The sequence below is a fragment of the Cricetulus griseus genome, chromosome 2 (assembly GCF_003668045.3).
Source record: "Cricetulus griseus strain 17A/GY chromosome 2, alternate assembly CriGri-PICRH-1.0, whole genome shotgun sequence".
NCBI classification, from domain to species: Eukaryota; Metazoa; Chordata; class Mammalia; order Rodentia; family Cricetidae; genus Cricetulus; species Cricetulus griseus.
The window spans coordinates 181,015,838-181,160,016 of record NC_048595.1 but is presented as its reverse complement, the minus strand read 5'-3'; the positions used below and the strand labels follow the sequence as shown (position 1 = coordinate 181,160,016).

The window sequence follows — 144,179 nt, the reverse complement described above, 5'->3', positions numbered from 1 at the left end:
GAAACCAGGAGAGAATGCTGATCGATGTCTCCCTCTCACAGGCTCATGCTCAACTAAGCTTTCACATATAGCCCAGGACCACCGAACTAAGGATGCTGCCACCCACAGTAGGCTGGGCCCTCTTGCATCAATTAATCAATCAACCCATTCCCTCACAGGCATGCCCACAGGCCAGTCTGATCTGGGCAATTTTCAACTGAGTCTTTCTTTTCAGATGTCTCTAGTCCAGTGGTTCTCAATCTTCCTAATGCCAAGATCCTTCCCCATGTTGTGGTGACCCCCAACCATAAAAGTATTTCTGTTACTACTTCGTAACCGTAATTTTGCTACTGTTATGAATTTGTAGTGTAAATATCTGACATACTGGATATCTGATATGTGACCCCTGTGAAAGGGTAGTTCCCACAGGTTGAGAAGTGTGGATCTAGGCTAAGTTTGACCGTTAAGCTAGCTGGGTCAAAGGGCTACATCAAATCTACATTCCGGGAAACACAGCTCCATTTATTGATTTGTTTGCTTGCTTGCTTGCTTGCTTGCTTGCTTTTTTACTCAGGAGGCTAAATTTTCTCCCTACAATTAAAGTCCCCTTTGCTTTACTTTTGTTTCATTTCTTTTCTCCACATCACGTTCTTCCACTCTCCTTTCTCACAAGCCAGATATTGATGTCTCTTGAGGAAATCTTCACTCTAGGGAGCGAGCATGCTGCATCTTCTTCAAGAAAGCCTCGTCACCCTTCTCAGTGCCGATTCACCGTGTTTACCTCTCTTTGAAAGAGATTTTTGCCTGGTCTTATCACATTCCTCTCATGTATTCTCCTGGCTCATGTTTCAGTTTTCTTCCACCTTGTTGCAGCCCTGTACTTTCTACTTTTCTTATTCCCTTGGTTTCCCACAAGAGCTTTTAAGTGCTTGTGTCTCCCTGCCCCCTGCTCCCCAAGTCCCTTCACACCAGCTCAAGCTACCCTGCATTTAGTGCCCACGTGTCTGACTCTTCGCTCTGACAAGAAGATAAACAGAGCACATTTTCCAAGCTCCCTTTCTGTTCCTCCTAAGATTGGAATCTGAAATACGATCCCCCATCCATCATGCCTCCTCACAACTGCCTTCCATGGCAAAGTGGAGAGTCGCACGTTTTCTTGCCAAAGAAACAGGTGCCTGAGCTGGAAATTCCCCTGCGCTCTTCATTTGCTTACTTTTGAAAGGCTCAGACTCTTGGAAAGCTTAAGAAGATGGGTGTCTAGGGGACACTTCTTAAATGGAAAACACTTCTGTTTCATCTTAAAGGCTTGGGTATCACCACCTGCCAGGCTTTCCCAGGTACCAGTGCTGTGTGATTTTAGCCTGGGGGTGGGGTGCAGCTGAACGCTTGCTTCAAAACCCTCTGTAACTTTGAATATTTGGAGGATTATCGGTTTACTGCCTGAATTCTTGACACTGGCACCTTCTATTCATTGCTCTCCAGTTGTTAACAAAACTATGGACAGCAGGTGATTGGTTCACAATGACAGTGTCAACACTATCCGGAGTGCTCATTCTTCAACCAACAGGAAAGGCAAGGAAGAATATCGAAATGCTTCTAAGTGTGTGCTCTGCAGACATATGACAATCTGAAGACAGTGTGACCGCAAATGAAGGGGAACCCACTTGAGACACAGTCACTACAAAGATTATAAACATCTTTGCCTATGCTGGACTCTCCTTCGCAACAGAGCCACAAGAGACATCTCAGTGGAAAAGGCTGTTTGCCTTCGGCTCTAATAACCTGAATAGGTACAGGGCAATTAGCCTCAGGCTGTGGACTCTGGGGCATACTCTTGGTCACCTTGCAACAGGTGTGCCCTTCTCTTGCGCTCTACAGCAAACTGGCACCACAGGGCCCTTAATTCCCTGGCCCACACCGTTCCCTAGAACAATCAGCTTCATCTCCTGACTCAAACTATACATATTAAGCAGTTTTTCTCCCACTCACTTAGCAAACTTCTGGTGACTACTTATAAACACATTTTTGTGCTCATTCTTCGGTTATAGAAATAAGAATTAAAATACATAATGATGTGTACTAGGATAAAAGACAACTAATTTCTAATTCTGCCTCTGCTACTACCAGGCATTTAGGGTAGTCAGATCTCTGGATGTCTTTCTGCCCCCACTCCGGGGTTCAAAACTGGTTTCATTTGGGTTTTACCTAAGGTAGACCTCTAGGATAGAATTTTTCAATCTGAGATGACAATTCTTCAGTTGGTAATAAAATTAAGTTTTGTCCTGGAACAGTTAAGAGGGTGTTGCAAATAATAAGACTAATATCCTATAAATTTCTGCTATGGCTGTTCGAATTCCTAAGAACTGGTTGTTAAAATGTTCTTTTATTGTGAATAAAAGTACAAAAGTTTTTTTTAATAAAGATCTACAAATGTAGTGAGACAGAGAGTAAGCAGAATAACTGTTCATGGGCAAGGGTTATTAATAGAGACTGTCGGTAGACTTATGATTCCCTTTTAGGCTGATGGAAATGTTCTAAAATTAGGTGGTGGTGGTGGTGATAGTAGTATAAATCAGTAAAATACACTAAAATTCATTAATCATGAATATAAAATACAAAAATTTTATGGTATATAAATTAATAAAGCTGTTTGAAAATATGACAAAAGGCTGCTCAAGAGAGCCATTGATTTGCTTCAGGGCATGTGAATATCCTCCAAAATTATACATAAAAATTTAAGGAGAGGAAGTATAGATAGTTTTATCAGATTCTCAAAATGACCCAAGGCTCACTGACATTTTTAAATTACTTGTCCAGAATAATAGGTTTATTGTGTCATTTGGGGGGAATAGGGGTGGGGCTTGTGCCTGTGTATATGAGCTTTATTCAAACCCAGCATCCCCAATGCCTTCTTTTGATCTCCACATTCTCCCCTCTTTCAACCATCTTTCCTGTCCTATCACAGCCCCTTTCCTACTTCCAGACAGTCACCTCTTTTATTTTCTTTTAGATTCCATAAACAAGAGAAAATATGTGAGTCTAGCTAATTACACTTAACACAATGAGCTCCTGTTCCTCACATTTTCCTGAAAACTATATGATTTCACAGTTCCCTCAGTGGCTGAACTACTTCACATTTCACTAACAGCAAATAAAAAGGCCCATATAAATTTAAGGACCATTTGATCAAGTAGTTTCCTCCCAGCACTAAAATTCTGTGATTCTAAAACCCAAAAGTTCATTCCCCCAACATTAGATTAATAAATAAAAATTTGCTTCCAGAGCATTGTTCAATAATGTACATGGATTAGGCCAAATATATCATATTTTAAGAAGAAAAATCAGTGTGTAAATTTGAAATCTCATCAATGGTATCTTCACTATTGAAGCATATTTCATATCATATATTATAGCTATCCACCTTTGTCAATATCTGTGGGGTTTTAAGTCCTTTCTACAAATTGGAAGCCTTAGTGCCTCCGATATTTTTCTCTTATTGGTGATCCGAAATTCCAAAAGTGGGGCCTAGAGAGGTGGCTCAGTGGGAGCAGTGTTTGCTGTGCAAACATAAGTACCTTACTTCAGATCCCTAGCAGCCATGAAAATAGTCAGCCATTTATCTGTATCCCCAGGCCTGGAGGCGGAGGACAGGCACGTCCAAGAGGCTCACTGGCCACCGGGTTTCACCAATAACAAGCTCCGGGTTCAGCAAGAGGCCTTGTCCCAAAAACTAAGGTAGAATATGACAGGGGATACCCAGCATTGACCTCTGGCTTTCACATCACATACATAGGCAAGTGCACCCCAAAACAAATATGTATACATACAAATATGTATGCATGCATACGACACACAGAAACACACAGATGTGTACAAACAAGAAAACACAATTTCCATGGTGGGCTCAGCATGATGACATACTCCCATACTCCTGGTACTCAGGAGACAGTGGCAAGAAATTTCCATGAGCAGTTTGGAAGTCTGGACAATCTATGGGGCCATTGGTAGTGGACCAGTATTTAACCCTAGTACACGAATGGACTTTGGGAGCCCTCTCCACATAGACGGATACTCTCTCAGCCTAAACACACTAGGGAGGGTCTAGGCCCTGCTCCAAAAGATATGATAGACTTTGAAGATTCCCCCATGGATGGCCTCACCCTCCCAGGGGAGCAGAAACGGGTTCCGTGGGGAGCAGAGGAGGAGGAGAGGGAAAGGGAACTGAGATTGACATGTAAAAGAAGCTTGTTTTTAATTTAAATAAAAGAAAGAAAAAAAAACATAAATTGTTGTAAGTTCCTGGTCTGCTGGAGTTTCATAGTGAGTCTCAATAATAATAATAATAATAATAATAATAATAATAATAATAATAATAATAAATGATAATAATTCTAAGGATAGTAGAGCTTACATACCCTTCACAATTATTTCATTGGTGTGCAAACCCATTAGAAATAAAGATAAAGGAGAATAGAGACTAGAAGTGTTTACAAGAGCCTGGGAAAGGAGAGAAGAAGGGAAAAGAATGGTAAATGGGCACAGGAGTGCAATTGGATAGGAGGGAGGACTTCAAATGTTTTAGAGCACACTAGGGAAAGTGCAGCTGATAATAATTAATTGGACACTTCAAATTAAAAGAGAATTTTGGGTTTCCCCACCACAGTGTTTGAGGTGATGGATATGTCAATCACCATGAACTGATTTTTCCACTCTGTATATATTGTCAAAATATTATACTTTATCCCAAAATATGTACAATTAAAGGTGAAAGGGATGGCGAGATGGTATAGGTGTCTGCCACCAAGCCTGATGATGTGAGTTCAGTCTTCAAGACCCTCGTGGTGAAGTGAGAGAACAGACTACAATGAGTTATCATCTGAACTCTGTGTACACAATGGCATGTACACATATTCATGCACATAAATGAATAAATAAATAAATAAATAAATAAATAAATAAATAAATGTTAGAAGGGTAAAAATATGTATAGCTGTAACACAATTAATAAATACCCAGAGACAGATATTGGAGCCCAAGCTGAAGATCAGAAAAGCAAAGTAGCTAGCCACTAGAGAGTTCTCACCTCTGCCAATGCTCAGACCAAAGGGGCCATCCACTGAACCTCAGATTGCATTTCCAGATTGCACTGTTCTCCACCAAGCCTCAGGATCCTAGACTCCACAATGTGACTGGAGACTAATTGCCACATGAGACCCTTTGCTTCTTCCTTATATATCTTTCTAGTGCTGGAATCAAAGGAGTGAGCTCTGTTACTTTTTTAGACTAAATCATTCTTGTATAGCCTTCAGTGGCCTTGAATTTAGAGAGAGATCATCTACCTCTGTGTCCTGAGTCCTGGGATTAAAGGTGTATGCCACAACTGCCCAGTTTCTATAGCTCTCTAATGTGGCTGGCTTAGCATTCTGATCTTCAGTGGCTTTATTAGATCATAAACAATATATCATCAGAGATAGCATAAAGAGATATAGAGGTACTCACAAAAGGACCCTGTACATCTTATATAAGCAGGGAGACTGGGTATTTTTAAGCAGAGTGCCAATTTGGAGATGGGAAAAAATATTTCTGAGTAAGGAGAATGTTTACACAAGAGACTGGGTTGGGTTCTCCTGGGAAGGCAATGAACTATCAGTCAACAACTCTCATGTGTTCCTTCATGGAAAGGGATGTGCCTAGTTTATCTAACAATTCTAAAAAAGAAGGTTCCATGCATCCGGTAAGTATTTAATGTTTGTTAAATGACAGTGTAATTTTCCATTTAAAAAATGCTGTTGGCAATAAGCAATTGACTACCACCTGGTCATCCATTTACAGCAAATTCTTTAAGCCATTCTATGAATGAGACCTATTTATGTGTGATTTTTATGAAAGAATTTCCAGATTGTATTATTAAATGAAAAAGCAAAAAATGAGAGTGTAGAATACTCTCATTTGAGTAACAATGAAATGAATGCTGATGTCTTGCCTATGATCAGCAGTGACTAGTTTCTCTTCTCACATCTATCTGAGTGTTTTAAATGATTCTGTGTTCAAAAGGTAACCTCTTTCTCTAAGATTTAGAAGGTTTTCTGGTATAATTTCACTGAATAGATTCTCTGTGCATTTAGTTTTGTCTTAGTTACTCTCTGTTTCATGGATTCTTGGCTCTGGTCTCCTTCACATACCCAGAACTCTTGGAAGATTTGGTCATTCTCTCTCTCTCTCTCTCTCTCTCTCTCTCTCTCTCTCTCTCTCTCTCTCCTCTCTTGGATATGTTTAAATTTCTCTACACCCTGACATTCTTTCTTCTGATTAATGTTTTTATGTTGTGTGGTGAATTTTGATTTTTTTTCAACTATTCTCTCTCTCTCTCTTTTTTTTGGTTTAAGGCATTGAACAACTATAAGAATGTAGGGATGCCTTTTAAATTTTTATAATTTATTTTTTTAAGTTTCACTTTACATTCCAACCTCAGTTCTTCTTCCCACCCCTCCTCGGATTTCCCCTCCCCTACCCCCCCAGCCTACCCCACTGCATCCACTCTGCCTTATAGGTAAGGGCTCCCACAAGGAGTTTGGCACATTAGGTTGGGTCAGGACCAAGCCCCTCTCCCATGCATTAAGGCTGAGCATGGCATCGCCTTATAGAGAAAAGACTTCAACAAGCTAGCTCAGGTACCAGGGTTAGATCCTGGTCTTACTGCCAGGGGCCCTGACGGGGTGTCTTAATGGCTTGTTTTCTCATATTTTTGGTCTTTATTGAGTTTTGAGCATTCCATCTATGAGAATGGGTATGTCCTCTAATTTTTCTCCTTGCCCCCATTTTTTGGTATGTTTATTTTGAGTCCTCCCAATAAGTTGTCTTCACTTGGATTTATTCTCCCTGCTACTATTTAGAAAAAAACCCAACTAATAGAAACTATGAGTTGACAGAAATCCCAGTGATCACCATGCAGTAAAATATACTTGTATGCATCACTTATGTACCTAGTAATTTTCATAGACCCAGTTTCTAGGGTACTTTGCTAACGGTTGTCCTCCCACACATCCAAGATGTGTATATGTTTGTTTGTCTATCTGTCTGTGCCAGTGCCCTACAGTTCCTGAGAATGAGAACAATTGCATCCACCTGTAGACCAACAAGTTGAGCATACTTCTCATGACCCTGTATTTCTGGTCAACCAGACAATAGCAGGGGTAGTGTCCTTCATATATTCTTCAGGATAGTCACTCCAGGATGAATGCAAAGATGCCTAGCCTTAGGGCCCCATGTGGACTTCTAACATATCCTCTATGCCAGTCTTGCCTAGCCATCTCTCTCTGCCTGTGGTGCTCCTGGATTCAAGTTGCAACTCCACAGCCTTTTCAGCCTCTCAGGTTTCAGCCTTTCAAGCTTATGATTCCCACAGTGTCCATGCTAAGGATGGGACAGCATATCCCTGACCACTAGCCCCGACACAAGCTTGGAATGGGCTCTACTGTACAGCTAAGCACCAGTTAGCAATTCTCTTAGTTGCTTCTTACATTGGAGGATGAGGACTCTAGCCTCAGTTCATTTGTTTTCCCTGCATCACCTTTCTTTTTATCCGTGCTTTTCAGCTCTCTTGTGATCTCCTTTATATGCTTCTGAGGTTCCTCCCCTCTTCCTGAGGAATAGAATCTAATCTTCAGTGTCATAACTCTTTCCATTCACTGGGTCACACAGAGGCAGACTCTAACTCACCTTCGTACCTGAGCACATTCCACCACATTTTCTTTCTTGTTTTAACTTGAATATTTTTTATTTATTTTTTATTTAAATTAGTAACAAGCTTGCTTCACATGTCAAACCCAGATCCTTCTCCTTCCCCACCAACCCCCTCAAGTCCCCACCCCATTCCCCCTCCAATCCCCAGGGAGGATAAGGCCCTCCATAAAGGAGCTCCAAAGTCTGCCATATCATCCTAGACCCTCCCCCATGTGTCCAGACTGAGAGAGCATCCCTCCATGTGGAATGGGCTCCCAATGTCCATTCCTGTGCCAGGGATAAATACTGATCCACTACCCAAGGCCCCATAGATTGCCAAGGCCTCCTCACTGACACCCACATTCAGAGGGTCTGGATCAGTCCCATGCTGGCCTCTCAGCTATCATTCTGGGGTCCCTGAGCTTTCCCTTGTTCCGCTCAGCTGTTTCTGTGGGTTTCACTAGCCCAGTCTTGACCCCATTGCTCATCACTCCTCTCTTTCAGTAACTGGATTCCAGGAGTTCACTTCAGTGTTTAACTGTGGGTGTCTGCCTCTGCTTCCATTAGCCACTGGATGAAGGCTCTAGGATGGCATATAAGGTAAGTTATCAATCTCATTATCAAGGAAGGGCATTTAAGGTAGCCTCTCCACTATTGCTTAGATTGCCAGTTGGTGTCATCCTTATAGATCTCTGGGAATCTCCCTAATGCCAGATTTCTCTTTAAACCTATAATGTCTCCCTCTATTATGAAATCTCTTATCTTGCTCTCCTCTATTCTTCCCCGGACTCAAACTTCCTTCTCCCCCATGTCCTCCTCTTACCTCCTCTTTTCCCCATCTCTTTCTCCCAACTCCCTCTCCCCTCCCCCATGCTCCCAATTTGCTCAGGAGATCCTGTAACATTCCCCTTCTCCAGGGTAGCATTCAAGTCTCTTTTAGGGTCCTCCCTATTTCCCAAACTCTGGCAGTGGGATTGTAGGCTGGCAATCCCTGCTTCATGTCTAAAATATACATATGAGTGAGTACATACCATGTTTTTGTTTTTGTTTTTTTTTGTTTTTTGTGACTGAGTTATCTCACTTAGAATGGTTGCTTCTAGTTCCATCCATTTGACTGTGAATTTCAAGATTCCATTGCCCCCCCAGTAAGACTCCATTGCATAAGTGTACCACATTTTCTCTATCTACTCTTCAGTTGAGGAGTATCTAGGTTGCTTCCAGGTTCTGGCTATTACAAATAGTGCTGTTATGAACATAGTTGAACAGATGTCTTTATTGTATGAATGTGCTTCTTTTGGGTATATGCCTGAGTGGAATTGCTGAATCTTGTGGTAGACTGATTCCCATTTTTCTGAGGAATCTCCATACTGATTTCCAAAGTGGCTGTACAAGTTGACACTCCCACCAGCAAAGGAGAAGTGTTTCCCTTTCTCCACATCCTCTCCAGCATAGACTGTCATTGGTGTTTTTTATTTTAGCCATTCTGACAGGAGTGAGATGGTATCTCAGAGTTGTTTTGATTTGCATTTCCCTGATGGCTAAGGATGTTGAGCAGTTTCTTTTGTTTTTTAATCATTTTTTTATTTGAATTAGAAGCAAGATTGATTTACAGGACAATCCCAGTTCCCTTCTCCCTCCCTTCCTTCCCTACCACACCCCCAACTAAAACCCTACCTATCAAGTACCCTTTCTTCTATTCTTCCCCTGACTCAACCTTTCTGCTCCCTCATGACCTTCTGAAAGAAGTTTAGCTAATAATTGTATTGTATCAGGGAGCCTTTAGAAGCATCTTATAAAATTTCCACTCATAAAATTAGGTGGACATGCTTTATTGGTTTTCTGTAGTGATTGTCTAAGATAATGAACATTGGAGACTCAATGATGATGCCAAATTACTGCCCCCCTTTTAGATTCAAATTACCATCGGCTCCCCAGAAACCTTGTAAATCTCATCCTGTCTTTGCCAATTCATTTATACTCACCTTTTAATTCTTAACATCCATCACCTGCATTGATGTTAAATGAATTCATTTCATCATGTCAATTACATTGAGTTAATAGAAAAAAATGTACATCCTTTAGTAGTCAATATTTTTGTCTTACCCTTTTAAAGGTAGGTTGGAAGAGTTCCCCTTGTAAACTGGACAAGGTAGGGCATACTATGACCTCAACACTCAGACAGGGGAAATGCAAGTTCTGGCTAGCCATAGTTGGACCTTGTCTGGGGCAGGGGAGAGGAAAAAGAGAGAAAAGGTACCTTTTCAGTTGTAGAACTCTAGGCTCTAATCTCAGAGTCAATACAGTCTTTTTTTAAACAATGAAAGCTTTGTGCTTCGCTGCACATTAGAGAGCTGTCTCATATCCATTCACACCAGTTGTTATGGTGATTGCCTATGGGTACCACAGACACATTCTAACTCAACTTCTATTTTTATACGACTTTTCTGAGACTCTGCAGACACCTGTCTCATTTAGCAGCTAGAATATTTAAGCACCAAGATGCTTTTAAAATAGCAGATAAGCCAGCCATAATGACATATTTTAAGCCAGGAATTTTATTACTGAAGACTAAGATTTCACATATTTCAGTGATGTCATCGTAGTACTGTATCCAAATTCAAGAAAATGCAACCTGAATCAAACTAAATCAGATGGAGGAAAAAGTGGATTTGTCTAATGTTAAATGAAAAGAAAAAATCATTTGTGCTTTTATTGCTGCTCCATAAATTATGACAGAGGGGATATGGGAAGCTGGGCGTGTGTTGCATGCCTGCAATCCAAGTATTCAAGAGGCTGAGGCAGAAGGATGGTGATTTTAAGGTGAACCAGGGCTATAGAACCAGATCATGTCTCAAGAAAAGGGATGGATTTAGGGAGAGGAAGGAAAGATAAGTGAAGATAATGAATATATATACAGAAATATATATATATATATATATGTATATATATATATATATATACATATATATGACTAGAATACTTCAGATACATGTCTGAAATTGTCAAAATTCATGTACAGTACATGCTAATAAATGTTTCCACTTTTTTGTTGGTTTCCTGAAATAGGTTCTCACTCTGAGGCCCAGGCTAGCCTAGCCTGGAACTCACTACGTAGCCCAACTCTTGGGTAAGTTAAGTAAATTTAACTGTCTCCAACTCCCAAGTGCTAGGATTACAGGCATAAACAATTAAATCCAGAGAGATTCTTCATATTTTTTTTAAAAAATGGATTCTGCCTCTTTTTATTTTCAGATCTATACAGATTGCAAACCAGTTTAAATCACCCAACTGAGGCAGTTAATGTCTTATACCGTTACCCTGATGAAAATAAAGTTCCTTTTTGCTTTGATTTGACATTGGTTTCTTTACTGCCTAATAGAACACTCTACATCTTTCATATTCTTGATTTTTCATATTCTTCAATTCAGATTCCTGATTGAAACTAGTTTGCCTCTCATAATTTGGTCTGGATCTAGACATAATCCATCTTTTATTGTATTTCAAACACAGGTCTTTATATGTGTTGCCTAAGTGTGTATACATCCTCTAGGTAAATGTATACATGTAAGCAAGAACATGTGGAGCTCAGAAATTGATGCTGAGCCGGGTGTTGGTGGCGCATGCCTTTAATCCCAGCACTTGGGAGGCAGAGGCAGGTGGATCTCTGTAAGTTTGAGGCCACCCTGGTCTCCAGAGAGAGTGCCAGGATAGGCTCCAAAGCTACACAGAAAAACCCTGTCTCGAAAAACCAAAAAAGGAAAAAGAAAAAAGAAAAAAGAAATTGATGCTGAATGTCTTCCTCATTTTCCACATTATTTCTTTTGAGACAGGACCTCTTATTGCACCTGGAACTTGATGGTTAGGCTAGACTGTATGGTCAGCAACCCCCAGGGATCCTCCCCGTGTCTGCAACCCCACATTGGGAATGCAGGTGCACACCACTGCACCTGGAGTTGTATATAGATGCTGGGTCTCCAAACTTAGGTCCTCACGTTTGCACGACAAGCACTTTATGGATGGAGCCATCTTCTCAGGTACCATCACCCCTTTAGTGACATATGTGACTCTGAGGGGATTTGACACACAAACTTCTCTGTCCTTTAACAGATTTCTCTTGTCAAGGAGCACATGACAAAAAAAGAGGTCTGTGAAGTCATGAGATAGATCTCAGACCATAGAAAGTTCAAAGTGGCTGGAACATCAATGATGTGGGTAGTGGGTTTAAAGAGCTTTAGAAGGACTAGATAAAGTGACACCAGTTGCCTGAAAGAGGCAGAGCAGGCCAAAGACTAATTGCCACAGCTTTGTTTAAAGCTTCAGTATGGGGGCAGTCAAACAAAGGGATTTAGGTTGGGACTTCTTGCCTCTTAACTATGTAGCCAAGGCTAGCCTGGAACTGGATATCCTCCTGCCTCCACCTCCTAAGTGCTAGGGATACAGGGATATACCACCAGCATAGCTTACCATAGGTGCTGAAAACATTAATGTTTTATCATTGGATTTCTGTATTACAGAGATTCTTAAAGACAAAATAATACAATACCACAGATTTATTACATGAATGCCTTATTATGAATCCCTCGTGTGACATAAAAATGAATTGTTCTTCTAAAGTGAAGACAGAATTGCTAGTTAGATGACAGCTATGAATAATTCAGTAGAAGCAAGGAATTTCAGTGCTTGGCTTACCAATGACACATTCACAAAGGTGGGAGAAATTTGTCTGTTTTCTGTAAGATTTCTTGGGTTCTGCTGGAGAAAACCCACTCACTGGACAGAATGAAGATTTAGCACTTTATTTCTAAATAACAGCAAGAATTCAGCAGCAACTTACTGGATAATTTGCGTTCTCTAACTGAATACAGATGCACTATGGCTTAAAAAAAAAAAAAGTATCTTCCTTACAATTAAATGTAATGTTGGTACTGACAGGATTAACACAAAATGCAAGCAAGCCCAGAAACTGAGTAGTTAATGCTAATCTTTCGACATTTTGAATTGTCTTCTATGCAAACAGGTTTAGTATTATGTAAAAACTCTAAAAGCTGGTTATTTTTTCTCCCAAAACTTGTGACTCAATCCTGACAATGTTTCTAACTGTGAATGCCTCCAATTGCCAGTAGGAAGTCTATAAGTCATACGTGGGAACTTTAGAAAGGAAGTCTAATAATCAGTTCAAGCATGCTTAATTAATACTGGCCTGTTAGCACACTGGGGTTCCTCCTAACCTAGGTCTGCCTTCTTGTTACAGTTCTCAATATCATGAAGATTTTGTTTGTTTTAGAGTATTCATCATTATCTAGTTTGTAACTTCAAGCTAAACATTGCTGCCAGTGCCCTCAGTTATTAGCCATATGCAGTCTTTGCTCATCTACAGTTTACCTGTCCCTGATGTCCAAATTGGTCAGCCAATGTCGAGCAACTGTGATCCTATGTTCCGATGCCTCCCATCAGAATAATGAAGACAGCTGTTGGCATTGAGCTGGAAGCACTTGCCTTATGCATATAAATCAGGTTTCCTTAACTTACATCTCTTCCTTTCATTACATGTATTCATTTAGCAGCTGATGAAACTGCCTAGCATTTAAATAGTGGGGCATTTTTTTTCTCTGCAGAATTGTAAAATCAACATATCAGCTGAAAATTAAGGACAGTGGTGATGAATGTCCTGAGGCAAACTCATTGAATCACTGTATTTCTTACACATTTGGTAACTGCTTTCATGTTTGAAGGTCAAGTAGAAATCAACATAAAGGGGTGGTATAATTTCCATGAAATGTGTAAGAATGTGAAACTGGCATAAATGAGGCTAATACTAACTATGTGATAAAAGTATGAGCATTAGCCACAGACAAAGGTTAAATGCTCGGCCACTAAAACCAACCAAGAGAAATGGGAGGCAGACTGTTCCCTTGAGATGTCTCTGTGTCTGTGTGGTAGCTGGTAGAAAAAGGGTCACGGTGAGATGCTCCATGAATAAGTGAGACAGGGGCAGGGTAGCATCTTGACGAGTCAACGGTGGTGGGAGGGGGGTGCAATTGCACAGACTTAGTAGTCAGAATGAGGAGAGCAATAAAACTAGGCACGATGGTGAAAGCCTGTCGTTTCAGCATTTGGGAGTCTGGGACAGGAGGATTGTGAGGTTGAGGCCAGTGTGGGCTGCATAACAAACTCCTAACTCAGAAAAAAAAATAATGAAGAAGATTGGGTTCTGTGAGAAGGTACACAATGGACTGCAAGAAATGCGTATGTCTGTATATTGCTTTATAGTGAGATCTAGGACTTTTTGTATTGGCTTAATTTCTACGATATCTTACAGCCTGAGCAAAGAGAATGTTCTTACAGTGTCAAAGTTTTCTCCAAATGCTTAGACATTGGTAAATTGAAAGAGTTTGCAAAACAAACACACAGAAAAAAATATTAATTTAGCAATGATTTACAGATTTACTCATCACTTAACATATTCCATGTGTAAGTATGGGTTATAATTACTGGTTCTATATTTAAATTCTCATCAAGTATGAAATAATTATACTCAACCCAAATACCCATTTCAGGGAGATGATTCACAGTTACAAATTTTTCCTTCTTTTTGTTTGTTCTTCGTGTCTTTCATATCATGCGTCTCCCTCCCATTTATTACCCCATCCCTCATATCTACCCTCTGTCCTTGCAACTGTCCCCCACCAAAAATAATAAAATAAAGTAAAATTTAAGAGAAATAGAAAGTAAAAAAAAGAGAAGGAAAAATCAGTCTCATGGTGGAAGTTGCAGTGTGACACAGTGAGTCACACAGCAAATCCTTTTATCCACATATCTTTACTTGCAAGTGTTCATTGCAAAGAGTCATTGGTCTGATTCGAGGCCTATGGTTTCTGCTATACTACGGATGCTGGGCCCCCACTGAAACTCCTCCTGGATATCTTGTTGTTGTCCTGTGTTGTGGATAATCTGTAGCTTTGGGTCTGCAGGACCAGTCCCTTCACATGCTCCAGCAGATCACAGATGGGGTGGATATTGGGTTGGGTCAACACATAACCCTGGTTCTGGGCCTGGGTAGTTGCAGGGTTGGTCAGCCTGTCAGACCAATTGTCTTCACTATCGGGGCGAGCTCTCCTGCATTGCCTTGGTGAATTCACTCCTTGCAGCAATGAGCAATGGACAGGGCCATTTCATGTCCTCAGGGTTGGCTCTCCCACACCTACACCTTCAGGGCCAGCTCTATTGTGTTACCCAGGCAGGTGTAGGGGTCACTCTCCCAAGTGTTCCAGCTGATGAGGGGCAGGTCTAGCTCTTCCACTCTTAAGACCTCAGGGCCAGCTCCAGTATTGATGGGGAGTACATCTCTCTCCCACCCATGCTGCCCCATGACAGATGGGTAGGTAACAGGAACAGCTCTCCCATGCTCACAGCTTCGTGGCTGGCTCTCCACCCATATCTCTGCCAATGGAGCTGACTCTATTGTGCTGCTCACACAAGGTACAGGGCCTGCTCTCCTGAGAGAGTTATAACTTTTAGCATCAATAAAATTTAACTTCAAATTTCTACTAAATTTGCCCAGAATAATAACTGCCACAGAACCCACAGGACTTCACTTCTGAGCCACAATCGGGTCTTGCTGAGCTGCCCAGGCCTTGAACTTGCTCTAAAAACCCAATGTTCTTGACTAAGACTTAACTAATTAAACATCTTCAATATTTGTTTACATTACAACTTTAGCATATTATAATTTGAAGGGAAACAATTATAGAGGCCTTTTAGTTTAAGCTTCTTCATGGTACAAGTGAGACAGAGAGGCACATTGATCCCCTATATAATACTAGAAACTAAAGTTAGAGGTGGGAGTAGAATCCAGATCTCATAATGCCTGGTTTCTTTCTTTCTCTTGAGTTATGTTTAACCAATAACAATCATAATTTTTAAAAAATAATTGAACACAGACTGGAGAGATAGGTCAGTGGTTAAGAGCATTGGCTGCTCTTCCAGAGGACCCGGGTTTCATTCCCAGCACCCTCATAACAGTTCACAACCATATATAACTGCAGGTTGAGAGGATCTAATGCCCTCTTTTTGCCTCAACAGGCACCAGACACTCGGATGATGCACAGACACACCTGCAGGTAAAATACCCATACATGTAACATAAAATAAATAAATTTAAGAAAATAATTGAGTACTGAAATATTGGAAGAAATGCTCAGGTGGTGACATGCTATTTTATTCTATTCTTCTGTTCAGTTCAATTCTGTTCAATGTTAATGGAACATAATCAGAGAACAGAGAAAAGATTCAGAAACATGCTCCTATGATTATACGATGCTGGCCAAGGCTGGAACTTTGTTGAATATAAGTTATATTTGAAAGGAATGGTTGTTCTAGAGACAGAGGAAATATCTCAGCTATAAAGTATTTGCTGAGCAAACATGAGGGCCTGAGTTCAGATCCACAGCACCCATGTGAAAGGTGCCACAGCAGTATACATCTGAAATCCTAGCACCGGGGAGGCAGGGACAGGAACATCTCAGGGGGCTGCAGGCCAGTTAGTCTAGCTAGATTAAGGAGCTCCAGGTCCAGTGAGAGACTGTGTCTCAAAAATAAAATGTGGAGTATGATTTTTTTTTAGTATATCTTTTTATTGAGGTGGTTTTTCCATTATTAGGGTAAAGAGAAGGTTCTCATCATGAAAAGGCTGTAAAAGCAAAACAAACAAACAACAACAACAAAAAACAAGCCCTGTATCACAGAAATGGTTGAACATTAGAAGGTACAGAAAATAAATATGTTATGCATATCATTGTATTCTTCTAATGTGGAGTATGATTGAAGATGGCATGAAACATAACCTCTGGCATTCACAGGCATGTGAACATTACAAACATACACAATCACATATAGCACACACAAACAAAATGGAAAATGCTTTCTCAGAAACTAGTAGAAAATGTAGGATCAGTTTTGCTGTTATTGTAGAGGTTCAAGGCAGTAGTTCATCCATGCCACATTTTATTTTCCCAGAGAGAGGAAATGACCAAGTCAAAGATTTGCACTCTCGGTGGCTACTTTGCTTCTCTTTTAACGGGGGTTCCTTTTTTTCTGGCCTGGGAATCAGATCAGTGTCTTGCTCAGTCATCATCAGAGAAGCTTCCTCCTGCAGCAAATGAGTGCAAATATAGAGACCCACAATGGGACAATGCACAAAAGGTGAGAGACCTTGGAACACTCAGTCTGAGATGGAACATCTCCATCAAATCCCTCCCTTCAGTTGTTAGAGAATACTGCAGAAGAGGTGGAAAGAGTGGGAGTAAGAGCCAGACAGGATGGAGGAACCAAGGAAACAAGGCCTTCCCGACGAATTAGCACTGCTGTAGCATGCACAAGGCTGCCTGGGTCTAAGTCAGATGGGTCCCAGTGCTGAGACTGGAAGTAAACACCAGCACAGATCCCTAACCCAGAAGCTAGCTCCAAGTGATAACCACCTACAAATGAAAACTTGCTTTTCCTATGCATGAGTGTGAATGCAATTTTTTCAAAGAATGTTCTTTAGAGAAATATAAAAAATAATAAAAGGTGCTATTTTCATAGATAACAACTATATAATTTTAAATAAATGAACTATTTAGGAGCTCCTAGCTCTATAAACCAGAAACAGTTAGAGAAGCTAGAATATAAAAGTCAGATATTTATTCTTTATAAAATAATCCAAATTATTTTTTGTTTGTTTTTTGCTTTTGCAAAACAGGGTCTCACTATGTAGCCATGGCTGTCCTAGAACTCAACTATGTAGACCATGCTGGATTGGAATTCATACCCACCTCTGCCTTCCAGGTGCTGGGACTAAATGTGTGGACCTCCACACCCAGCACTCAAATTCACTTTTAAAATAGATTTTCTTTTTCTCTATCAATGTTAGCATCTTTTATTCCTCTTTAAAAGTTTCTTTAGGGCACAAATTTCCTTTGCCATGGTTTGGATCCAGTTTTCATTTTCCCTCTTAGATTGAGATAGAGCGAATAGGTGAGATCTATATTTGAAAACCTCCAGCAGGCACTGCTTACCAACATAAGTTTTGCACCTTTAAGAATATTTTCATAGCTGGGCACACTATATATACACAGTGGTGTGTGTGTGTGTGTGTGTGTGTGTGTGTGTGTGTGTGTGTGTGTGTACAGCCAGAGCTACACAATGAGACTCTGTCTTAAATTAAAAAATAATAAATATAAATAAATTATATTTCTGATGAAATTAACCACACTATCAAAGGCTCAGGACAGCCACTCAAATTCCACACTGAAAGTGTGGTCAAATGCCTCACATGGCTCTTTGAGTGCACTAAAATAGGATGAATTAATCTTATTATCCACCCCATTATCCCTTTATTGGATAAGGCATGGTTGGTGGTGGGACATGGAGATAACAGGGATTTATTCCCTTTACATGAAAATTCAGAGGAAATATTACTTAATGCCACTCAGATCCTATTGTCCACAATTGAGCTGTTGGGCCATCCTCAGCTGCTGGAGATGCTAAGAAACACAGCCTTGATTTGGGACAGCTGTGTGTATTAGTAATCAAATCCCTGTGTCTTGGCTAATCTCAGCTGTGTCCTCACCCCAGCTAACATGGTTCATAGTTTTCAGCTACTCAATTATACAACATGCAAAAAAAACACAAAAAAACAAACAAACAAACAAACAAAAACTGAACCGGTGTGAAGGACAGTAAGGGAGAAAAGCGTCAAGTCTCTAAGCCGGAGGTGATGTAGACTTTACAAGAAGGAGCGTGAGAAGTGAAGGAAGGATAACACAAATAGGTTTCACTATAGGAAAGTTATTCATCAAATACGAAGATCAGATTTTTTTTTTTTTTTGAGTGACTCAGTGGATTCTCACAATACTATGAAGTATTATGAAGTATTTCATGAAAGAGGGCCCTGTCACAAACTCAGCTTTGTTCGGGAATTCTAAAACACAGCCAGCTCATTATCATGCCAAAACATTCCAAGGTGCTTCACAAAAGATGCACAATTACTTACCAACTGTAGCGCAATCTGTCACCCGAGATAAGGACCTGAGAGCAGAAGGAAGCGAGTGAGTCATTACAACTATTGGCTTCTATTTTTGATAAGGTTATAAGGGAATTGCCTGCCTTCAGTCTAACCGCTTCCTATGTGGATATACACAAAGAATGTAGGTGTGGCTCAGAATACACAAGACGCTATTTTCACATGTTTGCCTAACATCTGGCATGCACTTTTAAACTGTCTCTTCACTACTACTCTGTTTTTTAATGTTACATAACAATAAAAGATAATTATATTTTTGCTAAAAATTCATTCCTGAGTTGGCATTCTCTAACCTCCTATCTATATCATATTATGAAGCACGAGTTACATATCTTTAAAGGAATACCCCCACCTCACTCCCAGGAGCATGCACCTTTTTTGCAATGCTAGAATTCAAACATAGGGTCTCATAGCACATGCTAAGCAAGGGCTCCACCTCTGAACCATATCCTCAGCCCCTCTTTCAACATGGGTTTCCCCTTGCCCAGGCGGCCAGAATACTTAGTCACATAATTTCTAATGTGTTTAGTTTTCTAGACTTTGCATAGTAGTTAAAGGAAAAACAATGTTTCAGAAATGAAGTCTGATAGGACTTACAATAAGCTAAAGCAGCTATTCTGATAGTCTTGATAGTCCACAGCATTTCTTTAGAACTACCAGTTTGGTCTTCTTAGCATTTTCACACTTATGTATTTCAGGAACAAAACTAAAACCATTAAGGAATGTTTTGAAAAGCTGACTAATAGTATGATAATATTATCAAGGGAGATACCCTGTGCTAAGTTTCATTTCAAACTGTGGGTCTCTAGAAGCATCAAGCAAATGAATCTGAGAATGATGGTCAATGGAAAGAAAGCACAGGATATATACTATTGAATCGAGTATATGTGAAAGCGGGGTGTGTGTGTATGTGTGAGTGTGTGCTCGTGTGTGTGTGCGCGTGCAAGTCATCTCAGTCTTTGGAGACACGATCTTTCTTTTTTTAATTTTTTCCATTTTTTATTTGAATTAGAAACAAGATTGTTTTACATGTCATTCCCAGTTCCCTCTCCTTCCTCTCCTCCCCTATCATCGCCCCCAACTAAAACCTACCTATCACATACCCTTTCTGCTCTCCAGAGAGGGTGAGGCTCTCCATAAGGGGTCTTCAAAGTCTGTCATATCCTTTGGGATAGGGCCTAGGCCCACCCCCATGTGTCTTGGCTCAGGGAGTATCCCTGTATGTAGAATGGGTTCCCAAAGTCCACACCTATGCTAGGGATAAGTACTAATCTACTACAGGAGGTGCCATGGATTTCCGAGGTCTACTCACTGAAACCCATGTTCCTGGGGTCTGGATCAGTCCCGTGCTGGTTTCCCAGCTATCAGTCTGGGAACCAAGAACTCCCCTTTGTTCAGGTCAGCTGTTTCTGTGGGTTTCACCAGCCTGGTCTGGACCCCTTTGCTCATCACTCCTCCTTCTCTGCAACTGGATTCCAATTCAGTTTAGTGATTAGCTGTGGGGAGACACAATCTTTCTATATAACTGGCTGGCCTGAAACTTTCCGAATAGACCAGCTAGACTTAAAATTGTAGCAATCCTCCTGCCTCTGCCTCCTGAATGCTTAGATTACAGGTATGTATGTGCCATCATGTCAGCTTATACTGCTGTTCACTGTCATTATCAATTGTTCGCTCTACAGTAACACTCTACATGTACTGCTAAGTAAATCTTCACTGCCGTCTGCAAGGTAGAAAACTTTTCCCCTCGGTTTTAAAAGTAGGGTAACTGGATCCCAAGGAGATGTCACACAGCCATGTCACACAGGCTGATATGAGATACATACCATACTAACCCATCTTCCTCCTTAGTTCATGATCTAAGCTGCTTTCTTTTCTCATGGCTGCCTTCTTCTCCCATCTGTATGCAGACAGAGGGAAGGCCAATTGGACCCTCTCTTCTAGACAAAACCTTTTCATATACAATTGGACACCAGTCTTGAACCACTAGACCCCATCCAAGGTAAAGTAAATAGGTCAAGATTCTGGCTTTTGCCTGGCTAGCTCTTTGAACACAGAAAGTATAAGTGTAGAAGCTGATTACAACAGCCCTTTTCCATCACATTGACCAAGTTCTAGAGAGAGTTGGTCTACAGAGAGAAAAGCATACAGCAAACCTCACCAGAAAAAGCAGAGGGATGTCTTGGGCTATGGAAATAAAGACATGTTGTAGTGGTTTGAATAGGTATACCCCCCCCATAGGTAGTGGCATGATTAGGAGGTGTGGCCATATTGAAGAAAGTGTGGCACAGTGGAGGCTGGCTTTGAGGTCTCACAAATTATGTTCAAGACGCATCCAGTGACACAATTCACTTCCTGTAGAACTCTTAGCTCTTTCTCCAGCACCATATTTGCCTGCACACCTCAGTGCTCCCCACCATCATGAGAAGGGACTAAACCTCTGAAAATGTAAGCCAGCCCCAGTTAAATGTTTTCCTATATAAGAGTTGCTGTGATCGACCGGCAGCGGTGGCACACACCTTTAATCCCAGCACTCAGGAGGCAGAGGCAGGCAGATCTCTGGGAGTTTGAGGCCAGCCTGGTCTACAAAGCTACACAGAGAAACCCTGTCTCCAGGAAAAAGATAAATAAATAAAAATAAAGAGTTGGCATGGTCATGGTGTCTCTTCACATTAATGGAAACCCTAGCTGAGACTTGCATAGCTGGGCTCGGTGCTTCTACCCACATCCTGTTTTGCTGCAAATGGTACAGTCTAACTATCATGGTGGTTCACAGCTGTGACCTCACTACTTGGAAGGCTGAGGTAGAATGTAATGAGTTTCAGGTCACTTTGGGCTAGAATGAAACCTTGTCTCAAAAAATTAAAAAGGAAAGGGAAAAGGAAAAAAGGAAAGGAAAAATGAAACAAAAGAAAAAAATGAAACCTAATATTCTTGAATATGATATTTTTTTTAATTTGGAAAATTGTGTCAAGACTTAGATCACAAGAATCATCTCACATTATGTTGGTCAGCTTGCAAACACTGTACTAAAATACCTTAGATAATCCACCAAAGAGAGAAGTTCTCTTTAGCATTGTCAGTCCACTGGGGGTCAGCTATTGTTTGGGGACTTGTGGTGAATTCTGAGGTGGTAAAAGAGCTAAGCAGAAAAAAGCTGCTTATCTTATGGGACCGAGAAAGAGAGAGAGAGAGAGAGAGAGAGAGAGAGAGAGAGAGAGAGAGAGAGAGAGAGAGAGAGAGAGCCAACTAGGAACTAAACCTTCAACACAGGCCTTGGAGGGACTCTAGCATACATACACACTCTGAGAGACTCTAGCACACATGCACACTTTTTCTCTTTGACTCATCTGCTCAATGAGGTCAGGCTTACTTAGCTTAAGGAGCAGAGCTGTGGCCCCAGGAGAGACTATTCTAACAAGCCAATCCTAGCTGACCTACCAGTAGGCCAAAAAGACTGGAAGCCCAGCAGATGTCAAGCTGATCTAAGCCCAGCCTAGATAAAAGCAAACTGCCACACCAAGCCATAGACTTATGTAAAATAATAAGCTGTTGTGGCTTTTTTTTTTTTTTTTTGGTTTTTTGTTTTGTTTCTCTGTAGCTTTGGAGGCTGTCCTGGAACTAGCTTTTGTAGACCAGGCTGGTCTCGAACTCACAGAGATCTGACTGCCACTGCCTCCAAAGTGCTGGGATTAAAGGTGTGCACCACCACCACCCGGCTCTACATGTAGACTATTAAGCAGTAGTTAGCTATCTGATACAGTTACCTGAGACATTCCCAGAAATATCTCTGAAAGTCTGAATCAGCTGAAAAATCTCATGCATGCGGTCTTATTATATATTTTCTTTAGTTTGGTTTCTGGTATTTGCAACCAGGAGACTTCTCAGTGGACCAGAGTTTACAGGACCTGAGAATAATGGAAAAAGAGTGTATCCTTACACAGGGTGTCCTAAGGAGGACCCAGATCTGTGATGTGGCACCTCAGAGATAACTAGCAATGGGGATGGGTATTGAGGATATAGTTAAGAAAACTAATGAAGTATTCAGTTTGGGGGAAACTCATTCAGGGTTCGATTACAAAATTATAGCATGGAGAAAACAGGGAAAGAAGGCTGGAAGACAATGAAAAGCAAATGAGTGATGCTCACAGGCTGGGCTTTGCAAGCCTGTACCTGCCACAGTGCCAGTAAAGACACTACTGTGTTCTGCTTTGGATCCACTGATGAGGTGCAGCCCAACCAGGGATGGAACTGTGACAACACAGTTACAGCAGCAAATGCTCTCTGAGACAGTGAGAAACCAGAAGCTATGGGAAAATCCCTTCTCTGCAATTTCTGCCTTCCATATCTTGACGGTATCTATCAGCAGTCCTAAGCAGAAGCTGCTGGCAAAGGAGTCTGAAGCAGGCAACTTGCAGACTTCCGACCATCAAAGACAGGGAGCAAGTGACTCATCCAAGGGAGGTAACAGTGAAGGGTTAAGGATCTCACAGCCAAGCATAAGGACAATGAGCTACCTCTGTGAAACCTTGAAGGATTACAGAATAATTAATTAACATTGCTCTGTATCTGCTGGAGACCAGTAGGCCTGCTCCTAGAGGTGTGGATATGTAATATCCTATAGCAGGGAAGGGGAATCTAAAAATTCCAAATGACTCTTCTCATCTTAGTTAAATCAAACTCAGAGATTAAACTTTATCCAGAGAACTGGAAGGATGTAACATTTCTTTTAACCAGAGTATTTGAATGAATGTTATATAGTCCATGGGACAGTGGATTTTCAAGCTGCCTCAAAGCAAACGGAGACCTTAAGAGGCCCACACAAAGGCCACACAGCAGTTACAGAGCCAGGTGCACTGACTGGTGAGTAGAGCCTCCTACTAAGTCATGCTGCAATCAAAGCTTTGGTACCTAAGCCTTCAACATGCTGGTGGTGGGGTCTCTACTGTTGTCATCAGATCTATTGATGTCATCTACTGTGACATCAATAGATTCTTTTAAATGTATAGCCAGTATAATTCCTATTATAGCAACTTTAAAATGTAGATATTATCTAAAGCATGGAAACAAAAGCCCCCCTTGGCCATCTGCTCTGTAGCCAGGACCCTCCTTAAAGGCAGCAAAACCCCAAGCAAGACTGCAGATCAGAGAGAGGTGGGTGAATTCATATCCATACGGAAGCTTGGCCCACTAGAGCCTGGATGAGAAAGTTCCAGCTTACAACATGACTAGAGAACTGGCTTACATTTTTGTGTTGCTACTAATGGGTGTCTTTTTACTGAAGATTATTCTCATGGTCTTAAAATCCTGACTAGTCCATTTAAAACAGTGGTTCTCCACCTTCCTAGTGCTGCCATCCTTTAATACAGTTGCTCATTTTGTAGTGACTCCCAATCATAAAGTTATTTTGTTACTTCGTAACTAATTTTGCTGTCATGAGTCATAATGTAAATTTCTGATATGTGAGATATCTGAAATGCAACCCTGGTGGAAGAATTATTTAATCCCCAAAGGGATCTTGACCCACCGGTTGAGAACTGATGATTTAATGTCCTGAGTTGATTCCTTCTGAATATGAGGTATTGAGATGGTGAGCTGCACAACTGGAGTATTCTAGAACACAGAAGTTCACCACAGAGAAGGCTACAATGTGGGTGAGTTTGGGGTTCTCGCTGAATGGCACATTACTACTTTTGAGGGAACTGTTTTGTTTTGTGTGTTTGACTTCAGCTCTCCTTGTCCTAAAGATGCCACCTGTTCTCATGAATACAGGAGTTGTCTGCCAGCAGGAGACCAGGAGTACAGACCTGAGAAGTTGAAGGGGTTATTTACTTTAGAGACATGCCACATGACAACCCCTCCCGGAGACCCATGAGATCCTTGGCAGCCCCACCACCACAGTTATAATTTATAAAAATACATACAAGTATAAAAGGACACACCCCAAAGCACACATGACTATTGCCAAGTGCTGGCTTTCAGTGCTTACAGGTACCCTCTGTCCCTTTGCTTTTGTGTATGTTATGGTTGTTCATGATACACATGTATACATACATCACATACCTTTCTTCATAACTAAAAATTATCCCAGGGCCAGGGGTGAGGCTTAGTGGTACAGCGCTTGCCTCACATGTGCAAGATGTGGGATTTGATCTCTAGTGTTTCAAATAAATATACTAATTAACAGAGTGATTAATTACCCCAAAGGAGAAAGATTTGTGGATGTCATTTCTCTCAAGATCCACATCTGCTTGCTTTGGATTCTGTGGTTGTTTTGAGGAGTACAAGTGAATATCCCTCGTTTCCTGTAATCTCATAGTTGAAGTATAATTTCCACTTCTTAAGGACCTGATGGTCTGGAGCATCAGGGTCTGGCTGGGCGCTGATCCTCTGCTTGATAGTGTCTAGTTGTCATTACTGGTGCTTGGCTGCAGTCTACTTAGGGATAAAAGGATAGAGCTGTGACCTCAGCTTCCAGGTAAAGATGCCTGCAGGCCCTGACATGGCCTGTTCAGTCCTGTTTGCTGTAGTCACCAGCCCTCCAGGCTTCTGAAGCTCTCAGAGCTTTCCAAACAGAACAAGGAAGACACCTATGTTTGCCATTTGCTTTGGAAGAAAATAGCCAAAGGCTATTAATTTGGAATCTCTCACTTAAGTATGTTTGGGGTCTTCAAATATCTAGATTTACAAAATCAGTTTCAATTTAGATAGATATTATTAGGCCATTTTGTCTCAAAATAATAAAGTTACAATCCCCTGGAAATACATTTCTAGTAGGGTAGTGAAAATCTAAGAGAATGTAGATTTATTATTTTTCTCTAGAAATATTAATGTCCTATTCTTGAATACTGGAAGGGTTTTTCTTTTCACCTCAGAAGTTATTGTGTAAGAAACAGGATTTTACACATAAGTCTGGATGAGAGCAGTTAGCAAATTTTAAATCTTTGTCCCATCACAGAATTTTCTTAATTTTCTTAAAATTTTGATAATGGTTGGATTGTCCAGTGTGAAATGGTCAGCCCTGAAAACATACACACAAGTAGCATTGTATAGACTCAAAAGTTTATATTTAGGAATGTATATGCATATACATGTATGGGGGGTATATGTATAGATGCATGCAGTAGCAAGTGATGAAAATAAGCCATGAATGTGAAGGAGAGAGGAGAGGACTGTATAGGAGGGATTAAAACCTCTATACTTTAGAGGAATGCAAAGGAGGGGGAAATGTTATGATTAAAACACAATCTCTCTGAGTGTGGTGGTGAACGCCTTTAATTACAGCACTCGGGAGGAAGAAGCAAGTGGATATCTAGGAAATCACCCTGGTCTACATAGTGAGTTCAATGACAGCCAAGGCAATGTAGAGAGATTCTGTCTCAAACAAATACAATCTCAAAAATAAACAACAAAAATGTTATATCTGTGTAACCAGCAGACCATGTGAACCCTTTTTGAAAGGGTTTTGAGTTGAGGGGCCTTCCCAGCTTACTTCCCCTAGTGCACTTTCGGAGTGTGGCATCTCTATGAATATGCACACCTCAAACACATGGAAAGAAGTTACAGCCCACCATCAGGTAAAACTAATTCTTAGTCTTAGAAACAATTTTATTAGGGAAAGAACCAAAAAAAAAAAATTCTGGTTACTCAAGACAGGGTTTCTCTGTAGATTTGGAGACTGTCCTGGCACTCACTCTGTAGACCAGGCTGGCCTCGAACTCACAGAGATCCATCCACCTGTCTCTGCCTCCTGAGTGCTAGGTTTAAAGGCATGCACCACCACCACTGGCTTACTCTTACATTGTAAATTAACCCATATTTCTTTTGGTACCTTTCTCAGTACAGCAAGTTCATCTCCTCCTCTCTACATCTCCTCCCAACTCAAATACTCCGAACTTCTACTTCCAAGCATCCTCCTAGTCCAGTTCTCCCGCCAGATTAATTCTGGCCCAGCTATAGTCCAGTCATCTCTTTATTGACCAATGAGAGCAATATATATTTACAGTGTACAAAGATTTTCCCACAGCAACAATGAAGGAATATGTTATGGAGAGGCAGTAAAGACGGAGAAACAAAATGCTGCATGTATAGGAGGCTGCTGTAGATAGAGGAACAGGTCCGTGCCCAGAGGGGTCGGCAAGATGATTTGGTTATTTTTTTCTTTTCTAATTTTTATTATTTAATTTTCTTTTGGGAAAAAAATTACAATGGTGGAGGACAGATATGGAAGGACAGGGAAATGACTGGGATTGGGGCGCATAATGTGAAATTCCCAAAGATTCAATTAAAAAAATTAAGTTTTTAAAAAGATTTATTTTTTATTTCTTTTATTTTATGTGTACATGTTTTGCCTGAATGTATGTAAGTGTACCACATATGTGCTTGATGTAAGGATTCAGGCATTATGCTGGCCTGCCCCGTCACTTGGCAGAATGCACTCAGGCAGTACCCTGGCCAGCCCAGGGCTCCTTGATTGCAGACTCTGCACGCAGGTGCAAAGGACCACTTTAAAGGAAAGATCCCCCATCCCCAGTTATGTTCCCTCTCCGCTCTATCTCCCCATCTCTCCTGCTCTCTCTCTTTCCTACTCGGCTTCGGCTCTGTCTTTCCCGCTGTTCCCCTGGGGCAGACAGGACTTTTTCTTCTCCCTTTTCTCTTGTGTGCTCTCTCTGTCTCTGTGTCTCTTTACCTCTTTTCTCCCCCCCCCTTCCCTCTCTAACAGAACTTCCCCTTTAAGCTCTGTCTGCATGGTGTGTTTGTACCTCGGCCTCGGTCACCCTCGCCTGCCATGAAATCCACCAAGGTTCCCCTCACGCTGTATCATAACACCTGGTACTACTCATAGAGGCCAGAGAAGGGTGTTGCTTCCCCTAGAACTGCAGTTAACGGTGGTTATAAGCCTCTGTGTTGGTGCTGGGAACCAAACCTGATTTCCTTTGCATAAGTAGCCAATGCTCTTAACTGCTCAACCATCTCTCTAGCCTCAAGAATTTTTGTTTGGTTTTTGTTTGATTTTTTTGAGACAGTATTTCTCTGGGAACTGCTAACTATACTAGAATTACTCTAGACCAGGCCAGCCTTGAAATCAAATATTGGCCTGCCTCGCTGCCCCACCCCCACGCGAGGATTAAAGGCGTGCCACCACCGCCCAGCCCAAGAATTTTCTTTACTGACTTAATAATGTGTATTTATTGCAATTTATATATCTCCAATTAAAAATGGATGTGATGCGATCCCCTGAGCAAATTGAGAGCATGGGAAGAGGGTGGAGGGAGCTATGAGAATGAGAAGGGAAGAAGAGGCAGGATGCAGAGGTCATGAGGGAGCAGAAAGGTTGAGTCAGGTACAGATTACAAGAAAGGATATGCGGTAGGTAGGGTTTTAGTTGAGGGGGTGGTAGGGGAGGAGGGGAAGGAGAAGGGAACTGGGATTGTCACGTAATTCAGCCGTGTTTGTAACTCAATAAAAGAAAAAAAAGAAAAAAAATGGATGTGATGGAAAATGAACTCAGTGGTATTTTTCTAAACTTTTTTTTTTTTATCTCATTTTGCTTGTTTTAGGCATTTTCGGCTTTTGGGTCTGTTGCCTATTTTGGTTTCTGTTTTTGGTGTTTTGTGGGGGTTCTTTTAGTGTGCTTCATGTTTTTGTTTAAGAGGGAGAAAGGGTGCAGAGTAGGGTGGGCAGAGAGGTAGGGAATATTTGGGAGGAGAAAATCATGATCAGGATATATAATGTATTCATTTTTTTTCAATTAAAATTTTTAAAGGGGAAAAAAGGAAATATTTTAGAAAGAAATGAAAGGGGATATGATGAATGAGTGACAAGAATAGGAAGGTGTTTACACGGTATCTTTCCACATGCTCTCCTTCTGAATTGCCTTGCCCTACCATTTACATGGCTGATAGAGCAGCAATCTGTATGTCAAAGCGGACGCCAACAGTTCTGAAAATCTAGAATACTGAGTGGGTGGGGCATGAGAAAGGACTGGGATGGAATCAGTTCTTCTCAGACTTGGCTCAGACTGACACGTAGACTAGCGAGCTGAATGTGGGCGTATTTTCATTCCTTTAGGAAGGAACAGGGGAAGACCGTTGGGTGAGAAGGAGAACATGGGTCCTAAGTACGCAAATGCACATACAGAGGAGCCAAGAGTGTTTTCAACTCTGTCTTCATTTTCAGGTTCCTGAAGATGTTCCTGCATTTCTAACACCTCGGTCCTCCTCCCTGTACCCTTGTCCTCCTCCAATAGAGAAATAACAAGAGAAAAGTTAAGGAAACTGGGAAAGATATAAGTATACAATTATTCACAAGCACTGGAAAATTAGAAACGTTCTAGACAATATTATATGACCAATATAAATCATGTTGTCGGGACATATTCAATAAAGTTATATGTACATAATATATGTAAATGAAAAAATAGAAGTTTATATCCAATTATGATCCCGTTTGTAAATTTCACATTGTACATTGTCATACAAAAATGGTAACAATGTCTGAACAAAAAATGTCAACAATAAATTTTTTTCTTCCTTTTAAAAAAGTGTTTCTATTATCAGTAAGGAAATTGCATTTCTTTTACATTCAAAAACAAGGAAGTTCCACATGAAATTAAAATTAAGATAATGGGTAAAATTTGTTGGTACAGAAGTTGAGTGAGCAGATAAGTAAAATTAAACTATATAAAATTTAAATAGGACTTTAGTCATATCGTAATAGCAATTAAAACTCATCTATGATATTCATGAGAATGTGAACAACAACAAAAAAAAACAATCCCCTGAAAATGAACTTCAATTTGATTGTCACAACTATATTGTGTGGCTAAACAAGAGGCTTACTTGTAACTAAATAAACAGCATGTGGTTTGTAAGCTTCACTCATTTTCTGTGGGCAAATAGTCACTATCCCACATCTCTCTCATATCAGTAACATTTTAATCCAAAATGTAAACCCTACAGATAATAAATCTACCCTGAAGGGAAGGTGTGTGCTAAAATATGAGCACACTGTGAAGGACTGCTGCCTTTTATCTTTAAAACAGAAATTGAAAAAGACTGAAAATAATTCAACAGAAAGATAGAAGATCATCAGACTGTGCAAGCAAAAAAAAATTTGTTGCAAATACAGATTATCTAAACTACGAATCATTCAAATATTTAAAATATACAAATGAAATTCTCTCTCTCTCTGGCTACCTGCTTGGCATCTTACCCCTTCTAACCTACTTTATACCAAGCAACTTCAATCACAAGATGGGATTGGCAGTACTTCAGAAATGCTTTTCAACAGTACAAAACCTTTTTTTGGAAACTGGGATTTGCTTGCCACAAATATGGGTATGTAAAAGTAGGCACTCGGTTATGCAATATTTATTCAAGTGGAATTCTTCCAATATTTTCTGGAAGAGAGATACCTTTCAATGGTGTCATTCTGTGGGACAACATCTTAGAGAAAGTGCATAAGAGTTTTCATCTTTTTTTAAATTAGTGTTTTAATCATTAAAATGCATAAAAGTGAAAAGCTAAGATAAATGTCAGATTTTCTATGTAGTTAGTGATTAATCTTAATAAAGTCTATTTGAAAATAAGATGAACTATAATTTCTCTTCTTTGATACACACCTATTAAACTGATTACTTAGTAGGAGTGGCTGTCTCCCCCACATTGATCTGTACCGTGAGTTATATACACTAAATACCCACTAAGCATTCTGTGTGAAGAGGCTCTATAAGAGACTGTGTTCATCACTTTTCAGAAAATGGGTTGTTTTCCTTTTACACAAATTTTGTTTTGTTTTATTTTGTTTTTGAGACATGGTCTTTCTATGTAGCCGCAATTGTTCCAGAACTCACAGAACTCTGCTTGTGTCTGTCTCCCAAGTGCTGGGATTAAAGACATGTGCCACCATACTTGGCTAGTTCCACAAACTTTAGAAACTCTTCAGAGCAAATTGAAAGCTTTGAAAACAGGAAAGTAAACCTCTGATGGATAGTTCCTTGGTGCTTTGGAGAGAGGTGCTGAGACAATGTTTCTATGGGGACAGGTTAGGATTGAAAACTTCAGTCTTTATTCACTTAGCCTTTCCCCCTTTTCACTCAACATGTTATCTACCCCAAAAGTCAATATGTTATATACTAATACAAACAATTTGCTGGGTAGTTCACCAGCTTCATTAAAACCAAATCAGATTATTTAAGGAGTTCACATCTGCCAGGAGGTGAATCTTTAAAATCATGAGTTGTTCACCAGTCTTGAACAGTTATTGTGTTCACAAGGTGATACACTTCTGGTGTCTCATTGGAGATGGGATTTGGTGGTCCAGGTGAGAGGGGTCCACATCCATGCCAGCGACTGCAGGGATGAGACATAAAATTTAGGGTACACATGGTGGGAAAGCATCAGATTCTCTGTGATCCTTTGTTTCTTCTTTTTGAAGGGCAGAATTACAGCAATTTAGTTAAGATCTCAGTTGGCTTAATCTTGGATTCTAAAATCAGACATAAACTAGAATTAGTTATTTCAAAGATTTTTGGGGTTTTATTTTTTTGTTTGTTTTGTTTTCTGATAATCTGGGCACAGGAGAGAAGAACAATAGGAAAATACTGACAGTTAACATCAAGTCACTTTGCTCTGTGCATGAGGATTCAAACTAAGAATTTGTAGGCTGGGTACAGTGATAAACACCTTTAGTCCCAGCACCAGGAAGCAGAGGCAAGAAGATCTCTCTGAGTTCCAGGCCAGCCCAGGCTACATAGTAAGAATTTTTCAAAACAAAAGGAAAGAAAAGAAAAGTTAACTTCATATGGTGGCACACACCTTTGATCCCAGCACTTGGGTGTCAGAGGTAGGAGGATCTCTGTGAGTTCAAGGCAAGCCTGGTCTACACAATAAAACACACACACACACACACACACACACACACACACACACACACCACCACCCACCACCACCATCACCACCACCACCACCACCACCACCAACAACAACAACAACAACAACTACAAGCAACAGCACAAAAGAAACGATGTAGTCATGCCAATTAAAAATGGTCCTTTGAGCCAGACAGTGGTAGCTCACAACTTCAACCCCAGAACTCAGGAGGCAGAGGCAGGTAAATCTCTGAGTTTGAGGCCAGCCTGGTCTACAGAGTGAGCTCTAGAACAGTTAAGGCAATGCAGAGAAATCTTGTTTCAAAAAAAAAAAAAAAAAAACCACACCTCACCCCCAAAATGAAAACTGTCTTTTGGGGGAAATTTGACAGCTGGCTTCCCTGCTCCTGGCTTCTGGGAGGGCCAGATAAAGAGTTTATTTTCAGCTTGGTGGAGCTTTGGAGGGAGTAATTCCATTTGGACTTTTAGCCTCATGGGCCTAGGACAATGGCCTTCTGTGATTTTACTAATGTCAACAAAAACTATAAAGCAAAGATTGGTTCATCATGCCCATGAGATGTTTTCCATATGACAGAAGGTAATGAAACTGATAAAATTCACATTAAATAATTAATAAAAGTGGTAAACAAAATAATAATAATAATAAAAGCCAAAAGATAAAGTGTGTTATTTGGGAGAGTTTGTAATTTATATATTGAATATGAGTAAGTAGCCTATCTTAAAATGGAATTCCGCCCGTTTTATTTGTAGTTTACATGGTAAGTTCTAAGAAACTTATGGGAAAGAATACTATCCTATCATCATTATCCTTGTACCCTTGAGGTAGAAATAAAAGTCTTTCCCTATCCGTTCAGAGCTTGGAGACTGGTCTTGGGTTTTTAAAATAAGTTCTTTGTGTGGCTAAAGAAATAAAACCAGCCTTTAGGTTGCAAACCACTTTATAATAGTTTTAATATGTAATCAAGTCTTTGTTGTTTGTCTTGAAGAAGAAGAAGAAGAAGAAGAAGAAGAAGAAGAAGAAGAAGAAGAAGAAGAAGAAGAAGAGGAAGAGGAAGAGGAAGAGGAAGAGGAAGAGGAAGAGGAAGAGGAAGAGGAAGAAGAAGAAGAAGAAGAAGAAGAAGAAGAAGAAGAAGAAGAAGAAGAAGAAGAAGAAAGAGTTTCTGAACTGACTGATACAGAATTGATGGGGCTGTTTGACTAGAATTGCCCTCATGTATTGTTGGCTCTTTGGCCAAGTGGCAGGCTTTGGGAACCTGGCTGGATTTTGAGGGCTCTGGCCTTTCAAAGGATTAATCCTTTGATAGCTTTGTGATATGACCATATTTTTGACAGTAAAGAACAGATAGTAGGGCCATGTTGAAGTAGGTAACTAGGGTGTGTGTCCTGGGTGCTGTCATCTCTCTGCTTCCTCAAGAAAAGATGCTTCACTGCCACATGTCCCTACAGTCATGATGTTCCACCCAAATGCATGGGTCTGAAAACCACAGATCAATTGCTCTGCAACGACGAGGATATCAATCTTTCCTCTCTTTATAAGTTGATTTTTTTTTTTTTTTTGAGACAGGAGTTCTCTGTGTAGCTTTGTAGACCAGGCGGGCCTCAAACTCCTAGAGATCCACTTGCCTCTGCCTCTCTAGTGCTGGGATTAAAGGCATGAACTACCACTGCCTGCCTTTAAGTTGATATTTTTTCCAGGTAGTAGTCACAGCAACACACAGTCCAGTGAATAAAGAGGAAATGGAAGAGGGCACCATTTACTGAAATAAGGAAGACAGAGAAGCAGGTTGGGGTGCTACCTGGTACCTCTCATAAAATAATTCTGCCTTGGCCCCAACTCTCATTCTTTCCAATAGAGAAAGAGTTTGTCTGGCCTTGGAGTCTGGGTGCTTCATTCTTTCAGTCCATGACATCCTTCTAGATCAAGCCTCAATGTGCCTAGACTAGAGATCCTCAGTGGCCTCTTCCTGACTTCTCATCGTGTAAATATGTGGCTTTGTCCCAGAGAGACTGAAAGGACCAGTTGTTCAAGTTGAGAGGACAGAGTTATACACTGTTCATTTAAGGAGAAGAAATAAGGGGCTAGGGAATAAATAACCTAGAAACTAAGAGTAATAAGCAGATTCTTTAAGAGCAAGCCAAGCAAGGGACAATATCGTAGTTAGTTTCAGTGGTTTTTCAAATTCTGAAAACTAAGTTTCCTAAATTTTAAGTAACATAACCCCAAACTTGACACAGGCTACCTTTTTAATATATGCCTTGAAATTATGAAGTATGGATTTAGCTGTCATATTTACTTGAATCCTATAGTTAACCACTGCAGGCAGATTTTTCTGTCCCACCTGCCAGCTCCCAATTAACCAAATGGAGATGTTATTAATTATGAAAGCTTGCTGATAGCTTAGGCTTGTTCCTAACTAGCTCTTATAACTTTAATTAACCCATATTTTTAAATCTACATTCTTTTACATGGCTTGGTTACCTTTACTTTGTAATGCCCAGGCTGCTCTGTATCCCCTGGTGTTTCTGCCCTTCTTCTCCCAACCTCCTCTCTGCCTAGAAATCCTGCATAGCTACTGGACAGTCAGCTTTTTATTAAACCAATCAGAATGACATATCTTCACAGTGTACAAAAAGATTATTCCACAGCAATCACTGTGATAATTCAATCTAACTAACTCTTTAATGATTCAATTATTTCCTGACAGTTAAAAAAACTGAATGCTTCCTGTCTGAATTCCCCAGGGAATTATGATTGTATTCCTAGGCTCTTGTCTTTTCATCATAAATGATGTTTTAATTTGGATTATCACTCTCTTTAATGACATCTTAAGGTTCAACATCTATTCCTGGGAGACAAAGTTAGAGATTTCTGGGAGTTTGGGGTGTGGCTCAGTGGGTAAAACATTTACTGCACAAGCATGAGGATCTAAGTTTGGAGCCCCAGAACCCAAGTCATGTCATGCATTGATGGCCCTATAGCTGAGGGTATACAGACAGGAGAATCCTGGAAATGCTCTCCCCAGCCAGCCTAGCCAAATTAGGTACAGTGAGAGACCTTGCCTCATAAAAATACAGTAGTGTATAATAAAGGAAGATGTTTGACATCAATCTCTAGCTTTTACATGTACACATAGGCAAGTATACCTAACACATATGAACATAGGTGCATAACCACACACACACACCTTGTACTAAAATAGCTGAAAATAAATAAGAAACCAATTCCATGTTTATAAATACAGAATTTTAAGATGATCTCTATTCTCCTGTATGTAGACAGAATTCTAGTTCTCTAAAAAGAAAAGACATAATCAAATGAAGTTGTGACTGGGTTTACAGTAATCTAATCATGAAATTTTTTGGAAACTGAGATCACTTATGATAAATATTTCCCAGGGTTGTCAAACTAGTTTTTTCTCTCGAATTTTGCCAGCTGTTTGGCAAGCTAACTGGATGCTGGCTGTATTTTTATTTGAGTCTACTGAAGGACCAGTGAGAGGTTCACTTCCTTGGTAATCTACTAATTGTGATTTTACTATTCTTTGGGAATGGCATTAAATATTTTCTTCTTTGGGCAAATTAGTCTCAGAATTCAAAATAGAGTGAAATTTCCATATCAAATAAACTAAACCAACTAAAGTATTTTTAAAATCATTTTATGGGTTAAGGATGTAGCTTTCCTAGCATGGATGAGACCACAGATAAATTAAACACCCAGCTCTAGTTCAACAAAATGAAACAGAAAGGAAAAAACTTGGCATTTTTGTGGGAAACATATAGCATGTAACTTTATTAGCACATAATTTTAATACACACACACATACATACCTCTTGCATATTTGTCTAGCAATTACTACTTCAAAATGGACAATTACATTGTCTACATTCCAACACATTCATACATTTCAGATAATTTCTTTGTCTCACAAGTAGTTGTTTTTGCTCAAATACAGTAAATCAATCTGGATATGTCGGCTCACACATCCAATCTCAGCACTTAGAAAGGTGAAGTTGGAAGATTTCCACAAGTTTGAGGCCTAATTTGGGTATATAATGACTTTAAGGTTAGGCCTGGGCAACAGAATGAAAGTCTGACTGTCGAAAAAAAAAATCAACCAAACAAACAACAACAAATCTCATAATGGCAAATTAGGCAAAACATAGTATAGGCAGTCTATATATATTTTAAAGAAGTACCCACCTGCTGTAAGCAATGCAACCTCATATCCAAACTCCCATAAGTCAGTTTGCGCCTCTATCACAAAGTACCACAAACTAGATAGTGTATAAAGAATATAGAATTAGTTCTCCAAGCTCTGGATGTTGGAAGTCCAAGACTGGAGTACGCAGACACTTCTTAAATCTTCATGTGGTGGAAAGAGGGCTAGCCAGCTTTCTGGTGTCTTCTTGTGAGCTCACTAATCCCTTCATGAAGAATTGACTTTGCAATGACTCGACTTTTTAAACGCCAATGCTAAAAATTAAAGTTTCAACATATGAATTGTGCAAGAACTGAAGCATGCAGTCAACCACACAAATCTTCCGACCCATCTTTACCATATTAAAATTTTGCTCATTCTCTTCCTCTACAGAGGCATGCAGAAGACCCGACACTATCAAATAGCAAAACTGATGTGAGGTGACGAGATGCATTTTTCCCACTGACCCCTAATGCCCCACTGAATGCCAAGCATTTACAAATTACTGGTGCTGAAGGAATTGCAAATGCAAAGATAGAATTCTCTGTTTCTCCTCTAATGGTCATGAAGTCAAATGAAGCAGAGGATGTTGGTGAAAAACAAACAACCAAGCCTTGAATGACATACCCCAGAATGTCATTCATGAAGAGCCCGACAGAAACTAGGAAAGGTATGAATAAATCTTAACAGTTGTTAATTTTTGTGTGTTGCTCAAATTATATAGGACAACTACAATGGATTCTAAGTCTATAATAAATTGGTTTGGATAAGTTAGACTAAGGATATAAATGAACATGAGCAAATGATGATGATTCCACAACTGAAGAGATGTGGATCCAGTAAGAGGCAGGCTGACATTGGTCAATGTTAGAACAAAACATACACCATAATTTCCCATCTGCTGCTAGAGTCAGTGAAGAAAGACCAATGTTCAAATATCAAAACTAAAAGCAAGTATTTATGGGTGTTGTGCTCAGAGCACAGCTAGATGACCTTAGTTATCTCACAGCCGCACGTGCATTTTCTCATGGCACTTCAGATTGACAGACAGATTAAACTTCAGACACTTGAGATTCAACAGACACAGAACAACTTCTTTTGGGACCTTCCCTTGTCTGACTAGATACATAAACTCCTGGAATTAAGGCTGACTTAAATCTTGTTGGAGAGAATTTTACTGGTCAGAAGGCAAAAAAGACCACTAACACCTTTAAAAACAAACACCACCCCAAATCTTGTCTCTCCCTTGCTTATTTGTTCTCCCTCCCTCTTTATCAAGTTGTGTACATAAATCTCCACCTTTTGCTATCTGGAGACTCCTTTCTCTGTGTTCCTACATAGGAAAACAAACAAACAAATGCTTTAATTATTATTTTATCTTTTCCCCATTTAAATGGTAACCTGCGGGGGGGGGGGGCGTTAGGGAGCTGGCTGCCAGTAAAGTGTGAATAAGACCTGCACAAGCAGGAAGACCTGAATTCAGAGCCCCAGCTTCCCAGGAAAGTGGTACCTGCCATCTTTCCAGTGCTAAGAAGTGGCTCCTTGACTCCTTGGAGCCTGTTGACACACCAAGCTAGCCAAATTGATAAGTCACATGCTTAATGAGAGACCCAGTCTCAAAAAAATAAGGTGGAGAGCAATAGAAAAAAAATCTGATGTTGACCTCTGGCCTTTGTATCATGTGCAATGTGTACACACACACATACCTGTGAATTCCCACCTGAATGATGCTACACAACAAATACATTAATTAATCCAATCACAACTCTTAAGTAATGAACCTGAGGGTGGAGGAAAAGATTTTTCCTGCCTTACAAACCCTACGAGGTAAGTAATCTAATCTCCAATACAGATATAAGAAAAGTTAGAGTCAAATTCAAGAAAGTCGCCCAGTTCACCGAAGCAGTATGAGGATTCAAATGTAAGACTATACTGCCCTAGAGTCTAAGCTATACCACTTCCGTAAATTGTTCCTACTGAGTCGAGAAGCAGCAAGAGCTCATGAAAACTGTAGAATAAGTCAGGAACATCGGTATTTGTTTCTCGTGGTGCTGGGGATGAACCAGGGACCAGTGTGATAGGCAGTCACTCTTCTACAGAGCCCCACACCACCTCCAGCCTCAAACTTCAGATTGTTTTGCTCTTGATTTTTTTTTTTTTTTTTGAGACAGAGTTTCTCTGTGTAGTCTTGGCGGCCCTGGAACTCACAAAGATCTGCCTGCCTCTGCCTCCTGAGTGCTGGAATTAAAGTTTTTACACCACCATGCCCAATCCAAACTTCAGATTCCAAAGGTAATTTTTACAGAGCTGAGGTTGTGACTCAGCAATAGAGCATACACATGCTTAGCATGCAAGAGTTTCTGGGTTTAATCCCATTGCAAAGCCCCCCCCCACGCCCACCCCTGGGGAACACACACACACACACACACACACACACACACACACACACACACACACACACAACCATAGCACAAACAAAACCAAAAAATTCTTACACTTAGCATCAGGTGTCTCAATTCTGAATGCTTTGGCACATACTTGTGAGAGACAGTATTTATTTGGGTGACTGCAAAGTTCACCCAAATTATTTACTTAAAAAAGCAAAGACAAATGAAGCATTTAACTTTGTTTCACTTCCTTCAGGAACCGGTTTCTAAGGTTGACATGTGTTCTCACTGGAAAAAAAATTCTTTACGTACAACTAAGAATTTGCCATGAGTAAGATTCACAGATTATCACCAGCCAGTGATGAGAAACTTTAGTTGAAGACAGACAAGACTGAGACTAAACTGAGGCCATGGCCTGCTTGGTACCCCCAGGCAACTCTGCAGAGAGAGAAGCAGCCTGGGTGTGCCTATTCTTAGCAGCTCTGAGGGAGGGAACTGGCTAGGGTTGTGCAGAATCAACTGAGGCCCTGGGTTCCATCTCCAATACTGAAAAAGAAAGTGAAAAAAATCCACAAAATGATATACATACTTCTAAATGATAAGTATGGATGTCTATTTGAATATGTTTAGTTAAAAAAAAAAGCTGGTGGGATATAGATTTTTGTTGACTTGACACAAACTAGAGGTCATCTGGGAAGAGGGAGCTTCACTTGAGAAAATGCCTCCAATGGATTGGCTTATAGACTTGCCTGGGAGGTATTTTCTTGATTAATAATTGATGTTGGAGGGCCCAGCCTATGGTGGGTGGTGCCACTCCCAGGCAGGTGGAACTCGGTTGTATAAAAAAGCAAGCTGAGCAAGCCATGGGGAGCAGCCAATAAGCAGTACTCTTCCATGGCCTCTGCTTTAGTCCCTGCCTCCAGGTTCCTGTTTGAGTTCCTGTCCTAACTTCTCTTCATGATAGACTATAAGCTGTAAAGATGAATAAAGCCTTTTCTCCCCAAGTTACTTTTGGTTGTGGTGTTTCTCACAGCAATAGGAAGCAAGACAGGACAGATGTTACGGAAATAAAGACCATCCAGATGAGAATAACCAGAGGTCATACAAGGGACTCAGACATTATTACTTAAGCTTGGCAGAAACTCAAAAGCAGCCAGGGGAGGGTTCTGTGTTAGGAGGCTTTATAATAAAAGAAGAAAAAACTTCCTGTATGCTCCAGTTGGAAATTGCTTGCTTGAGAAGATAGGGGTGGGCTGACTAGAAGTGGGACTTCACCTGTGAAATTCATATTTCACTTTTTCTTTGGTCCTGAGTTTGAAGTTAACAGTCAGTCATTGACTGAGTACTGGCACTTCTGGCTTACTAGGTTGGCTCTACAGAGGCTGTGTCAGCATTCTATTTGCTTGTGAGGTCTTTGTCTTGCTCATTTGTGTTGTGGAATATTAGTTTAAGGTGTGTTACATTCATTTATGCTGTGGAATATTTTTTAATGATGTGTTGCATTCTTTTATGTTGCATTTGTTTTTCTCTGTAAAACTGTGTTACTTTGCCTGCCTAAGACATCTAATGGGTCTAATAAAGAGCTTATTGATAGGAGAAAAGATAGGTAGGGTTTCCAGGCAAAGAGAATAAATAGGAAGAGAAATCTAAGTAAGAGGGCAAGGAACAAGAAAAGGAGAAGTAGAGGACATCAGAGGCCAGCCACAGAGTAAGAAGGAAAGAAAGATATAGAGAATAAAGAAAGGTAAAAAGCCCAGAGGCAATAAGTAGTTAAAGGGAAACATGATAATTTAAATTAGAAAATCTGGCTAGAAACAAGCCAAGTTAAAGCTGGGCATTCATCAGTAAGAATAAATCTCCATATATTTATTTGGAAGCTGGGTGGTGGGCCCCCAAAGAGTAAAAAATAACCAACTAGACATTCATATATCTTAGTATGCAGCAAAGTGATCTTAGTGTTTAACAATGACTAGGTAGGAAGGCATAAGGTCCACAAAGGCTAAATTCATTATTTTTCAGTTCTAATGTTTTACTTACATAATTTTGTGAGATTCTGAACGGTGTGGCAGGAAAAAAATGGCAGTTGCCTTTTCTATGGTCAACATGGTCATGCTTTTATGTCACAGTTAGAGAAACTTAGGTACCAAGAAGGTAACCTGTTCAGACAACCACTGGTAAACAGCTGGCAGAGCTGAGTTCCAAGAACACTCTGTCCTTTTCACTGTTTTTTCAATCCACCGTGCTATGGCCTACAAAAATACAGTCATGCCAACAGTGAAAAAGAGGATGCCATTTGGGCTGCACAGAAAACTTTGAGTAGAAGCCATGCTGGGCTACTACACTATCAACACCAACTGCTGGTAAACTAGAAGGGCAGAAATGGCTGCTACCCTGGGCAAACTGATTTACCAGAAGTTACACGGAAATCCTGCATGAATTAGTGTGAGTCAGAGGTTTTGAATTCCCCACAGGGGAGCTTTGTCTTTCATAAGAGAGCCTTTCTTCTTTAACTGTGTGTGTGTTTGTGTGTGTGTGTGTGTGTGTGTGTGTGTGTGTGTGTGTGTGTGTTTGTACGAGTGCGTACATATGTGCCCATGTGTATATAGTGCTGGAACCTTGTGCATGCTAAGGATGCACTCTATCACTGGGCTCTACTGACCCCAGGGCATAGCATCACAGACACAGTTCCAACCAATGACAACGTAAGAGAGTGGGGGAACTTCTGTGCATCCTTTAAAGAATTCCTCTCAGGGTATCTGATGGCATGCTGTTTTCAGTTTCAAATCTGGGAGATACAAAACAAGCAAGCAAGCAAACAAACAAACCATCCTCTGAGTATTTGAAGAAATTAGCAACAGGCTGACTCTCTTCATGCGTTCATGTGACTAGCATAAATTATTTACTTTCCAGATTAGAGCCTCTTGAAGTTTTGTGTTTGCCTATGGTTTATGGAGTAGAAAACAATAGGGCTATCCTCTTTTATTTAAAAAAAAAAACTTCAATTGGAATATGGCATTGTGATGATGTTTGTTCTTGAGACTGTGTCTTCTCTGCTTAGGATGAGATGATGTGGAACTCAAAATCCTCTTAAATAGAAGGAATGCTGAGGGTAACAGCTATGTAAACCCACATGATGCTAAATTTGCAAATTGTATTTGAAACTTCTAAGTTGTTGGTGATCACACACACACACACACACACACATTTTAAAATGTGCTTGTTCTTTAACAGAGATGGTGTTATTGCACAAATTTATTTTTTGCTTATTTTGATGCTATATAGATATGGTCAGCATTCAGAATGACCCCCTAAATATGGTTGTTTATTGGAACACAATGAGTGTCTGTTGTAAAAACAGGATTGCTCTGTAATACCCTTATCTGCATTAAGAACAAACTGAGAAGGGAAATGAAACTGCTTCCTTCCCCACCTGAAGTCCCCTTTCCCATCTCCTTTGGAAATCTCATCTAGCTCCAGATTATCCCTATTTCAAGATAATGCCTGTGTCCCAGGTTCAGATTTCAATGTTTTTACAAACTTCTAATTCCTTTCAGTCTTTATTTATAGTTCCTCCAAACTCTCTACATTCTCCAGTCACCTTACCTTCCATTAAAAAAAAGATACATAGGTATTTGAATGATGTTGACTACTTGATAATCACATCTCTGTGATTTTCATCTTCTTATAAACCAACAAAAATGTTAACTCCCTCCCCCCATGTGCGGTGGTGAGGAACTAGGAGTTAGATTTCCTGATTGGCAGACAGAGAGGTAAAAAAGATGATGAACTTCCAAGATGGCTTCTTCCTCACCCTCCTGACCTGAGACAAAAGCCTGGAAGCTTGAAACAAAGGCCCTATGTGCTTTTCCTGCCTGTAGAGCCCCTACTGATGGAATCCTACTGATGGAATAGCTCAACAAGGTTAAGGCCAGGTCATAACATACATACCCAAGAATTGTGTATCAACCATCCATCCTGTCTTTCTTCAATCTGTCAAACCCTAAATAGGGGGTGAGGGGGAGCTTCAGAGAGCCCGGCCTTAGCCTTCCAGAGTATTGGGGAGTGTCTTTTTTTTACCTGTGTGTTTGCAGAGACTGAGATGGTATGAAGCTGAATCAGTGCCTAAATGTGTCAGTCCTTACGCACTTCTCCTTTGCCTCTAAGCTGTAACCCTTGGGTCACAGTGTTCAATGTTAGACATGCAGTTCATCATGCTTATTGACTGGTAGGTCCTAGGCTCTAACTGTACTTTTAACCATTTGGGCAGGCAGGAAACCCTGGGCCAGGCTCTTCCATTGTGTTCCCGGGGGAAAGCAGCCCAGCTTCCCAGATTTTCTCAGCTGACTTTGAGATACACTCTCTTCTTCTTCTTCTTCTTCTTCTTCTTCTTCTTCTTCTTCTTCTTCTTCTTCTTCTTCTTCTTCTTCTTCTTCTCCTCCTCCTCCTCCTCCTCCTCCTCCTCCTGGCCCATGAGCCAAATCTTGCCCCCAATCTGCCTTTGTAGGGCCTACAAGCTCAGAATGGGTTTTACAATTTAAAGGGATACAACAACAAAAATCAAAGATGCTCACAGGAGAAGCAGTGTATTATCTGTCTCTGCAACAAAGTGTCATGCCTGCTACCTGTCATCTTGTCACAACCAAAGAAGGTTCTGAGATTTTTATCTTACTTGCAAGCTAACAGGATAGGCCACTGCAGTGTGTCATGGGTCTAGCAGGAGACGGAAAGCTCCAGGGTCAGAAAACAGGGACTAGTTTACTGCCATATTACCATCTGCTGTAGTTACTCACATGTGATTCCCAAAGAGTAACATGGAGAGATCCGTGGGACAGACACCTGCTTACATAGTAGGAAAGGAATCCTGAGCTCAGAAATTCTGGAGCTTTCATTACAGCAGTAAACACACCTGCTTTTTACCAGCAGGGAGATAGTAGCTCAGTCTCATGGGGCTTTGGGCTATACATTTTAGAAAAGATAGTTTGCATTACCAGTCAGTGATTCTGTTTGGGAGACATAAGAGATAGAGAAATGTAGCTATCTTAGTTTCTTTTTCTGTTGCTGTGATTATCATGATACAAGTACCTGAAGGGAGAAAGAGTTTTTTTCAGTTCATAATTTAAGAGTTGTGCCAGAGAAGTCAAAGGAGCAACAGCTTGAAGCAGCTGGTCACATGGCATCCACCATCAAGGATGAGATAATGATGGATGCTGTGCTCAGTTCACAGTCTCCATTTTCAGAAGGAAGTCACAAAACTTGCCCATGTTAGAGAAGGAGAGCTAAATACTGTAGGCAGAATTATTAATCTACTGTCTCAAGAAGTGTTATAATTGCCACCTAATTTCTAGAAGTAAAACAGGTTAAGCAGCTGTTTTTTTTGAAGCATTATAAATGAAAGAATGTCTATAAAAATGGAGACAGTTTTAAAATTGTATAGTTTTTCAACTCTCTATACTACATTTAGTTAAATGTTTAATGAGTTTTTTATTGAAAACAGTAAGTGTAAAAACACAGACCATCTTTAGACATAGGATAGGGAACAGTCAACAGAATTCTCATATTCCAATATGAAAGGATTCTGTCCCAGTGCCCTTATACTGCTACCAGTTGAACAATGGAGAGGCCAGGTCACTCCAATGGTGACAGAAAGCCAACCAAGCCTCATTTGTAGTTTTCAGTTCCCAGACAACCAAAGCAAAGATGCAGTATTGGTTTGATGTTTCATTATTTTAATCTTACTTGGCCACTTTATGCAGCTTTACAGCATTTAGGAAACAAGAAAACATTAATAAACTTAGAAAGACTGGCATGGTTGGCTGCTCTCTCTGTTTCCTCAGTGTTACTATTTAGATTTGTCCAGTGTGTTTTGGTGGGCTAAACTTGAAGTCATTTTTCCTGAGAACTAAGTGGGGGCTACGTGCACATGAACTGTGTCACACAGACTATTTTTATATATTAAAATACCAACTCACTTAGACATCTTAGTGTTTTTGCTTAGATTATATTTCAATTATTCTATAAAAATAACGATACAGGTCTTTTGTTTGTTTTAAGGCAAAGTCTCAATAAGCTGGCCCCAAACTTGCTACAATCCACCAGCCTTTGCCTTTCAAGAGCAGGGATGACAGGCTTGTGCCCCCAAACCCAACCCTTATAATAAGTCCAGACAAATCTGCTTAATTTCGCTATTGCAAGCCAATAGTTAGCTGTGGATAAAGTGAGTACTTCTGGCCTATGACGCAGAGTCTTCAGTAAGATGAGGGCTGTTGGTCAGAAGGGAAGCTGGAGACAGGGTGTTCTTATGCTTGACCAGATGATGTTTGGTAATGTTTTTTGCAATGAAACTTTTCTACCTATTGATTTTTTTTCAGGTGCTTAAAGGAAGAAGGTGGAAGTAACATAAATGTTGAAGATATTTTAGTTTTGACAACTAAAATTCACAACATTCATGCACGTACAGAGTTTCTTTTTAGGAATGTTCTCACAAACTTTGAAAAAGGTAGAGGACTAATTTATAATTCAATTCATTTGATTGTTACAAGAAACATGACAACTCATTAAATTGGCTTCTAAGCGATTTGAATGTTATGTGTAACCTGAATAACAAAAAAAGAATATTAACATGAACAAAAAAGTTACAAAATCAAATGTAAAAAATCTTTGAAATTAGAAAAATATTTGCCATAAAACACTAACTTAAAAAGTTGTTTTCTTTAATCTACCAGTTTTACAAATAACAAAGAGGGGGAAAAATAGAACAACTTAATGTTCTGAGGAGAAACAATTAGCATACATTATAAATGTATTCATGATGTCAGAGGATCATGGTAGTAAAACTGATCTGGGCACCTGGGCACCTGGAAATATGTTTCAAGACTATATACAGTGACATACATAGGTGTTTGTTTTATAATTTTACTCAAGATGCACATACATGTTCTAAACACTTCTCAATCAAACAATAGCCCAGTGTAGTGGAACATACTGTAACCTACACACCAGGGAGGAAAGGCAAGGCAATCCAGAGTTCAAGGTTATGCTGGTCTATGTAGTGAAACCATCTTGCAAAACATAAACAAAACCAAAAAAAAAAAAATAGAATAGGGAATATGGCTCAGTGGCAGAATATGTACCTAGCACGTTCAAGGCCTTGGTTCAGTTTCCAACAGCACTGAACAGTTTCCCCAATAATGACAAAGCAAAAACACAACAAAATATAAAAGTAAAATAAAAAACAAACAAAAAACTCAAATTAACCATCCAATAAACATCTTGTAATCAAAAGCTTGTGAACTGTAATTCCAAGAAATATCTTATTCTGTTGAACAGAATCATGCATAAGCTTGCAGGAAGAATCCCAAGGTTTACACATTAATAATCCAAAAATAAAGCATAGAGAGGCTAAATATGGAACTGTGTCCAAATCCCCACAGCGAAGGCATGCTCCAGTCCCAAGAAGAAGCGTTATATTTATATTAGAAGATAGAATTTCTAATTCCTCTTTCAGGACTAGATTTCTAATATTCATTCCTAAATTAGATACAGGACAATCTTTTTCAAGGATATTACATTTCATGATAAATTTATCTCATAAATTGCCAGGTTCTTTAATCAATCATATTAATATATTCTATCATGATAATTATGTTGAACATGGGTCTGAAAATGTATTTGTAACTGTAAATTGAAAATATGCAGCTAATGTTTTATAACATTTTGACCTTATAGAATAGTGTGTGTGTGTGTGTGTGTGTGTGTGTGAATTGTAAACTTTTCTTCCTTCTTTTCAACCACCATTACCATGTATCTAGCCTATACCTAAAGGATCCTGGAGTTGAAATGTATAAGTAGATGGATCTGCTAGCATAAGCCTGGGATCCTAGCTACTTATGACACCAAAATAGGAAAACAAGAAGTTCAAGGCCATCGTCTGTGCTATGTGAGAAGTTCTAGGCCAGTTTGGACAATATGGAGACTCTTTGTTTGTTTGTTTGTTTGTTTTTAGAGACAGGGTTTCTCTGTAGCTTTGGAGGCTGTCCTGGAACTCTCTCTCTGTAAACCAGGCTGGTCTTGAACTCACAGATATCTGCCTGCCTCTGCCTCCCAAGTGCTTGGACTAAAGGTGTGGAGATCCTATCTTAAACTAAACACCAAACAGGCAAACAAATTAAGGACTGGGGACTTAGTTAAGTGGCAGAAACCTTCCTAGTTAGCATGCATGAGGCCATAGACTCAACCCCCAGAACACAAGAGGAAAAAGAAAAAGTACAAGTGTGTGGGGAAGCAGCCAAAGCCATCAGCCTATGAAAAAGCACCTCTAGTTGGGCATTGGTGGTGCATGCCTTGAATCCCAGCACTCAGGAGGCAGAGGCATGCAGATCTCCGTGAGTTCGAGGCCAGCCTGGTCTCCAGAGTGAGTGCCAGGATAGGCTCCAAAACTACACAGAGAAACCCTGTCTCGAAACCCCCCCCCCCAAAAAAAAAGTACCTCTAAAATTGAGGTCCTTATGCAAAGATATGGAGAACTGTATATAGTACTCCTGACAGAAAAGGAGAGGAGCAAGATGTTTAGAATTCTTACCCTGCCCCCCCCACTTTACAAGGCTTGGGGGAAAGCCTTATAAAAGGTTAGCTGTATCTTTTTCACTTTTTAGTTGTAAACACATTTTCAGTTCCGTATTCATCATAATTATCATTTTGATAGTAAATATTTAGAAAATGTCTCCTAACCCCTTACAACAAGCTTAAACTTTCTGGCTGGACTCCTCATTATGGGGGGATGCCAGAAATCTGTGTGCTTTGCTGGCCATGTGATTGCCAGGCAAGGTTTATTCCTGCCCAAGACCCTGCATTCAATTTCTAATGCATGTATGCTCACACAAACACCTCAACACCAAAAAAGAAATCTGCTTTGTAAAGTGTTGAGGCATGTGGGGTGTGGGGTGTGGGGTAACAATTGTTCTCTATTTTCCAGTTTCCCTTGTCCTGTATTGGAAAATGGCAACAATGAAGGATGTCCTTCCTAACACTGAGTTTGGTGTCTCCAGGTAAAAAAGCCTGGCCACCTTCAGACAGCTACTTCTGGCTTCTAGATTCTGGATTGATTGCTGTCTGAGGAAAATGTAAAAGGACATCTTTCTAACCACTGAAATCTGAGCTGAGACTACTCTTACAGCAAAACATAAAAGTCTAAAGACTCAAAATACAGCTGGGTGGTGGTGGTACACACCTTCAATCCCAGCACTTGGGAGGCTGAGACAGTCGGGTCTCTGTGAGTTTGAGACCAGCCTGGTCTACAAGAGCTAGTTCCAGGACAGGCTCCAAAGCTGCAGAGAAATCCTGTCTTGGGACAAAAAAAAAAAAAAAAAAAAAAAATACCTCCATGGATTGTTACACCATTGCTGTGTATTAAAATAGAAACCACAACAATAATAAGGGGGTAAAAAGCAATATATATGATCTGTGACTCATTTTATTCATATAATTTTTTAATAGCAAAGAATTCTTCAAGCATTCTATCAAGGAATCACAGAAAAACAGCAAAACCCTACTGAGCTCACTAGTAACGGAAGGTTAACAGCATGGTGAGCAAAAATTACAACGCAAGTAACAAGCTTGAGAAAACCAATTCAGTTTAAGGTTTGTAGCCATAATCCATAAAAATCAAAAATGCTTCATAGATGCTGATTCCTGGTTGTAAGCCAACAGTGTTTAATTTAAACAGGGTAAATTACTACATGGATGTTGCTGCAGGAAAGCTAAAAAGAAAGAGCCAGGTGCAAAGAAGACAAGAGAAGTAGTTCCAGAAGGTCTTGCAGGGACATCTGTGCAGTCCTTTGAATGCTGTCACCAGAACCACTTTGGCAGTCCCTGGAAGCAGACCAAGATGTGGAGGGGAGGACAGAGGGAGGGAGAGAGCTTTCTGGGTCTCAAATGATGCATCTCAAAAGAAAATAGCAAGGCAGGATTTGCAGAGGGTCATTCTAAAAGCAGGAGGGTGCTATGGCCTCAGCCACTCCCATCCAGTGTCCTTCACTGGATCTTTTTGGAGTTGTCCCAGGCAACCAAGGCCTTTGTGTTTGCCCTCAGCCAGCCAGTCAGTCATCCACATCAGACTACCCCACGCATAGCAGTCCCATAGTCAGGAGGCACTGAGTTAGGACAAGGTAACCCTTACAGCAAATTGACTTGTTTTCTTATTTTGCATCATACCACTGGGACTTCAAAACATGAAGGAGCCAGGCTGGCACATTTGGTGATGTGCTCACAAATTGGCTGGACCAGGCAAGGTTCTAATTTTGTTCTTCCAAAACTGTGCACAGAGGTAATCATTCACCCTACCAATTCAGTTGTGTGTGTATGTGTGTGTGTGTGGGGGGGGGGTTGTGGAGAGGGGCAAATAAACAAGAATAAAAAAGCATGCATGCATATGTTCTTAACAAGACAGGACGGAAGCCAGACTTTTAGGACTCAGCAAATGTCTACTCCAGGCATCAGCAGGCAATTCAAAAGGAAAGATACATAAATGATGACTAAAAGCTGTTTTGGGGGGGAAGGGTGGTTCCTGAGGCTAAGTCTCACTCTATTGTCATGAATGGCCTTGAACTCTGAAGATCCCACCTCACTTGAGAAGTTGGAACTACAGGTATGCACTACCTGGGGTAGGAGTGAGGCAGATAAACTTTAAAAGTGTGTTCTTAGACTACTAAGTCTAAGATCTGAAAATTAAATTACCCTTTGCTGATCAGGATGCCATAGGCTGAGGAGGGGGTCATCTTCAGAAGTTGTGAGGGTAACAAAAAACAGCAGTCAGATCAAGTGCCAACAGAGTAACTTTCCTGATGATCAGCTATTTGCAATGTATGTCAAGTTTTAAAATACACGTATCCTGCAATTTCATTTCTAGGAATTTATCCTTAGGAAAAATCAATCAGGGAGAAAGTTACAAAAGCCCAAAGTGCAGTCTGCCTACAGTCTGAGGTAGAAGGCAGTCATGAAGGAGGGGGCAGGCGGGGCATGCACACAAAGGCATGAAATGTAACCTTTCTTCCTATTATTTACTAAGGAAATAAATATTCAAACATGACAGATTTAGTGAATTGTGGTAAATGTAGGTGATGCAATCTTATAAAGCTAATAGGAAACGTGATTATAAGACATCCATTTTTACATGTGGGAAAGTGACCATTTCATTGGTATATTTTAAAAACATCCAAGTTATTTTTTGTATCAAAGCCAAAAGGTGTAACATTTAGGTGACATTATTGCAAGTATTATTTTCATCTTGTTCTTCTCTATGTCTATTTTATATTTATATTGTGGGCTAAAGAGAGAGTTTGGTGTTGGAGTGCTTGCCCTCCATGCATGAAGCCTTGTGTTCAATTCCCAGTATAGCAAAGCACATGGGTCATGTGTATAATTACAAAATGATAAGTAATAAATGCCTAATTACTTGGGATCCTAAGTGAAATGTATATATATATATATATATATATATATATATATATATATATATCTAAATATTTCCAATTTTAGAAACTGATTATAATAAAGGTATATTTTAAATTTTTTTATTTATTTTTAGTATGTTGGTGTTTTGCCTGGATATATGTCAGATTCCCTAGAATTGGAGTTACAGTCATCTGTAAACTGGCTTATGAATGCTGGGAATTGAACCTGGGTCCTTTGGAAGAACAGGCAGTGCTCTTAACCATTCTCCAGCCCCTGAATTTTTTTAAATAGGAGTTTGAGTCTATCTATATATCTTAGTGTTTTGGTTACTTTTTTATTGTTGTGAAGAGACACCATGACCACTCTTTTGAAAGAAATCATTTAATCAGGCTTGCTTATAGTTTCAGAGGCTTAGTCCATTATCACCATGGCAGGAAGCATGGCAGTATGCATGGTGCTGGAACAGTAGTGAGAGCTGTATCCTGGTCCACAGGCTGAGAGAGAATTGACATAGGGCCTAGTTTGGGCTTTTGATAACACATCCCCTCGAACTAGGCCACACTCCCTAGTCTTTCCAACCCTATCCACTCCCTGGTGACTGAGCATTCGAATCTATGAGCCTCTGGGGGTCATTCTTATTCAAACGGTTACACTCAGTTTTACCTAAAACTTAACCATCCTTCGGGATCAGCCTCCTGAAGAACTAGGATTGTATCCAAATGCCAACATTCCACACACAGCTTGAGGTGGGTATTTTTGTCATTTTTGCTTCAGACAAGCTCTTGTGCCAGAGCCAGCTGACTGCATAGTACTTGTAGCAATTCTCTTCAGTTTCTAATTCCTTTGCACATACCACCTCAGATATCTTCATTAAGGGTACTCTGTTATTATCCCTTGCTAGTATTCAGGGCATCTATTCTGGCCTGTCCTTGGGGTTCTAACAGGGTATGTCTTCTGCTGCAGCCACAAAGAGCACCACCTGTGCACATTCACTATGTTCCCTTTTAAAAGGGTGCTGCACACCACTCATCTCTCTCTCTCTGCTTCTCTGTCTGTCTCTCTGTCTCTCCTTCTCTGTCTCTGTCTCTCTATGCCCCCTTCTCTTCTGCCTCTCCCATCCCCAGAGGCTAGTCTCCACTCTCCCCTCTTCCCATTCACCTTCCCCCGATAAAAAAAACCCTCTACCCAAACTCTGTCCGATGGCATCTTTCTCTTGAGAGCTGCTTTTTAAAATTGCAAGTGTGTGTATTAGAACTCTGCTTTTGAAACTCTAGTGCAATTCTGGGAATATGGTTTATTCTGCAGTATATTGGGCTCTATAATATAGCATAATGATATATCAGGCCTCTATGGTATATTAGGTTCCATTAAGCTCTGTTTTGTTTTAAGTCCAGGTCTCACTGTGTCTGCCAGGTTGTCCTTGAACTCATAATCCCTTGGCCTCAGAGTAAGCACCTATTAGTCTTAAAGAGAGCAGAGGAAAATTTCCAGAATGGTCTGAAAGTAAATAAGAAAGAACCATCTGCAGTGTGGACACTGCTTATGCTTCCACACGAAGCAGCCAGACAACAACAGTTAAGAACTGCCTTTAAAATTTCATTACCAGAAAAAACAAACAAAAGACACATTGAAGCATCAGTTCTGTTGTAATAAAAATTGCTAAAATACCACTGAAAAGCAAAAGGAAAAAGTTAAAGAGACTCTCCGGCTCCCCCGTATGTTGTGAGATATTTGATTACACTGTGTAAAGATATGTCACTGTGACTGGTTTAATAACAAGCTAAACAGGCAATAGCTATGCAGGGAGAATAGACGGGACTTCCAGACAAGAATCTAGGCCCACAAGCTGGGGATGGGGGAAGGGGAGAGCATGGGGGAGACACAGAAGAAGCAGGATGGGCAATACTTGACAGAACATAGATTAATATAAATGGGTTAATTTAAGTTTTAAGAGTGAGTGGGACAAGCCTAAGATAAGACCAAGTTTTCGTAATTAATAACAAGTCTCTGTGTCATTATTTGGGAGCTGGTTAGAGGGACAGAGAAAGCCTCATTACATGCCGCCCTACCCTCCCCACACAGACAAAAGACATCACTTAAAAGGTTTGCCTCATGTCCATTTCTCTGAATAAAATATCAATTAATTTTTGTTGTTGCTTTGAGACAGGATTTCTGTGTAACAACTCTGGCAGTTCTGCATCTCTCTTTGGAGACCAGGCTGGCCTTGAGCTCACAGAGATCTGCCTGCCTCTGTCTCCTGCATGTGGGATTAGAGGTGTGAGCCACTAGGCCTAGCTAGGAATTTACAATTTGGATAAGAGCAACATAAAATTTTTAAATAATTTTTAAAAATGGGGCTGGGAAGATAGATCAGAAAGTAGAGTATATACTCCATAAGCATGAGGGTCTGAGTTTGATTTCCAGTGCCCACGTAAAAGGCCAGGCATGATGAAGTGATTTGCTATCCCAGCTGGGTAGGGTGGTGTGGAGACAGGCAAATTTCTGGAGCTAGCTGGCCAGCCAGCTTGGTCTAATCAATGACCCCAAGGGCCCAGTTAGGAAATTATCTCAAAAACAAGTTAGACAGCTCCTGAGAAAGGACAGCCGAGGTGTACCAACACACACACACACACACACACACACCACACACACACACACACACACACACACACATGAGAGTGAGAGAGAGAGAGAGAGAGAGAGAGAGACAGAGACAGAGACAGAGAGACAAAGAGGCACATAGATTAGATAGTTTTGAGTTATGTATTTTAAAAGAGATAACTTATAAACATGAATTTTAATATTGTATGTTGTGCTATGAAAAGGATAATAAGGTTTGGATTCATGTTGAATAGTGACTTGGAAATATTTACAATATTTTTAATGAAGGAAGAATGTGAATGGGACTTAAGTAAGAAAACAAAATAACATGTACGGCACAAACAAGCTTCTCCAGGGCAACTGTTTTCTTTTTTCCATGATAGGATAATCACTTTATTTCTCAAGGGAAATACTGTTGACTTCATCTGTGTGCTTAATGGCAGCTAGTGAAAACATAAAACCACAACCAGGTACAATGCCAGTTTGTCTAACTCAACTTATTGGTGTGTGTGTGTGTGTGTGTGTGTGTGTGAATTTTAAAGGTTCCACATGAAGGCAGGTGGCAGCTCATGCTTGTAACCCTAGCTCTTAGGAGGCAGACACAGGAGAACTGCTGTGACTCTGAGGACAATTTGGCCTACAGAGTGGGTTCCAGGCCAGCTTGGGCAACTGTGAAACCTGGTCTCAAAACCAAAACAACTGATAGGTTCTACGTGGTTTTGTGCCTTATTTATTTTCATGCTGCAGATATAGAAATATAGAGCCTCGCCAAAATGTATGCCTCCATTTAGAGTGCCTTAGTGTTCTAGCTTCCTTTCTTCAGCTGTGATAAAAGCAACGTAGGTAGCAAGGGGTTCAATTGATTTAGACTTCCCTGGTCACAATCCATTTAGAGAAGTCAGGGCAGGAGCATGAAAGCAAGACTGCTTGCTATTTCACGCAGCATTACCTCCCACCAGGGAAGGGACCTAAAGCCAAAGAAAGGACTGCAGGAAACACAGTGGATGCTGCTTGCTACCTGACTCACTTAGGCTCATGCTCAGCTAGTTTTCTTATATGACCAACCACTATACTGCTCACAGTGGGCTGAACCCTCCTCTATCAATTAGGCATCAAGACAATGCCCTATAGACATGCCTGTAGGCCAATCTGATCCAGGCAATTCTTCAAGTGTGGTTCCTTCTTTCCAGATGACTCTAGGTTGTAGCCTGTTGACAATAAAGCTAAGTAGGTACACTTAGCATTTGTAAAGTGAGAAGTTTGTTATAATAACCTAAGAACTATCTAGCTTCCAAAATCTATGTGCATTTGTTGCAAATTGCTTAAGTTTGCCGATACTGCATTGGCCTAGGCCTGGGTTATTAGCAAAAGGTGGAAAAATGAACAAAACAGTACAAGGGTTCTCCTCTTTGTCACTGAAGATGATTCTGTTTTCATGGCCAGTCCCTTAGCTGGAACCTGGCAAATCTGACAGCCACATGACAGTTAACTAAAGGAGACCCCACCCCCACCACCACACACACAGGGTTTCTACACTTCATGAGCATATTTTGATCGATTCTCCTGGAACCTCTTTCCCTTGGCCAGTACTGTTATATAATTCAATATATCCAACTCTTCTTGGTCCCTCTTCCAAATGACTTTAGCTGCTTTTCTTCTCATCTTTTGAGTCCCTTCTTCCTCCAGCCTTTTGTCTTTGGTCACTGAATTTTGGAATTACTCATTTCCCTACTGAACTAAGATTTTAACATACAACATGAGGGTGATGTCATTTTATTCCTCATAGCATTGCCATTAAGACCATGATGTAATGAGTTTAGCCCAGTATCCAAGTCATACATTTTTCTAAAGTAGTAGCTACTAATATTTTCACCCTTGAGTAGATTGATGAAGTCCCGAATTCTCTTGTTGATTCTCCCTCCTCCACTCTGCTAAGAGTCTGGCCATGTGTCCTTCTATATCCCCAGAAACCCAGTAATGGTTTCATAAGGCTTTCAGAAAAACAGAGAGTCTCATCTTCCACCACTCTAGCTCTCTGTGTCTCAGGCTGTTAAGAAACAGACTTCCAGGTTGTTGGGCCACATTCACTCCAAGAGGGCTTTGGTCTTCACTGTTTCCCTTGTTTGAAATACTCTGTATTTACTTGTAGGCATCTTTCAGATTTCTGCTGAAAAGTCATTTCCTTCCAACTCTGGTCTCTCTATTTTGTATTCTCTCTTAGAACTTCAGTTTGCAACACAATCATATGCAAGTGATTATTTACTATTCCCTTATGTTTATTCTTGACATCTCTCAGCTCCTGTTATATATCTCACTCATGCATATTCCTTTCCTTTTCTTCTCATCTTAGAAACTCCACTATTATTTCAATTGCTCAGCCCCAACTCCACACTCACTCTGTTTCTATCTGCAAATGCTACCACCTCCCTTGCCAACCACTTATTGCCCCACCCAACCACTTACCCCACTTTCTACTACTGACAACCATGGCCAAAGCCACGCTGTCCATTTAGATATTGTTACAGTACACTTTAACACATCTAGATCGTTCCGTTACTTCCTTGCCGACAGAGCAGTTACATTGGTCCTCTGTGTTGGTTATCTAGAGGCACGTGTGTGTTGTTTGGTAATTTTGAAGGCTCACTGTAGAATGTACATACTCAAACCTACTAGGTATAGAGTTTACATCATACATGTGTTATGTGGCATAGTCTATTTCTCTTAGGCAATAAAACTGCACAACATTAGTGATCTGAACACTGCAGGCTTAATATAATGGTGTGTGTTTTCCAGACAGAAAAAAAGTACACTAAAATATGGATTTTCCAGCTCCATCATGACATTACATGACAGCTTTCCTGAAACATCAGTAAATTGGACATAACTCCATATGTAAGATAATTTTCCTTCCTGGAACTCTTTAGTGATTTGACAGCTGCTATGGACTGAACTGTGCTGCCGAAACATTTGTGGTTGTAGTTAGCCCCCACCTACCCATATGACTGAACTGGAAAGGAGGGTTTTCAACAGTTCCCTTAAACTAAATGAGCTCATAGGGATGAAGCTGGGGTCAAAACAACTGTGCCTTTGTGAGGAAAGGGAGCAGAGTGGTTGCTCCACTGCATAAGGCCACAGTGAGAAGGCAGTTGTCTGTGAGTAGAGTCCTCTCCTGAATGTAATCACACGGGGACCCCGATCTGAGAATTCGAGAGCCCCAGAAGTATGAAAGAAAGTATTTTCTGTTGCTTACATCATCTGGTCTATGGCTTTTCCTATGGAAGCCTGAACTACCATTCCACTCAGAGTAAAAGTCAAAGCATATCCAACAGCCAGAGGCTCCACACATTTCCTATGTCCTCACACTCTGACCCCATTGCCTTTGATTCTTTCCACTTCTTATGACATTCCAGTCAAACTGCCCTACGTGCAATTCCATGCCAACCCTACTCCCACTTTGTGGGCCTCTGCTTTCTGTACTTAGAACAGATCATTCCAAAATATTTGCATAATAGACTTTCTCCGCTCACCTCGATGATGTCATCTTAATCCCAATCCCATCCCCCTACCCCTTTCCCTTAGCATTTGCTTCTGACGGAATATATATATATATATATATATATATATATATATATATATGTCAAGATGTCAAGAATAAACATAAGGGAATAGTAAATAATCACTTGCATAAGATATATATATCTTATCTCTCTACCTTATCCATTCTCATGATACCCATGAGATGGGTTTAGCTATATCCTAAGAACATGGGGAAGCGCATAGCAGGTGTTCAGTAAATTACTGTTGAATTCTAACAGCCATAAATTAGCTGTAGGCTGAAAGGTACAGTACAGAGCTGGTACAAGGTCAGCAGTGTTCCCTAGTAGAAAATTACACTGCTTGAAAGAACACATGATTTTTCTGGCCTCTTCTGGTTTTCCGTTAGTATTAGGAAAGTTCAAGGAGGTTTTAGAAGCTCCGAGGGTATGACCAGGGATATGTTCTTTTTGATTTGTCTTTAAAATACAGAGGATGATAATATGCTGATAAATTGTCAAGGGCTAATTAAGATCGAAGCTGAAGGTTTTTAAAATTTTGACTGGCTGCCTTTTTCATTGTTTGCAAACCCAGACTCTGAGGTCTTTGACACGTTGATGCTAATGTTGCTTAAAGATGTGGTGTTTATTCCTACAGTTTTTGCATAGAGTAAACACATGCATAGCAGACAATGACCAGAGCAAACTACTGTGGTGACGACTCACTTTCTCTTAGGGCTCTGAGAGGTACTAAATTAAAGGAAGAGACCGATACTGAGTTGGAAAACAGGTGCTCTTCTCCATTTTCAGAGACAACAAGCCTGCAGAGCACGAATAGGGTTTTTGTGTTAAAAACGAGGAATTCTTCACTACCGCAGCCAAACGGAAAACTAGTAATTGTAGCACTGGCTGCTGCAGTCACTGTATCCTGAGAGCTGCGTTTCCTAACACTGAAGTTAAAAATTGTCTTCCTACGTCGGAACGAGGTTCCCTTGTCACCTCCAAGCACCAGCTTTTTAAAAATAAAGGTGTCACCCAAGTGTGGACACACCCACCGCATCCCGGCTGGAATTACTCTTTGGTTATGCAAATCTAAAAGGCTGGCGCGGTGTTCTCCAGCTGGGCGCCCGCCCGGGTCCGGGTGCGCGCAGGCCCCGGCGGGAGCGCGCATGGCCAGCGCCTCCGGAAGCGCGCGCGGGTCCAACAGGAAAGCCCCCAGCATCACCCGCAGCCAGAGCGCCGCGGGCTTGGGTACCACGCGCCCTAAGGGAAACCGCCCACAGGCCCTGCAGCATCTCGCGAGATCTCGCCGGCTAGCCCCAAGTACTGCGAGTTTAGAACTTAAAAAAAAAAAAAAAAAAAGAAAGAAAGAAAGGAAGAAAAAAAGCCGCGAGAGGCGTCCGTAGAGCCGCTGCTGCTGGGGGAGCATCCGCGGCGGCTGGCACCAGGGCCCAGGCTGCGGGCGGGTGGGCGAGCGGGAGGGAGGGGGTGCTGAGGACAACGTGGAGCGGCCGGCGGCGGCGACGGCGGCGGAAGGGGCGGCGGTGCGCAGGTCGGCGCGGAGGCGCGTGCGGCCGCGCCTGCTCGCTGCGCTGCGGAGGCCGGCGCTTGCTCGCACTCCAGGCTCGAGTGCGCGAGGCTGGCCGGCGCAGAGCTTGGGGCGGCTGAGGGGCGGGCTGAGCGGCCCCGCCTCCCGCGTGCTGCACCGAGCGCGGCCGCGGCCGCCGCGCCTTTAAACGCGGGCCGGCCGCACTCGCGGGCACTCGGAGGCTGGCGGCGAGCGTGCCGCGCGCGGGCTAGCGGCGGCGCTGCGACTGTCTGTCTCATCGGGCTGCTTAGCGGGACCGCCGGCCCGGGAGCCAAGCCGCGCTCTAGGCAGCGTTCACCCGCCCCGCTCCGCAGCTTCCCCGAGCGTCGGGCGACGATGGAGCCCCGGCCCGCGGCGCCCTCGTCTGGCGCACCGCGGCCCGCCCGGGATGGGGACGCGCCGCTGGCTGCGGCCGGGGTGGACCTGCCCGGCACTGCCGTGCCTTCCTCCAGGCGAGAGGATGCTCCGGGCGGGAGTCAGGCCGGCGGGGTGCGCGGAGATGGAGCCGCAGCTGGGGGCGATGGGCTGGGCAGACCTCTGGGGCCCACCCCCAGCCAGAGCCGCTTCCAGGTGGACGTGGTTTCCGAGAACGCCGGGCGGGCCGCGGCGGCGGCGGCAGCGGCCGGAGCTGCGGGCAATGAGACCCCGGCTGCCGGGAAAGCCAGCGGCGAGAGCGGCACTGCCAAGGGCAGCGAGGAAGCCAAGGGCCGCTTCCGCGTGAACTTCGTAGACCCCGCTGCCTCTTCGTCCGCGGACGACAGCCTGTCGGATGCGGCTGGGGTCGGAGGCGACGGGCCCAACGTGAGCTTCCAGAACGGGGGGGACACGGTGCTGAGCGAAGGCAGCAGCCTGCACTCGGGCGGCGGCAGTGGACACCATCAGCAGTACTACTATGACACCCACACCAACACCTACTACCTGCGCACCTTCGGCCACAACACCATGGACGCGGTGCCCAGGATCGACCACTATCGGCACACGGCCGCGCAGCTGGGCGAGAAGTTGCTCCGGCCCAGCCTGGCAGAGCTCCACGATGAGCTGGAAAAGGTGAGCTCGCCCAGACCCTCCTCCCTTCCCATGCCCTGGTGCGTGCTGGCCTCAGGATGCAGCCGCCGACTCTCCCTGGTGAGGTGGCAGCCCGGGACCCGAGGAGCGACTCGCTGGCATCTCTGGATTCAGCTGTCAAGTGTGGAATTGCAGCGGAATGTAACTTAATCCTTCAAAAGTTTGCAGCGGGTTAGGCTGGTTACGCGATACAGCGGAGGCAGCACTTAGCAGCCTTTCCCGTCCAGTTATGTCTCTTGTGTGTGCTGTCTTTTTTCATCGTCTTGACAATGTGTGTCACCTCTCTTGAGTTACACATGTGTTTAGAGCCCAGAGAAGGGAGTGTGGAGGAGGTTTGGAAGAGGCTCCCTCTTGGGACAGGTTGGAGAGAACCTGCTACCATCTGGGTCCTTTTAAGATTGTAGTGTATGGCTTCTGTACATCCATTAGGGATCCTGAGTGGAAAGGTTGACGTTTGAAGGAAAATCTTAATAGCATGTGTTTGTACTCTATTAATTATTAAAGCCCAATTTTTTGCAATCTTGAATTTGGAGAGGACTATAGAAATCTTTTTTCTTTTCTTTCCTTCCTTCCTTTCTTTATATTTTTTGTTTTTATTTACTATTTTTAGACAAGGTTTCTCTGTGTAGCCCTGGCTGTTTTAGAACTTATTATGTAGCCCAGGCTGGCCTTGAACTCAGAGATTCACTTGCTTCTGTTTCCCAGCGCTAGGATTAAAGAAATGTTTGACACCACACCTGGAGACTATAGAAATCTCAAATCTTGGGGAAATAGCATGATCCTTTTTGTTTGTTTGTAATGTAAATTTTTTGGAAAGAGGCTGTATCGGTGCAGGGCAGTGGTTAAGAGATGGCTCAGAAGTTAAAGAGCACTTGTTGCTTTTGCAGAGAGCCAGGAGGGTTCAGTTTTCAGCTCCCGCAGGGAGCTCACAACCATCTGTAGCTCCACTTCCAGGGAGGGGTGTATGCCCTTCTGATTTTGATAGGTACCAAGCATGCATGTGATGTTCATCCACACAAGCAGGCAAAATATTCATACACATAAAATATGTAATAGAGGGCTGTATCTTAAAAAATTACACGGTTGAGTCTTTAAAGAAGCAAAAGGAAACACAAGGATTTCATTTTTCCCCCCTTGAGGATGTCCAGAGAAATAGTCTGGGGTCTTTTTATGCAAGCCCTTTTACTTTGTAAGAAAACCATTCCTATCCCCATACACTCTTATTGACTTTTCCTTCTGTTTTTTTTTTTTTTTCTTAATGGCCTCATAAGACTTTTATTTCCTTGGGGTTCAGATAATTATATGACGATAACATTGATGCTTTTGAGATCTGATTAATATTTAACCTTTTTATGAGTTGAATTACTTGACATCTGCCTCAGCAAGTCTATAATGGAATTTTGTGACTTCAGAGTTGGTACCACACAGGGCGAGATGATCAATGTGAAAAAGTTTGTGATTTACTTTGACTGTGATGGTTTGATTTCACACATTCATGTCTTACGAGACTGTACTTGTTCCAGTGTTTGAGAAAGTAACAGTCACCACTTGAAGTGCGTGTGCAGGTCCCAACCCTTACAAGCTTTATGGATTGTTTAAAAGATTGACATCATTTAGACTTAGATAATACTGCTTCTGTTCTATTGTTGTAATTTGTCATATCAGAAGCCAAACACTTTCTGAAACATTTATTCACACTTAGTTTTTTTAATGGCCATTCTTTTTTCCTTATAGGCTCAAGCAGAAATGGAGTTGGGAAATAGTATGTTATTGGAGCATTTTGAGTATAAAAATTTTTATACAAACACATTTCAGATTAATTTCAGTAAAGCCAAATTTAGCATTATACCTGTAAGTTGTAGAATTTAAGTTGAAAGGTGTTTTGTGTCTTTTGAATGTTTTTTTTTGCTGTTCTACTTTTGGCAGTAATATAATAGTGCACTTAAAGTCCTCTAAAGCTGAGTTTATTTTGTGTGTGGCTTGTGGCTTGAGTCCTGGTGTTTTGTTCATTTTAGAGTATCTAAAAATAGACACATATCATTTACGAGATAGTTGAAAAAGTCACCTAATCCCTCAACTGTAGCTTCCTCAGTTTTCGAGATTATTATAAAGATTAAAGAAAAAACGTAACAGAAATAATGGGCTGTGGCCATGCCAATTTGGTGGAATATCATTGCTAATGTGGTTCTTATTTTTCTCTTACATTGACTCCATCCTCAAAGTACAAGCCTAAACTTCAATCTTAGATTCTCTTAATTACATCATTAGATGGATATAGTTTATAAAATGCTCAATTCAAAGGCTAATTGTACATTGAATAGCATAATGAATTCTTCGTTTTTTTTTTCTTCTTTTTTTTTTTTTTTCTTGGCTTCCATAGCAAATGCTAGACAGGTGCTACTCCATTGAGGTGGACCCTCATCCTCTACTTGGATTCTGTATAGCAACCAGAAGTTGTTGATGGTGTTAACTAATAAGCAAATATCGAAGATAATTGCAGCAGGTGGGTTAAATACCTGCCGTGCTAAATAGTGCAGAAACTGTTCACTGTTGTGGGAGATGTTGGCAAATGTGACCCAAGACAGTGATATCTGACTGGATCTCCCAAAAGTTGTTCCTCATCTCTATAGATTGACAGGAACTTGAATGCTCTTAGCCCCTATTTAATACTGATATCTGGAATTTCTTTGACATTCTAGTATTTGATTGTCATGTACTGTACTCTGGTGGCTGAGTACTACACTGTCCATGACGTGTCTAAGGCAGGTCTAAGTAACAGGTGGGAAGAACTATGGAAGATCAGGGGAAGTAAAAGTTAACACTCTACAAACATATTAGGAGAAAGGACCTTTTAACACTATTTCCACTAATATCCAATTGCAGGGGAATAAATAAATATCCATGCTTTGTTGTGAGCCATTCTAGGAAGAAAGCTGATGGCTCTCCAGTTAGATACTGTTGACTGGGTAAGGGGTGATTGTGGTGAGTAGCAAGTCAGGCAATATGTCTGCTTAGAAAGACATAAAACAAGTAATAGTTATTATTAATATAACAAAGAATAGTTTTTTTCCAGTGCAACGAAAGGAAACATCACCAATCAGGATATAATGGAACCCAATTTTCAGTGGGCTTTGGGAAGAAATAAATATGGCATTGAGGCTGAGACCTAAAGGATAAGTTGGGATGGGTGGAATAACACTCCAGAACAAAGACTGTATTTTTAAAGGTAGTGAGGAGAAAAGTTATGTTCATGCAACAAACATAAAAGGCCAGTATATTTTATTGTAAATGTAGTGGGAAGCTGTTGAAGGGTTCTGTGCGACAGAGTATATGACCTATTTTATTTGAACATCTTTGCTGGCCAGAGAATGTGTTCTAAGGTGTGACTGGAAACAAAATAAACCATCCTGAGTGAGGTGAACTGTTGTTCCAACTTAGAGATTATAAGGATTTGTGCATAACAGATCAGATGTGAGAGAGGCTGACTCCCAGGGTTTGACTTCAGTAATTGAATAGTGGGGTTCTGCTCCCTGACTTGGGAAAGATTGAAAGTAGAATGGATTTGGAGTGATGAATAGAATTCTAGTTGTATTTGTTTGTAAGGGTACCTTATTCTACAAGTCATGGAGTGTGGCAGAAAGGTAGGTGTGTGTGTGTGTGTGTGTGTGTGTGTGTGTGTGTGTGTGTGTGTGTGTGTAAATGGATGAAGTACCTTAGTTATGAGCGAAAGATTGGGTTGATAAAGGAACAGAAAGCATGGTCAAGGATTGGGCCCGGAGAGCATCTAAAGTTGTGTTGGGGTCTTTTAATAGCTAGACTTTTAATAGCCTGGCAAGCAGTATCCTAGAAGGACAGAAAAGACTTTTAAAGAAGGAAGACACTAAACTAAGCAGGGCATAGTGGCACATGCCTATAGCCCTGGGAGGCTGAGGCAGGAGCATCTTTTGGGTAAAGGCCAACGATGGCTATTCAGATGGTTCCAGGCCAGACTGAGTTAAATAGTGAAACTCTCACAAAAGGGTAGAAATTCTAAAAAATGATGCTAGGAATTGATTTTTTAAAAATTGCGCCCCCCCCCCCATCAAAGTAACGATTTCTCCAAAAGGAAGAAATAGAAAGTAGAGTACCAAAAAAAAAAAAAAAAAAAAAAAGAAATGGACAACTTTAACGTGTGATTGGTGTGATTGGGAGCATAATTATCCAATGTGGGGTGGTAAACAGTCTGCTGCTACTGGACTCAAAGCATCCTCATCAGCATCCTCATCCTCATACATCACTCTATTTTGTAACCACACTTAGAAACCTAGGAAAGTGTTTCGATGGAACCATGCTACCACTTTGATGAAACATCTCAAGTCTGCAAGTATGTGTCAACATCAGCTGTTGTTCATGAGAAGCCATTCACCTTGACTGACCTAGTCTCAGATTAGGCTATAGACTAGCTGGTCACTGAGCTCCTGCTCTGGGATTACAGGCACGGGCTTGCACACAGAGCTGTTACTTTACTGACCAAGCCAGACTTCACCCTACCTGGCCTTTTCCTCTCTTTTAAAAAATAACATCACCTTTGCAGTTGTTCTGAGACCCAGGCTTAGAATCACTTTGCTAAGGTTATCAAGTTATTGGATGTTGCCTATTTTTGCCTTTCTCATTAATAGAAGGGAGTAAGGAGGCAACAGTATTTTAACCACTGAGCTTTTTTTTTTTCATTTAATTCCTAAGAATTACTAGTAATAATGGTCTGATAGAAATTGAAAATGGTTTATTAGCAATTTAAACTATAGAACTAGATGTAATACTTGCTTTTCTGTCCGATGCTAGAATATTTTCTAGGCCCTTTCTCTGATGTATCATATTTTTCTGGCTATCTCTCAGACCTTCTGTAAGATGCTTGAGTTGCTGGAAGGGGAGACTTTGCCATATCACCTCAGGGTGTTGACATCTGAGAATAAGGAGGAGGATACTTGAGATGATGCAATTGTTAATTAATCCTTCACTAGAATCAGAGCTTTTGTTTCATTAATTTTCATACAGAGATTAGGTACTTAGTACGGATCTGTTCACTGATGTACCAGGGCTGGCAGTTCCTGTCACTTAACAAGGGCTTTAAGTAAAACACGGAACAATTGCAGCATTGCCTCTAACACTGAGCTGCTTCTCTGCCCTGCTAATAATTATTTCTGGATATAGCTTGATTCCTTGAAAGTCACCCTAGGAGAACAAGAATAGGTCACAGCTTGGGTGGTTTCTGTGAATAGTTTCCACATATGAGTAAAAGTGGGATCCTGATGAATATTTGCATGTGGTAAAGTCAAATTTCAGTTTAAACCTGCTAAATCCATGTTATTGGCTTCTGTCGTCTGGTTTTCAGTTTCTGTATTCATTCTCCAAGTAGATAAGCAACTGACTACATGTGTAAAAATATAAATTTGGTACTCTAAAATGAGGCAAAGGAAAAAATCTGTACATTACTAGTCACGATTGATACATTATCTGTGTATATTTATGTTCATGCCTATCCTGTGAAACTAGAACCTGAGATATGCAAGTTGATTTTCTTGGTTCTTAGGTTTAGTATCTTTGCTTGCAGTGACTTTTCATCGAATTTTGCATGTTTGGGAAGTCCTTAATACCAGTTGTGTTAGTTCCTTGCTGAGTGACATTGATGTACATTCAGTTATCCACCAAATCCTTACTGAACATCAACAGCAGCACTGTTGTAAGTGTGGGGGATATAGCAGTAAGCAAAATAAAGCCACATGGCTTCCTAGTTGTAGGAGACGATAGGCAAATAGGGTAGGGTGAAGTCTGGCTTAGGCAGTAAAGTAATAGCGAGGTGTGCAAACTCATGCTTGTAATCCCATGATATATAACTGTGAAGAAGCTAAAGCAGGATGAGAAATTGGTGGCCTGGTTGCCATCTTAGAGTAGTTGAGGGAAGGTCTTAATTAATAAAAGACACTAGCCAAGAGGAAAGGGATCATGCCATGAAAATACCAGGCTGACTACTTAGACTCAAATGGCTGGTGCTGAGACTGAGGTGGGTATGTGACTGGTGCAATTTGGAGACCTGGGAAGTCAAGACTGAAGTGAGAAGACAGTGACAGAAATTGTTAGATACGAGTGTTGAACCTTTCAGATGGTGATAAAGACTTGGGATTTTACTCTGAATAACATAGGGGAGACATTGGGAGGGCTTTGAGCTCAGTTTTGATGAGATTTGACTTATGACTTAAAACTATGATTGATTGCCATGCAGAGAATATAGTATAGCTGAGCATGGTTTTTATAAAGGTAAGCTGATTGCTGGAACAGAGGTTCAGATAGATACAAGTGTTTTTAAAGGGAGGGTTGTAGGGACTTTGCTGAAGTTTGGATGAAATGTGTATGGAAAGAGAAATGTTATAGTTCTTTAGAGTGGAATTACTATTGTGGAGGTAGGTGAGAACTGGATGAGCAAGGTTAGGTGGATTCACTGGGATAGAATTCTGTAAATCTGCTCTACTGTGGGGCAAGTCCTAGAAAATTGCAGCTACTAGTTAATTAGAACTTGAACAGTTTCACATTGTAGTAAGACTTCCCCCCCTCTGTGGAAGAGGTAAGTTTGAAACAAGGACTGAGGTTCTAAGATGTATACTATCCATGGGGCCAGGTGTGGTTGCTCTACTAGGTATATTGAATTTATTCAGGTAAAATACAGACATCTTAAGAGAGAATACTTCTTTCTTGTGCCTTTATCATTATCATATAATTGTTAAACCCAAAATACATTGCTGTACTCTTTGTTTTTAACATATAGCTTTATAAAAACTGAGAAATGCATTCTTTCATCTAACGTTACTTTTCTTCCTTGAGAACTTCTTGTAATAGAAGCAAGCTACCAACATCTACTGTTTTTATTTAAGATGTCTTTCCTTCACACTTGATGGCCTTGGTGGACAGGTTCTCTGTTAGCCCTTTGAGTATACTGTTCCAATGTCTTTGCTCTCCATTGTTGGTGGGAAGAAGTCAGCCAACAGTAAAGAATGGGTAACATCCCTAGGACTGAAGGTTTTCTCATTATGTTTAGCCTTCAGCAGTTTGTACCTACAGGTACTTTACTTTTCTAGGTTTTTGAGTTTCTTGCAGCTGTAAATTATTTTTTCTATTTCTCTCTTCTGTCATTTCTACTCTGACTTGAAGTCCATTCAGTGAATTTTATCATTTCAAATATTGCACTTCTCTTTCAAATGTACCAAAGTCTAGAATTTCTGAGGTTTACAACAAAGCTTTCATTTCTCTGTTGAATGCTGTTGGTAATCAGATTTACCTTTGACTTCTTTTATTTTGAAGTATTTGTGTTCTGAAAAGAACATTTGGCCCCTATCTCAAACATTTGAATGAGGAACATTTTCTCATTTGTTTGTCTATCTATTAATTTGAGGAGGGGAGAGATTAATACATTGTGATGTCTTTGGATTTTTAATATTCTGGAACTGATTTCCCTTTTCTTTGTTGAGACAGTTTCTCACTATGTATGTTACACTGACCTGGGATGCACTGTGCAGCTCAGGCTAGGATTACACAGGTGTGTTCCACCTTGCTAGGCTCAGATATCATACAATAGCTGCTATCTCTGCTCTATACCTGCCTCTGCTAACAGCTGTTGTTTGGCTCCTGGAAGACTCCCCTGCTATTTTTCATTTGGGGGCTAGCTCAGATATGGAGGTCTACCCTTACTGTTACCCTCCCCCCCCCCAGAAATTCAAATGAATTTCCCTGGTCCTCTGCTGATTTGGGGCTCTGTTCTGTTATTTCAAACAGGTGTGACTTGTCTGTTACCACAGAGGAGTTTGAGGTAGCCATAGACAGTTTGAGAAGACTGAGTGAAAAAGCAGCAAACTCATTCTTTCACTAGAGCAGGTACATGGATCTGTTTCCCCTCTGGCCTGTGTTTTTTACCAACTGTCCCTGGGTTCTTTCTATGAACAAATAGTTGGTCTATCAGTTGGCAGTTTTTGACCATTGGTTAAATCTGGATCATGCCACTTAATACATCTTCAGAAAAAGGATATGCTATCGCTGAGTCTGAGTTCCTGAACAGAAAATGGGAAAGATGACAGATAATAGGATCTGTTCCTGTGAGAATCACATGAAACATCCAGTGCTATTTATCCACTCATGGGTTTCCATGCAGATTGATTTTCTAGTGTTGACTTGGTTCTTATGCTGCTTGTTATGTTTCTACAGGTTCTTCCTAATTTTGGGGTTTTCTTCCCTGAAACAATTAGAAATAAAAGTCATACAGTGCTACTGCTTCTTTTTAACAGAAGGTATATGTTTCCTGGGAATTTTATCTAAAATGTTTCAAGCTCTTAGTTTATTGACATTAGTGAGTTGTGTGGGATTTGAAGGAACGCCTGTGTTATTATTTGTGAAACATTCTTTTGTAACTCAGTCTTGAAGTTTTGGTAAAGAACATGCAGAGCTAGTTCTGGTACTGAATTTTTTTGACTTGGATCAGCAGTTCTGACTTGGTTCATTGTGAAGTCATATGGTCACACTGACCACTTTTATCTGTGGCACTTGAGTTTTGAGCTTGCATTAATGCCACTGGATATTAATAGAGCATTGTTAACCAAAGCAAATTGGATTTGTGTAAAACAATACTTTGTTTTGAAAGCGTAGTCTGTATGGGGAGCATTACACTGAATACACCAATCACCGACAGCACGGATAGGAAGTATTGGTAGCTTTGGGATGATATAATTAGCTAGTACTTGGTAAAAAAAAAATTAGAACTGTTATTAGAATAAGCTCCTCACATTGGCATCAAAATTTGCATATATATGCAATAATTTATATGGCACATATAATTTAGATATATATACAAATGCATATATACTCAATATTTTATATTTTAAATGCTAAGTAAGCTGTTTTAATATAACATTTTGACTTAGACTTAGCAGCTGTTGTTAAAAGGTATGAGAAATTTTGATATTTCAAGGATTTTTATTAGTATTGTAACCCAAAAATTTTTAGGATTGTAAATAGCTTTTTGATGAATTTTCACATTTTTGGTGTGTTCGTTTGGGTTTATTTAAAGCAGTAATAATCCAGTACTCAGAGGCTGTGAGTTCAAGGTCAGCTCAAGCTGGTACAATAGCTTTTATGTTGTATAAAAATCATCATTTTTTTTTCATTTTGTCTTTTCAAACAGTGCATGACAGGTACCCGATCTTACAGGTGTTGAAACCAAACTTTTAGGGGTTAATTCTATAGGTAATGAGTAGCAGGGCTAGGATTTGAATAGAGCTGACCTGGGAGCTAACATTTTTACCCCAGTGTATTATTTCAAAGTATTGTTTAGAGAACAGATTTACCATAAAAGCTTAATGTTAGTTTACTATTTTTTAGTTAAAGGACAGGAAACATCCATTTCAGACATTCCATTTTCATCATCTTGGAAGAGTTGAGGTGAGTGTGTGTATTATAAAATCTGAATGCTGTACTTAAAGAGAACTACAGCATATGATATGTGCCATGAAGGAACTACAAAAACATTAATCTAAATTGAAACTAGGATTTGAGTTGAGAAAGTGCTAGGTCCCTTTAAGATAAATTATAGGCAGAGGGAATTCTAGTTGAAAGTCCCTTAGGAGAAAATAGTCTAAAACCAACTTTGAAGGTTGGCAATGGTGGCATATCCTTTAATCCCTCACTCTGGATGCAGAGGCATGCAAATCCTGGAGTTCAAGGCTAGCCCTACATAGTGAGACCACTTCTCAGTAAGCAAACAAAACCCTGACTTCTCAGCTAAAGTACAGCTGCATCAGTTAAATATTTGATTGGAATTTGCAATAATTTTCTAATCTGAAGCATAAGAATTAGCAAGGGAGAAGTTTCAAAGAAAATTAGTAGAATTAGAGCTGCCTTTGGTTAGAAAATATGAGGACTTTTCTTTGCTTTATAAATGTGTGTGTCATTTTATGTTCATTTCTGCTTGTCTCATTGGGCAGTAAACTCTGAAGACATTGAAAAAATTCAAAGTCATGGTTTTATAGACTTGACAAAAGAAAGTTTCAAAGTTAGAATTTTCCTTCATTCCTAAAAAGAAAGTGTCCTCAACAGATAAGAGTGTGAAAATTTCCCTCCTGTCAGCAGTCTGATGCTTATCTTTAATAATATCAGACATTATATATTAAAAAAATTAATGGCACATTCAAAGAATTCAGTGTAGATACTTTAATTTTCCCAGCCTTCTTGAAAAAGCATAGACACCTTGGGGCCAGAGGGCCAGTCTTGTGATGGGAAAGTGTGCAAGGGAATAAGAAAACTGAGTATGACCAGGAATATTGGTTAAAAGGAGATGGCAAGTTTGAGTGACTTGTTAGAACCCAGCTACTGAACGATTGGCCAGTTGGACTGACCTTCTCCACTTACCAAAATAGCCACCAAATAAGCTTTCAAAGTTAAGTTGATGCACATACCTATTTCATGTTACACATTTTATATCCCTTCCTGGATGGGATACATCTGGGCAGGTCAACAATTCCTTCTCTGAAGGTGGTATGATGCAGCCATCTCTAGTCATCAAGTCTTGTTTCTTAACCATAAAATACAAACAAAAAAACTTGGTTCTTGCCATGTTAGGCAGAGAAGGGTCTGGTATTTACCACAGGAAACCTGAGTTGAGTTGCTTTGGGTTGGAGTCTGCCAGGGACCACTCCCCAGATTTTGAAGGTCCAGATTATTCCTCAGCCTCTGGTAACACTAGTGGGAAAGCATCTGATTCCCACTATAGAATGGGTGTATGTATAGCTGGGAAGGCAGCACTGTTTACTATTTTGGCTTTTCCATCTCATTTTTATTTAGTACACATGTTTGAATTTGTAATACCATTTAAAGCTTAACTCAGGAAAGGGTCATTCTGTATGTGTATTCCTCTTTACTGTTAGATTTTTGTCTTTTCTGGTGATTTATAGTTGCCTGAAGTGTTTAGCATTTAGATGGTATGACCTCCAGAATAATTTGAAGAAGGATAGTCTGGATAAGGACATGGTTTTGACTTCTAAAATTTCTTTTTTTCCCCTCCATTATAGCTACTATCCTGTATTCATCCCATTTTCTGAGTATTCTGTTCTTCATTTTTGTCTCTGTTCAAGTTTCTTGGCTGGCCCTTTAGGTTACTATTTATAAGGTTTGATTTACCATGTAAAAAGTACATCAATGAAGTTGTATCTAGAAGAGACTTATTTCATGGATAAAGTATAAGAAAGGCTTTCAGTGTAATAATTCCTTTGTCTTTTTTTTTTTTTTATTAGGGTAAGTGGGTATTGAATGTATCTTGTCACGTCAGGAGAATGTACTATATGCTTTCCAGTACATATAATCTTGACTTGATGAAAAACTAAAAACCTTTTATATCTAACTTCCTTACCAGCATTTTCATCTTTAATAAATATTTGCTAAATGAATGCCTTCTATTATCTTCCTATTCACTATGTATGGTAATGTATTAGTTTATGATTCATTTTTCATAGGTGATGTTAAAGGGAAACTTGTTCCTCTTAAATAAAAATCTCTTTGCCTAAAAACAGGCTTGTTCTTTGTCCACAAAACTGGTCAAGATTTGATTCATGTGTTTTGAGCTGTGATCATTTGCAAGAGGACTAGAGTACTGGGGAGCCCTGCTTTTGATTTTTCCCTTGTTAGGTTGAGTCAGCTTCCAAGCAGAATTGACCAGCAGCAAGCAGTACCTGTACTCCAGGGAAGCTGCTACCCTCACTCACATAGGGTCAGCTGGGAAAACTTTCTCCTTCTGAGGAGTAGCCAGGAATTGACAAGGCAAGTCACCTAAGGACAATTTTCCACTAATTGCTGACTGAAAAACAAAACCCTGAAATGGCTAGTTATAGATTTGACTTACAACTGTCACACTTAAAATTTGGCATTGGCACTTAAATTATGGTTTTATGATCAGGTTGTGTCAGCTCAATAGCCAAAGGCCAGACATTTCACCTGCTTTATATATGTCTTTCATATTGTCTAGGGAGCCTAAAGCTTTCCAGGATATGGTATTGGTGAACAGGAAAATTAATATCTCTGTGTAGATGAGGAAACCAGTTCTAAGAGAGGGGTTGTAATATAAAAAGTAAAGCAGGGATATCATTGAAAAAAGATATATAGCCTTTGACAAGACTAAACATTTACTGGAGGTTTCAGTGAATATGGAAAAGGTCCTCAGTGATGGTAGAAGACTTAAACCTTTATCGATGGTCTCTATTGAAAAAAAAAAATCACACTTTTAAGATGGCTGGTGAGTACCTAGCATGGTGATTGATAGTATGTAAATAATATCTATGTGCCAAATGAGTGAAAGGATATGGTTGTTCTTTATGCCCAGAAACTACTTTTACAAGTGCACAATCTGCACAGGGTAGAAGAACATCAGAGTTACTTGGGACTCTTGTTTCCCATTGGCACCATGAAGGGACTGGGCCATTTTCCTACTTAAAAGGTATTGATATTTGGATGGCTTTAAATTACTCTAGAGACAGTGTTGTGGTAGCTCCCTGAGCCCTAAAGAGAAACTTTTTTTTAAAAGATTTTATTTATTTATTATGTATACAACATTCTGCTTCCATGGATATTTCCACATCAGAAGAGGGCACCAGATCTCATTACAGATGGCTGTGAGCCATCATGTGGTTGCTGGGAATTGAACTCAGGACCTCTGGAAGAGCAGTCAGTGCTGAGCCATCTCTCCAGCCCCCAAGAGAAACTTTTATACAGCTTAAAGGACAACCCAAACACCCTCTTCCCAAGTTAAAAAAAAATGTAGTTATTATCTTTGCCTAAAATCACTAAAGATACTTTTTACAAAAAGCACAATAAGTTTGTACTAAAAATGAATATATGTTAATAAACATCACCTGAAATCTGTTTTATGAGTGTTTTCACAGTATCTAAGGGGCCGCATTCCTCAGTCTTAATGCCTTCCCTGGTGCAGGGAAGGGGACATGTGACCAAAATGCTTTTGTGTGGTTACACATTTATATAATCCACCTCATGGTAGGCTTCAGTAGAGGCATGGTTTAGTTTGAGGCCAGCCTGAACCAGAGTCCCCATACAACCAGGCATGGTGATGTCTCTGTGATACCCCTGATCCTTACTTAGGTGAGATGGGAGGCAGAGATGGAAGTAACCAGCTAGCTACTTCCTGTGAGGTAGCAAAGAGACCCTGTCTCAAACAAGGTGGAAGTCAGGGACCAGCATCCAGATACCTGTTTGTCTTCTGACTTCTGTTCTTGGTTGAAGGGGAGCTTTGAATCCACAAGAAAAACAAACAACAAAACAACACCCAGTCTACAAAGAAATTCTTCTTTTTCCTACTTCCTACAGAGAAATAACCATGCAAGCTAGAATTCCTTTCTCTTATTTTCTGTATCCTTAGAAAAACACTCTCCTGTCCATGTTTTTTCTCTGTATGTTTCTCTTTGTTTCTATACATCCACTCACTGGCTGTTTATCCCTGGCCCCCCTTCTAAGTTCCATTCATGATTTTTTTTTCAGCTGCCTGATAGACTCTCTTGTCTCCTCATCCCTTCATTCCACACACTGCATTTGTATAACCCTCCCCCATTTACCTTTAAACAGAATCTTGCTTTGTAGCCCAGGCTGGACTTATAATAATAATATTCTTGTAATCCTACTACTAGAATTACAGGCATGCTGACATTCCTTTTTAGTTTAATATGATTCACTAGTAGGTCTGTTTCTTTTATGAGAAATCCTTCTCGGAACAGTAGGTGTAACTTACGTATGTCTTCTATTCCTTTCTGTCTCTCCCTCTCTTATTTCCATTGCAACCCCAAACTCAGACCCACAGTGCTACTTTTTCCAGAGCTTTATTTCCCAGAATAATACTAAATTAATTTTATCTACCTTATTAATATTGCCATTAAATAATTTTTACTTTCCACCTACTGTTGTGGAAAAAAATAATAATATGAAAATTGTTATTTTTGTACCCTTGTCTCAGCCTTACGTACATAAGTTCATATTTGAACTTTTATTTACTTGTATGGTTTTTTATATAATTTTTTTTCAAGTTGGATAGAGTGGCATTTCTGAGAATTTCTTTATTCCTTGGAAGCTCATATATTAAAACAACCCAAAGCTGAGGCTGTAGCTCAGTTGTAGTGCCTTGAATTGGATACCCAACATCACCAAAATAAACAAACTCTGGTTTCTCTTTATTTCAGGAAATTAATTTAGATCCAACCTCAGTTTCATTACACTTAAGTCCATTTATTCAACCATAAATAGCACACTTATTTGATTAACTTTTGATGTTTGGTTGGGCGGTTGGTTTTGGGTCTGTCTGCTAGTCTTGGTTGGCCTGTAACTTAGTGTCCATGCCACAGACTCATAGCAGCCCTCCTATATCAGCCTCAGCCAAGGATATAGGTGTGCACCATTGTACCAAGCTTTAGTTGTATTTTGTATTTTGGAGATTAATACTGAAACTTTTAAAAAGAGATTTGCTAGAGGATGACTAGGAAGATTTTTTTGTTTTTGTTTCCCATGATCACATTATTAGTTTTCTAAAGTAACATTTCATATAAGCTAGAAAACACTTGTTTCTTGAACAGTTATTCACAGTGTTCACACTATGGTAGAAACTAGCATAATTGCTAGATCTTCATCTTTGATGTGAAATTCTGATAATCACCCACAGCAAAAATTTTAGGATGCCTGCATACTTCTACGTTGTTCAAAAGACACCCACATTGCTATTTATCCTTGGGGAAAGTAGCTGATTAGGGACATACATATTCAGTTTCTTATAACAGAAATGAAAAGAGATGCCTTTTCTGTGCATATTATAGGCTTTCTTTTGCAGTGTGAAAACTAAGGACTTTATGCTTAAAGATTAATAAATTGATAGGCTTGTTTCTCCTTTCGGCTCTATTTGAATAATTGAACAGCTTGGGGGGGGGTGAAATCTGGATTAAGAGTTTCTATTTACTGTTTGGAATCAGCATTGACCCTCTGCTGTGTGGGAACATTTAACAATAGGAGTAAAGCCCAACTGGGATTGTGATCCACTGCCAAAGAAGAAACGATTTCTACACATTTCTGTTAAGGTTAATGACTGCTAGTTGCCATGTTTATACTAGATTCCACATAAAGAGAAGAACAGCAATAGACTAGAGCAGGGGAAGATTGGATGAGTATATAGATTTGACTATGTGGTGACACATAGACTTTCATAACTTATTTCTTTTAGCTATTATATTCAGAATTCACTTACTGATGTCAAAGCACAGATTCAGTGCTCAAAATATAGCTGTGTTTTGTTCCCTGTTGTTGAGAGTATAGATTAAGAACCATGGTGATGGTCATATTTTTAGACTTAGAGCATCTATCTTTCAAGCCATTTCCATGTACCCTTCATGTTTTCGTTAAGTCTTTGTAATACTAGTTTGGAGATGTCTTGCCTTGAATCCCAATAAGGACTGAACAGGTATTGAGAACAACTGAGCCAGAAAGCAGAGAATAAAAAACTAAGAACTATAGAAATAGACATAAAACTTTACCTGAGAAAGAAAGACTAATAGTGAGAATGCACTGTGTGGTTTGTGAAAAATCAGTAGAATTGAATGATTAAGAGCACGTAGAGCTGGGGTTCTGAAGGAATCCTAGGAAACTAGAGAATCTTTGGTATTGGCTGATGTGGAAGACTTTTAAGTCAGGTGGTGGTGCACACCTTTAATCCCAGCACTCTGGAAGGAGACTGAAACAGATGAATCTCTGAGTTTGAGGCCAACCTGGTCTACAAAGCTAGTTCTGGGGTAGCCAGGGCTACACAGAGAAACCCTGTCTTGAACAACAAACAAAGGAATCTTGAGTTATTAATGTTGATACTTTAAATGTGGAAAGGATGTGGCAGCTAGATGTGTAATTTTGTGCTAAAGAGCCAAGGCTTGACACTTTCTCTCTCTGTGTCTCTCTGTCTCTGTCTGTCTTTCCCTCTCTCTCCGATTCTCTCATCTTTGAAGTGATCTTACTAAGATTACCTGAGTCTGGGACAGGCTGGCCTTGAACTCACAGTCCTTCTGCCTGAACCTCCTGAATGTTGGGATTACAGGCCCATCTCTCCATATCCTAGAAACAGCTCTGAGTTTATTGACCTGTTGAGATTAATCCTGGCAGGCATCAGTCACTGCATACTTCAGATACCACTACAGTATAAAAGCATTCGTTATTATTATTTTCATTATTAGTTCAGACAGATAATGCCATGTTGCCTATACTGCTGCCCAGATTTTGAACTCAAACAACCAGTCTCTGCTTTATGTGTGTTGGGAATATAGATTGTACCTGTAAGCCCATTTTAAAAATGGGGATCATGAAAATGGGTTCATGTCATAGTGACACTTAATTTTTGGCTTCCTTTTACTTTATTGCTTTTTTTTTTTCTAAGGAAAAATATCGAGGGACCTATCTTTATTATTATATTAAATTACTTGAGTCGGCTGTGTAGGAAGAAAGGCTTATTTGGCTCACGGTTGTGAATGCTGAAAGCCCAGACAGCATGTTGTAGGCTTTGGTAAGGGCTTCCCTTTCTTTGACTGTGTCACCTTATAGTGCAGTCCAGTAGAAGGAGCATGTGCAGATGAGAGCATTACATCACCCACATCCAGCAGACATATGTTTATAGCATAGCTTCCCTGAAGGGACCTTGAACTACCTCTCTTTTTATGGTTCCACATTTCTAGTACCACTACACTGGGGACCAAACTCCTAATTCATGAACCTGTCTGTATAGGAAACACACTATGAAATTATCGCATTTCATTCTTAAGAAGTTGTGGTCATTCTACGTGTGGTTAACCATGTTTAGTTATGTTTGTTTGTTTTGTTTTTTTCAAGTGATTCAAGATTATACAATTCTTAATTTGCATTCATATTTCTTTCCATAACCAGGAACCTTTTGAGGATGGCTTTGCAAATGGAGAAGAAAGTACTCCAACCAGGGATGCTGTAGTTACATACACTGCCGAGAGTAAAGGAGTTGTAAAGTTTGGCTGGATCAAAGGCGTATTAGTATGTATGCATAGATTCCACTTGATGGTTACAGTCCTATTGATTAGAAAACCTAGCTGATGTTCTCAAGAGAATTACCATTTTTCTGCTTTAACTACTTGTTGTGAGTACTATGGAAGACCCAGTTAATGCCTTGTATGTTCTTTCTTTTGTGATAATATGTTCATTAGGGAAGAAATGTTTGTTATTATATACATCGTCTTGATAAAATTGGAAACTCACAACCCAAGTGCTGAATCAGTTAACAAAAAAAGGAACACAGAATAAAAAATTAATTAATATATGCCCAAGTTGTGGGAGTATCATACTTTAAATTTTTCAGAAATTGTGTGATCCTTTGACATTTGTGTTGGGGTACATGCAGTACCTAACTCTGCCTTAACCATTCATGATGGATGTTATGATTACATAGGCAAAACTTATATGATAAAGACAGATTGTAACTTTAAAGCTTGAAATCTTAGCCAGGTATGGTGGCACAGGCCTTTAGTCCCAGCACGTGGGAGGCAGAGGCAGGTAGGTGGGTCTCTGAGTTAAAAGCCAGCCTACTCTCTGTAGTGAGTTCTAGAACAGCCAGGGCTACACAGAAAAACCCTGTCTTCTAAAACAAAAACAAACAAACCAAATGAGTCAAAGTCTTAAAAACAATTTTCTGTTGTGTTTCTGACACTGCTGGGAGCACATTTACTTATAAACATAATTACATGGCACACACTTATGTCAGCTAACATAAGCTCTCGGTAAGCCACTTTGACTAACTTAAGGAAAAGGAGTTAGATTTCAAAACGCTTCCATAGTTTCAAGCACATTTTATCTTTTGGCTTGTTTAATTTTTACCTCTGTATCATTTATCTGTGATGTGAACTCTTTTCCTCCTTCCTCCCAGGTACGTTGTATGTTAAACATTTGGGGTGTGATGCTCTTTATTAGATTGTCATGGATTGTGGGTCAAGCTGGAATAGGTAAGTGAAGTTTTACACTGCTTGATCTATGTGTTATAATATCTATATGCCTTTCTGCAGTTGCTAACTGAGCTGTGTTACCTTTATTATGTAGATTGCTATCATAATTGACTTTCATAATTTTGACTTTATTTCTCAAAAATGATACCAGAATTAGGTAATTTATGCCCTATGTCTTAGTTATCTATTTCTGTGAAGAAATACCATGGCTAAAGCAACTTATAAAAGAAAACATTTAATTAGGGCTTGCTTAGTTTCAGAGAGTGAGTCCATGACCATCACAGTGGGGGGAGCATGACAGCAGGCATGCCCCTGCAGCAGTAGCTGAGACCTCGCTCCCTTCTGACCCATGAGCAGGGCTGGGCCAGGTGTGGGCTTTTGAAACCTCAAAGCCCCCCACTAACATACCTCCTCCAGCAAGCCCACACCCCCCTCCAGCATGCCCACACTTCTAACCCTTCCCAAACAGTCCACCATCTAGAAATACCATTCAAATATGGGAGTATATGGGGGCCATTCTCATTTGAAACATCATAGTTCAATTCAGTGCTTAACCCTGCTAGTTCTAGGAAATATAAAGCTTAGGAGTATTAGGTTTTTAGTTTCTTTTTCCTCTTTAAAGGTCTCTCCGTCCTTGTAATAGCGATGGCCACTGTCGTGACAACTATCACAGGATTGTCTACTTCAGCAATAGCTACCAATGGGTTTGTAAGAGGAGGTGAGCCCAGCTTTCACAGGCCCTACCTGAAAGACACATTCATGCTTTTTAGGTTACTGTATCTCCTTTGCCTGTTCTATAAATCAGATCTGTGTTCTTGAGAGCTTGTACTTGGCAGACTTTGCTTGAGTCCTGTTGATTCTGCTCTTAGATAACACTGCTTCTCAGTTCCATCACTCAGACCTGCATTCCTGCACTGCACCGACCAGTCTCTTCCCATCTGCAGCTGAATACAGCTTTAAAAAGTAGGCACCCATCACAGGCACCTTTAAAAGATGAACACTGTGTGAGTTTACCACTGAAATTATGAATTAGCCTACTCTATAGATTAGGTGAAGTGCATTTTACTTGTATTTCCGTCAGTAAGATAATTGTTGAGCACTTTGTGGCACATGCTGGGTTTGTAACAGTGTCAGGCAAGGTCCAGTTTTGTAAGGATGAAGATCATATAATAATAGTAGTCACTGTTTGTGCCCTAAGATCTGGGAGTGATACTATGGCTTTGACAACATACATTGTCTTGGAAGAATGCAACATTGCTGTTTATTACTGTTATCATTTGTATGACTAATGAGACCAGCTATGAACAATCATATTCATGTTTTAGTAAAATTTAAACTTGATGGAGATTATGCAGCTTGGTCTCAAATGTCTAAAAAAATTGTTTTTTTTTCTTTTTCTGAAATAATTGAAAGCCTCCTCATTTTGTAATGGTAAAGCCAAAACACTGAAATTGAGGAAAGCATCACATTTTTCTACATGTGACAAAGATCGCTGTCTTAGTAAAATTAGGCTATCATTGGTGATCAAGTTTTTGTTTTAAATCCAGTGTGTAGCTATGGATGACTAATATTACCAAGCAAGAAACTCCATAGTTCTTTCCTGGGATAGGAAAATTCCTTCAAATTGTAAATTTAAGATCAATGAAGCTACAAAGGGCAGTTCTGAAATTCCTGTTTTATTAATGCAGTTTTCACTACATGTTTCACTACACTCCTGTAAACATGAGCAGCTCAGATACCAGTCTTTTGGGTATTTCTTTCTAAAAATACACTCACCTACTTTGCTGAATCTGCTTTGTGAATTCCTTGGTGTAATTAAAAGAATTGTTGGCATTTAAAACCCTAACTTTTTCATTCTTTTTCTTAGGAGGAGCATATTATTTAATCTCTAGAAGTCTAGGGCCAGAATTTGGTGGTGCCATTGGCTTAATCTTTGCCTTTGCCAATGCAGTGGCAGTTGCTATGTATGTTGTTGGATTTGCAGAAACTGTGGTGGATCTGCTTAAGGTAATTAGACCTAATCACTCACTTGCCAAATCTTCACTTATAGGATACACACACATGCACATACCTTAACCTATATGTGAACTTTAAAAAATGCTACCAATGTTATTATCTCCTACAAGAAATTTTGCTTATGGAGTAGGAACTGTGCGGTTTTGACAATAGCATGAAGGTTTTTCCCTTTTGTATCATAAAAGACCAATAACGCATGAGTTCACTAATCACACCAAATGGAATACGTTTCCGATGTGCCACTTTAAAAAAACCTAATAGTACCAGTCAGATTATAATTTGCTTGGTTAGCAATTCCTTTTTTTTTTTTTTTTTTGATTTATTGGGTCCATACCAATTATATACCAGTAATTGTAATTCAGTTAGATATATAAGGTAACTGAATGACAACTAATAGTAATTAGTATTTTTTTTCCTTGATTTTGAGACCGGGTGTTGCAATGTGGCTGGCTGGGAACTTGTAGTATAAACCAGACGAGCCTTGAAATTTCAATAGTCCTTCTGCCTCTGCCTCCCACATGCTGGGAATGGGCATGTATCACCATACTTACCTCTGTCCATTCCTTTAATAAGCATTGATTGAATATCTATATCTTAGGAGCTAGCTGTTTATTATATTTCTCTTTTGTAGGACCATTCCATACTTATGATAGATGAGATCAATGATATCCGAATTATTGGAGCCATTACAGTAGTGATTCTTCTGGGTATCTCAGTAGCTGGAATGGAGTGGGAAGCAAAGGTAAGTTGTGACTGAGCTTCTATAAGCACTTAGTCCATAAACCCAATCTTTTGGGAAACTTAAGCTGACTCTTAGAATTTAGTGGAAAGGTGGACATTTTTATAGACGTTTATGATGTGTAGGTTATTTGGCATTTAAAATAGTGTATTTGAAGGTAATCCATATTAAATCCAGTTCAACACTACTTTCCTCATTTATATGCTGTTTTTGATTGCATAAGAATTGAGCCTAAGGCCCCTTGCATGGTAGGCTTTATGTCTACCACTCAGTACATTCCAATCCTTCATTTATTTACATATGTAACACATTGAATTCGTTGAAAAAACTTATCTCATCCTACTTGGGCCACAGTTAATGTATAAGAAATACTTGCTGGACCAGCAAGACAGCTGAGACAGTGAGATGCCTTGTGGCCTTGGTTGGATTTCTGGAAGGCACAGAAAAGAGGAAGGAGAGACTCGACTCCCTAGAGTTGTCCTCTGAGATCCACACAGGCACTGCAGCACATGTGGTCCACTGTCACATAGTAGTCATGTTTTAAAAAGTTTTGTTTGCACATAGTATTTTTTTTTTTTTTTTTTGAGCAGTAGTTGTTGATCTCTCTGGCTTTCTGCCCTCCCAGTGTCACTGCTCCTAGTTTTCCCTACTTTGAATGTAGAGCAGTTGCAGGCAGGTCCACTGTGTTTGGACCTGACTGAAACTTGTTTTGGTCACAAGCATATTCTTCTCAAGATTATAGTCTTGGAGGAGAGGTAGGAGAGAGATGTATAGAATTAAAAGCCTGTGGTTTGGGTGGGGATATACCCATCTTTATGACTCATTTTAGAAACGAGTGGCACAATTCTACCCATAAGTGAACATTCTCAGATAGTTTTGTTTGAGACAGGGTCTCACTAACTAACTCAGAGCTCAGACTTGTAGTCCTGCCTCAGTTCCTGACAAGTGGGAACTTCAGGTTCATCGCCCTGCACTGGCTTTAGTACAGTTCTTTAAGAGCTATTATTCATGTGACAGCATTTATTGAGTACCTACTGGATGCTTTGCATCCTTTAAGACATTTGGCAAAAAGGCAAAATGAAACAGATTGTAACAGAGGAGCGTATGGGAGACAGATTGTCTATAATGGAGGAGAGTGCAGGAGACAGTCTGTGACTTCAGTGTTTGAACCCTAGGCTCAGATTGTCCTCCTGGTGATCCTTCTGCTGGCCATCGCTGACTTTGTCATAGGAACATTTATCTCACTGGAGAGCAAGAAGCCCAAGGGGTTCTTTGGCTATAAAAGTAAGTACAAAGAATGGATATGGTGTTAATAATACAAATTATAGCACTCTGCTGTTAACTAAATTTAGTACATTTTAGGTATTTTAATTGTAATTAAGTTTGGTCTGGTGATTCACACTAATTCATAATTTAGTTTTTGTCCTCTTTATGTCGGCTGTACAATTGGAGTAAATTTGCCTTCATTTTCATCTTTTGTTTTACAATAATAGCAACAACATGTGGAATATAGAGAAGCCAGTGCCACTAAGAAGGTGCCTGCATGGCTCTCATTTATGTCTAGTTATGTGTTTCTTGGTGGCAGGAATATGAGAAGTGTGTCTTTAGGTGATTTTATTGTTGGATAAACATCTGAGAGTATACCTACCCAAACTAAGATATCTGTGACATCATCAGAGTTATTGAATCCTTTATGTGTTTTGCCCATTATTGACCAAAATGCTACTTGGCATGTGACTTTTTAAACACAACAGTTTAAAAGTACTCTGTAGATTGTGAAAGCGGATAGAAGTTGCAAAAATCATGACTTTTTACCTCTAAATACTTCAGCTCATATCTACTAAGGAAAAGGGCAACTCAGAAAATTTATCCTTGGTATGATGCACAGATGCATAGATGTTTTTAATTTAAGTCTTTGGGGATCCTAATAGAAACTGCAGGTTTTCTTACCCAGGACCAGTTGCATTAAGTTATTCACCTTTCCTTTTAAAACAAAACAAAGCTGACTCATTATGTAATCCTCAGTCTCATTAGGCTTTTTCGTCTTCTGTGATGGTGACAATTTCAGAATTACAGGTGTGTGTGTGTGTGTGTGTGTGTGTGTGTGTGTGTGTGTGTGTATGTGTTTTGGGGGTGTATGTTGGAGTGTGTGTGTCGGGGGGTGTATGTGTTGGGGTGTGTGTATGTTGGTGTGTGTGTTGGGGTGTATTGTGTTGGGGTGTGTGTTGGGGTATGTGTGTGTGTTGGGGTATGTGTGTGTGTTGGGGTGTGTGTGTGTGTGTTGGGGTGTATGTGTGTTGGGGTGTATGTGTGTTGGGGTGTATGTGTGTTGGGGTGTATGTGTGTTGGGTGTATGTGTGTTGGGGTGTGTGTGTGTATGTGTTGGGGTATATGTGTGTTGGTGTGTGTGTGTGTTGGGGTGTATGTGTGTTGGGGTGTTTGGGTTGGGGTGAATGTTGGTGTGTGTGTGTGTTGTGTATGTGTGTGTTTGGGGTGTGTGTGTGTTTTGGGGTGTGTGTGACTGGGATCATCTCTCCAGCTGGGTTGTTTATATTAGCTAGATAAGCAGTGTGTCCTCAAAACTCAGAATTGGGGGTCCCAGTGATCTCAGCTTTCCCCCTTTGATGTTGTTATTTTTTGTTTATTAAGGTGATGACAAGAGGCTTCTCTGCTGGGGAGTTGCCACTTGTTGTCAGTTAATAAGTGATACTTTGAGACAGTGCCTTGCCCCCATTTGACTTTTATCAAATGGTTTTATTAGCAGTTCTTTAGCGGGTTTCTGTTAAGTCACAATGACATAGAGCAGCATAGATTGTTTTGTCTTCCTTAGTCACAATCTTCTCCTTTTTGAAAGACTTTCCCTGTTAGCCATTGGATTGATGTTCTGCTTGATGCAGTGATTGCTCTACCTATTACTACTCCTCTTACCTCTCTGTCTCAGTTAGGGTTTCTATTGCTGTGATGAAACACCATGACTGAAAAGCAAGTTGGGGAGGAAAGGTTTTATTCAGCTTTAACTTCATCATTGAAGGAAGTCAGGACAGGAAATCAAACAGACCAGGATCCTGGAGGCGGGAGCTGATGGAGATGCCATGGATGGGTGCTGCTTACTGGCTTGCTCAGCCTGCTTTCTTATAGGACCCAGAACCACCAGTCCAGGGATGGCACCACCTACAGTGGGTTGGGTCCCCATCAATGACTAATTAAAAAATGTCCTACTGACTTTCATACAGCCCAATCTTATAGGGGCATTTTCTTAATTGGGGCCCCCTTCTCTCAGATGATTTCAGCCTGTGTCAAGTTGACAAAACTATCCTGCACACCCTTTCTTTCCTTCCAGTGGACACTGTTGTGTTCACCATGGTCCTGGTCTCCCCACTATATTCCTTACTTTGGTGTTATCTGGTCTCATAGTTCAATGTAACTTCAGAAGATTGTCTTGTTTTTATTTTTTAATTGTTCCTTTAGAACATTTCTTTTAGTCTTTAGCTAAAATTATCTGGCTCAGGAAATAGGGAAAGCTGTTTTAAAAGTCTCTATAGCAATGGAAAGTGAGTGGGTATTGGAGAGTAGGGTATAAGCTGGCTTCAGATCAGTGTGTTTCTCTTTATTTCCCTGCCCCCTTTCTTATGTTTTTTTTTACTTTGTTGTGGGGGGAAAGTAGGTCACTAATCTATATTTTGATTTTCATTTGAGTTAGTGATAACAACCAAGTGTGGAGGTTCTTAAACAATTAATAGTAAGAGGTACCAAAAGGTCAGACATAACCTAGATTACATCACCATATTAATAGCAAACCATTTCTTCACATCAGAAAACAGGAGCACAGATACTGAACTAGCATTAAATAAGAATGACCAATTGTGTGGAGACCATGTACACTAATTACTCTTGATTTAATTATTTTGTTCTCATTTGCTATCCAGTAATTGCCGAAATATTTTGTCCTCTGTAGCTGAAATATTTACTGAGAACTTTGGACCAGATTTCCGGGGAGAAGAAACTTTCTTTTCTGTATTTGCCATCTTTTTCCCTGCTGCAACCGGTATTCTAGCTGGAGCAAATATCTCAGGTGATCTTGCAGTAAGTATTATAGATACTATATTGTTACTGATTTTTTTTAAATGCTGCACATGCATTTATTTTTATAGACTAAAAAATCTTCTTGTCTTCTAGGATCCTCAGTCAGCCATACCCAAAGGAACACTCTTAGCCATTTTAATTACTACAGTGGTTTACATAGGAATTGCAGTGTCCGTAGGTAAATAGCCTTCATTTCTTCATATGTCTTAGAGCTATTGTGATGGTCATAGCACCATTTTAATTACTACAGTGGTTTACATAGGAATTGCAGTGTCCGTAGGTAAATAGCCTTCATTTCTTCATATGTCTTAGAGCTATTGTGATGGTCATAGCATAAGTAGTAGTATGACATTTTCCAACTTTAACATTCCAAAATACTTTAGCTAAAAAGGTATATAGAATTAGTTGCCTGTTTTAATCCAAAGGCAGCTTAAGGAAAACTGGTGGTGACTTACAGAGACATAAAACCACCAAATGCTTTGTTGGGTCAATTCAGGAATTTATTTATTATAGTCAATTGGAAGAATGTAAAATCATACCTATAAACTCACATTGTAGCTGGACATATGAGATATATTCAAACATGGAAGTAAATTTTCCTCTTTAGAGTTATAGATTTGGGGGGTCCCAGAAATCCTTGCACACTATTATGCAAGCACCTGTTCATTCTCATACAAAATTATAAGCTCTAAATTTATTTTTTGGTTAAGAGGTTTTCATGTATATTTTACTAAGAATACTTCAGTTTTACCACATTTTTCTTTGTTTTATTCAGAAATAGTGACAGAACTCTATTTCAAATTTTATTGCTATTTCTCAGGGTAATTTTGAAATTTGGCTGAACAAAAGTTAGAAATGCTGGCAGTATCATGATGGGCCAAATTGCCTTTTAAAAATGATTTTTGGATTTAATTTATTCTTAATACATAATCCTAAAATTCATTTGCGAAAACAAAGTGTTTCCCTAAAATTTTAAGTATGCTTATATAATACGTAGCCTAGCCAAATAAGGTTTGTTTTTAATTTAACTGGCATAACTGATTATGATGTTCCAGCTTTTAAAATCGTTTGTTGCCACTGATTCGTTTCTGACCCTCTGGTATTTTTTAGACCTCATGTTTACTTTATTCTGTCTGTCCTCAGTGAGCAGTGGAGCTGCCCCTTATTCCTGGTGTTCAGGAGTGGGCTAGGGAAGAGCTATGTACCAGTGTTTGTGTAACTAGTTCAAAGTGACAGAACTTTTATCCCCAAGCTGTCAGGGACAGCACACACGTGTGGTCCTGGTGATGTCTAGAGTTTTCATTGTCAGTGTGCCCAGCCTAGACTGACAGCACGTGAAAGCATGACTGCTTTCAAGCTGGTTGGAGTCTTAAGTGTTCTTTTCTCTCTCCAATCCCATCAGATTTCAGAGGTGCATTTAGATGGAGACATGCTTTTGGGGAGAGAGAGATGAAAGGAAGAGAAAACTATTGAAATATTTATATAAGGTTTTCCACTGTTTATGTAACGCTTGGAAATACAACACTTTTTTTATAGAAGGTTCTGTTTCATTAGTTAAATTTTAGTGACCACTAAGCCTCACTTACTTCAGAGTAAAGATATATATACATGTAGCCTATGCTATTATAAATGTGTACCTAGACAGTACTGTGTTTTCATTATGACTGGATGTGTGATTTTAAGAGGAATGCATGTATGAGTTATCATTGTTACTTGTGCCTCAGGTTCTTGTGTTGTTCGGGATGCCACTGGGAATGTTAATGATACCATTACAACAGAGCTAACAAACTGTACTTCTGCAGCCTGCCAATTAAACTTTGACTTTTCCTATTGTGAAAGCAAGACTTGTGATTATGGGCTAATGAACAACTTTCAGGTGAGCATTGAGTTTTTTATATAGACATTCTGTAACTTATCTAGGGATTAGACCACTATGAAATCTGGCCATTCAGAATATAGCTATAAATTAGAAGGGAAGACAGTTGTTACTTTCTGCCCCTTATACTAAACTATATTACCACTAACTAGGCAAATAGAAAATACATGAAAGAGTAAATAAACTCTTGAGGTGACTGATGAATAAAACAAAGCCCTTGAGAGTCATACACACTTTCTAATAGTGTGTATACATGCAGTATATGGGTATACCATTTCAGAAAAACAGGGAACAAGCATCTTTCATAAAAGTCATTTTCAGTGGTCTGTTCCTGGGTTCTGTCTGCTCTGTTCCACTGAGCTTTGGCTTTGTCTGTTCACCAGTGTCAGTCCTGATTCACATAGTTATTACGTATTAGTCTTGAAGCCAGATTAACTCCTCTTTTAAAATAGTTCTAGCTGTTTTAGCTTCTTAGTAATTTAGTGGTACCCTCATTTTATGGATAAATGAACTATTAATGTATACCAATTGATAGAACTGGGTATGTGGCTTAGTTGGTGGGTGCTTGCCCAGCATGCACAGATCTCAAAGCCCTGGCTCAGTCCTCAGTACCACATGCACTGAGTGAAGTGGCACATGCCTGTAATCCCAGTGTTTGGGAGCATGGCAGGAGGATCAGCAGCCCGGGGTCACCCTTAGCTATGTGGCAAGTTTGAGATCAACTTGAACTACTTGACACCTTTTTCAACATCGATATTGATCATTATGTATAGTAATTCTAGTATAATTTAGGTATGGTCTGTGTAGGTTCATGTTATACCAAACCACCATTTAACAGGAGAAATAAATTACAACAGATGCTTAAAAGTTAGAGAATGTTGAAAACATGCGAACTATGTAAAAGACCAGTCTTAGTTTTTAGGTTTTTGGAGACTTAATTCTTTGTTGTTTATTATTTACCTCTGTTAAGATGTTCAATGCAAGGGGCTGAGGAAACAGCTTATTTGGAGCACATGGACATGAGATTGGTCTCCAGATGCCATATGAAAAAACCTGGATGTGGTGGTGTGCGCTTATAATCCCAGAGCCAAGGGGATGGAGGCACTGAATGCTTGGCTCACTGGTAGAAAGCCCAGGCCTCCTGGTTCAAATTTCAGGCCAGTTTTTGACATTGTCTCAAGAAAAGCCAGCAATACCTGATGAGTGACACCAAAGACTGTTCTTTTCCTTTCACATGAGCATGCTCATATATTCATGCCTATACATACACATAAAAAATAAGTGACAATGAAGTGAAATTTTAGTGTGTCAGATTTATGGGTTTTAGAACCTAGGTAAAGAATTTGATCAAAGATGATCAAAACAAATATATACATGTGTAGATTTAGGAGGTTAAAACAGTAGTTTTATAGATTATGGATTTCTGTTGATCACAAGTAAGGAAATAGAATTTTATTTACCAAAGCGTAATTAACAGAGTAGTGGAAATCTGACTGTTTTTGGAGCTTACTTATTATTTACAATATGCAAATATTTTATGATACAACTTTCTGAATAAAAACTTTAATGGCATTTTATTTTCCATTGTATAGCTTCAAACAGTATATTTGTGGTTAATTGTGTTAGATTCAATTATGTGATATAAGTTAGTGTTTTTTAGTCACAATATTAGGCAAAAATTGTAGAAATGAAGGTATTCATGCTAAGCTAATGATTCTCTCCAGTTCTGACATATATAAAAGGTATAGACATTGGTCTCTGCCCAGTGACTGAGAATGCTAGTTTAATTTGTGTGTGTTTCCTGGAAATGCAAAACTGTGTTCTTTATGATCTCTCTTATGGTCTCACTAGAGTATACCTCTTTTAATTTAGAGAAGTAAAAATTTAATGCTGTGGGAAGAAGCACAAACTGGTGGTATTGGTGGAATCCTGTGTAAATCATGCATTGTTTAGACAGTAAAGCATGGTTGATAGAATATAACTAAACAATATGTAAGTTGTATGCTGACTTAGTGTTGTGTTGCTGTGAAGAGACACTGTGATGAAGGCAACTATTATACAGGAAAGGGTTCAACTTGGGGCTTGCTTAGTTTCAGAGGCTTTAGTCCATTGTCACTGTGGCTAAGAGCATGGTGGCATGCAGGCAGACATGTTGCTAGACAAGTAGCTGAGAGCCTTAATTCCTGATCCTCAGACCACAGGCAGATAGAGAAACAGACACTGGTATAGCAGGCTTCCTTGGACTCCCAGCCCCAGATGATGACACGGAGACTTACTGTTAATTATGAATGTGTGGCCTTAGCTTAGGTTTGTTTCTAGGTAGCTTTTATTTATTTTTTTTTAGTTAGTTTAAATTAATCCATTTCTATTCGTCTATGTGCTGTCCCAAGGCTCATACTGTCCATCCTGCTTTCTTTCTTCCTCTGTATCTGTCTGGCCCCTGGCAGGCTGGCTGGCTGGCTCCCTCTTTTCTCTCTACTGGCAAGACCTGCCTATCCTTCCTCTGCCTAGCTATTGGCCATTCAGCTTTTTATTAGACAATCAGGTGTCTTAGGCAGGCAAGATGAAACAGTAACACATCTTTGCATAATTAAACAAATATTCTATTCCGCAACACATAGGGCTTGGTGTGGGCTTTTGAGAACTCAAAGCCCATGTCCAGCAACAATCTCTTCCAACAAGGATGCATCTCCTAGTCCTTCCAGACAGTTCATTAACTGGGGACTAAGCACATTTGAAACCATGGGACCGTTCTCATTCTAACCACCACAGATGTCTATTATAAAACCCATACCACCCCAATTTATAGTGGTATTTTATATATAAATGACTTCATGCTTAAGGTAGTAGAGATGTTGGGATATCTTGCTGGTTTGTCTCATTGTATTTCTTTATGTTGATATCCTGTGAAACCTCTGACTTATGCATTGCATGATGAACAAAATGTGAGCTTTTTTTTTGCCAAAGTTCCTCCTACTTGATCTCTCACAACCCTCTGGATTTGGTCACTGTGTTTATGCATGTGTGTGCACACATGCTACCATTCCTTACCTCTATTCAGTGCTTCATTTGGAGCGCCGTCTTGCCTTTCGTCTTTGCTGCTATATGTTGTGGACTGCACTGATGTTGCCACTGTTTTCATCCAGTGTCACTCTGTCCAAATACTCTTGTTTCTCCATTAAATTTTGGGAAATGCTAAAGTTTGGGTAAATACTAAACTGGAAAACTGGAAGTCTAGGTGGCTTTTCATGCAGTATTTCCCAATACTAAGCATAGGGCATTGATGCTGATTTGTGCAAAGGACAATGCAACCAGAGAATAAACGAGCTTGAGGTTTTCATGTCTAAGTCTGTGAGGAATGCACACACACATTGGCCCTCATAGTAAATGTTTGGACATAACGCACCACTTTCATCAATTTATCAGTGTGTGGTTAATTGTGTTTTGTTTATAACTTCTCATCCCCAAAGAGAATTTGTATCATAACCTTTTGGCTAGATGTGTTTTTACTTAAAAATCTTTATACCCACAGTACTTTTGCAATCCCATAAAAAGAAACCATCTTAATGTAGTACACTTTGCTAGATCTAATTATAAATTTTCTAGAAACTAGGAAGAGAGGAGTGGGTTACATAATAGAGAGGTATGGTCCATACATTGCAGGATATAGGGTAGGAGCTCCAGAGAATGGCAGGAGAAATTAAATAAGTTGAAAATATGAAAAACTGTACCAACCAAATATAATTATTTTTGAGAGCTTGTTTGAAAAAAAAAACTGTTTTTAAATGACCAAGACAATGGGGACAGTTGAGGCAGTTTGATTGCTGACTAGATACATGATGTTGTGAAGGGATGGCCAGATCAGTGAGCCATTACTGTTAATAGACACAACACTGAACCTTATGCAATAAAAATCTAGAGGTGCGAATGATGTCGGATTGGCCTAAGTTGTCCATGGTTGAAACCTGGTGACAGGTAGTTGGCAGTTCATTATCCTCTTTTTTTCTGCCATATGTTCATTTGAAAATTTATAAAAGGATTTGTTAGTGGTAAATCTATTTTAATAATTTGCTTCTTATTGCTATTTATCAAATTACTATCAGATTAATCTAGTATTAGTTTCCTTTATTGTGACTATTCAATACTCTTTTTCAAACTGTTTTTATGACTCATTTTCCAATTCTGTCACTTTAAGGTGATGAGCATGGTGTCAGGGTTTGCACCCTTAATCTCGGCAGGTATCTTTTCAGCCACACTTTCGTCAGCACTAGCCTCTCTAGTGAGTGCTCCCAAAATATTTCAGGTAAATGTTTTCATATTATAATTATTATTAGGGGGGTATTAAGATATTTCAAATTTTGGATTGTTGCTATATTCAAATAGGTTGCTTTTATCAACCTCATGTGTTTGATATGTTTACATATACATATCAAAATTGATATCAATTTTATGTATACAAATGATATGCAAATGCATACAGACATTTGTGCACTTTTCTAATGTCAAGTTACATGCTAGAAAAGATGATTTGGGGATCTGGAGAGATGACTCAGCTGTATGGGCTCATGCAAAAGATCCAAATTCAGTTTCCAGTGTTTACATTGGGTGGCCCATAATCCTGTGATTCCAGACACATACATAATTAAAAATGATAGGAATAAATATTGAGGGGATAAAAAGAGTGGGTTTTGCTTCTTGACATACTTAGCATAAAAGTCTAAGGTTCTCATCAAGTATTAGGAGTGCAGTCTAAGACTAATCAGAAGTAATAAATAATGATTTCAGTTAGCATGATGCCAACTTAAATTTCTTATGTGGCTAACATTACATTACTTGTAGTAGGTGCAGTGATAACTAGAATGAATGAACATTGCTTCCTGTAGAGATGACTAAGCAGATAATACTGATTAGGGTCTCATTTTTAATTACTAAGTCAGATAAATGTTGATTTTTCTAGCCTTATTCTTAATATTTTATTTGTAGCCAAAAAATATAGTAATAGTGAGGCATGTAATTTTTAAGGCAGCATCTATTAAGATTTGAAGAAAAGTGGTTAAACTTTATTATTAGGGTTTTTAATCTGCTTTTATGTTTCATATTTGGACTTAGTTTTCATAAAGCCTTAAGTACTGTATTGTACTTACCAACTTCCAATTTTCTTTTTTAATTGTACTGTTATTTGAATGTCTGCTTCAGTGATTCTTCATAGGTAGAGTTTCAAAGTGGGGTGGGCAAGATAAATAAAATCTTAAGCAGTGTTGTAAACCAACTACCCTTCTATTTGAACTATTTACATATCCTTGATAGTCTGTAGGTGAAGCCCTGTGAGACAGGAAAAAAAAAAGCATCAGAAATGAGAGACTGGGCTCCATTCTTTATTAACCTACTTTAATTGTTAGCAGATTTGTATATCTTAATTTTCATGTATTTCATTTTAATGTTTGCATTTTTTTATTAGGCACTATGTAAGGACAATATCTATCCAGCTTTCCAGATGTTTGCTAAAGGTTATGGGAAAAATAATGAACCTCTTCGTGGTTACATCTTAACATTCTTAATTGCACTTGGATTCATCCTAATTGGTTAGTTCTTTGAATGGTATATCATGTAGGTTCTGGTGTGTTTATATATAGCATTACCTATAATCATGAATATTAAATTATTAACCAAACGTGCTTTGATTTAGTGCACTAAATTAATTTCTAATGAAACCAAAGAGTAAGTAAAATACCGCAAATAATAGTGTTGGATATTTATTAAAATTATTGCTATCATGTAAAATTACAGATAGAAGAAATTACACTTTTTTTTTTTTTAAAAAAAAGACTATGTATCTCAAGCTGGCCTCCTATTATTCATAATTGTAGCCAAAGATAATCTTGAATTCCTGATGGTCCTGCCTCTATTTCCCAAGGACTAAGATTGTAGGCCTGTACTACCATAACATTTTCCTAAACTATATACGATGATAGTGTAGGGAAAGGATACTAGTGTACCCCAGGAAGGTATTGCCTCTGTCTGATCATATGTAAAGTGTGGATCTTTCACTGCTAAAGTAACATTGGACTTTCTGAAGGATTTTTGTCTAGACTCTCAATTTAATTGTCTGAAAGTCTGATCATGTCATCCATCAGTTGTAATAGCAAGATTTAAGGAAGTGTCAACCGTGGTAGATTTAGGACTATTTATTATGCTATTTAAAAATAGGAATATTTTAAAATTTGAAGTATTAAACACCATTAAATTTATTTCTTGTTTCTTTTGCAGCTGAATTGAATGTTATTGCTCCAATTATCTCTAATTTCTTCCTTGCATCATATGCGTTAATCAATTTTTCAGTATTCCATGCATCACTTGCAAAATCTCCAGGTGATTTTACATTTTAAAAATTTGTATTAATGGCTTTGATTTCAGAGGAAACAAAATTTCCACTTTTCTAAAATTTGTTGTATGTGAGTTTAGTTCGTTAAAGTTGTTTTCTTTTATAATTATGTCAAATTCAGTGCTCAAAGTTCTCTTTATTATGAAGTATTCTGGTAATAAGCTGTTTCTTTTCAAAACAGTAAAAATAGCATTTGTCGTATTAAAGAATTATTTCCTGTTTTTAAAATTTCTTTACTATTTACTTACCCGATTCAGTTCTCATAACCTTGTCATTGTTTAATAACCTTTCAAAATTTGTTCTTTTTGGTGCTGAGAATTGAACCTGGTGCTTCAAGCATGATAAGCACACGTTTTTACCAATGAGCCTAAGTGCCAGCCCCTAGCATGATTTTTACACAGTGAATTCTGTGGAACTATAACATAAGGGGGCTCTGTCAACTGAAAAAGTACCATGGGGCTTTTGTTACAAGTGGACCAGGGTTGAAAATCAGGAAAAGAATGGAAAGTACAGAAGGATTTAAGTTTCTCAGAACAGGCTAAATAGCATGTGAGGTTTTCAAAAGGAAAAGGAACTATGAACACAGTGCTTTAGCTTCAGTTTTACTTTCAAAATGAAATTTTGTTGAAGTAATTAAATATTTCTAACCATTAGTGACAAGTTTAAAGCATGGTCTTTTAAAGCATTTTATGAGTAGTTTTAATTAACAAATACCAATGGTATGAATTTCTTAAATTCACACCAAGGTTTTGTTATGTGGGTAGGTTGCTTGAAATGCTTTATATATTTATTAGAACATGGAAGTATATCATGGTGAAGACCAGAGTGTACAGCTGCCCCACTGAGGGGTAAGCCTTTCCTCTGTAGGATGCTGCTATAGTTTTCACTATGGTGGGTTGATTTAAATTTTTGAAAGGTTGTGTTGAATGAAGGTCTGAGAAGATGCACTAAGAGGGAAAATATTATCTTCACAGTCATTAGGAATTATCAAAACCAGCTGTGATCAATAACAGTCATTGACTTTACTGTTAGATATTAGCCTTGTACTTAATATTTAAAGTTGTCTGAGTGTGGCAGCCATAATGAAAGCTATTTTATACATAATTATGTGCCACTGTATAAAGCAAATGAAAAATCTGGGTGACTTTTTTGTCTGTCTTGTTAGGATGGCGTCCTGCATTCAAATATTACAACATGTGGATATCTCTTATTGGAGCAATTCTTTGTTGCATAGTGATGTTTGTCATTAACTGGTGGGCTGCCTTGCTCACATATGTGATAGTTCTTGGACTCTACATTTATGTCACCTACAAAAAGCCAGGTCAGTAGTCTTTTGTATTTAGTATTTCAAGCTAGAAAATGTCAACAGGTTTTTACGTTACTTCTTACTCAAGCATCTTTTGTATATTTGAAAAGGTGTCACATGTAAAACTTATAATACCTTCTTTCCATATAATTTTTTGCTTTTGAAGTACATTTAGTGTTAATTCCTATAGAATTTCATTTGTACCCATGAATTAAATATAACTAACCTTATTTAAGAAAAGTAATAAACTAACATTCTTTTGTACTTCCATTGTTTTAAAATTATAAAATTATTACGTTGAAAGTTCCAGATTTTGCAGCACTGTAGTAACTACTAGCCAAATGTCTGTCTCTGTCTCTCTCTCTCTCTCTCTCTTTCTCTCTCTCTCTCTGTGTGTGTGTGTGTGTGTGTGTGTGTGTAGAATATATATATTCTCTTGTCATCTTTAGAACTTCTGTATAGATGGAATTCAAGCACTGGAAAGATGTATCTTTCCCAAAATAACTAAATATAAATGTTCTTTTTTGTTGTTTGCTTTTCTTTTTCTTTTTCTTTTCTTTTTTTCTTTTTTTTTTTTTTTTTAGACAGGGTTTCTCTTTGTAAACCAGGCTGGTCTGGAACTCACAGAAATCTACCTGCCTCTGCCTCCCAAGTGCTAGGATTAAAGGCGTGCACCACCACTGCCCAGCTAGTATAAATGTTCTTAACTGAGAAATAATTAGTGATTGTCATCTTCTACATTGATGATGTCTAGAAAGGTCCCCGTGTAAGGTTTGAGGGGAAGGGCTGTTAGGATTGGTTCAGTATATAGAAAAAGATATGGCAAAAAAAGGTAGGAGAGTTTGGTCCACTGGCATAAATCAGAAGATGAGTAGTTACAGTACAGTAATTCTAAACAGTGATGAAATGTAATCTGAATATGAAATGATGAACTTTTGAATTCAGATGGTGACTCTAGAAATGAATGGAGAAGGGAGGTATATTTTTAACTTTTAGGAGCAAATGTTCCTCTAAAATACTATTAAATATACATTAATGTGTTTTTAAAAATCATTCAAGGCCCAACCTTTTTATTCAATAGTAGAGGACGTTTTCATGTTTAAATAGCTTGAACATATTTACTGTTCTTAAAGTGTGTCCCCTCAGGTCTTCAGCTACATAATGAATAATTTTTAAATATTTTATTGTTGGGAATGTTTTGAGTTATGCAAACATGTCTACAGTGCCATCATCATGCATTTATTAAGTTATGCCTTTTTTCAAATGCAATGACAGATCTGATGATAGTCTTAATGTACTTCTATATACTAGAACTATTCAAAGTTATAGAATAGTAGTTTACTTTAGCAATTGACTTATAAACATGAAAATTCTGCCCAGTTTGCTGTTTGTCTCATGGGTTTGAAATGGTTGCCATTGGAATCACACTGCATGACTCTGTTTTCCCACAGATGTGAACTGGGGGTCCTCCACACAAGCCCTGACTTACCTGAGCGCACTGCAGCATTCCATTCGTCTTTCTGGGGTGGAAGACCATGTGAAGAACTTCAGGTAGGAGAACAGGCACCATGGAGGCATCCTCTGGTTACTAGTCAGTTAATTCTTAAACCATTCATTTTTCAGTAACATTCTGTATGGAATAGTACACAATATTCTGTCTTGCTTGGATGGTCTTGGACAGTTAATTATTCAAAACCAAACATACAAAAAAAAATGCTGTCCTTAGAAAAAGTGATGAAAGTTTTGGAACTGTCATTTGAAGAAAAATATTTTTTTTTCTCTTTGTAAGCATTCATGTTATATATCTATAAGTTTCTTTAAATTTTTTTTGTGTATGCATGTTTTACCTGTATCTATGCCTGTGCCCTACTTGCACACTTGGTACCCACAGAGGCTAGAAAGAGCATTAAATTCCCTGGAACTGGAGTTGCAAATAGTTTTGAACTGTTATGTGGGTTATGTTACGGGAATTGACCCCATAAGAATTTTTATTTGTTTGCTTGAGACAGGGTTTCACTGTATGGCTCTGGCTGGCTGGGGACTCCCTTTGTATAAGCCAGGTTACCCTTGAACTCACAGAGATCCGCCTGCCTCTGCTGCTTGAGTGCTTGAATCCAGCCATGCCTGGCGTAGACTTGTTTTGATGAACCTATTTTTATAATTTTGTTAAGACTAAACAATACTGAATTCATATTTCTAAGCAACTAACTGGAAACTACTTGCAGTAGTAAGACTGTGTTTTTGGCTAAGGAGTACGTGCGTTGTACTTCCCTTGGGAAATGACTTTGTCATTAGTCTATTAGTCATCTCTGAAACTTCTGTAATACATTGCTAGTAATGGGTTAGATCCAGATATTAAAACACTGTTGAGAGATGCTTCTCTGTATTCAGAAATATTTATGCATATAAAGTCTAAGAAATTTTAGCCTGTTTATACTTAGTATTTTCATAAAATAGTATTTCTTAAATTGATGAGGTTGGTTAGCTGTCACAAGTCATACATAACCTTTCATTGGCTTCTGAAATATACACAACGTTGTTCTAGAAAATATCTTTGAAGAGGAGATACATTTCAAGAAAGAATTGCTCTCTTTAGAAGGAGAATTTGTGGGTGTTCCTTATGTTGCTCTTTTGAGCACCCACCCACCCACTGTCCCTTTCTCTAGAATGAAAAGTTCCCAGAGACCACAGCTTTGCAAGTGAGACTGCGGGAGGAATAAGTGTCCTGGTAGAAAATTTTAAATGCTAGCATATTTTGGGTAGTTGATATTATGACAGAAAAATTAGAAATTGTTCTTTTTGTGAGTTGTTTAACATAAATGAAGATATGAACAAAAGTCGCAATTAATTTTAAACCAGCAAAAACTGGTTTGGACTTATTATTATAATTGGATGTATTGTTTTTGACTTTTTTTTATCCTGGTTTGGTTTTTTGATGTTTACTATTTTATATAACCCAACTGTTCTGTATTATAAGGTACTCCTGCTTCTGTCCCACAAGTCCTGAGATTATAGACATGAGTTTTAATTTTTTATGAGAATCAGAATAAGTGTAGCACAAAGAGGAGAGTCTATAAAAATTTGCCATGAAAACTAATACTTGCCTTATCCTCTGTGTTCTTATACCATAGGCAGCAATTTCTGCCTTTGGCTGCTTTGTTACTTGTTTGTTTTGTGTTGGCTTCATAAAGCTGCATCTGTGTTGCTGTGCATTCTCATTTTTGCTTGGTCATTATTTTCCTTTATTCTGGCTATAGTGCATGGATGTACTCTTCTCATACTTCAGTACATTTTATGGTGTTAATTTAATACTTATATTTTTATGATGTTAGACAGGGGAGGCACAGTGTAAATTGTTTTTTCTTGGCTCTTTTTGTTTTATTGAAACTAGTAACTCTTTTTTTTCATATTTAATTTTTGTATTTATCCTAGCCTTCATCAAAGATGTCAGAAGTTAAGAGTTACTTGAAGTTTCTTTCTCATTGTTTCCTTTTTCTTTACTCTGGGTTCTTGAATTTAACTTCATCTAAAATATAGTATCTATGCTCCTTGACCTGGAAGGTTCTGCATTGGTGGTGAGGCCTTGCCAGTCAAGTCCTTAACATAGATTAATGCGGCTTTGCCATTCTTCAGGGAATTTAAGTCATCTTAAAGGCTTTCTTTTTGATCTGATTAGATTTTTCAGAAAGGAATATTTTAATCTGTTTGTATGTCCTTGTTACCAGAGTTCTGTAGCCAGGTAGGGAAGGAGAGTTTTGCCATAAACAACCTTCTGAATCCTCTATTTTAGATTGTTGACTTTTGCCCTTAGCTATTTTCAGTGTCTTTTAGGTCACAGAGGTCTCGTTAACAAGTAGCCGTAGTGATGGGAGTGACTTGGCTCTGTGCATTTGCTTCTTGTGTAGCCTGAGAGCCATGTTCATGATTCAGGTTTCTTTAACAGGGCTGTTTAACACTGCTGTTTGCAGGTTTGTGAACTCTGAGGCGTGGCTGCTGCACTTGTGGTACAGCGTCAGCAGCTTCACAGCACTCCCATTCATGTAGTGTTTCCTGATGGTCGGCTCCTTCACTCTGCTGCTTGCTTATTGCTTTCAGTGCTTTAGTGGTGTTCCTCTCATGTATTTTTTCATGGATGTTGTGGTTTTATAACTTTAACAGGATTATGTTGTTTAGAGGAGAGTCTTAATTTACTCTAACAAGAAGCTTTTTAAAAAGCAATAATTAAACTTGGAAGGCATTGGTAGATGTTTAGACATGGATGGTTCATGGCAGGTAGGCAGATTTGGTCATTTGGCACCACTATTCCTTATGTGTTGCCATTCTGCTGTCCCCTAAAAGATGTGTTTTGTCTTTGTAATCAGAGTCATCACTACACCATGATCTAGCTTACAGGAATGAACGTATGGGGAACAACTTGCTTTTAAGTAGCATGGCTTGCAGAGGAACTTCATGGGTTGTAAGATGCTCTCAGTTACTTTATTCTAGGAAGGTGGAGAGGATGTTCTATAGCTGGAGAGTTCATGTCACCTGTGGAAGCTGAAAAGGGAGACAAGACAGTCAGAAGATGGGACTGAACGGTCTGGGCCATGGGCAACTCCACAGTAACTCTGTCTCAGACAGAATTGATGTTTGAGCTACTTCACTAAAATTCTAAACAATTCGATATTTTTAAAAGTCTGTTAATATTTTTATTATTTTAGAGACTAATCTAAAAGTTAGTGTTTATGTTAGAATTAAAGAAATTTTTAAAGATTTACTTAGTTTTATTTTATGTATATCTGTGTTTTTGTCCAGATGTATGTCTGTAAATTAGAAGGGGACATCAAATCCTCTAAAATGAGTTACAGGCTGTTGTTAGTTGCCATGTAAGTGCTGGAAACCCTGCCCTAGTCCTCTGCAAGAACAGGAAGTACTCTTACTCACTGAGCATCTATCTCTCCAGTCCTTCCTTACCTTAGGAATACAGCGGTTCTTTGCTTTGGTTTAATTGTAGATGTTACTAATTTAATCTGTTTTGGTGGATAAAATGGATACCTGAATATTACATAAGCAAGATTGATTTCCTCTTCTAGTTACTGAAAATCAATTTTTATTTTTCAAGACAGGGTCTCTCTCTGTACTTCTGGCTGTCTTAGGATTTGCTACGTATAGATCAGGTTGGCCTCAAACTCAGAGATCTGCCTCCCATGTGCTGGGATTAAAGGCATGTACCTCCTCAGCCAACCGAAAATCAATAGTTTAAGACATCTAAATATTTTGCAGCCTTCTCATGTTTACAGAGATACTTGAGTGCCATTTTGGCACTCATCATTATTAACTAGAATTAAAGAATTAAAATAGAACTTGTAGTTCAAACTGCTGTATTTGATCTTGTTTACATTGCAACAGTCTTCAGGAAGCTAGATTAGACTGAGGGTTGATAAGTGATGTCATTATAGTAAGATGGAACGCACCTGTTTATATTATGGGTTATTTGTGCTCAGTAAGTTTTGCAGGATTTATGAACTAACTGGAACAGTTATGACCTCTGAAGACAAAAAATTTCATATCATTTTTAAGCAAGGTGGTGATTTCTGTAGCATTCCTAGAAAATCAGTGTGTAGAATTGCCTGTTGTTTGAGAGGGGCATCTGGTATGAAATTTGTTACAAGGTTTTGTTTTGCTTTTTAAACATTTGGTGTTATTTATGGGTCTGTATGCAAGTGCATGTGTCTGTGAGGGCCCGTGATGGCCAACTGGAGTTAGAAGTAGTCTTGACCTGCTTGACATGGCTGCTGAGAACGGAACTTGGGTCCCTTGAAAAAGACGAAAACACTGGTAACAGCTGAGCCACCTCTGCAGCCCCACGTAGCCTGCTTCTTCTTAAAGTTCTTCTGTAGCTTTGTGCATAGAGAAACAACAAACAAATTTCTAAGCATTCTAATTTATTTATTTATTTTGTCTTAAATTAGGCCACAGTGTCTTGTTATGACGGGTTCTCCAAACTCACGCCCTGCTTTACTTCATCTTGTTCATGACTTCACAAAAAATGTTGGTTTGATGATCTGTGGCCATGTGCATATGGTATGTATGTATCAGTTTTGTTTTCTATAGTAAGACTTTTTTTCACTCATCAAACGGATTGTAAGTTACAGACTTTATAGATTGGAAATCATTAGCAAATTTGTAGGATTTTTTTTTTTTGAGATTTTTCTTCAAAATGTTCCTTTAAACAGTCACAAAGTAACTTGGTTTTTCAAGACAGGGTTTCTCTGTGGCTTTTGGAGGCTGTCCTGAAACTAGCTCTTGTAGACCAGGCTGGTCTCCAACTCACAGAGATCCACCTGCCTCTGCCCCCCCCCCCAGTGCTGGGATTAAAGGCATGTGCCACAAAGTAACATTTTTAAAAAGATCTAGATATTTTGAACTGTTGTGATTTTAACCAGGAGTATGAAAATTATCTAAAAATAATAAGTTTTTACCCAAAAAGTAGTGCTTTAAAAAAAAATCATTTTGGATCTTGAAAATAGTTGTGAAATGATGCCTCACCTGTTTTCGTAAGAAACTGCCCCCCCCCCTTTTTTGTGGCACATCTTGGCCAACAGTGTCAAGGTGTAGCTGAAAAATCTCCTTCATGGCCATCGGCTTTTGGAAACTCATTGAAGTGGACAACAAACTTGGTACTTTCTGTGAGGAGCACATGGTCACAGAAGTAGCTCTGATGCTTTTGGAAGGGTTTTGTGGTCCACATCAGTGGGAATGACAGAGTTTTCCTATGATGCAAGGTGTCTTAATCCACAGCAGAGTGTGCCTACTATTGAGTGGGTGGGCATTCCTGTTATAGATGAAGGAGAATTTTGGAGAGGGGAAGCAGTCTGTTTGAGGTGCACCATGGATGCCAATCTAAGGGTTCTCTTTTTACAGTTGATTACTGTAAAAAGGAGAGAGATATTCCTAGATGATAATTATTGTGCCTCAGCATCTGGGGCCCAAAAGAGCTAGCAGAACCTGAAAACTTTTCAGTCTCTCTAAAAAAAGATGATGTCTGCAAATGTTTTGTCAGAAAGCCCTTAAAGAAGGTAGGAAGCCAAGATCAAAGCAGCCAAGATTCAACATCAAGTTACTTCACGAATATTGTAAGACAAATGCCAGTGCATTGCACTGAAGAAACAATACAATAAGGAAATGAGAGGCTGCAGAATATGCTAAACATTTGGCCAAGAGAATGAAGGGAAGCCAACAAAAAATACCAGGAACAGATTGCCAAGAGATGTAGGTTGTCCTCGCTGATAATTTCTACTTGTGTATCTGAGTCCAGTTAAAAATAAGTCTTTTAAGAGTAACAAATAAGTGATAGGACTTGGGGGGGGGCAGGTAAGAAAAGAAAACCTAGGGTATTATTTTTGTTTTTTTCCCCAAACTCTGCTTCATTATTTAGGTGCCAGAATGTGTGTTGTACATTGTATTGCAACTCCTGTAACAGTTGCTCTTCGTATATAGTTGCAAAGCCAAGGCCACAGTTATTCATGTGCACACACTTGGGTTTGTGTGTGGAGGGCTTGTTTTCAGCATTGCACACACTTGGTTTGTGTGTAGAGGGCTTGTTTTCAGCATTGACCCCCACTTAAACTGGAATACTCCATATACCCTGTTTCTAGTCTGATCTCTTGAAGTCAGTACCTTGTGCAGAAGATGCTAGAAAAAAGGCAATTACCATTCTTAGGAAAGATTATGTTTTTCTCTATATACTTACTTTTTATTTTCATAATGTATTCATTTTTATTTTATGTGCATTGGTGTTTTGCCTGTATGTATGCCTGTGTACAGATGCCAGATCCCCTGGAACTACAGACAGTTGTGTACTGCCACATGGGTGCTGGCATTGAACCTGAGTCTTCTGGAAGAGCAGCCAGTGCTCTTAACCACTGAGCAATATCTACATCCCTCGGCATACTTATTTTTAAGATATATGCTTTTAAATACTTCCACATTTTTGTTTTACAAATTTGTGCCTAACAAATTTCATATGCTACATAAAAGTATCAAAGTGGAATTTTGAGCTAGCAAAGCTCATTTCCTTTTGTCTTATAACAGAAATATATGCTTACTGATTTCACTGATACTCTCAAGTTAGTGTGATTTAATAACCTAGACACTTAGACCAAACAGAAAGCAAACTAGGAAACTTCCTGTAGAGAAATAGAAGGCTTTACTTTGTGTTGTGTAATCTTTTTTCCATTTTCAGTAATTGCAAATTTCTCTCATTAATTTAGGATTGAAATACTTTGTTTTGAAATCTTTTTTTCTTCCCTTCTCCAGGCACCAGCAGTGCTCTGCCTTTTTGTATAATCTTAAGTATTAGAGAGAATTCTCTCAGGGCGAATGAAAGACTGTTATTTCACTTCTCCCACCTCAACATTTAAGCACATTCTTTCAAACCACATGTAAGAGGATACCTTTTCTAAAGGGATTGTGTTTCAAATAAAAATTTTGTTAATATTTTAAAGGGCCCTCGAAGACAAGCTATGAAAGAGATGTCCATTGATCAAGCAAAATATCAGCGATGGCTCATTAAAAACAAAATGAAGGCTTTCTATGCTCCGGTTCATGCAGATGACTTGAGAGAAGGTGCACAGTATTTGATGCAGGTGACGAGTCTTTTCACATAGCTGCATAAAGCTTTTGTGTTTTCTATTTAATTATTCATGGTAATAGAAATGTGTATCATTTTTAATACCTTTAAGGAAACTACTAAATTTTTTTGTAATTTAGAAATCTGCAGAAATTTTGTGGTGTGAAGTGATACAAAAGGCCTATTTGAAAATTATCTTAGTCCATTAATCTCTTTCTGTTAGATATTTCTCACCTTTTCTACCTACTAGGTTTGTTTTTAAAACTTTGAGCTATAGCCATCTTTATTTTGGCTTTTCAAAATTTCTTGGCTTTTGTATTTCTATTTATTTGCTAGTTATAAGCTTAGACTTTATGTATTCTATAGGCACCACAATAGGAAATTTAAAATCAGTCCCAGGTTTAAATGTTAGTGCTGTTGCTTTCTTGATTTGGATTTTGGATCAAACTGTTTACTTCTGAACTCTATTCTTACTGTCCTGAAGATAATAGGGAGATATAAATTGAGATAATGTTTACCAACTTAATCAAAAAAAAAAAAAACATTGAAAGTGAAAACAGCTCTGACTGGAACTATCTGTTAAAGATGAGATGAGGCTCCCAGCACTGTCCTGAGCCCATCCTGTTGCAGGCATCCTAGAACTTAGTTCGGAATAATCCACACAGTCTTTAGGAAGGACAAGCAGTGAGAAGGTTAAGTAACTATGACACTGTTATATGGAAATTGCTATAATTCAGTGATGGCAGAAAATAGAAGAAATAGAGGCCGCTCACAGAAAATTTACTGTGTGATACAAGCAGCTTTCAGAAGGTTGTTTGTAATAATAGCTGTTTATGAAAACGTAATGAAATAAATCCTTGTGAAGAAGGCTATGCAAAAGCCATTTTGAAGCAAGGTTTGATATAGGCCTATATAATCCCAGTGCTTGGGAGGCTGAGGATTGCCATTGAAGACCAGGCTGGGATACATGGTGAGAACAGGCCTTCCATGGCTACAAAACAGAAAGAGAGCCAGATACAGTGGTGCACAGCTGCAGGCTCAGCACTTTGGAGGCTGGGGATTATCCCATGCTTTTGGCCAGCTTGGTCTATGCAGTGAGCTTCGGGCCAGCCAGGATTACATAGTGAGACCTTGTCTTAAGTGAAAATTGAAACAAAACTATTGTTTTTAAGGTGGATTAAAGGTCTAGAGATAAAATGCAACTTTTAAAAATTAGGAGAATATATAAGACATTCAGAGAATAATTTCCTAAGTCAAGTCCAAAAATAGATAGGACTGTGAAAAATGTCAGTAATCTTTTAAAAGGTTAATGCCTTAAGGATTTTAAAGGAAATACAAACATGAAGAAAAGCTCCAGAACATGGGAACATAAGAATTCTGAAGTGTAAGCAGGAAAAATACAGTGCAGAATGTGTCCTTAAGTAGTGTAAATCAGTAAATGGGACAGGGAGAAGAGTGAAAGATAGGAATAAAAGAGGAAAGCTAGACGACAGGAATAAATTAAAAGCAATTCTGCACCCATATGGACCAGGATCACTTCTGCCAGATAAAGAGAAATTGTACATTTTTAAACTGTTGTGGTAATTCATGCCATCATCACTATTGGACAAGAACCTGGCTTCATGCATATACCTCTACCCATGTAGAGAAGACAGCAGTTTTAAGTTCCAAGCACAGAAATCTTTTGAATGGTTAATCCGGGCAGTCTAATTAACTCCTAAAGCAGGGTATCGATAGAGCCTTTGGTTGTCTCTCAGGGACTGAGGGTGGACCTTTATTGCTGTTGACACCATACACTTAGGATGTGGGACTTAGTGATTTGATTTGGGTCTGACCCAGAAGCCTCTTTTCCTGCAGTCTAGCTTCCATGGTTTGAGAAAACACTATATAAGATGCTAAGGGAGGGAAGCTATTAAATATTCAACACAACAACATCTATGAAATGTGACAATTTACCAGCATGACAAGGTATGCATAAGGGCACTCACCTGTTGGAGGCAACCAACAGTTGTCTAATTAGATGTAAGGTCTACTTATCAGGAGGGAAATCGTACCTGTTACTGGAAACCTAGCTAGCTTATTTAGGCTAGTGAGTCGATGGACCTTAGAAAAGAATCCATCATTGCCACTTGGCAGCATCATTTGTAGTAGCTAAACACAATTATAATTAGTTTCAGCCAACATCACATAATTAAAATGTGAGATGTGTCATTCTAGAATTCTGCATACAAATGAAAAGAACTGAGTAGTTCAGGTGTCAATACTGTGCCTGGTTGTGACATTGTTCGTAATAAGTTAATCCTGTCAGCTTTTGTAAATCTTAAGAAACATTTTAATAACTACTTATATATGTAATAATTTTTATAGAGGAATGTCTTCCTTATAGAAAACAGACTAGAGCAGATTTCTGATTTCCTCTCACAGTGAAATAGGTTTGTGGTAAGGCCCAAGAGTAACCTAGTGATGCAAGTTACTAATGTTACTGCCACTAGTCTCTCTCTGGAATTGCATTGCCTCAGAAGTCAGAGAACCACTGCCCTAGAAAGCTTGTGTAGTGTACAGCCTTGCAATCTGGCAAGACTTCAAAATAATCTAGTGTTTGTCATCCAACCAAAATGCCTCCATGGATTATGAAAGTTTCCTCAGCGTGGGATGAACACCGGATAAGCAGAGCAGTGTCGTTTTTTTGTAATTGCCTAGTGTGCCCGGCCACTGCAGCACTTCCTCTCTGGAAAGGTGGCAGAGCTAGCTGATAGTGTTTCTACTAATGTGCTGCTGGCTGCTTCTGCGGAGTTAGTAATTCAGGGTAAATGTCACTGGAAGTACTTTGTTTTCCCTTTTCCTTGTGGGAACCTGTCACATAAGTAATAGGTTATCTTTTGTTTTTTAAGTAGTTATCAGAAAATGTTAAGTACATGTTTTTCTTCACTGCCTTGTATTCTAGCAATGTGGTTTTAAATAGTTGATTTCTTTCAGTAGAAATACTATAAACTTCTGATTTCTCTTCTTCCTTTCTGTCTAGCTAGTCTTTATCATCAGAATTTATCATTAAACCAGCATTTGGTTTAATTACAGAATTTGATCACTACTTTGCTAATGAGATGCTAATGAGAACGTTAATAGTGAGACATTAGCATGGTTCATTTCTTCATTTATGTTTTGGGTTTTCTTTTTTCTTTTGAAAAAGGCAGTAGACATCTGATACTCAAACCCTTTTAAAACCTTTATTTTTATAGCAAAATGATAATTGTTCTTAATGAACATTCCAAGTTACATCATGATGTCTCCAGATCAATTGCTTTCTTAGAATTTCAGCCTAGAATTATCTTATGTGGCAACTGCTAAATGTTCTTAGACTTCACTGGTCAAGTGCTGAAACAGTGGGGTAATGGTGGTGGCTGTTTTTGAGACAGGGTCTTGTTGTGTCACTCTGGCTGTCCTGGACCTCATTGTGCTGACCCAACTGGCCTTGAATCATAGTGTATGGTCCTCTTGTGTCTGTTTCCTGTGCTGAGATTACAGTTTTAATCTGGCAAACAGTGTTTTTAAAACTTTTTTTTTGTTCTAGAATTCATAAACCAAAGCATTTAGGAATTATTAATAAAATTATTTAAAATGCATTTATATCCAGTTCTGTAGTTAGGCTCCAGAAGTAGATTGTGCCATGATGTATTAAGTCATGATAAAGTGAGATCAGCACCATGAGGTGACCTTTTCAACACTAACCACTTGGAATGTGTATTTAAAATCATATATATACCTCTTGTATGATTCTTAGTTTAATACATTTCTCTTGGTATTATTCAACCAAATTTGAGTAGATAGCTATAATATTTGGAAATATTTTTACCAATAGTGGAATACAAAATGAAAAGCCATATAGCCTGTTCTACTATTAACGGTTCACATGTATAAAGTGATAGAGTGAATGTGGTTAATGTCACTAAGTGACTGTGTTGTGATGTACTGCTTTCAATGATAGAATCAAACACTAATGAGGTGGTTCCTGGAAAAGATAAATTTTCAGTAGTAAACTATTTTCTTAAATGCATACTGCTTCATGGAAACTGGAAATAATACCTCTTTTGTAATAGCTACACTGAGAAAAAGATTTAAATGTGAAAGAGATACATGTGGAAATGAAAAAAAATGAGTAATCATAGGGAGAGTTACTGTAGCGATTCTATTGAATGCCTAGGTGCACAGAGTATCTCAAGGTTCCTTATTTGTAAAGTTAAAGCTTTGAGAAACTGGAACTCAGTGGTAGCATGCTTTCCTAGTTTGTGAGGCCCTGAGCTTAATCCCTAGCACCCAAACAAACAAGCTGCTTTAATTATAACAGCATTATGACATGGTAGCTTTTTATTCCACAAGAACATGGTCTTCATAGCATTTTGTACCATCAACAATTTACTGGCTATTTTGTGACTTGACTTTATGAAACACCTCTGTACTTGAAGATAATGCTTGGTTCTGTTCAACAGCATTGACTCCGCTTCCACCCAGCCCCCACCCCCCCAAAAAGTATGGGATTTCCATGGGTACACCACCCAGAAGATAAATTTGGTTTTGGAAGAAGGTGTTCTTTATTGTCCCTTTAAGGAAAGGGTTTTTTAAATACTGAGTAAAATCTTAATCTCTTAAAGATAGAAATTTGTACATGAGAATGATGAATGTAAGCTTGCAGGGTAGCTTACTTCCTGCTCCCTAATTAAAGAAATGCTTAGGTCAGTAGCACATAGCTAGGTCTTTGATAAAAATTTGAATTCATTTCATCTTTTACCAAAAAACCAAAAAACTACCATTTAAAGATGTCACTTAGAACCATAGACAAAAGCAAATTAGAATGTATCTCCAACATAAATTAGGGCTAAAACCATAAAACTTAAAGAAAACTGAACTGAATTTTACATGATCTTGGACCTGGTTGTGATCTCTTTAATGACAACCAAAAGCATGAACCTTAAAACAGAAATAAATTGGACATTTCCAGAATTAAGATGTTTTCTGCAGAGGACTTTATAGCCAGGCAGTGGTGGTGCATGCCTTTAATCCCAGCACTTGGAAGGCAGAGGCAGGTAGATCTCTGTGAGTTCAAGACCAGCCTGGTCTACAAGAGCTAATTCCAGGACAGCCTCCAAAGCCACAGAGAAACCCTGTCTCGAAAAACCAAAAATAAATAAATAAACAAACAAACAAACAAATAAATAAATGCGAAAACACCTTACTGAACTGGAGAATATTTCAATCAATATGATAAAGAATTTTGTCTTAGTAATAAGTAAGGAACTTGGTAACTGATGTTGTGATGAGACACCATGACCAAGGTAACTTACAGAAGTAACAGTTCATTGTGGGTTTGTAGTTTCAGAGGGTGAGCCCATGACCATCTTCTCAGCATGGCAGCAGGCAGGCAGGCATGGAGATGGAGCAATAGCTGAGAGCATATTTGCTGACTTACAAGCACAAGGCAGAGAGAGTGAACTAACTGGGCCTGGTCTGGGCTTTTGAAATCTTGAGGCCCACTCCCAATCACATATCTCACCAAAGCCACACATCCTAATCCTTGCCAAACAGTTCAATAATGGGGAACAAAACATTCATATATGTAAGCCTATGCAGGCCATTCTCATTCAAACCACCACAGGTTTTAATATATATTTTAAAAACTTCAAAAAATAACAAAAACTATGCAATTATTACAATATATATATATATATATATATATATATATATATATGCACACACATACACATAGTAAACATGAAAAGATTTTCAACATCATTAGTTATAAAGGGATTGTAAATCAAAACCACAGTGAGATACTAGATCTATGTACTTGGCTAGCTATAATTTTAGAAATACAAGTGTTAGTGGGGTCATTGAAAAATGAGAACCTGTGCTTTGCTGATTGTGAGTATAAATCGATGTTATTCTAAAAATTAAGTAGTTGTTCCTCAGACAGGTAAACTTAAAATGACCTTATGACTGTCAGTTATACTGCATCCTTTGACATGTATCCCTAAAAACTGAAGGAACAGAGATAGTTCCATTGCACCATCATGCATAGTAGCCAAAAGGTACAAACTATAAGCAGATGAAGTCTTCATCATCAAATAAATGGTTAAGCAAATGTGACACATGGATATTTAAGCACAATAAAATACTATTTATCTGTGGAAAGGAATAAAGTTGTACTCATTTTTTAATTAACCTAGAAGACAGCCTACTAAGTGAAGCAAGCTAAACACCAGAGTTCAGGGATTTTGTTCATGAAGTAACTAGGTAGAAGTACATTAAATGTCACAAGGGGCTACAAGGGAGAGCATATATATGAATAACTGTTACACAGCAGTTGTAGAATTTCTGATTGGGGTGATGAAATAGTGGCATACTACTTGGAAGTATTATGGACATAAATACCACTTAAAATGGTAAACTTGTTAACATTTTACCACTATTTATGTATGTGTGTGTATGTTCCTGTGTGTGTTCCTGTGTGTGGACATGTATGTCTAGGCCACAGGTCAACTCCAGATATCATCCAACCTCTTGTTTTGAGACAGGGTCTTTCACTCTTTACCTGGACCCAGCCAGTTTGTCTAGCTTGACCGGCCAGTGAGCCCCAGAGATTTTCCTGTCTCTGTCTATCACTGTATTACAAGTGTGTGCCACAAGGCCTGGGTTTTTACATGGTTTCTGGGATTGAACTAAGGTCTTCATGCAAACTATCTCCTCAACCTGTATTACAGTTTTTAAAAAGTCACACCCTCCTCCCCAAACTTAGATGTTATTGCAGTCCCAGGATGTAATTTCTCAGTTTACTTAAACAAAACCTGAGAAAATAGATGGGCACAGGGTGGGGGGCGGGTAGGGGGGACTTTGTGAGATAATTGTTAATCATGTTGAATTGCAGCTCTTTGTGTATGTGTGTCGGTCTGTGTTATGTGTGTTTTAAGACAGGATCTTCCTGTCTCTGATGTCATGTAGCCCATGAGTAGACAGGCTGCCTTCAAACTGTGGCAGTCCTGGCTCTGCCTCCTGAGTGCTGGGATTATGGGTATGCACCCTTATGCTTGGCTTGTTTTGTAGCTCTTGGTGAGATTTCACAATATTTGAACTATTGTGGGAAAAACCAAACAGCTTTCAAAAAGAACGTTTGTGTGATTAAAAGAATTCAGTTTCCTGGTGGTGGAATTTAGAACTCCAGACATTAGACTACAACTAGGCATTAGTGACTATTACCAAAATATATCATGGAGGTGGAGAATGTAACTGTTATGTTTTTCTCTTTTAATTAAATGTGTTACTTTGGTTAGCAAAAGTGCACAATTTTATGTCATTAATACATAAAAATGAATTTAGTAGTTTTCAAATGTTCCAATTGTAACATCTATTTTTTGTGTGTGTGTGTATTTTTAGTATGAGTAATTTGAAGTCAATTTCATATGTATAATTTACCAGGAAATCTGTCAATATAGAAATGCTTGTATTTCTTTAAAAATTGCTTTGTTAAGGTGGGTGTTGGTGGCTTACGCCTTTAATCTCAGCACTTGGAAGGCAGAGGAAGGCAGATCTCTGTAAGTTCCAGGCCAGCCTGGTATACAGAGTGAGTGCCAGGATAGACTCCAAAGCTACACAGAGAAACCCTATCTGGGGGGGGGGGGGAGAAAAGAAAAAAAATGCTTTGTTAAATCGTCTGTATTTGAAGTTGTATTTATATATTTTATATTATAGGCTGCTGGTCTTGGTCGTATGAAACCAAACACGCTTGTCCTTGGATTTAAGAAAGACTGGTTACAAGCAGATATGAGGGATGTGGATATGTATATAAACTTATTTCAGTAAGTATGTTCTAAATTGTTAAGTACTTGGCAGAAAACTGCTAATTTTGAAAGCATTCTCGTTTACCTTGTTTTTTTTTTTTTTTAATGTAGTCTGTCCTTAATAGGTGTATGAAAATGAAAAAGAACCCCATGAACTGGCTGGGTTTTAAAATGATGATCTATTAGCAAAATACTGATCTCTCTCTTTTTACACAAAACATATGTACAAGTACATACACACACACACACACACACACACACACACAAATACATCTACAAAATACCTTATGTATGTGTAAAATAGTTTGTTGAATTTTCCTTTTTATTGTATTTTTATTAGTTTTTTTTAATAATTTCAGTGTATCTGGGACATATTCACTCTCTACTGTCCTTTTCCACTCAACGTTGAGATTACTTCTCTTTTTTTTCCTTTCCCCATTGTGTTCAGTGTTTGTTGTCCGGCTAGTGTGTGGTCAGCCTACTAGGGATTGCATTAAAAAGTACTGACTTGCTCTCCCAGCTGCTACCAAATGCCAATAGCTCCTCAGCTAATGGTAGGATTACAAGTCCACCATCCTCTTCTGTCTTGGAATTTCTTCTGGCTGGAGCTTGTGCGTGTTGTTATCTCACTGTGAGTTCATATGTGCATCTTTCTTGTTTTACCTAGAAAAACTTTCCTTGACGTTATTCAGCACCTTTAACTCTTACAATCTTTCACTCTCTCTTTAGTGAAGATTGCTGAGCCTTGGGGTAAGGAGTATGTAGGAATGACTAACTTAGGACTAAGCATTCCAGTTTTTCTCTGCACACTCACCAGTTTTGCTAATTGCCATCTATTGACAGGAGAGGCTTCTGATGTGGGTTTTAGATGCTCTAATCTATAAGTGCAGCAATAAGTCATAGAAGGTAGTTTTAATACTCAGTTCTCTATTTAGCAGACTAGCATTTGGTTCTCCCCTGGAGACTATGATCTATCAAGCAACAGGTTCGAGTTCTGTCTCATAGATAAGACCTTAAATCCAGTTAGAAAGTGGTTGGTTACTCCCATAACATTTGTGCCACTCTTGCACCAGTGGGGATTATCTTGTCAGGCCAGTCGCTATGGTAGCTTGTAAGGTTTCATAGCTGGGTGAGACTGAGGCTGACTTTTCTCCTTTAGCACGGGGCATAGAACCTTCTAGCACCATGAAACTGGCCAGAAAGGGCGAAGCTTACAGGTGAACACCAGCTTGATGACTCTGTGATTCAAGTATGTGGTATCTTCGGTTTTCAGCATCAAGTTATGAAGGTTAGGTTGTAATACTTGGAGGTCTATATGACCCCATTGGCCAGCAACTCAAAAGATAGTAACCTATTCTTGGTACTGGGGTAATTTGGGGTATCCAGTTGGGATATATCTCCCCCCCATTATATCTCTTTATATATGTCTGTATATTTTATGAAACTTCTACAGTAATAGGTTTCCAAATGTTTTGTTAAAAGAACTTTAATAATAGTTATCCCTCCCTCCCGGTATTTCCTCCTCTATCCTGCCTCCCATCTTCTACCCTGTTTAACCTATCTTATTTCATCGTTCCCCTTTAATACTTTATACTACTCTGCTCTGTCTCCACATTCTTGAAGGCCACTTCTTCCCAGTGCCCCCTTAATATTATTAATTCCTGACCTCTGTTGGTATTATTAATGGAACACATGTATCTGAATATTCAAAAGTAACATCAAGAAATGAAAGAAAACATACAATATTTATCTTTCTGGACTGGGTTACTTTATTCAGTATGCATATTTCCAACTCCATCAAATTACCTGTGAATTTCATAATTTCATTTTTCTTCACAGCTGAATAATCTTTCGTAGATGTGTTATATGTGATCAGGAGTGGGTGTGTATAGACCCTGCTTCCTGTGTAAGCTGGTAGGTTTCTTCTTGTGCTTTTGCTGTGGCAGAGTCAGATGTCAGAGTATTGCTCTGTAAGGTCTTCATTATGTCCTACACTGAGCAGCTACAGAGATTTGATTTTTGTTCCCATGCTGGTCTCTGGATCATCCCTTGAGTTACTCTTAGTTTGCAGTTACACATACTTGTTTGCATTTTGCACTTGAAATGCTGTTCTGAGCTTAGGTTCTTGTTTCTTCTGTATTGGTTGTTTATCCTGAAGCTTAGCTTTGTTTCACATTGCTTTAACTTCCTTCTTACAGTTTGTCTAGTGGGTGCTTTTTATTCTCTTACTACTTTTGCCTTTCTGGTTCATAGACTTTTTATGTATATATTTAATCCTACCAGTGCTTTGTAGAACTGAATTAATTAATGAAATATTTTTTTGTTTTTGTCAAATATACTTGTTAAAACTTGAAAAGTACTTTCTTTTCCTAGTATTACGGAATTTGCTCAACAAATCTAATTTACACTAACAATTCATACTGTGCCATTATCATCATATAGTATTATCTTGCATATAAACAATTGACTAAGAACAAACATCAGTGAGAAAATCTTGTCTTTAGCAAAGTAGTTCTAGGATGGATTTCACATCCAGTTTTCCTGTGAAATTTGATGGAACTCACTAGAGTTATCTCCTTTCCTGGAATTCCTGTTGCAGCTATAGTTTTTTTTCATAGCTTATTTGGAAAGTCTTTCTGGAAATGATCAGAGGTCGTAGTTGTCCTTTGAGAAGGTCTGAGTTGATTAGGAATGCACGCAGGTGACAAAAAGAACCCTTAATTTCTAAGGTTAAAGTGTGTGGAGCTTGTGCCTTCTGACCATCTGGGGAGCAGACTCTCACTGTAGCTGTATAGTTCTGTGCTTTGTATATATGGTGCCTCAGAAAAGAAAGACAGTAAAAATAAAGCTTAAATCATGAGCTATCAAAGCCTATGAGCTGTGGAGGGAGCACTATGCTGTTTTCCTCTCAAGGCTCAGTGAGATGAAGTAATTGCCCTAGAAAATAGAGAAGTGGCATTTGGAAAATGGTTTTTATATATACACCAGCTACATTAGTAGTAGTTTTAGTTGATCATAATAGCCCTGAAAGAGGTCTGTTGGAACGCTCTGTAAGTTAGCATTGCTTTGTATGTTGTGCATCATTAAGCCACATGCAGAAAGATGGGTAAGAATGCCCTCTAGTTCTCAAAGCCATTAGGAATTGATGGTCTTGTTAATGTTACTACATTTCATTATATGTGCGTGCATGGCATGCCATGGTACAAGTATGGAGGTCTGAGGACAGCTCACAGGGATCAGTTCTCTTCTTTCACTGTGTGATCTCAGGGAATGCAATATGGTTGTTGGGGTTGGCAGTAAGTGCCCATACCTCCTGAGCAAGCTATCCCACAGGATTTTACTGCTATTTTTGTTTTGTTGTGTAGTACTGGAAATTGAACCTAGGGTTTTGATATACCACGGAGCTGATAAGGGTTATATTCTCATTCCTACAAAACTATCCAGGCTGGTTTTGAGCTCACTATGCTCCTGAGGCTGATCATTAATTCTGTGATCTTTCTGTCTTCACTATCCAAATGCTAGAATTGCAAATGGTGCTTTCTACTACACCCAACTCTTGGTTTTGTTGATTCTTTGTATTGTTTTCCTTGCCTCCCTTCCCTCTCCACTTCCTGGCTTTTTTTATGTCAATATAACACAAGCCAAAGTCATCTGAGAGGAAGGAACCTCGAACAAGAAAATGCCTCTATAAGATCAGGCTATACACAAGGGCATTGTTTTTAATGAGTGTTGGGGAGAGCCAATCCATTTTGGATTGTGCCATTCCTGGGCTGATGTTTCTGGGTTCTATAAGAAAGCAGGATGAGCCAGGTGAGGTGGCGTATACCTTTAATCCCAGCACTGGCAGGCAGATCTCTTTGATGACAGTTGACAGTCAGGGCTAGTCAGGGCTATTACACAGAGAAACCCTGTCTTAGAAGAAGATGAAGAAGGAGAAGAAAAAAAAGGCATGCGGAGCAAGCCATTAAGCAGCACCCCTCCAGGGCCTCTGCATCAGCTCCTGCCTCCAGATTCCTGCCATGTTTGAGTGCCTTTCCTGACTTCTTCAATGATGAACTGTCACCTGAAAGTAACAAAATATAAGCCAAAATAAGCCTTCCTAGGTCATGCTGTGTCCATCACAGCAGTAGTAACTCTAAGATGCTCCCTCTTAAAAAAGAAAAAAAGAGAACCCAGAACAGCCAACCATACACAAAATGCGCACACACACACACACCCACCCACCCACCCACCCACCCACCACCCACCCAAAACAACAAAACCATGGAACTCATTGTGTTGGCCAGCCGATCCTGGGCATGGTCCCTGCCCTAGAATATGTTTGAAAACCTTAGACTAGGTAGGTCATAGGCCCTAGGGGAAAACCTACTCTGTTTTGCTAAAGAAACAGTAATAAAAATGACTGCTAATGACGTATTGCTATACCAGAAGTCAGTGCTTTGCTCAGCCCCATTAGCGAAGGTTCTTCTTTCAGTAAATGGTAATTAACAGACTCAGAACTGTACAGCATGCTGACACTGCGACTCCAGAGCATGCAGCCTTGAAGTTAATCAGACCCTCCTCAAGGCTCAGGGATCTATTGGAAGCTGAGGTAGAAAGAGTGTAAAGCCACGGTGATGGGTGACTCTAGGAAAAGAGCATCTTCCAGGTACAACAGGACTGAGCCTCACAAGACTGGCAGCACACTCAAAACCTGCATGGGTTCAAACCAGACAATTGCTTTTCCATACTAACTTGTAAAAAGTAAAAAAAATATTTTAAAATACTCTTCTTTAGGGTTAGGAGACGTTTCAGCTGGTATAGTGCTTTGCTAAGAAAGCGCAGGGACCTGAGCCTGATCTCTAGCACTCATGTGAACTCTTGGGCACGGTAGTGTACCTCTAACCTCAGGTTGGAGACTGACGATAGCACAATCAATGCACAGGGTGTGCTGGCCAGCTACTCCTGCTGAATTGACAAGCTCCAGGTTCAAGCTCCTTGTAGTGATTGAGGAAGACAATTGATGCGAACTTATGCATTCTGCAAACATGCAAAAGTACCTGTACATACCTACATCAACACTCAAAGACACTATCCTTCCAGAAATGTCTTCATACACTAAAAGCTGGTCTCAGTACCAGTAAAATCCATTTCTTCATCTTCAGATGTTTCTCAGCTTCAAAGGAATACACCTAAGTTTAAGTGTAGTAGGGGTTTTCTGTTATATTGCCTTGCAAGCTAAAATTGGAGGAATCTAAATGGTGCAGTGGTTAAGAACACTCAGCTCCTCCAGAGGACCCAAGTTCCATTCCCAGAACCCACTTAAGGTGGCTAATAACTTCAGGGGCCTTTAACTCCAGCTGTAGGGACATCCAATTCTTTCTGTCCTGTGTTCTCACAGACACTTAAGTACACATGCTTATACTTGGACATATAATAGAAAGTAAAATAAAATCTAAAAATAAACAACCAAACAACAACAGCTATCAAACAAATCTGCTCCTGCTCTAAACGCTGCTACATGAGTCAGTCATGGTGCTTGATGATGGTGTGAATTCTGGGAAGAATGTTGTGAGGTAGCTTTGTTGATAGTAGGTGCAGAAAGCTAGGCTACACCAAGGCTGTGTGGCATGTGAAGTCACTTATACAGTATGTTCCTGACCAGAACACATGTGCTACGTTGCTGTAATATGAGCTTACATAGTTTCAAGAGTATTGTAAAGGAAAGGTAGGGATTAGGAACGATTCAATCTCTCACTGATTGTCAAAACATATTAAGGAAAACAGACATTTAGAGCTGAAAATCATTTTAGTACTCCATGAGTCCTTTCACTTTTTACAGAACATAAACAATTGTATGACTCTTCCTTTCTCCATTGTAGTGATGCTTTTGATATACAGTATGGAGTTGTGGTCATCCGCCTAAAGGAAGGACTGGACATATCACACCTCCAAGGACAAGGTGAGTGCTCCTCACAGAAGATTCTCTTAAAAGTATGAATTACTTTGTTAGAAAAGTGTGCTAACCAGTACAGGACTGATCCAGACCCCTGAACATGGATGTCAATGAGAAGGCCTCCACACTCTAGGGGGCCCCTGGGTAGTAGATTAGTATTTTTCCCTGGTATAAGAAGGGACTTTGAGAGCCCATCCCACGTGAAGGGAATTACTCTCGGCCTGGACACATGGGGTGCTAGGCCCGGCCCAGGATGATGTGGTGGACTTTGGGGAGCTCCCGTTGAGGGCCCTACCCTGCCTGGGGAATGGAGGGTGGATGGGGTGGGGGTAGGTCAGGGAGAGGGGTGGGAGGATGTGTGGGGGGGGGAGGGAGAGGGAGAGGGGATTGACATGTGAAACAAGCTTGTTCCTAACTTGAACTAAAAAAAAAATACAAAAAAAAAAAAAGAAAGAAAGAAAGTAGATTAGTTGGAAATAGAAAGGGGGCTAAGTGGAGTGGTAAAGAGATACAGGATAATAGGAATGAATGAATATAATCTAAATACATTATGCATATGCACTAAAATGTTGTGATGAAGTTCATTGTTATGTGTGGTTAATATATGCTAATAAAAGCATTTAAAGTGGCAAAAAAAGAAAAGTGTGCCTAATTATTACTTCCTTCACTGATTTTCATGACTGCCATCTTCTTCATGTCACATGCCTATCATCTTAGGATCAGACGTGCTTGCAAACCACCAATGTCTGCATCTTAAAGGATGGCTAGTTATTATTAATGGAGAGGATAAAATTTAGTATAAATCACAGCCTTAAGAAAGGCAGACATTAATTATGATTATAAATTGGACAACCAAATTTGTTTTAAAAGCTAGGATGAGAAAAATATTTAAACCACTACTAAAATACTTAGGCTGCAAATTAAATAATACAAATGTATACATTTAAAGTATTTTTAAAGTGATGGTTAAAACCTAATTTAAGGTATAACTTTCTTGCCGATTTTATGAAAATGGAAATTTCCATATCATTCAAAAATATTTGCTAATTCAAAAATATTGAATAGCTACCATTTCCCCCTGTCAGTTAGTTAATGAACTCATCAGATTATCTGAATTTGGATGGACAAGAAGCATATAAAAGCTTGTGATCAGTTCATGGATTTAGACTCTTTAACTTCATGCTCTCCTTCAAGAGTGGTCTGCAACTTTGAAGGAACATTTTGAGGTCTTTATGAAATAAGCAAGCATAGCTTACTGCAAAGGCACTTTCCTTTTCTGGAAGGAACCTGGCAAAACCTCATTTGAAGTCTTCTGACAGTGGCTATGTTTAGAGAACCTGACTCATACCCATTAACACTGCATAATTAGAAGCAATGCCTCCACCAGGCAAAAGAATAATGTATTATTCAGTTATGTTTTTACTGGGGTTTGAGTGTGACTGAAAAATTAAAAAGTATTATGTATTAATGACCTTTATGAAGTGCTTTTCTGAAGGCCTTTCCTATTGCTAGCATCTGGTCTTGGGCCCAGGTAGCCTTTTCCTGTAATTTGTAGCCTGGGCAAGTTTGGTGGCTTTTGGGCCTGTTTGCTTCTCTGTTAATGCCTAGTGATGTACCTCATAGGGCTGTCCTGAGCAGTAAAGAGGTAAATCCTTTTAACTCCTTAGTTTAGTGCTGGAACTTGAATTCCATAGTTTCTATTGTTTCTCTCCATCCATACAAATTAGTGGTGAGGATTATGGGCAAATACCAATTTTGTACTGTATTGTCTTTATGTTTTACAGTTGAAGTTTAATATTTACTAAGTATTTGCCAAAATTTGAAAATGCTTTAAGAAGAATTGGTACCTTTCTTGGACTTGTTAGGAAAAGACTACTTCTAATATTGTGACTTTTAGTTATGGAATAATTTTCCAGGTTACTTGTCCTTTATGTGCCTGTGGACATTTGATAGTTACATTTTTATATTAAAACTACCTTTGAGAGTAGAGTTTCTTTAAAGCCTACATAATATCTTTTTGCCTACTGTATTCTATTTTTATGCGATTTCTCATTTATTACTTATTCCCCAGAAGCCACTAGTGGCTGACATATTTATGTGGACAGTTATTTTAAACAACATTGTTTCTTAAGAAATCACTTATTACACTGTTTCACAAGGGATACTAGTTACCTTTTTACTATTAAACCATGATACTTTAACTAGTTAAAATATGATTTTTGATACTGTTTTAAATACTTTCATATCTACAGAAGAATTATTATCTTCACAAGAAAAATCACCTGGTACCAAGGATGTGGTGGTAAATGTGGACTACAGTAAAAAGTCAGATCAAGATACTTGCAAATCATCTGGTGAAAAATCTATTACACATAAAGGTAATTTTCATTCAAACAAAAATTAACTGTTTTAATTGGAGGGGATTGGGTTTTGAGTATAATATACATTACAAAGTTCCTTTTCTTAAGCTAGACATTGTTTTCAATTTTAAAGTGTTTGCTTTCCTTAAAACAGAAGCCATGCCAATTAATTTGTTACTAGCATAGTTTTAAGTAGTTTGCTTCAAAATATTTTTGTTTGAAGTTGGGAAGAACATGTACTTTTTCATGAGGCTTACAGATAATTTCATCCACAAACTTGTGTGTCATGTTGTAAGAAGAGGGATGACTTCCAAATCTTACTCTCCCACCCTCACTCTCCAACCTCTGTTCAGACTCGTATCTCCATCTGTCCTGTTCCAACTGATAACGCAACAAGAAAGAAATCTGCACTGTAAATCATCAAGCCATAGTGTACTTTTGATTTCTCTGAGATGACTACCACCTTTTTTATGAAATTGATAGCCTTGGACAAACCATGTCTCTGCTCAATTTATCTTTTAGATTATTTGAAAACATTAATGTTGCTTTTTATTCTTTTCTTTCCTGTGTAACTTGCCTACTGTAATAGAAAGTGTAGCTTGCATGCATTTCTCCTTTCAGTCCTTGGTAGCTTTATTATTCTCTTTTGTGTTGTCTATATACTTCACAAGCTGACTCTGTTCATTTGCTTTTGCATTTATTTTATGTGTACATTTTTATGCCCTTCCCCCATTTTCTTGCCTGAAACAGAGCCTTTCTATATAGTCTATGAGGAATAAATGCATGCAGTGATATTGACCATTTCCTAGAAGCTGCTCTGCACTCACATCTAAGTAGATGTTAATATGAACGTTAGTTTACTTATTAATGTGTGCTACAACTTCATATTTTTAAAGAATAGGAATCTAGGTTAGGACATTTCTACTCCATTGGAAAATTTTAGATGCATTTAGTGTAATTTAAGAATCATTTTGCTGGGTAAGAAGGCCCCGTTGGAAAAAGGCCTTTGCTGCTAAGTCTTATGACTTCACTTTGATCCCTAGGACCCAGAGAGTGGAAGGGAGAGAGCTGAATCCTACAAGTTGTCTCAAATGCTGCTGTGTCTTTGGCATTTAAATTCCTTTAAATGAATATAAACTATCTACCACTATATTTTCAAAAGCAGATATCATTACTTTATAATGGTAATATTTAAAATTTAGTTATTTTCCCACAACATGCATAAAGTAACAGTTGTATAGATTGACTTTTACTTTTTGTAAAAAAAAAAAGAAAGAAAGAAAAGAAAAAAAAATTCAGGATTAGGAACATTCTAATATATAGTCATTCTAATATATAATATTTAGTTTTATCTGTCTTACTTACTGAGGCATATAATACAAGGGGACAAAAAGAGAATACCCTGTAAGTACTTGGTTTGTGCCAGCCTAAGCTCATGTCAGCAATGCCTGCAATTTTACAGGCTTAAGAGGTAGGTAGATTTCTACCAATGAGAAAGCAAGACGTCAACTAAGTGGCTTTACCTCATAGAGGGTAGTGTTGGAGATATTGTTGAAAGCCTGGGAGTCTTAGGTAGGATCACTCTGCAGAATGTTCTTTCTAAGTCTAGAGTCTGCTTGCCTTAACAAGTAAATTTACATTCATGGGGAAAAAGAGTTAGGAAAACTACTTACTCTGGAAAGCAAGTTAGTGAATATTTAAATATAAGCGGGTGAATATATGCACACATTTGCATATTACATAAACTTTATTCGAGGAAAATGCCTCCTTTACAAACTGGCATCAAATTCCTTAATATTTCAAGTACTGATTGACTTGTACAAATACCAGGTGCTTTTAGTCATTGTGTAGTGATGTAGTGGCGTGTTTAAAGCTTATGTGTATCTGCAGAGATGGTTGCTCAGAGTCATGCTTCCACTCTCCACACTGTAGGTTGACATTCTCATCTAATTTCAAGTATGAAAACTTAAAGTTTACAAAATCTGCTGACTCTTTTGAATAATTTTACAGAAACAAAAATTCAGTGTGGGTGTTCATCATTCACTCTGTATGGTCTTTATAAAATATGTATCTTTTAAAAATACTGAACACTCAGTATAGAAAATATTAATTTTCAGTATTAATCATTTCTCATGGACTGTTTCTTCACATTGTCTTGTTTATAATGTGCTCTATTTACATTTCCATTACTCTTGATTATAAAGGCAATTAACTTCATATTTTGTGTTTTTTAAACATAATCTAGATGAGGAAGAGGATGGCAAGACTCCAACTCAGCCACTGTTGAAAAAAGGCAGGCATTGTTCATCATTTTATTTTAATCCCTCTTTTCATAGTGTTAACTCTTTAATTCCAACCCTATTATTTTTCTTTTATTTTCATTTAGTTTTTATTTCCATGGTGAGGTGATATTACAGTTATCTATTAAATGCAGATTAGAAAAATTTGATTCCAACTAAGGCATTAAGTCTCTCTGGGACAAGCTGTTATTTCACAGTCTTTTGAATTGTCATGGTGTTTCTGAAATACATACATAGACCTGGAAAGGCAGGGTTTTTTTTGGTTTGGGGGATTTTTCTTAATTTAAACTGCATGGTTTAGATGATAAGTGGCGACACTGAAATAGGTGTATCTGCAGTGTCACTTACACTCTTTACCATCAGTTGTACCCAGCCAAATTCTTGATTTTGATACTAATATATTTTTCGTTTCAAAAATTGCAATATTTCTCACAGTCATGCTGCGTTTGGGAGATACACAGTCATGTCAGCGTAAATGAATTTTATGAGAAGGAGATAGAGGTGAGAGTTATGGAGCAGTGTGGTTTGGTAGCCATATTATGCATCATCATGCAAAACCATTTGTCATGTTTGCTTACTTCATGGCGGCATGAAAAGTGAATGATGGACCTTCTGGTAAATTGACCAGAGATCCTTCTGTGAATTTCTGTTTTTAAAATTGTGACAGTGGAGTTCCATAATAATCATTTGCTTGCTCACAGAGTCAATGCTGATTTTTTTTTTTAATTCCTAGAAATGTAAATGGGAACTCCTTTCAGAAATGCAGCATATTTATTTGTATCCTTTCTAAGGAGTTCCTGCCATCTTTCTGTGATTCAGAGAAAGATGTGGTCATGTGGCTTTAAAACTGGGCATCACATGTTGAGGGGACAAATGATTGATGAGCACATTTCCCTGGTAATTGTAAGAGTATATCGGTGTTTATCCAATCATCTTGCACATACAGCTTTTTATTTAACTTTGAACTCTAAGTCATTGAGATACCAGATAATAGAAGAAATCTCACAGAACAAGTGTAGTTTGATTTGTTAGTCTGAGATAGCTTTCCAGGAAAACTGAACCGTATCAGTAAATGTTTGGTGCTGAGGATTCCTGCACATTCACCAGAATACTTCAGAACACTAGACCTAGGATAATTTGGATGACTTTACCTATTGTAAAACAAAAAGCACTTTGTTGTACTCAAATTATATCTGTTATAAGCTGCAGGTTTATGATAGAAACCATATACAGATCTGCATATAAATATATCTGAATTTACAAATGCTAGGAAATTCTAGGAGTGCAGTAAAAGGAGATTTAACTTTTCTCCCTTTATGTCATAATTTTTTGCTTAATCCTTCAGAATCCCAAGGGCCTGTTGCACCTTTAAATGTAGCTGACCAAAAGCTTCTTGAAGCTAGTACACAGTTTCAGAAAAAACAAGGGAAGAATACTATTGATGTCTGGTGGCTTTTTGATGATGGAGGTAAGGCCATTAATTTTTTTTTGTTGTTGTTGTTTTTTAGGGGGGGAGGTTCTAGACAGGGTTTCTCTGTGGCTTTGGAGGCTGTCCTGGAACTACCTCTTGTAGACCAGGCTGGTTTAGAACTCACAGAGATCTGCCTGCCTCCTGAATGCGGGGACTAAAGGCATGCGCCACCACCGCCTGGCTATAAATGTATTTTTTAAAAAGTTAGAAATTTACTGAAGATGTAAGAATAGTGCTAAGAAATTACATATGTTTTTTATGTGTTTAACACATTCAGATTTTACCAGCATGCTCAAATAGCACAAGAATCAGTGCGAGAATCATACAAAGTGGTCATGTCTCTTCAGGGTCCTTCATGTAGAAGGTGCTTCAGTCCTTCTTGAACTTTGTGACAATGCCATTTTATTAACTATTACAGACTAGTTTATGGAATGTCACTCAATTTGGAATGCAGTTAGCCTGGTCACAATCAGTTTCAGGTTATGAATCCTTGGCAGAAATAGCACAGAAGTGGTACTCTGCTCTCCTGTCTATATCTCACCAAGAGTGGCATATTGGTGTAAAGTAAGCTGTTGAATCAAGTGTACTTTTTCAGACTTACCCACTGAAAAGTTGCTTCCCCCTCTTTGTGGTTACAGATGTGGTAGCGGGGCTCTGGGAGACTCTGCAGATCTACCGTTCTTCCTCAGCTATTCACCTGAATTAACATTCATTCACTTGTGTTTCTGAATTGGCTCTTGGTGATGCATTTTCACTCCCATTATTCTTTCTTCATTGATTGGTTGGCATTTCATTGTAAAAAAAGAGCTTGTCTCTTCATTTCAAGTCATTGATTCTGAGTTTATCCAAAAGGGTATAATTTATTACTGTCATCATTTATATAGTTTTCAGTTGTCCACATCTAGCCAGCAGGGTCTTCCTTCACTTCCCTAGGATGGCTTAATGTGTTCATTTGACATAGGGCACTCATTTTAGAAGTTGCTTCCTGAAATAAGATGGTACCCTAGACTTAACCCATCCTCACTATGGAAAGGAAATTTTATCCAAGGACTCTCATTCCTTTTAGTCAAGAAGTACTTAAGAGTAATACACTGTGGCTTCTTTGGAAACTCTTCATTACCAGGCCCCTCAGTGGACAAAGCTGGGAATATATGTAACATGTATGTGTGCATGTATGCACTATATAGATCTTGAACACCAATTCCAGTCTACCTTTTTCCCTTTTCATCTTTATTATTTCAGTGTGAAACTTAACTTCCATTAGTCTATATCATTTCATTTCACTCTCTGTCTGGAACTCATTTTCTGACTGCCTAAGCCACCATCCTATTTGATTGCTTACACAAAGAACTGCAATTCTTGGACTGAACCACAACTCTTGGACCACCCTCATTGAAGGAAATTGTCAAGGGAGGACAAATTTTACTTTACATTGAGTTATAGTAAAAGTGTTTTTTGAGACCAAGTTGAAAATAATTTTTTTGTTTGAGATATTAACATTTTAAGAGGGACTTATTGTATTTTTATAATTCAGGTTTGACCTTGTTGATACCCTATCTTCTGACTACCAAGAAAAAGTGGAAAGATTGTAAGATCCGAGTATTCATTGGTGGAAAAATAAACAGAATAGACCATGACCGGAGAGCGTAAGTTTGTTTTAAACTGGAGAACATTAATCGAATAGCTATATCATGATAGAGGTTTGATAAAATAAAGCCATATAGACCCTGAAGTATTAATTATACTGCAAAAGTCTAATTAAATAGAACCTCATCCTCTTTAATTTTTGACATCTACATTTAAATTATAAATGTGTAATTTTACTTAGATGTAATAGTTTAACACACTGGCATTTTAGAAAGTCTTTATTAATACCTATACTGTCAGGTATTAGAAGCAAATCTTTGATCTTTTGAGAAAAAGTGCATAGAAATTGCCCTTTCATATATAGAGAAGTTGTGTGGACTTTGGAGACATCAGCATCCTATTGTCTTCTGCACCACCACGAGTCTGGTTTCTGGTGCTTCTTTCCTGGCCTTGTCCTTGCAGGGTACTGCACTCACTGTTCCCAGTTTCATGTAGAAAGTCTGAGAGTTTTGACTGATCCCTCCTATAATCCTGTAACCACTTCTAGACAGTGTGAGTGTTAGAGTGTGGCATGGATATTTCTGATGGTCTGTATCTTCCCTTTCTATCTTGTCCCCACTTGAGATATTTCCTGTATGCTGTCCACATTTTGGGGACTTGGGGCATTTTTGGTCTACCTGTTTTATTTCTTATGTACATAGCTCTTCATTTGCCTCATTCAGGTATGCAAATGTGTTGTGTGGCAGAACTTTTCCTGGGGAGACATAATACACATATCTACCCACCCCAGATAGGGAGCCCCTGACAAGACCACTTGGATACCATCAAAGTTCAGCTTGGTGAAACAGTGGGTCTTATTGGGCTTCCTTACAGGAGTATAGTGAGGGGTCACTTATAGGAGCAGAGATGACTCAAAGACAGCTGCATTACCAAGGCCCTTCCCAGCATGGTGACAGCTCATGAAAGCTGGAAACCTGGAGCACACTACACAGCCTGCGGGCAGCTCAGCTGGTTGGAGAATGCCCTTGTGCTCTTTGCAAATGACTCTGGTCTAATCCTGGTAGCATGATTGGCTTCTGCTTCTAGGCAGCTGGTCTGGTCTCAAGAGTCTTCTTTGCAGCTTGGCTTCTCTCAGTAACTCTTGGCAGCTTTATTGCTTACTCAGAAGGGAGGAACCCAGGAAATATGGTCAGTTTCAGGAACTTCCTGATGCTATTGTTTACCTTCCTGCTTAAGGAGCTTCTATGTAGGATGGAGTATAGCAAACTTGGAGGAAACTGTTATACAACATAATGCTGTATTCTTTGGAACCCAGCTCAGTTCTTACAGTGCTGGGCCCTGCTATAGTCCCCCTTTACTCTCTCTAGCACATTCCCTTCCCAAATTGGTTAACATTTGAGACCACTCAAGTCACTCTCTTAAATTTTAGTTTTGTGGGTTCTGTGATGCTTAGCTTAAAAGATGCTGACTTCACTTAGGTATTCATTTTCAATAGTGAATTATGAAAGAAATACTTCTCTTACCTTTCTTTTTAAAGCTATCATCTCATTAAACTTAGGATATTGTTTTGTTGATTGCTTTTCTTGAGTATTTCAGCTTTCTGTTGTTAACCCCAGTATTTTATGGCCCCTGTACAAGACCTTGTATACAAGGTCTTTATTTACCAAATGCCAGGCTTATAGTACTCCTTTCCCTGACCACTACCAAAGACAAACACTATGAACTTACTCTCTCATGAACTGTATCTTTAATTTGTCCTTGAAAGTTCTGTTTGGACCTTGAGATATTTAAGATAAATCTAGTATTAATAATTCTAAAATAACTTAAAAGAGGCTTTCTTGTTATCAAATATATGCTTCAATATGTGTTGACAAAATTACTTTTTATCAAGCTAGCTGTCACAATTCATTATGGATAGCCCTTGCTTACTCCCATAAGGTGTTGTATTAGTTACTTTATCACTGCTGTCACAGAGGATCTGAGTGACAACTTAAGAAAAGGGGTTGTTTGTGTGGACTTACCTTTCTACTGTACCTGCAAAGTGTATGCTGACTGCATTGTGTAGCAGTTCGTCATTTTGTGTCTGCAGTCAGGAAACAGAAAAATCACTGCTCAGTTTTTCTGGAAATTTCCTCAGTGACACACCCAGAAGTATGTCTCCTAAGTGATTCCAAATGCAGACAAGTTGAGATTGAACTTGTAAGTAGTAAGTAGGAACAGAGCGAGTTAGACTCTGTTCATCTCTGTAGTCATCTCTAGTCAGGCAATTTCAATGTGGAGAGTATGAGCTAATTCAGGAAATTTATGTAGCAACTGATGGACTTTCCCTTCAAGTCATCTTACCACACACGTAGACAGTAAAATACACTTGTTAACATCCTTTACTATAGTACTATAGTACTATAGTACTATAGTACTGTTACTATAACTGACTGCTGTTCTTTTTGTCATAGGATGGCTACTTTACTTAGTAAATTCCGAATAGATTTCTCCGATATCATGGTCCTAGGAGATATCAACACCAAACCAAACAAAGCAAAGTAAGTTGCTGGATAAATTATTCTGTATAAATTTCCAACCTCTCTGGCCTGTGCAAACACAGGTAATTTAACTTGAAATGATTACCAGGGCTTTTTCTCTGACCCAAGATATGTGAAACCACGTGATAAGTGACTTGCCAGTGATGCTGAAGTAAGCTGCAAAGAATTCTTCATTTCAGAAGGGATTTCACTCTTTTCACTCTTTTTTTTTTTTTTTTTTTTTTTTTTTTTTTTTGGTTTTTCGAGACAGGGTTTCTCTGTGTAGCTTTGGAGCCTATCCTGACACTTGCTCTGGAGACCAGGCTGGCCTCGAACTCACAGAGATCCGCCTGCCTCTGCCTCCCAAGTGCTGAGATTAAAGGCGTGCACCACCAATGCCCGGCCGGGATTTCACTCTTTACATGTGCTTTTTGAAAATTGTTGGTGCCACAGAAATTGCAGATAGGTTTTAAATTCCAGATGTTTCCTGCCCACAGTGACTGAAAGCATTTGACCCTAACTTTACGTACCTGTTACTTCCATTGTTTACTTTTACAGTGAAAATTGAGTTTCCCTGTAGTAGTTGCCATCAAGAGTCTCTCAGTTTCTGCTCTTGGAATAGTATTCCTGAAATGGCACAGAGAGTCAGTTATGGTCTGTGTATTTGATCAGGTGTCTCTGTTCATTTTAGGCATGTGTTAAATGAGTTACAGAGTTGGGATAAAGATTTGCTATTTGAGCAAAGTTGTATTTTACTCATTACTCAGGAATCATTTTGGCTAATGTGATACTCTAATTTGAGGGCAGATACAGTGTGACAAGCTTTAGCTTCAGCTTTATTATCATTGCCTGTGCAGTTCTAAATCTGCAATTGGAGAGATTGGAATTTAGTGTCTTCTAACTAAATTGTAAAAATTATGACAAGTTTGTAAAAAGCTATGATTTCTACTTACGATATTCCCAATACATAATCCAAAATAAGATTGTTCTTTTTGTTCTTTAAAGTATTGCCGCTTTTGATGATATGATTGAGCCATACAGACTTCATGAGGATGATAAAGAACAAGACATTGCAGATAAAATGAAGGAAGATGAGCCTTGGCGAATAACAGATAATGAGCTTGAGCTTTATAAGACAAAGGTACTCTTCACTTCTGTCTCCTTTTCATTAAACTTACATGTGATTTAATAGAATTACTGATGCTGTAAGTAATAGGCACTGTGATTTGGTACAGGGGGAGATGTTTATGTAAATTAACTTCTATTAAGGTCATTTTATATTTGAATGGTGGGAAGCAGCATCAAATATTTTTCTAAACGGTATTTTATTATACACAGTGTTTTTGCTACTTGCTTTACAAACCATGGTAGTTTCTTCATTTTCTTCTTGTTCTTGTTCCTCCTATTCCTCCTCCTTTTTCTTTGGTAGATGAATGCTGAAGATCGGGCATGTGGCTACATGGGCTTACACACTGTGTACTGAGCTACGATCAGCCTTACACAGTTTACAATTCTAATTGTTAGATGTTGAGGAGTGATTGTGTCTTTTCCATTTCAGACATACCGGCAGATCAGGCTAAATGAATTGTTAAAGGAGCACTCAAGCACAGCTAATGTTATTGTCATGTAAGTGTTGTTGGAATAAGGTTTGGGCTAGTTTTGTGAAAATGCGTGCATGTGTCTGTGTGTCTCTGTTGTGTGATGACAGTACCTAGTGGTTTTTAAAAAAGTTCTTTTTTAGAATTTCATTAATATTGTATTTACATCTCTCCTCCCTCTCAACTCCTAAGTCCTTGCTTCCTCTCAAATTTGTGGCTTTCCTTTAATTACTATTGTAACAATAAATTACTAAATAATAATTATTGTAATAAATGGTTATACATATATACTGCTGAGTCCATTTAGCATTGCTCATATGGATATGTTTTTTAAGGCTGACAACTTGTAACTGGGAGCTCATCCCTGGAGAAGACAGATTAATTCCTTTAGCTTTTTATCTAGGGTGACGCCTCATGTAGTTTCTCCTATTCACATTGGCATATCAGCTTGTGTTAGCATTGTTCAGGTCTTATATCATGGGCACAATGTCCCTGTCATATATAGAACACACCAACATATAGCAAACATCCACGTCCTCTGGCTCTTACAATCTTTCTTCCCCCACTTTAGCCACATTCCCCGAGCCTTAAGTATAGATAGGGGTTGAATACTCCAAATTCAGTTGCAGCTTTCTGTCAGCTAAAAAAAAGAAGCACTCTCTTTTTTTTTTTTTTTTTTTTTTTTTTTTGAGTGAGCTGCAGCATAAGGATAAGTATTTCAAATGTAATTAGAAATTGATTGGTTTAGAAAAACAGTGGTAATAGGTTCTATGGTGTATGAGTGTGACATGCATATACCTGGGAAGGCCAGTCTCCAGATTCCCTGAAGCTGGTTTACAGGTGTGAGCTGCCTTATATCGATGTTGTGAATTGAACCTGGGTCCTCTGCAAGAGCATTATGTGCTCTTAATTGCTTAGTTATCTCTCCAGCCCCTTGTTTTGTGTCTTTTAAATAAGACCCTGAGTCCACTCGGTGCTACCCATGTGTTTATGAATGTGGGGCAGTCCACTGGAAGGGGGGCAGCCTCTCAGACAACAAACCAACAAGGATGACTGACTGTCCCTCCCAAAGCAGCCTTTAACTACCAGTGCCTTCTCAGATACTGGTATGGCTTTTGAGTCCCTCCCTAGTTCATTTTGACTTGTACAGATAGCCCCATCAGCATGAATTCATGTGCACAGTGACCATGTGATTTCCAGAAAGTGACATCTCACAGCCTTCCTCCCTGTCCTCTGGCTCTTAGTGTCTTTCTGCCCCCTCTTCCTTAGTGCTCTCTGAGTGGAGGGCACATGTGTGATAAGAGATGCCGCCCATTGATGGCCAAGAACTCAGTCACTTAACATTTTGATAAGTTATGAGTCTCGGTATTATCCATTGCCCTCTGCAAAAAGCTTGTCTGAACAAAGATGAGGGCAGGCCTTCTAAATATGGGTGTAAGCATATTTGGGAAACAGGTTGACCATTTAACAAAACAATAGAAGTAGGTTACACAGCAGAGCCAATGACATCCCAGCCATGAGCTTTTGACCTTGTTTACAATACCAGCCATGATTTCCCTCTTGTAGAGCAGGCTCAGATCCAGTCAGAATGCAGTTGGTTCTACTGGAACAGTCATACCACCATTGGTTTGCTGTTTTGTTTTGTTTGCTTTTAATCTATAGCCCAGGCTAATTTTAAACTTGGATCAGTTCTCTGCCTCTGCTTCCCAAATGCTGGGATTTCAGTCCTGTACTACTACAAGGCCTGGTTAATAAGTACTTGGAGTTTATCAAAAAGACATTATCTATGAAAAGGAAAACTCAAACTTTAAATTATGGTTACACACACACACATATATATATATATGGTTGCCTTCAGCATGTGGAGCTAGCATTTATGCATGAACAAGAGATACACTATACCCTTGTATCAGTCTAAATAATTTTTCTTCATAGGTTATTCTGAACTTTTATATTCATATTCTTTAATTTCCTTTTCACCTTTTCAAAAATTTCTATCAGGGCCACAGGTGTGTGTGGCATAGCAGGGGCTAACGGTAGAATTTGGATCCCAGACAACTTTATTATAAAGATAAATGTAAAAACTTTTTTAGAATATTAACTTGGTACAGCAGTTCATATCCAAATCCCCTATGTTTTCCTCAACAGGTGTTTTCCATGCAGACATACTGTCTTTGAATTAGACAGAAGTGTTGGTGCCTACTTGAGCCTTTCCTCTGCTGAGCTATGTTAATTAGAGATAACTGTAAACCTGGATTGTTTTTCAGTTCTGAATCTGGTGTCCCTAAATAGATAAGAAAAGCTCAGGCATCCAGAAACCAAGACAGATGATGACATTCAATGACACTAAAGAACTGTTAGGGTAACACCAAATACAACCTTTTCAATTTGTGCTGATGGTGGGTAGATTTCTCTAATGAAAGATGCCAAACCATAGAAATTTAGAATGAATCCTTATAGGTCAAGAGGTCACTACCACGCTCTATAAATAGAAATTAAAATTCACAAGAGAGGTAAAATTAATACACAGTTAATTACATTTCATTTTCCATCTATAACTTCCTTCCACTGTCTGGGTTCTAATACAAATACATTTTTCTTCTGAAGAATCCTATCCTTAGTGAAGGGTAAGTTTGATTAAATATTAATATTATTAATAATAAATATGGATTATATGTATTGAAATTCACAGGAATGCTTACTCTTATGGACAGATGTTTGAAAATCTGTTGAAACCTGAAAATCTGGGGCTAATGTGATGAGAATATGTATAGTAGTTATTGTGGTATCTACACAGAATTTCCCTCTGTTGAGATTTTATCATGGGAATTGGGCCTAATTAATAGTTGTTGTTTCATTTTCTTCTCCAAAGCACTGCTCAATATGTTCTCATTCTGATCCTAGGAGTCTCCCAGTTGCACGGAAAGGTGCTGTGTCCAGTGCTCTGTATATGGCTTGGTTAGAAGCTCTATCTAAGGACCTGCCACCAATCCTCCTAGTTCGTGGGAATCATCAGAGCGTCCTTACCTTCTATTCCTAATTATTCTGCACCATGGACTGACTGCCCTCCAGGAATGGTACTTCAGTGCCTAGTGAAAGCGACTGAAATCATCAGTAACACTTTAATATCACAATGGCGAACTGGGACTTTGTTTCAGTACTTCATTTATTTGAAAGCACATGGAAAAGTTGCTCCATTGATAGATATATGGAGATTTCAGTTTTAGTCTCCTCCATATCTCAATCTCAGTGACTGATAATTCTTTCTTGTTGGACTGAAGTTCATGAGAGTAAAGTTGTCCTTTGCTACTTGAAAGCAATAAGAGTGTGTTATTTTTTGATTGATGAAAGGAGTACAAAAAGCCTTTAGCCTTGAGGTGCCTTCTGAAATTAACCAAATTTCATCCATATGTCTATGGTCTTTTGTAAATTTATAGAATGTTAAACTTTGCCTTCAGATATTTTTATTTCTGATCTCTGTCACCTTAAGTGGACACTCCTTTTCATCTTCCATTGACCAGTTAGTCTTGAGTACTGCGTGTTTTGTATTACTTTTGTAAAAGTATCTGTTGGATACTAAAGAGGATTAGGACAAATTAATAAAATATGTGGGGAGAGTATCCAAAAAAAATGGAGCTTAAGGTTAGGTTTATATGAGTATATGTACATGTAGAGCTAGGAAATAGAGGCCCAAAACACCATTTTTAACTCTCAAGTGAAATTATGTGTTATTTCTTGTAAATCTTAGAGAAGGGTGAAGATCTACCCAGTAATTCCTATCCGATGCTGAAAGATCACGTGTCCTTTTCCAAGCAAACCCCAGATCATTTGTATTATTTTTAAAAGATCTGTTCTAATTTAGAATTCCTCTCAAATGTGAGAGGCTTTTAAGACATGCTAACAGGTGTTTTTGGAAGAAATTTAGACAAAGAAATGCCATTTAATAGAACATTTCAATAAACACTATGGGAATTTCACTATCCTATGCCATTCTTTATTTTAAAATAATCATTAAAATTTTATCAATGGTTAAATGGACCACTGTTTTCTTAGTGGAAATGGTTTTAGGCTTAATTTATTCAACTATCAAGTACATTTAGTCTTAATACACTCAGGTTTGAACAGATTATTCTGAACATTGAAAGCTAATCCATTCTTAATACTTTAAAACTTTTGTGTTAAAGAAAACTGCCAGTTTGTGCGTTTGACCTTGTCGTCTACTAGTGCACTTGACAGCGTGTATGTGCTGTCCTGAAAGCTTTATATACGGTTTTTAATGTGAAGTTTCTCATTTTTCAAGGAAGGATTTCCTAAACACATTTCAAGGGATTTGTGTCTACATGTCTGTATGTGTGTATGTTAAGCATACACAGGTGCATATGTGTATATGTAATGAAATTTCTGTTGCTGGTGTTTCAAATATTCAAGTGATCACAATTCAGTAGGTTACATTTTTTTGTTTGTTTTAATAAGCATTCAAGTCAGATCAAGAGGTTCTAGGTTTCATGGAGGACAAAGACAATTTGAAGATCCTAGTGTAATCATACAGTTATCCAGTTAGGTCCAGTGCTGTTGGGTAGATGATCAGAAGTTTCAGTGGTGGAGAACAGACAGACTTCCCTCATCTTGAGGGAAATGCTAGAAAGGCATTTTTAGTGGTACAGTATTTCTGCTGCATGAATATGACCTAAATTAATACCAGCTAGATGTCTGGTCATTTCCATTCAGAATATTAAGAAAATGAAGTTAAGTGATTTTTTTTCTAAGTTTTTTTTCCTACATTTTAATACAATATTGTTCCATTTAAGTTCCGCAGAGTTTGGAGGCAATATAAAAGTGTCATTATTCAATAAAGCATATCATGTGTGAATTTTCTGAAAGGATAATAGGGCATAGGCTGAATGCTGCTATCTTGGAATGTACACTTGCCTTTTATTTTTAAAGGTTTGTCCCCATTCATGAAAACGTTATTGTGATCTGTATTACAGAAACTAAATGTCATACATCATACATTTGTGTATAAAGTGGCTCTGAATACACATTAATAGGGAGGGTAATATTGTTTGTGAAATAATGTAAGAAGCTTTCCACTTTTAAAAACTACATTACATTCACTTAACACTAGATACCAGGTCAGACATTTTCAAGGTTACAGCAGTACTCTAAAATGAAAATTTTCAACAATTAATTCTTAGACATGCTAGCTAGTGTTAAAGCTATTTTTATTTTATGCTGAATTCTGATTACTTTGATGCCAAATTATTTTTTAGTCCTAATCATTGATAATAACTTGAAAATAATTATGCAGTGGCAATTTGAACTCATTGTTATGATAGGTAAAAAATTCAGTGGGTTCAAGAGAATATTGGTGTTGGTTATTAACAGTTACTAAATCAAATATTTATTTGTTGCAATGTTTCCTTTGTGCTTTAGGTTTTCCTTTACACCCTTTTCATATTGCTTTCTGACATACGTGTTTTTTTTTTTTTTAAGACTATGGAAATAATTTAAAGAGTTGAGCTTTGGTGGATGATTATCTGCTAAGTTTGAAAATGTAATATTTTGATAATACTGTACTGTACTTGTCACAAATGCTTTTGTAATGTTTTAACCCTGAGGATTGCAGTTGCCGCTTTGTACAGAAGTTACTGCAATAAAAGAAGTGGAGTCATTCAACCTTTACTATCTACTCTTAATTTTACCTAGGTTAGGCCACTTTGCGATCTCATCCCACTTAAGGGTAGAATACTACCTTAGCTTCTGTGTTTTTAAAGCAGCCTTGGGGAAACTGAGTCACCACCTCTGATCTCCCAATAATGACTCTTGCTGCTGACTTCACTGTACAGCACAAAGTAGGATTGTTCTTAAACTGACTTAGATTTTCTGATTCTTAATTTAGGGCCAAACTTCTCAGGGAAAACCAAAAGATTAAAGGGATTCATATCCCCTGAACTTAAGTTGATTCTTTGCTCCTGGGATTTGTTTGTTGTTTTTGTTTTGGAAAGCTGATTTGTAGTTTCACAGAACATTTTACCTTTCTCATTTGGACCCTTGGGTGAGTGTGTTACCTGTGTGTTACAGTTAACTTATATTTACTCTTGAGAAAGCAGCCAAGAGCCGTTAGAAAGTTTGCTAAATGTTATGGAAATTTCTGAGGACATTGGGCAAAACTGTACTCACTGCTGCTCTGAAGACAGCTAAGATAGAGCAGGCATGTACACACTCCCCTCCCACCCTGCCCTGCACGCCTGCTCGCTATTCATATTACAGCTGCAAATGAATACTCATTCCAGATTCCCATCATAGATCTGAAATCCATTTGAGATCTTTGTTTTTGTTCTTAAATAAGCTGTTATTTGTGCCGCTTTACTCTTTGGGAGCTCAGTAAGGAATTCAAACATGACTATAGCATTTTAATATTTAAACAGAAACCAGTAGGATTTAGTTACTCATTTCAGCTGAGGGAAATGTTACAGTTGACATGCACTTGTTAATATCTACCAACAATGTAATTCTAGAGCCCAAAGAAACCCACGGTGAAGATAGTGCAGTCCTTGGATGTACTCAGTAGAAAATTCTATCTTGTTCAGGTACTTCAGATAGTAAATACACAAGATGTGCTAACGGGCTAAACAGCGTGTCTTTTGGGGGTGGTATATGAATCAGTTTTTATTTTTGTTTGTTTTTATAAATCTGGTGGCAAAATAAGAATTAAAGAGTCATCATTCTAGAAAAAATATGGACTTGTTACTTCCTGGTGTGTAGGTTTAACCTTTTGCTGCTGTCTTTATAGACCAGGGATCCCTTCCCAGTTCCATCCACACATATTCTCTGCCCTGTGGTTTGCTTATGAATACAATTGTCCAATTTATTCTGCCCACAATTAAAAGCTAATACTTCTTTTGGTCCAGGAAATAGGATAAGTGATCCTTGGATCTTGGATTAAGAGCCTGACTCATTTCTTGGTAAAATTGTATCAAAATATTGCTGAAGCATTTGTTAGAGAATTGTTAAGATTTTGCCCTGGAAGAGGACAGACATAATTTAGTCTAAAGAAGAATATTTCATAGACTAGCTTTAGATTCAACTTTCTCATCTCTAACAGACATACACAAAGATATTGAAAGTTAAGGCAGTATTTCATATTTACAGAGCTACAAGGAAAAAGATAATGAACAGGGTATGCTTGCCTGTTTACATTTTAAATCCAATTAAATAAATTACAAAAGCAGTAATTCTGTTTTGAAAATGAGCAATATTTAGGGCAGTGGTTCTCAACCTGTGGGAAGAAAGACCATTTCACAGGGGTGGCATATCAGATATTTTCATTATGATTCATAACAGTAGCAAAATGGTGAAGTAGCAATGAAAATAATTTTATGATTGTGGGGTCACCACATGAGGAACTGTAGTAAATGGCTGTAGCATTAGGAAGGTTGAGAGCCACTGGTTTAGGGGCTTTGTTGAATAATCAACAAGGCCCAGGTTCTTTTTTCTTTTAGACTAAAATTGTTGTCACACAGTATATTTTGATGTTTTTGCTCTCCCCAACTCCTTCCAGATTCTCCACACATTTCTACTCACCAGTGTTAGATAGTCTTTTTTTTCTTTCAGACCAAAAATAGCCCCATAAAGACAAAGCAACAGACCAATCAGATAAATAGGTGAATAAATAAATAAAATGAAACAAAAAGTCCACAAAAAAAAAAACCCAAGAGTTTGTTTTGGTCACCAACTCCTGGACATGAGGCCTATTCTGGAGTGTGGTTTGTATACCCAGTGATCCTCATTAGAGGAAACTCTTCTCTTTGCTAGCAGGTTTCAATTGCAAATAGCTTCTTTGTTAAGGGTGGGACCCCAGTGCCTGTTTCCCCCTTTCAGTGCTGGGACCCCATCTGACTTGACCCTGTATAGGGCTTGTTTGTGCTACCACAGGCCCTAGACATTCATAAGTGCACCAATCCTGTTGTGTTTGGAAAATGCTGTTTCTTTGGAGTCATCCATCAGCTTTGGCTCTTAAAATCTTTCCCTCTCCTCTTATGCATAGATCCCTGACCCCCGAGGGGTAGGGTTTAATAAAGACCTCTCATTTAGGACTGAGTGCTCCAAAGTCTCCCACTCTCTGCACTCTCAGGTTCTGGCCACTTTAGGAGTGTCAGGTATGGATTTCATCTCAGGGAGTGGGCCTTAAGTCCAATCAAAAGTGATAGATCAATCCCATAATATCTGTGCCACTATCACACCAGTATATCTTGCAGGCAGGTTGCTTACATAGGTCACAGTGCTTATTAGCTTGGTGGTACTGATTATCATTCTCCAGTAGTGGGAAGAGTTCCTTCCAACACCATGAGTGTTGGGCAGTAGATATCTGGGTCTTCTTTTTATTGGGCAGGTGTTTGTTTGGGTTGCTGTTACCCACTCTGGATGGACTGAGGCAAGTGTGGTGGCTGTGAAGTCCCTGGTAAGACAGCATGTTTGTGGGTCAGCAGGTGACACAAAGGAATGGAGATGGGCTTGGAGGAAAGGCTGAGAGGGTCAGTGGGGACCTTAGGTATGTACCCAGAGGCAAAGTCCCCAGGGAATTAAGGTGCAGGAGGATAGTGTAAAGTATAGGTCCTGGGGCTTCCCTCGTAGATGACAAAGAAAGAGAGATGAGCCAGAGGGAAGGACTGAGGCATGCAGCCAGAGCAATCTCATGTGACAGAGTCTCTGGAATCCCCAGCAGGAAATGGCACTGATAACTTTTCAGTCTTCAATTGTTCTGCTGAAACCACAAGGTACACTCTGAGTCCCTACAAGGCTCTACTAAGATATTTAGAAGATGATAAGGGCAATTTGAGAATGGGAAGGACACTGATGGCGGTGGGATGGAATACTGTGCTCCGGGAAGTTCATGGACTCCAAGATTTGCCTTTTTAAAACAAATTTTAAAACTTCACAATTATATTTTCCTTTGGAAAATGGTGAATTATAAAGAATGGAGGCCATTTTATTCCCTGATTTTTTTAAAAAAGAAATATTGGTCATTTCCTATCAGTTACTTGGTCCAAGTCTCAGAATGGTAGCCCATTATGCCAGTATCCTGCTTTCTGGATGCACCCATGAAATTAATCTTTGCTTATGTTTATACACCTGTGATTTTAGGGTTGTTGACATAAACCTCACAGTTGATTTTTTTTCCCCTCAGAAAACTGACAGTGGTAAAGCACAGGTGTGTTATGTATTGAAACACTGATGACAAGAGTGGTTCCCAAGCTGTCACCACTTAGCTTACACAAGAATCTACCAGAGGGCTCAGTAAAGTTCACTTAAGCTACTTGTCTAGCATTGGTAAAGTAGTTTATGCCCAGCCACACACATAATCATAAATCATTCCTGGTGCAACATGGCTAGCTAAAATGAAGGTCTCCACATTCTTCCTTCATACAACTCGCCCTTGTGTAGAGTTGTCTTTGTCAGTTATTCTGTGGGATACATTCATTCTGAGTATCCTTGTTTTAATAGCAGCTATGGATTAAATTATTGAAACTTTTATTAGCTTTTTGTCTGTGGCCAGATCAGAACCTAAAAGTCACTAATAATACAGGAAGTCCAGGAAGGCAGCCAAGTTACTTGATACATTTTGTGAGATTACTTCTGGAGAGAAGCCACGCTGAACCTTGGCCGCTTAGCCATGCCTGCAGCAAGAGGGAGGATGTCTTTGTCATCCCAGAGAAGGGATGAGAGAAGGACATCAGTGAGCTTCGCTTAGCAAGAGTGGTCCTTCTGACTCGGTTTTAGCACTGGTGAGGCATGAGTCATATACATGCCTGAGCTTCAGGGGGTTGGTTCTCTATACAAGTGGGAAGACTAAAGCAATAGATCCTGTGACCTGTTGGGACTGGTTTTGATAATAAAGGTCGTGGTCAGCTGAATATGAAAGAACCTGAGTCACCAAATGTTTTGGAGTCTAATTACCGGCACTTACCTGACTGTATTTATGATGTTCACTTCTGAATGTGGCTCATTATACTAGAGCACACTCTGAATGGTTAAATGATGTTTCTCCCCCTAATAGACCTTACGGTAACTGGTGTTAATGTCTCTCTCTATATGGTGACTGGTGTTAATGTCTCTGTCAGATGTTTGATGTGTTCTGTCTCATTTAGTCTTTATAGCCATGATCTGGTTCTGAGTCTTGGTCACAGTACAAACCATCCTAGGATTCAGATAAAGGCAGTGTAGCTGAACCCTGTGCACTTAGTCACACAGCCACCCCGCTCCCAGGTTACGTGCTATTATGAAGTCACTACAGCAAAACAAAACAAACAAACAAGACGAGGAAAAACTGCCTTTCAAGTAAGCCCATGGTCAGCTGTGCCTGTTCATTCCACCCTCTCATTCTTGTCTTCCACATCTGTGTGAAAATGGGTTCCCTGTGGCTGCTTCTGTGAGCCAAGGGGTCAGAGGACTGCTCTCAAGAAACCCTGGAAGCTCAAGCCCAGGCCAGTCATTTTCTAGAAAGCAATGCTAGCTTTGGGAATTGCCTGGCAAAACCAACATCTAAAGCCATCATTTTCTACTTTTATTATTTAAATCGTGTGTGTGTGTGTGTGTGTGTGTGTGTGTGTGTGTGTTGAGGGAGGGACCTGCATGCACAGGTGCCCCTATAAGCCCGAGGACTTGGATCACCTGGAGTTGAGGTTACAGGTGGTTGTGAGCCACTTGATGTGGGTTCTGGGCATTGAACTCTGGTCCCCTGGAAGAGCAAACCATGCTCTTAATTATTGAGCCATCTCTCGAGCCCCTAAAGTTGAATTCTTGATTTAACATTTCTTTAACTTCTAGTGAGGCAGGAGCTCAATGTATGGATGAACTGGACACACACACAAAAAAATGTGAGAACAAAGGACATAGTCTAACAACTGGCAAGACACTTCCAAGGTCAAACCATAGCAGCCCTGGCCAGCACCATTGACTAGCAAATAGTCACAGTTGACAGCTCCCAGTAGAAGTTGGAGATGGGTAGGGTGAGAAGGGCACTAACAGCATACCATCATCTCCATGGTTGAGCCAGAAGAACCTGCACAGGCTCTTGGCACACCTCATGATGAGCCAGACCCAGCAGAAATTACCTCAACCTTTGACCAGTTTCTGACTTAAATTTAAGCCTTAGGGACATACTGTTTATGTCCTTCCTCTCGGATTTTTTCCTTTCCTTGGTTTCTTTTTCTTTAAAAGCTTTGCTTTCACTTTCATTCTTCCTCAAGTTTGTGTGTTTAATCATCACTGCATGAGACAACAAACCTGTGGTGATATTTTGTTTAGATATTGGGGTTAAAGCTGAAGATCAGAAAAACAAAGTGTCCAGCTACTAGAGAGTTCTTGCCTCTATCAATACTCAGACCAAAGGAGTGATCTTGTCCTCAGATTGCATCTCTAGACTGCATCTGTCTTCACCAAACCTCAGACTCATTGCTCCCATCTCCTCCCACCTTATATTCCTTTCTAGTGCTGGGATTAAAGGTGTGTCATGCCAAGTGCTGGATCAAAGGTGTGAGCTCTGTTTCTCTTTAGACTGATTCACTCTGATGTAGCCCAGGTTGGCCTTCAACACCCAGAGGTCCATCTGCCTCTGTCTCCTGAGTGCTGGGATTAAAGATGTGGCCACCACTGCCTGTCCTCTATAGCTAACTAGTGGTTTAGGGTGTATCTGACTAGTGACTTAGCTCTGCACTCAGGCAAGGTTTATTAGATCAAAAATATCACCATACAAACCTCAGAGCCACTGACTCGCATTGACACCTTAAGTCCCTTGGTCACATCTGGGCTGATCTCAAAGATCTCCTGATCCACATCTCCAATAAGATTTAACATGCCTGTAAAACAGCCTTGAACACAGCCCTGTAGTCACTTTATATGCTAATTACAATGCTGTGAGGAAATTATGTATGCTAGATTAAGAACATCAGTCAATCTTCCACTTCCGAAAATGTACTTATATATCTACCTTGCCTATTGATCAAAAATTATTTTATGGCCTCTCTACCATAAATATAATTTAATAAGGCTTTAGGCTATAAATCTAACAGAAGCTTAAAGTTTCTTATTTACTGAGAAAGTATGTAATAGCTATTAATGTTTCTGTATTTATCAATCTGTCTTTTTCTTTCTAATTTTTTTAGGGATAGAAACAATCCATTGGGCTTAGGAACCCCAAATTTGGCATCATGCTAAATAAAAGCAATAAACAGGGGCTGGAGAGATGGCTCAGCAGTTAAGAGCACTGGCTGCTCTTCCAGAGGACCCAGGTCCTGGCACCCACATGGCAGCTCACAACCTCCAATCTAATCTTTAGTCAGGCCATGAAATCATTTCTAACTGGCAGTGAATAGCCATCTGAACTCAGTTTAACTCTATGTCAAGGTAGACTAGTTTTCAGTAATGTTTATGCCCATTGCTCTCCAGTCATTTGATCAATACTAGTTTTGTGTGACACATATGCTTCAAAGAATGACCAACTCATTAAATATTTATACTCATTATCTCTATACTGATCCTAGTTACTGTTAACAAACTATTTCAACTTTTTTTTTCAAATAAAAGGTATTGATTGGTTGAAAATGTGGCCACACTGATGGTGAACAGACACTTTTATAGCAATCTAGATAACTGCATTACTGACACTGATAGAGGTCATGGACCCAGAGGAAAACCTACTGCTGCTCCTTTGCTAAAGCAGTCTAATTTCTAAGTGCATCCTAAACACCCATTCTTTACCCACAGATGGCATGTAGCCCTCACTCTTCACCAAAGACGTTTCTTTTTACAGAAGATGGAGACCATTACAGAAATCCAAACTGATCAAAAAATGCAGAGAACAACTGACCATGGGATCCCCAACCCCCAGCTGATAAACCTGCACTACTACCCTTACACTTAAGGCTAAGAAGCATCATGACACAGGGTAGAAAGATTGTAACAACCAGAAAATCAGGGTGCTTGCTGTGAGATACTATATGACAGGGAAACCGTCCCCATGAAATCTCAAAACTATGGTCGTCTCAACAAGACCAACACAATAACAACACCTGTTGACTGGAGGTGCCATTTCTAGTTCACATTCTCTACTTCCTGCTTGAGGTTCAAGATGGGAGCTCTCAGTTTGCCATTCCAGCTGCCACACCTGCTGCCCTTCTGCCATAATGACAGCCTCTCTGGAACCAGAAACTCAAATAAACTCTTCTATAAGTGGCCTTGGTCATGGTGTTTCATCACAGTAATAGAAATATAACTAATAGAGCCCAAGTTTGGTAATACCAATACTGTGGTATTGTATTATTAACCCAAGTGGATAAGTAACTTCTGTAGTTTGGTCAAGGAGGAAGCCAAAACTGAAATGCATCTTCAGTTATTTCTTGACTCTTCTACTGGAATCACATGAGTTGTTTTCAAGTACTATGTGAGTATTACCATATTATAACATAATTTTCAAGCCACTGTATAAATGTCTTCCATTGTGGCATCTTACCTCATGAAATGCTGTATGTGTACAGATAATCATACATTAATGTTCAATTAAATTTAGGTTCTACTCCCTATTCAAATAAGCTTGTACACAATCCTATATAAATTACATATAATCCATAAATTATCTAACCATGTCTCACTTTTTTTTGTTTGCTTTTACTTTTTTGAGATAAGGTCTCATTCTGGATCCTAGGCCAGCTTGGAACTCAGTATATAGCCTAGGCTGGCCTCAAACTTGTAGATGATCCTTTTATCTCAGTCTTCAAAAGTTGAGACTAAGGCAGGAGCGACTGTGTCTGGCTCATGTAGTAATCTTATGTAGGGTATGATATTATTACTTGCACACACTAAGTCTAATAAAGTCTTGAAACCATCCTTATCACCTCTAATAGGAATGTCAGTCAGCCATCCTCCATAGAGCCAACAGCCTGCTGTGGAACTACATTCTTCTACACTGGGCATAGCACCTGGAATGTTCGGTAATTAAAATGTGCTTCCCACCTCTTTCATTTCAGGACCGTTATAACAAAGTCATCTACTCACTGGACTGATGAGCAGTCAACACGTTATCACACATAAATGTGCTACTATGCATTTGACTGTTTTTAATTTGGGGAACACTGGAATCCAGCATAGTTATCAATTGATGTCATCAATTACCCTGTAGATGAACTTGATTAAATATTCAAGAAATTACATATAAATCATAAGGTACTAATCCATCCATGCTTGATAGACAACACAGTTTTACAATGCACATCTACACAATACTAAATACATGTACTATGCAGACATGCATACATACATCTTCATACACATTTACAAATCATCTCTACACTCCCCACCACATTTCCTCACATCTCTAAATGCACCACTAACAAACTCATGTACTACTATAATACATAAGCTTCTATTCTTGCCAAACCCCTAAAACCAGAAAAATATACCCATTAGTTGAGGGTAATTACATAAATATGAAATTAAATTACAGCTTCAATCAACAACAGATTTCAGCCTAACTCTTAATTAAGCCATCTTTGAACACTCAAAAGCTTTATATATTTCCAAGTTTACCAGGCTAAAACTTTTTCTTTTTCCTTGAGAAGTTACTGAAAAGATTCCCCAACACTAATTCAGTAAACATAGCATCTTCTTTTTCTCCAAGGGCAGTTTCTCTAGATTTGATATTTTTTATTTAATTACAAATTCAAGTAGAAGTTTTATCCCAACTCCTACAAAGTCTATTTAACTTTTCCTACATAGCTAACATAGCTAAGTAAATAAAACTAGGTATGGAAAGGGTCTAGGTGGTTTTAGAAAATAATTCCATTAGTTCTAGATTTGGTCCTGGCATTTTGACTAATTTCTAGCATTATTGTATGTGCAAACTGCCACATGCCAGAAAGAATGCTTCATAACTCTTAAGGTCAGGAGGAGGAAGCAGGTACCAGAGAGCTCCCTGGTAGATCACAATACCTCCCTCGACCAGCAGTGACATCACAGAAGCAGTAAGTGAAAGTTGGCTTATGTACCACTGTTGGGGTTGGTAAACAGAATTAACCCATGTCAATAAAACCCAGCATAAGATGTCTTTAAGAATACTCACAAGGCCTGTAGCCTCCCTACCCCTCCTGAAACGCATGACACCGGGATCCCCCAACCCTTCCTGGCTTGCCCTCCACCATGGCTGACAAGGAAGCTGCCTTTGATGACGTGGTGGAAGAGCGTGTGATCAATGAGGAATACAAAATATGGAAGAAGAATACCTCTTTTCTTTATGATTTGGTGATGACCCATGCCCTCGAGTGGCCCAGTTTTACTGCCCAGTGGCTTCCAGATGTAACCAGGCCTGAAGGAAAAGACTTCAGCATTCACCTGCTTGTCCTGGGAACACATATGTCAGATAAACAAAACCACCTGGTGATAGCTAGTGTCCAGCTTCCTAACGATGATGCTCAGTTTGATGCATCATACTATGACAGTGAGAAAGAAGAATTCGGAGGTTTTAGCTCTGTCAGTGGAAAAACTGAAATAGAAATCAAGATCAATCACGAAGGAGAAGTAAACAGGGCTCCATACATGCCCCAGAACCCTTGCATCATTGCAACAAAGATGCCATCCAATGATGTGCCTGTTTTTGACTACACAAAGCATCCTTCTAAATCAAACCCTTCCGGAGAATGCAACCCGGATTTACGTCTCCTTAGACATCAGAAGGAAGGTTATGGTCTTTTTTGGAATCCAAATTTCAGTGGGCACTTACTTAGTGCTTCAGATGACCATACTATCTGCCTGTGGAACATCGGTGCAGTTCTAAAAGAAGGAAAGATGGTGAATGCAAAGACCATCTTCACAGGGCATACAGAAGTAGCAGAGGACGTTTCCTGGCATCTGCTCCACGAGTCTCTGTTTGGGTCTGTTGCTGGCGATCAGAAACTTATGATCTAGGATACTCCTTCAAACAATGCTTCCAAGCCAAGCCACTCGGTCGATACTCACACGGCAGAAGTGAACTGCCTGTCTTTCAATCCTTACAGTGAGTTCATTCTTGCCACAGGATCAGCTGACAAGACTGCTGCCTTGTGGGATCTGAGAAACCTGTAACTCAAGTTGCATTCCTTTGAGTCACATAAGGATGAAATATTCCAAGTTCAGTGGTCACCTCACAATGAGACTATCTTGGCTTCTAGTGGTAATGACCGTAGGCTGAATGTCTGGGATTTAAGTAAAATTGGAGAAGAAAAGTCCCCAGAAGATGCAGAAGATGCCCACCAGAGTTGTTGTTTATTCATGGTGGTCATACTGCCAAGACATCTGATTTCTCCTGGAATCCCAATGAACCTTGGGTGATTTGTTCTGTATCAGAAGACAATATCATGCAAGTGTGGCAGATGAGAACATTTATAATGATGAAGACCCTGAAGGAAGTGTGGATCCAGAAGGACAAGGATCATAGACATATCTGCACTTGTGATTTAGACTCCCCTTGTTTCCTTCTGAACCCTGAGGTGGATTTAACACTGGTTTGAGACACAGACTTTGTTCAGCTATCCAGCTATAATAGGTGCCACCAACAATACTATTAGCCCAAGCCATGGGTGTTTTCTAAATCTTAACTGGGGGACTTAATTCAACAAAGCCACAGACTTATATTTAAATTTTCTTCAGGAATTTTCTAGTAACAAACCCAGGTATACAGTAGCTTCAGAAATGGGGTGTATTATGTGTTGATTATTTTTCTTCTTAAGCTATATCCCCAAGTTTTTCAGATTCTCAAGAGGCCAGAATTGATAAGGAAATAGAGCTAATTGAAGTAGGTGTCTGAGCCATGAGTATAAATATTGCAAGATGCCATTTTTATTCAGAAATAGGGGAGATTCAAGTCCTAGAGTTTAAGGTCCTCTTACCTGGCTTTCCAGGATGCACATTTGCCTATGTAAACCAGACTCTTAGTTTCTTTAGTTAAGACCACACGTTCCTCCTTTCTTTATATTTTTGCTAATTAGTGTATTTCTTGAGCTGTTTC

At 39.1% G+C, this 144,179-nt stretch overlaps 1 protein-coding gene and 1 pseudogene across 2 annotated transcripts; both read left to right on the top strand.

Annotated features, from left to right (window-relative positions):
• The first annotated feature begins 57,515 nt into the window (after nt 1-57,515).
• Nucleotides 57,516-132,826, top strand: Slc12a2 (solute carrier family 12 member 2). 2 transcript variants are annotated; one of them, XM_027400937.2, is made up of 27 exons: nt 57,518-58,458; nt 75,454-75,573; nt 76,460-76,535; nt 77,158-77,253; nt 78,403-78,542; nt 79,183-79,293; nt 80,466-80,574; nt 83,246-83,373; nt 83,467-83,551; nt 85,098-85,249; nt 89,445-89,552; nt 90,708-90,831; nt 91,517-91,618; nt 92,797-92,952; nt 94,389-94,488; nt 98,889-99,000; nt 101,424-101,564; nt 109,286-109,392; nt 115,236-115,315; nt 117,562-117,687; nt 119,915-119,962; nt 121,315-121,437; nt 122,975-123,086; nt 125,481-125,567; nt 126,552-126,687; nt 127,105-127,172; nt 130,049-132,826. In XM_027400937.2, exons 1-27 carry the CDS (start codon nt 57,748-57,750, stop codon nt 130,182-130,184), a joined length of 3,594 nt encoding a protein of 1,197 aa, XP_027256738.1. In that variant the 5' UTR covers nt 57,518-57,747; the 3' UTR covers nt 130,185-132,826. The 2 variants fall into 2 exon arrangements, with proteins under 2 accessions (XP_035296030.1, XP_027256738.1); XM_035440139.1 differs by lacking the exon at nt 91,517-91,618 and having other exon boundaries at nt 57,516-58,458.
• A 9,510-nt stretch (nt 132,827-142,336) lies between these two features.
• Nucleotides 142,337-143,863, top strand: LOC100768743 (annotated as a pseudogene).
• Nucleotides 143,864-144,179: the final 316 nt, after the last annotated feature.

Excerpts from the sequence above, each read along its gene's own strand:
- Slc12a2 (XM_027400937.2), top strand. The coding sequence starts at position 57,748 with ATGGAGCCCCGGCCCGCGGCGCCCTCGTCTGGCGCACCGCGGCCCGCC. Across the intron at positions 99,001-101,423 it reads TCTGTGGCCATGTGCATATG|GGCCCTCGAAGACAAGCTAT; the intron begins GTATGTATGTAT and ends AATATTTTAAAG. Across the intron at positions 121,438-122,974 it reads GTGGCTTTTTGATGATGGAG|GTTTGACCTTGTTGATACCC; the intron begins GTAAGGCCATTA and ends TTTATAATTCAG.